A 144,179-nucleotide genomic window follows, 5' to 3' on the forward strand; every position below is an offset into this window, starting at 1 on the left:
CAACCCAGCCTGCAGCCTGGCTTGGTCCTTAGTGGAAAGAGCATGGGACTGGGAGCCAGGAAGCCTGGGTTCTAGTCCCAGCTTCGCCTCTCATCTGCCATGTATGACAAGTCACTTGGCTTCTCTGTCCCTCAGCGTCTTTGTCTGTAAAATGGAGATGGAATTCTTTTTCTCCTTCCCTCATAGATGTGAGGGACCATGTCCGATCTGACTGTGTTCTATCTACCCCAGCGCTTAGTACAGTGCTTGGCTCACAGTAAGTATTTAGCAAATGCTAGTTATTGTTATTCCCGAGGGAGCCCCCTCCATTTTCCGTCTTCTCATTGGAGCTGGCAAGCTGTTGCAACCCATCATTGACCAGGGGTCAGCCTGGTCAGGGATCCTTCCCTGACAATAAAGCAACTCTGCGTGAGGCATCATCAATGGTATTTATTGAGTGCTTACTATGTGCAGAGCACTGTACTAAGCGCTTGGGAGAGTACAGTGCCACAGAGTTGGCAGAGTTGGCCCTGCCCACAATGAGCTTACAGTCTAGAGGGGGAGAGAGATATTAATGTAAATAAATAATTGATAGTATATAATTTAAAGATACATAAGTTCTGTGGGGTTGAGGCAGGGGTGAGTATCAAAGGTCATAGATCCAAATGCATAAATGACCTAGAAGGGGAGGGGAGATGGGGAAAAGAGGGCTTAATCAGGGAAAACCTCTTGGAGGAACTGCTGGTGTTTGGTAGAATGTGTCCACCAACTCTGTTTGTACTCTCCCGAGTGCTTAGTACTGTCTCTGCCCAACGTAAGTGCTCAGTAAATGTGACTGATTGATTGAACTGCTGGAAAACTAGGATTCCATGTGAGGTTTGGCGTGTCCCCAGAGACTCAACCAATGGTATTTATTGAGTACGTTGTGCACCAAACTAAGTGCTTGTGAGAGTACATTACGGTTGGGAGACATGATCCCTGCCCTCAAGGAGCTTTCAGAGAAGGCCTCAGAGGTTGCAAATCCATTGTTTTTAATATACCAGAAGAACGTATGTTACTATACAGTTTTCTTCTCACCCCCGCTGGGCCAGGGATCAGCAGAAGCTGCTGCAGTGATAATCCTGCCTGGGCCTGATCTGGCCCATGGGTCCTTGGGATTCACCCCTGTGAGCTTAGATTTGGTTCAGGAGTCCCCTGTGCATGCTTTAATCAATCAATCAATCAATCAATCAATCAGTGATATTTATTGAGCACTGAACTAAGCACTAGGGAGGGTACAGTGCGATAGAATTAACAGACACATTCTCTGCCCATAATGAGCTCTAGAGGGGGAGACTGACACTAATATAAATCAATAAGTCATTTATAATGTATAATTTAAAGATATGCACAGCAGTGCTGGGCCTAGGGGCAAATATCGAATGCCAGAAGGTCACAGATCCACGTGCATAGACGACGCAGCAGGGAAAGTGAGCCGGGGAAAAGAGGGTTGAACTGGGGGAGGCCTCTAATGGGAGGTCAAAATGGGAAGAGTACAAAATTGGCCACAAGCTGGGCAGGCTGAGTGAGGCTGGCAGAATCATCCACGGTACCCAGGTCTCGGGAGAGTTCACCTCACTACGGGGCATCGGAGTCTTGGCACAGTTCCCACACACGTTGATGTGGCGAGTGATCTACTCGTGCACAGAGTGTGCCTCTGGACCCTCCGTTAACGTCAGCCTGTCTTTGTCAGCTGGGAAACCCAACAGATTTGAAGAAGATAGCGGAGCCCCCGGAACGCCTTCAGCTACCTCCAGGGAGCCTCCCGAAAGCCGAGTGAGTAGCAGGTCTAGCTGGGGCAGGAGCTGCGGATTTTGAACCCGGCTGGATGGGCACGAAGAGGTGGGCCTGGTGAACACGTCCATGGCTGCCAGGCAGAAGAGAGCCCGAGCTTTACCTCCTGCCTCCGAACATCCCTGATCTGCCCACGGTAGCCACCCATTAGCCAGACCTCATCCCGGCTCCGGCCGAGGACGGCCGATCCCAGGACTCCGCAGGTCAAAGGGGCACGCCCTTGTCCTATACTTTGAATCTGAGTTTTCCTCCTCCCAACCCCAATTGTGACATGGAGGGAAAAATGCCTTCCAGGCTTAGAAATCGAGAGTCCAGACTCTCCAAAACTGGGGTCTCAGTCTTTCTGAAGTCTTTTTGCCCCTTTTAAAAATCAGTACCCAGCTGAGGTGTTTCAAATTAAAAAGTCCTCGAGGTACTTGATTTCATTGGAAAAAAATGATTTCTATTCCTTCAACCAGAAAGCTAAATCTCCATCCTTCAAACTGGACAAAGAGAACTCCTACTAACTCTAGTGCACTCTCCCAAGTGCCTAGCCTAGTGATCTGCGTAAGATTGGGACTGCGTCCAACCCAATTTGCTTGTTTCCACCCCAGCACTTAGTACAGTGCCTGGTACAGAGTGAGCACCTAAAAAATACCATAATTTTTATTTTCCAGCGCTTAGAAAGGTGCCTGGCACTTAACAAATACCATCATCATCATTATTATTATTACTCAATAAATACCATTGATTGATGCTCTGAAGACAGCTGGACTTCTATATGTAAGATTTGCAGTTTTACAGGGTGGCCCCCGTTGAAAAAAATGTGATAGTAGTAGTATTTGTTAAGCACTTATTATGTGCAAAACACAGTACTAAGCCCTGGGGTAAATGCAAGATAATCAGGTCAGACAGAGTCCCTGTACCCCATGGCGCTCACATTTTAAGCAGGATGGAGAAAGGTATTGATTCCTCATCTTACAAATGAGGAAACTGAAGCCCAGAGAAGTTAAATGACTTGCCCAAGGTCTCAGAGCAGGCAAATGGTGGAGCTGGGTTTTAGAACCCAAGTCCTCCGACTCCCAGGCTTGAGCTTTTTCCATCAGGCCATGCTTTCAGTACCACAACAGATCTTCGTGGGTTGGGTCTTGTAAATACCTGCTTGTGCCCTCTTCCAGGCTGGGGCCTGATTTATTCAAAGACAGCAGGAAAAAAAAAAACTGATTTTATTCCTTTTTGTCCCTTTGTGCCCACTTTGCAGAAAAATCAATCCAAAGTATTTATTGAGCACTTACTGTATACATAGCACTGTGCTAAGCACTTGGGGGGAGTACCACAGATTTGGTCGACCCAGTCGCCACCCTCAAGAAGCTTACAATCCAGTTGTGGGGGAGAGAGAAGTTAAAATAAATTACAGAGGGGGGAAAAAATAAAATTGTGTGGGCTGGATCATTTTTGGTGCTGGTTTGCAAGCAGCCTTAGATGCCTTCAGAGGATGGACATTTCTGAGAAGGATTATCCAGAGGGCATTTTCTCTTAACCCTTACTGTTCTAGAGTTCCTTTTCCCACAACATCATCACAAGGTCTCACTCCTGTCAACAATAATAATAATAATACCGGTATTCGTTAAGTACTTACCATTTGTCAAGCACTGTTCTAAGCGCTGGGGTAGTTACAGGTTAATCAGGTTGGACCCGGTCCCTGTCCCACATGGGCACTCACAGTCTCAATCCCCATTTTACAAATGAGGGAACGGAGCCCCAGAGAAGTGAAGTGACTTGCCAAAGTTCACCCAGCAGCCAAGTGGCGGAGACAGAATTAGAACCCAGGTCCTTCTGATTTCGGATGCAGACGTTGCTGCCTGTTACATAGCAGCAAGACCTATTCGCCACAGATGCCATCGCGTTTTAGCGGTCGGCTCAACAGTTCAACCTGCCACCCATAGTGGCAAACTGGACTAAAGGTTTTCCCTGGTTCTCTCAAGCAGGTTGAAGAAAAACAAGACCCCACAGGGTTCCAGCTGTTGTGACCTCACGGCAGGTTTGATTTCTTTTAGGGGGATACACCCACCCATCCCCCAAGGCTGTCGCCGCTCTCTACTAGGGCAGTCACAGGGAGGGCCTTCCTTTGGCCTGTCTAAGTATAGTGCCAGGCCAGTATATAATCCTTGTCCTTGTTTGCAGCTCTGCAAAACCCCACCTTCCAAGAAAGGATGGCGAGGGGACCATGGAGGAGGGGCCAGCCTGAGGCCCTTCACATTTGAGAGCAGCCCAGAATCCCCCACTACCACCCCACTTTAAGCCGAGAGCCTCGTGAGCACAGCTACCTCCTGACCTGTTCACCTCCAGCCTTAAATCCCAGGTCCACTCCGACCACATTCCCTTCCTTCGAGCAGTTAGGCTCTTCTGAGGTCTGCCCCTCTGGGGCAGAGAAGTGCATGATTGGGTTGTTGAGCTGGGGAGAAGCAGAGGTGGGAGAGGGTTTGAGAAGGAAAGGAGCAGAGTGAATGGGGCCCATCTGTGTCCTGGAAGAAAGAAGCAGAGTCGGGGCCTAACGACGGAGGTAGCAGAGGCCCAAGGAGTGGGGCACGGCTGCCCAAAGAGAGCGTCTCCCTCTATCCCACCCGCCCAGGCCTGCCGGGTCAGCACACACGAGAAAAAGGTCCAACCTCCGACCCCTTCCCCCTTCACTCAAGGCTTTCGTGGCTCGGCCCATGGGCTGCCAGCCTCTCTACAGGGGCTGATTCATCACCTGCCTCTGGGTCACGCCCAGAACAGAAATCTTTGCTCTTTCAGGCACCCGGGGATAGGGCCAGACGATCCCTTGCCAGCGGGGTATTGGCTCGTGGAGTCTGATTAAGGAAACGGCGATAAAGGCTGAACTCACAGCACATTCCATTCCAGGAGGTGCTCTGCTGGCTTTGCCCTGGGCCAGAGGGCTGCAGATAAAGGAGCCTGTCATCCGGGGAAGCGGCACAGCCTGGTGCTTCGAGAACCGGGCTGGGCTTCAGAGTCCAGGCTTTTGTTTTCCGCTGCCACCATGACTCGTGGGATGATCCAGTGAGAATTATTTGCCAGCTCTGGGCCTCGGTTCTCCTCCTCCAGGCTCGGGCCAACCTGTTCCTCAGCTGCCCTTTTGGTGGCTTTTTTCCCCTGGCTTGACCAGATCATCTCAGAAAGCCCCTGTCTGAGGGGCCGGATCTTGGTCCCCAGACACTTGATATCCTCCCCTCTTCTTCCGTTGCATGATGCGTGCTTGTCCCATGTCAGCCCGCTGCATGCTGGGAGCCTAACCATCCAACAACTCAGACTCCATCACTAGTCTCCAGCAGCCCAGTATGACTGTTCATAAACGGTTGTTGGGGGAAGAAGGGAAGATGCAGGAGGAGGGAAATCCAGGACTTGGAATGTCAGCAATCCCTGGCTACCAGGCAGTTAACCAGTCAACAGAAAGTTTGGGCACAGAACTTTGCCCCTCACTTCTACCAGAGCTGTTAAAAAAAGCCAAAAGGACCCAGGTGAGGATCCTCTGTTGCCATTCATATCCCATCCCAGAGAAGCTGAATGGCTAGTAGAAGGAGCACAGGCCTGGGACACAGGAGACCTGGGTTATAATCCCAGCTCCACCACTTGCCCACTGTTTGAAATTATTCAAGTCACTTAACTTCTCTGACGATTAAACATCTGTCCTCCCTTTCCCTTAGACTTGTCAGCTTCTCACGGGACAGGGACCAGGTCTGATCTTATTGCATTGTGCTTACTCCTGCACCTAGTCAAGGGCTTGGCACATAGAGCTTAACAAACATGACCATTATTCTTGTGATTATTGGCCCCGGGTACTGTAAGCGTGCCCTTCCCACTAAGGGTAGAGGGGGACGAGGGTAAAAGCGTGCCCACAAGGCAATAGGGGACTCCTTCCCCCTGCTACTCAGTCACTGACAATTCTCAGAGAAAACTTTGGCAGGAGCGAGGAGGGAGGGAGAGCTTGCTGAGAGCTTCCCCTGCTCCATCCCTGCCAGTTCTTCCCACTGCCGTGCGACCCCACCAGCGTGGTTGCTGCAGCTGCTGCCCCAGCCGGAAGGAAAGCAACCAGGGGGGCACTGGAGAAGGAGCCATGCCCAGGACATATTTGACCCTAGCCCAACCCGACTTTCTCCCCCCACCCAACCCCCGGGGGGCAAGACATGGACCTGGACTTTCTCTTCTTTCCCTTTTTATCTGCAATCCTCTAGGGAAGTTTCCGTACCGACTGCAGATGCCAAAGACTTGGGACACCAGGAATAGAACCTCCACCGATCTACTCCCTGCCTCTGGCAAACTTTTGCACTACACCTCGTTCTCTTCCCTGATGGACACAGGAAAGCAACAGAGGAGAGAGGCTGGGCCTGATAAATGGAACAGGCCAGAGCTCAGTACCTAAGAGGAGGTCGGAGGAACGGCAGCCCGAGCTTCTCCAGAATCTGTTAACCTGATGCCTTCTGGGACCTGAACTACATCAAAAGCCCCCAAAGGAGGATCCCGTTTCCTTTCCTAACTGACTGGGCTCTTTCCATGCTTGATTCTCATACTATTGTAATGGTTTGGTTGGAAGTGTTTTGCGATCAATACAGATGGGTTAGTATGGATAGGACTAGTCTGCCTCACTCAACCCAGAAGACTGGTTAAAAAGCGAAGTGGGATGATGCTTAGATTCCCCTTCTGATCAGACCGCAGGTATAGCTGGGTTTGTCTGTCCCTGGTGATCATGGTGGGGGATGTTCACTTGGTGAATTGCTGCATTCGCTACTGTTTACCCAGACACCTCTGGGTAAACGGACAAACCCGAAAGGACGGTTCCTTGCCCAGACTGCTAGCTGCCAATGAAGGAGCTGCTTAAGAAATAGCTCACAAACAGCTCAGTGTATTCCTCGGCTCACTGCCCCAGCCTTCCTGCTCAAATGGGATCCTTGGTTCCCCTGCAGATGACAGACCTCCCCAAGGTGGGTCAGCCCCCCAAGGGGTTGGGACTGAATGCTGGGAATACTGCCCACAGACCAGGCAAGGTGTTCAGAGTTTGTCCCACAGAGTTTTGTGAAAACTGAAGAACCCTGAGGAGAATTGATACTCAAAAGGAAATACTTGGCACTGGCTGGGTTTCGTGTGATCTCCAATTGGATCGTCATAAAGTCTCCTCCACAGTGGATGCCCCTCACCCTGCACCCAAATGCCAAACATGCCCTTGGACTTGGCCACATTTACAGGGGCTACAAGGGACCGGCTAGGCAGAGTGGGAGAGGAGGGCACTTAAGCCAGGCAGCGGCCCTGAAGCTCCCCCGCTGAATACAATGGTGGTGAACCAAAGACTCTTCTAAGAGAGGCCTGAAAGCCAAGGTTCTGCAGGTCACTTCTTTATCCTCTCGTGTCAGAAACCCAACAGGCCTGTCGATTGCACAGGGAAAGATGGGCTGTTTCGTTCCGTGTGAACTAGGCCATCACAGACACCTTCTCCAAAGACTTTCAGGAGCCCAAGTTACCCAATATCCAGACCGCACGGGCCAGGAGGCAGGATGCAATCCAGCACCTTGGCTAGGAAATAGGGTCTGATAGGGCTGTCACCCACCCTTCAAGAACCTCCCCTCTCATCTTTTGAGAAATCTTTGGCCACTTGAGTTTTGTAATGTCTCCAGTTGATGAATAGCAAACCACCGAGCCAGCCCCAAACTGCCTGTTGTTCTTTTGAGGAAAACACCTTCTGCAATGGCAGAAGCCTGTGCAGGGCCCAGTTGGGGTCAACAGCTGTGGACCTGGAGGGTCCCAGGGTGATGGGAAGGCCCAGGAGATCCTTTATTTGTCCCCAGGAAGCATCCCTGAAATGGGACAAAAGGGGAGTGGAAATTTGCTTGACAGGGTTTGAAAACAAGGTCACTGCACTGCTCTTAGTGCCCTTTTCCCTTCTCCTTGTGCCTTCCTCAGGGGAATAATTGGATCTGCTTCCCTTGCTGAGTGTCTTCTTCCTTTGCTGCAGCCTCTGTATCCTAGAAGGTTCTGGCCTTCCCAGCACCATGAACAGGTCACTTAGAGTCAGAATGAAATTTGTCTGACCCTAGACTCCAAAGTCCCATTCCACCACGTCTTCCCATCGCTGCCCCATGACCAATCCATTCCTTCAGCAAATCAGAAACTGCCCTTCCAGTCTTGAGCATTGCCTCCCTTGGAGCAACGACATGTGACCTTTGCTTCTTCCGAGAACTGCCATTGCAGCACCCAAAATCTCCATGTGGCGAGCTGCATCTCCTTCCACGTGGCTTCTGGCTCCACCCAAGAAGCTTTTCAAAAGAAATGAAAAACTTTTGCACCTTTCCCTTGATGTTTTTATCATCTCTGGCTGTGCCAGTAGTCTGTCCTAATATACCAGCCAGGCCTCAGGGAAAGACAAATCCCAGCAGAAATCATTTGCTTCTTTAATCTCTGAACTGAATCAGAGGCTTGATTCTCACTTAATAATCCCTCTGGTCTCCTCCTCCTCCAGAAAAATGAAGCATGTCAGTCCTTTAGTCCCAGAACCAGAGGATCCTGCTCTCCTCGCCAACCTCTGAAGCTTTGCTCCCTCTAACTCCCCTCTCCATTTTCTTTCCAATCATCAGGGTGAGAAAAGGTTTTCCATCTTGTAGCTAGCTATCATGGTCACCAGTGAAGACTGGGAACTCCCTTGGTTTAAAGCTCACTGACCAGGGACTTACCCCACCAAGGAACCCCCCCACCGCCCCCCCCCCCTTCACCCCACCGCCAGTCCCAGCCTCCATTTGTGAGAGATTGATGGGGTGTTGGGATAATATGGTTGCATAATGAACTCTCAAACTATCTCAAGTGGACTTCAATGGGAGAAAATCTTCTCAGGCTCATAGGGTAAGAAGGGGTCTGTTTCGCAGTCTCTTTCCCAGGATGGCATATAAATGAGGGGGAATATCAGGGTGAGTCGTTTCTGGCTCTATTCTTGACGAGATGGTACAGTCCCAAGCCAACTGTTTGCAGTCTGGACCTGTGCGTGATACTCCTTTTTTTTTTAAATGGTATTGGTTAAGCGCTTACTATGTACCAGGCACTGTTGAAAATTCTGGGGTAGATACAAGGTTGGACACAGCCCATGTCCCACATGAGGCCCACATTCTTAATCCCCACTTTACACATGAGGTAACTGAGACCCAGAGAAGTGAAGTAACTTGCCCAATTTTACACAGCAAAGTGGTGGAACTGGGATTAGAACCCAGGGGATGGAGAGTTGTGGAATAGGGGCGCTGACCCAGAGCGGCGGGTGGGGGTGAATCAGGCTAGTCAAGAACTCTCTTTGTTTCCCTCACAACTGATCCCCGAGCCTTTCATTTTCAGCCCCTGTAACTCAAACCTTGAGGCAAAGGAATGTGACCGGAGCTGAGGGTTGGCTTGTTTCCAGAGTGTGTCAGAGGGTTTGGCGGAAAGAAATGGATCCCTTCTTTCAAAGGAGAACGCTCTTCAAAGTCTGGATCCTTTTTTTTTCCTCCTTCCCAAGCAAAGGGCTCCCTTTTAAGCAGCTTTGAAAAATTCTGAATTCCTGAGGAGATGAGAAAGGAGAAAAGGGAGAATGTCACCCGGGGTTTCTAGGTTAATTGTCAGATGATCAATGAGCAAATCAATTACTCAACACTTACTGTGGGCAGATGACTTTACTAAACACTTGGGAGAGTACAATAAAGTTGATATTTGGGTAAATAGAATAAGTACTTGAGAAAGTTTAAGTGTGGAAAAGGACGGAGAAAACTCCTTCTGAGCTTTTTGTTCCCGAGTGCTTGCAAATGGGGGTATGGGGGCAGGGGGGAGAAAGAAAAGGAAGGGTAGAGGAGAGACAAGAGAAAGGAGAGGACAGAGGGAGAAAGAGAGGGAAGAGGGAGAGGAGGAGAGGGGAGAGTCGTCCTAAAATATATAAACATAAAATTCCAGGACTGTCCTGTAATAATCAGGGCAACTAGTTACCTGACCACCACCATTGCAAGGAAAGACTTGGCAATTGGACTGCCACAGTATGGTCAATGGCACTCCAAGGCATATTTGCCAGGGAGTCTCCTAAGAAACTCCAGAAGCTGTCTACTCCAGGTGTAACTGAATTCTAGATAGATTGTTCCCCACATCTGGATATGGCCCTTCCTGTTCTCTCCTCTGAATACCCCCAGAACACATAATAATGGTACTTGTTAAGCATTCACTATCTACAAAACACTGTACTAAGTGCTGGAGAAAATCCAAAATAATCAAATCAGACAAAGTCTCCGCCTGACATGGGACTCACAGTCTAAATAGGAGAGAGAACAAGTATCAAACCCCCATTCTACAGATGAGGAAAGAGAAGCACAGATAAGCTAAGTGACAGCCCAAGACCATACTGCAGGCAAGTGACAGAGCGGGATTAGAACCCAGGCCTGTGCTCTTTCCACTAGACCATGCTGCTACTCCCACACCGAGGGAGTGAATTGCTTTTCATCAATCCGCTGGTCAATTAGTGAATCCGTCAATTTATTGAACGCTCACTGTGGGCAGAGCACTCTGCTAAGCATCTGGGAGAGAACAATACAGTAGAGTTGATAGACACCATTCCTGCTTTCCAGGAGCTTTTAGTTTAACAGGATGGAGGGGGGGGAGGGGATGCTGAAGTAGCTGGTGGAGAGGGGGCCCATGGCATGTGATGGGCCCCCCCACCTGCTTAGAATAATGCTGGTCACCCCCTCCCCCTGCCCCAAATTTGAGGGCAGCTTTCAAGCAGTTGCTAACTTCAAAGGGTTGGCATGCCCCTCTCCACAGATACCCAAGAATGGCACTGTACTCTGCATTGTGATACCATCTGACTCTGCCCACGGCAGTGCTGACCAGGCAGGAGCCGGCCCTGCCCATCCCTTCCGTCCCCCTTCTCCACCTCCCTCAGCTTCTTCCAAGTCACAAGACCTCAGGACCCCCACAGAGGAACACAGTGGCCCCCTCTGATGCAACCCCAGGGAATAGAGCCTAGAAATTTCCTGGGGAGATGGGAGAGATGCTGAAAAGTTACCCACTTTTCTATTTTTGGACTTTTTGTTTGGAAGAGCAGGAGGAAAATGAGGCTAATTTTAGTGCTGGTAAAGATTAGAAACTGGTACCACAGCCTAGTAACTCTCTGTGTGTCCTGCAAGGGCTAGTGCCCACTCCTGCCCCCTTCCATATCGTTCTCCCTGGTAGCTGGGCTGTGAGCCTTGTGTCATCCTTAGCTCTCACCCCAAGCCTCAGCCCCCAACAGTTCAAGAACTCTTGCAATGCTTTGCAATTCATCTCTAATTGAAAAGGGACTTCCTAGGGGCCTTTCAAACTCCTGGAGCTGGGTAGAGTCCTGCTCTGCCCCGCAATGCACGGGCAACCACGCTTTTTCACAGGTCAGCTAATTCCAGGGGAAAATCCGGCTCCCAGCACAAATGCCAGCTCTGCCTTTGAGCCTCAACATCCACTCCTTCGGCAATCAGACCGTCCTTCCATGCCTTGATCAGAGTCTCCTCAGACAGCTCATAAAGAGTTCAGAGAATGGGCTTTCCAGGAGGAGATCAGATGGTAGTAGGCAATCAGGTTAGACACAGCCCCTGTCCCACATGGGGCTCACAGACTAAGGAGGAGAGCGAACCGGTATTGAACCCCCATTTTACAGGTAAGGGAACTGAGTCCCAGAGATGTCCCGGATTTGCCCAAGGTCACACAGCAGGCAAGTGGCAGAGCCGGGATTAGAAGCCTGGACCTCTGACTCCCAAACCCCGCGCTCTTTCCACGTAGGTACATGTGGCTTCTAAATTAAGGTCCACCTAAGTTAAGCACCCAGGCAGGTGGGTGGAGAGGGGACGAGGGGTGACAGAGGAGAAGCTATGGAAGCTGAGGAAAGCCAAGGACCGAGCCCACCTGGGTTCAATTGAACCCCTTGTCCTGCCTGCCTGTTCGTTTGCAGTTCCAGCTGCAGATAAATCATGCTTTAGAAGTCAGGCCGATAAGCCGAGTGTTTGTTTTACCCGTATCTCTGTGTGTTTATGCTATCCATTTGCTTGTAACAGCAATATTCGAGGGGGTGCCAAAGGCCGATTTCTTGCTTGTGCAACTACTTGGGAAACCCAAACGAGAACCGGACAGGTGGGTTCATTCTGGAGAGCAAGTTTCAGCTCCGGTTTTTTTTTTTTTTTTGCTCAGAGGGGGGGAAGTGAGGACAGCAGAGTAGGCTAATCTGGGTGAGGTTCAGGTCTCACAGCCATTGAGTGGGACAGTACTATAGCTCTGTAGCTCTTTCATTTGGTTTGGAACCCGATACCCCGCTATGATATATTTTATTCGACAGTCTCCCGAAAGATGTGCTGGGCTTCTTGATTCGATTTTCTACATCCTTGTCCATCATTAAGTCATTGATTGGTGGGCTGCTTAGGTATCGGAATTCCATGGCAACATTTAGCTGTCATTAAGAACTTTTGATTGTGATTTTGGCTTCCCTGGTTCAAGCTGCTACATCATCTTGATGTTCCTTAGACTAAATGGCCTCTGATTTCATGGTATCTACCATAGTGAGAAGCAGCGTGGCTCAGTGGAAAGAGCCCGGGCATTGGAGTCAGGCCATGGGTTCAAATCCCACCTCTGCCGCTTGTCAGCTGTGGGACTTCAGGCAAGTCACTTCACTTCTCTGGGCCTCAGTTTCCTCAACTGTAAAATGGGGATGAAGACTGTGAGCCCCACATGGGACAACCTGATCACCTTGTAACCTCCCCAGCACTTAGAACAGTACTTTGCACATAGTAAGCACTTAATAAATGCCATCATTATTATTATTATTATTATAGTGGTTGGCTCATGGTAAGCAGTTAAAAATTACCACTTGGTGTAGTGCATCGAACTAGGTGCTTGGGGAGCACAAAATAAAGAAAAGGACCACATTCTCAGCCCACAAGAAGCTTATGCTGTAATCTGGGTGAGAGACATAAAAATATTTATTACTACTAGTAGTAAATTCTTGAGTGCACAAAACTTGTGAAGTAGGAGAGAGTTTTTTCATACCCTTCTAGTCCAGGTTGCTGAACTACAAATGAAGTACCTGTTCTCCTTCCCATGTAGACTGTGAGAATCCTGTGGGCCAGGGACTGTGTCTGACCTGATTATCATGTATCTATACTAACAATCATTGATATTTATTGATCACTCACTGTATTCAGAGCACTGTACTAAGTGCTTGGAAAAGTTCAGTACAATGGAATTGGTAGACACAGTCCCTGCCCACAAGGCATTTGCAGTGTACAGGGGGAGGCAGAAATTAAAATAAATTAGATAGGGGAAATGGCAGAATGTAAGGATAAGTATGTAAATACTATGAGACCGAGAGTGGGGTGAAAATCAAGGGCTTAAGGGGTACAGATCCAAGTGCAAAGGCTTAGTACAGTGCTTGGCTTATAGTAGGCACTTAAGAAATACCACAATTATTATTAACTCAGAAAGGCTGCCCTGTTAGCCACTGGCAATCAAGTGCCAAAATTCCCTCTAGACTGTAAGCTCTTTGTGGGCAGGGAATATGGCTCCCAACTCTGCTGTATTGTACTCTCCTAAGCTCTTAGTACAGTGCTCTGCACCCAGTAAGCACTCAATAAATAGGATTGATTGATTGGCAGATCGATTCACTTACTCAGATTTACTGTCCCATATGCAGCAGCCTCAAAACTGAGACTAGAAACTGGCTCCAAATTGGCAGCCCTGGTAGGCCCCGGTAAATCCCTCAGTCGATCAATAGTCAGCTTTGAGGGCCTCCCTACCCTCAGTGACCTCACTGTCCTCCTGACCCCCGAGACAGACTGCCACTTTGGCTCTCCTTGGCCAGAGTCTGCTCCCTGCGGCCTTCTTACGGCGTTGGGTGATGTTGTTACAGTTGGTCTTTCCCAGAGCACCTCCTGCATCCTGGAGTCAAAGTCCAGCTCTTCAGTGCAACGTCAGCAGACCTGGCGGTTACATCAGTCCCAGAGAGGGAGCCCGGCCCAGCGGTGACCGCGGCCCTTTCTGCCAGCTTCCTTCCTGAAAGATTCCCCCAACCAACTGCACGAACCCAACCATTTGGCAATCCTCGGCTACCACAGCCCAGGTTCTTTCCTCAACAGGAAGCAGGCCGGTAGAGGCCCAGCAGCCTCGAGGATGACAAGTTTGGCATTGTGACAGACTTTTCTTCTTCTTCAATCGTATTTATTGAGCGCTTACTGTGTGCATAGCCCTGTACTAAGCGCTTTTCTGGCACCTCAAGTCAAGGGGGCCAAAATCAGCTGGTGGAACACTTTGGGCAGCAAGTTTTCCTAAATGTTTTTTGTTTGTTTTTTATGGTATTTGTTAAGCCAGGCACTGTACTAAACACTGGAGTAATAATAATTATGGTATTAGTTAAGCACTTACCATGTGCCAAGCACTGTTCTAAGCCCTGGGGTAGATACAAGGTAATAGGTTGTCCCACATGAGGCTCACAGCCTTAATCCCCAGATGAGGTAACTGAGGAGCAGAGAAGTTAAGTGACTTGCCCAAGGGCACACAGCGGACAAGTGACGGAAGCAGGATTAGAACCCAGGTCCTTCTGACACTCAGGTCTGTGTTCTATCTACTGGGTCAGGTTACTTCTGATTTACAGGCCTGCCCTTTCCACCCAGCTGGGCAACATTGATTTCCTGCTTCCTTCTTGATTTGAGCTTTGAGCTGGTCTGGTCCTGCACATCCAGCAGATAGACCTGCCTAACTTAGTGGTGTCCTCATTCAGGATGCAGTCAATCAACCAATCAATCAATTGTACTTATTGAGCACTTATGTGCAGAGCACTGTACTGAGCACTTAGAAACAGCATGGCCTAGTGGATTCAGCATGGCCTGGGATCAGAAGGTCCTGGATTCTATTCCCAACTCCGTCACATATCTGCTGTGTGATCTTGGACAAGTCACTTCCTTTCTGTGTGCCTCAGTTACCTCAACTGTAAAATGGGGATTGAGACTGTGAGGCCCATGTGGGACAGGGACTGTGTCTTACCCGATTTGCCTGTAGCCACCCAGCCCCTGTGCCGCATGGGGCTCCCTGTCCAAGGAAGAGAGAGAACAGTTATTTAATCCCCATTTTACAGATGAGGGAACTGAGACATAGAGAATTTAAATGACTTGCCTAAGGTCACACTCCAGGCAAGGAGGACAATCAGAATCCCCACCATCCTGGAACTGTTTGCCTCTCTAGCCCTTAGCTTGCTTTGCTCAGACGAAGGTGTTCATCTTCTGCGTCGGTCCTTAGAACCTCCTCGGAGCTCCGCAACTCCCCACAACACTGAATCTGCCTGTTTCTGGTTGGGTCGCGGGCATCACCCAGACCTGGAAATACTGGTCCTGCAAACACTGGGGTTTTTGTTTTCCCAATCGGAACTCATTTTAGCCCTAAAAAAAAGGAAATAATTTAGATAAAAATCCCTTTACTTTCCCACTGACTGCCCAGACAAAACCAGACAGCAACAAGGGGCCCCTTGTTACAGAAGTGAATTTGAGGAGACCTTGGCCTCCCATCGCTATCAGTCGGGGGAGTTTCTGGGAGACCTGCAAGGGCAGAGAAAAAGGCTCTGAGGGCTGTGAGAGCTACTTTTAGGGGATATCCAGCGCCCTCAACTTCCACCTCCGACTTTGCCCTCCTATAATGTCTCAGTCCCTTAAAAACTCGAAGGGAAGAGGGCTGGATTTCTTGGCAAAACTTGGGCCACCTTAAATGTAAGTTTTCCGGGGTGCCTCGGTTTGGCTAGGAGCCACCAGTAGGCACAAGACAGCCTAGCCTGGCAGGATCTGTGCAAGACCAATCTAAAAGGGCAGCCAGTCCTTCCCCAAGGGGCCTGTTCTGGCCATGGTACTCTCTGGTCAAGATTTGTCCCCGAGGTCGATTGTTGGGTACTTTTACAGCACAGCAGTTAGGCTTCTATTGTCCTCGGTCTCTGCCACCCCTTCTGCTTTGTAAATGTGCCCATCACCCCAGGTGGTTGTCCATTGGCCTAAAGAAGGTTAATAGCAATCTGGAGGGCTTAATCTTGCTTGGACCTGAGATACAAGGTCTTGCTACCCCCATCAAACTCAGGCCACTTCGCTACCAGGGCTTCTCTAGACTGTCACCTCTTTTTGGGTAGGGAACGTGTCTAACGACTCTGTTACAGTATGCTCTCTCAAACGCTTAGGACAGTGCACACAGTAAGGGCTCAGTAAATATGATTGATTGATTGATTCCAGGCTCAGCCATCTCCTGGCCACAGTGCAATCGGCCTCGGGAGCACCCAGTTTCTAAGCCTTCAACTCTCTCCTTTCCGGAGAGCAGGCTCCCAGAAACCAGCCCCGAGACTGGGAAGTTTGCAATACTTCATTCTGACCCAGCTGGATCAATCAATCAAGCAATCAATCATATTTATTGAGCACTTACTGTGTGCAGAGCACTGTACTAAGTGCTTGGAAAGTACAAGTTGGCAACCTATGGAGACGGTCCCTACCCAATAGTGGGCTCAGAGTCTAGAAGGGGGAGACAGAGAACAAAACCAAACATATTAACAAATAAAAAAAATAGAATAGATATGTACAAGTAAGATAAATAAATAGAGTAATAAATATGTACAAACATATATACATATATACAGGTGCTGTGGGGAAGGGAAGGAGGTAAGGCAGCGGGGATGGAGAGAGAGAGGAGGGGGAGAGGAAGGAGGGGGCTCAGTCTGGGAAGGCCTCCTGGAGGAGGTGAGCTCTCAGTAGTAGGGCCTTGAAGGCCCAAACTTGACCAACCCCAACTCTGAGGAAAGCTTGTCTGGACCTTAGACCTCCCGTGATGAAAGCGCACAAAGAAATAGAACTTAAAGAGAACATCTGGAGAAGCCATACGGCCTAGTAGAAAGAATTTGGGCCTGGGAGTCAGGGGACTTGGGTTCTAATCCCAGCTTCAGAAGAATACGGGGCAGAGGAATGAGCTTGTGCTTTTTTGGCCTTTGGGTACCCAGGACCGAAATGCTGTAAGAGCATACTATTAATATATTAGCATCTTTGTTTGTTTTTGTGTATTTGTTAAGCACTTACTATGTGCCAGGAACTCTTTTACTCACTGGAGAAGATACAAGTTAGTTTGGACCCAGTCCTTGTCCCACACGGGGCTCACGGTCTTAATCCCCATTTTACAGATGAGGTAACTGAGGCATGGAGAAGCTAAGTGACTTGCTCAAGGTCACACAACAGACAAGTGACTCTCAGGCCTATGCTCAATCCAATAGGCCACGCTGCTACTACAGCTCAACCAATAGCGTTTGAACTGTGTGCAGAGCACTGTCCTTTGGGCTTGGGGAACAGTCACTGGAAGCAAAAGGCACCATCCCTGAGTGTTATTACCAGACTCTACAGCATGATAATTGACCGTTCTCAGAGGGCAATGAGTACAAAAGGGAAATTAGCCAAGTCCTGGGGCCACTGCAACCACAACACCAACGGTCAAACTCATTGACCGCAGCGCTGCTCTGCTACCCCTGCCATAGGTACTGAGATTTTCCCGTGGTTTGGGCCATGAGCTCCTTTCGCCTTCAGCTCCAGCCTGGGAGGGTTTCTGGCCCACAAGGGGCTTGGGTCTTCCCCAGCACTGAGTCAGTCAAGCAGTCAGTGCTGTTTATTGAGCATTTACTGTCCCCAGAGCACTGTACTAAGTGCTTGGGAGAGTATAATATAGTGGTCTATAGAGTACAAAAGGCCTTCCTTGACTAAGCCCTCACTTCCTCTTCTCCCACTCCCTTTTTTGTTCCCTTGATTTGCTCCCTTTATTTACCCATCCCTCAGCCCCACAGCACTTATGTGCATATCAGTAATTTATATGAATGTCTGTATCTCCATATAGACTATTGTGGGCAGGGAATGTGTCTACCAACCCTGTTATATTGTTGCACTGTACTCTTCCAAGCACTTAGTACAGTGCTCTGTGCACAGGAAGTGAAACATCACTGCTGTCTTCCAGTTCAACTTTCTGAACTAGACTGTGAGCCCGTTGTTGGGTAGGGACCGTCTCTATATGTTGCCAACTTGTACTTCCCAAGCGCTTAGTACAGTGATCTGCACACAGTAAGCACTCAGTAAATACGAATGAATGAATGAATGAACTCTGGTCCCCTTATCACCTTGTCAGGTTAGCTCCCTCCAGCAAGAAACAGATCTCCCTCTTTGAAAGTGTTTACCTTTCGTCTTTATCTGGGTCTTTTCCCGGGGAGGGCTTCTGTTTCCTCAGGAAACAGGCTCAGCACAGAGGTGGGACTTCAATTCCATCACTCCACTGAGGGATCTCTCCACCTCCTTTGTGACAAGACATATTTTTTCCAGATCTTTTACAATGAGAACGGCTAGCACCCATGGAAAAAAGGTGTGTGTTGGGGTGGGGGGGAGAGAATAAGAAAGAGAGAGGAGGGTTGTATGTTTTGGGAAGAGTGTTTTATTAATAATGATGATGATAATGACCATGATAATAGTAGTATTTGTTAAACATTATATGCTGAACATTGTACTAAGCACTTAGTAGATACAAGATAATCAGGTCAGACACAGTGTGGGTTAGGATCCTTTTCCTGGGCTACGGCCTTTCCATTTGGCCTAACTTCGTCCCAGCCTAGTGTTAGCTTTAGAGGGAACCAAAACCCAGTCTAAGGGAGTGGGAGAACAGATATCTTATCTCCATTTTGCATATGAGGAAACTGGGGCACAGGGTAGTTTAGGTGTCAATAACTTAAGCAAACTGGGCCTTTTTTGAAATTCCCAGATTCTGGAAAAGAAAGCAAATGATTTCTCTGGTAGAGATTTGGTGACTAGGTAGCAGCGTCACCAAAGTAGAAGCAGCGTGGCTTAGTGGGAAGAGCCCGAGTTTGGGAGTCAGAAGTCGTGGGTTCTAATCCCGGTTCCACCACTTATCAGCTGTGTGACTTTGGGCAAGTCACTTCACTTCTCTTGCCTCACTTACCTCATCTTAAAATGGGGATTAAGACTGTGAGCCACACGTGGGACAACCTGATTACCTTGTATCTACTCCAGCGCTTAGAACAGTGCTTGGTGCATAATAAGCTCTTAACAAATACCATCATTACTATTATTAGGTAGGGTTTAAAGCAATGGATGCCTCAGGCCACAGTGCTTCATTTAGCTGCAGAAAGAATGAGTTTAATCTAGCTCCCTGAGCTTAAAACAACTAGAGTCAAAACACTCTCCACATGAGCTGCTTAATGGGCTCACAGACCATTAGGGCTGGGCCGTGACAAAGCTAGTCACCCTTAGTGTTACCGCGTCATTAACCAACATGAATAAGAATTGATTAATTACAAGGATAATGTATCCTATCTGTGCAACACAACCACATGGTTTCTATAACTCCTATCTGAGGAACTCAAAGCCCTAACGTTATTTCATTAATCCTCCCCATACCTTCTTGAGGTAAGGCAGGCAAAGGCATTAATATCTCAAGTCTACAGAAAGGGAAACTGAGGCATGGGGGCATATGGGCCGCATCAACTCTTGGGGAGTCAGTAAGAACAGGATCGGGGTCTTTTGGCTTCTGGCCCCTGGTGCTTTTCAGTACTGGTTCAGTCAGGCTTATTGTTCTTGGTTTTTACATTTTGCACCCGAAAGAGCCCAGTGGGTTTGGATATAGGTTCCTCTGAGCTGAGCTTCCCTTTCACAGGGCTAACGGGTGTGAGGGGAGGAAACTTTCCAGGACAATCTCTCCTTGAGCCAGCCTGCCTCTGCTCTCTGGGGGTGGGTGTCCATCCTCCTGGATGGTTCAGCATTTGCTCACCCAGACACACCTCAGAGGAGTGCTGACTGAGCCTTTGAATGGATGACATCAGCTCCACCTGGCCCGCTGGCCCAAACCCTCCCGGCCACCCTTCCACATTTCAAGTTTGGTTGGTTGACAACCTCATTCTCTGGCCCCCAGCCCCGAGCTTCCGGGGGAGCTCACACTCTGCTCTGTTCAGATGATCCCTGTTCAAAACAGGACTGGCTTTAGTCTTCTGAAAACAGCATGGGTGAGGCCATGACTCAGTGGGCTGCAGGATGGGTGGGGGTTTTCCATCAGATAGGATTTATAGAGAAGCAGCGTGCCTCAATGGAAAGAGCACGGGCTTTGGAGTCAGAGTTCATGGGTTCAAATCCCAGCTCTGCCAACTGTCGGCTGTGTGACTTTGGGCAAGTCACTTAGCTTCTCTATGCCTCAGTTACCTCATCTGTAAAATGGGGATTAAAATTGCGTGAGCCTCCCGTGGGACAACTGATCACCTTGTAACCTCCCCAGCGCTTGGCACATAGTAAGTGCTTAACAAACGCCAACATTATTATTATTATTATGATTCAGTGGGCTGCAGGATGGGTGGGGGTTTTCCATCAGATAGGATTTATGGGACCTGGGCCCAGCGCTGTCACAGGAGAAGGCATAGATCCCTTCATCCACAAACCAGGAACGTGTTTCTGAAGTGAAATACTCATCAAATGCCCCCTGCATTGGGTGGGCCATAGAATCCTCCACCGAGTGCCAGACAACTTTTTTTTCTGGTATTTGGTAAGCCCCTTACTATGTGCCAGGTACTGTTCTAAGCACCAGGGTAGATACAAGGTAATCGGTTCCCACATGGGACTCACAGTCTGAACTCCCATTTTACAGATGAGGCAACTGAGACCCAGAGAACTTCAGTGACTTGCCCAAGGTCACGTGCAGACAAGTGACAGATCTGGGATTAGAATCCAGTTCCTTCTGACTCCCAGGCGCTGGCTTTAGCCATTAGGCCACTCTGCATCTCCACCTTGGGGCTGGGTGTTTCAGCCGGAGTAATCCGTGCTTAGTCAGACCCCCTCAAGGAGCAGGAAGTGAGTTTGGTCTCCTGGGAGCCCCTCCATCGGCTTCCTTCTTGTCTGAGGATAGCATCCCCAACTCCAACCCCACTCCTGGTGCCTTCTTCCATCTGGAGCCAGACCAATCTCTGCCCCCCGAGAACTCCATATTCCCTGGGCCACCCAACAGAACCACAATCTGGCCCCTCCTGCACCAGTCCAGGTCCAACACGGCAACTGGGAAATCCCCTTCCTCCCACCCTAAAACATCCCTCCCTCCATATACTTCTCCCCGCTTCTCGGAAGGGATTCCAATTTCATAACCGAAGGAGCCTGGCTCATTCAGGCGTTACAGAAGTGGGTTCTCGGAATTATAGGGTGAATGGATCGCGGGCTCTTGGCCTTCCTCCAGTTTTACGACGCTGCGAGCCCCAGCTTGAAAGGGGAGATGCCAGGCTGGTGATATCAGAGTGAGGCTGCCTGGAGGAGGGTGGAGACAGATCCTTGACAGTCTGCCCTGGATCACTGGTGGCTGGGCCTGGGACTTGCAGATAAGAGTCATCCCCACCCCCTCTCCCCATGCTTCCAGCCAACCTGTACAAGCCAAACAGAGGAGAGCTTGGGGAAACAGAGGGGCTGTTGAATTGGAAAAGCTTTTCTTTTGAAGTGCTAAAATTGGGAGAGGCTGTTCCTTTGGCTCTACATGAAGCAAAACATGGGCTGTGTCCCTGATCAGAGAAAAACGTATTCTGTGGGTGTCACATGGCCTACTTGCCTGAATTCTAACCACCGTGATCTTCTTTGCCTTTTTGTTTTGGAAAGAGTTTTCTGCAAACCGCCATCTCTCTCAGGCCCTAACGAGCACTACAATTCTGCACATTAAATAGTTAAAAACAAAGTGTCCATGAGAGGATCAATCAATCAATCAATCGTATTTATTGAGCGCTTACTATGTGCAGAGCACTGTACTAAGCGCTTGGGAAGTACAAATTGGCAACACATAGAGACAGTCCCTACCCAACAGTGGGCTCACAGTCTAAAAGGGGGAGACAGAGAACAGAACCAAACATACCAACAAAATAAAATAAATAGGATAGAAATGTACAAGTAAAATAAATAAATAAATAAATAAATAGAGTAATAAATATGTACAACCATATATACATATAACCATATATACATATAAGGATAAACTTCTGTGCGGCCCTCAGTCTTTCTTAAGCGGTGCTGGAAATCAATCATTTAATCAATTAATGGGAGTGAGGGTTTACTCTGTGCAGAGCACTGTACTAAGCACTTGGGGGAGTAAAATGGAATGAGTAGAACCAGTCCCTGCCCTGGGGAGCCTTTAGAGTACTTCTAATTGGCTAGTATTTGCCTTTGCTAATGCCCCACAGCTCTGTTCTGTGGTACCCATGTAAGCTCATTGTGGACAGGGAATGTGTCTGTTTATTGTTGTATTGTACTCTCCCAAGCACTTAGCACAGTGCTCTGCACACAGTAAGCACTCAATAAATTAGATGGAATGAATGATGAATCTGCTGTGGTAACCCAGCAAGGGTGGTGGTTGAGGGTCAGATACACCAGTGCATATGCACTTCTGTTTCTGACCCATCAACACCAGCCTGCTGCTTCCTGCAAGGACCACCTGAAGGACTGGGTGGAAAACCAAACTGGGGAGCTGGGGAAGGGCAATGTAAAAGAGCTGGGGAAGCAGTCGGTCATTTAGCCAATTGTATTTATTGAGCACTTCCGGTATGCAGAGCACTGTACTGAGTGCTTGGGAGAGTACAATGCAACCATGTAACAGACACAGTCCCTGCCCACAGCGAGCTTCCAGTCTAGAGGGAAGCAATGGCAAAGCATGTTCCCTGCAGCCAGATCTGCCATTGCCTCCCACAAGATCCCCTGAGCCAGTTCGTTCTGCTGCACCACCTCACCGTGGCTGTAAATGAGATCCTTTTGTGCCTGATGCTCATTCCCGTACAAGGTCGCTGAACGCCCCTAAGGTGTCTCCCAGTAACAAGAAGGATGGGGCTAGGGAGTTGATTAGAACAGATGCACGACCAAGGTCCAGGAGAGCTGAGTCCCATTCCCAGTTTCATAGCAACTTTTTTCCATCTCCTCTATCTGTATCTCTCTCTTTGACAAATGGAAATGAAAGGCCAGTAATTCTTGCCCCTTCTTTCTTGACAGAGTTTAAATCTGGCCGGGATCTCAGACTTGGAAACTTTTCTTGGGTTTTTTTTTTTTTTCAATTGAGGAAGGGAGGAAGAATGAGGGATCTTTGGTTCTTTTTATTTCATCACTTAATCCTGTCTACAAGTTCCTGGATAGATTAAAGAAATGACGTTGGTGGAGTGTTCCTCAAACCGGATTTTAATTGCCACTTTAGTTGACACTTGAATGTCAACGAAATTAGCTCTTCCTGGACACCAGGGTACCTAGAAGAGACAACACCCACGAGGCAGAGCGCAGTTCCCATCCTTCCTTTGGAGTGGACAACCTCTTATCCCCAGTTCTCTGGACATGAAGATCAAGAATCATTGCAAAGAATCAGAGTAGCGTACTCTTCCAAGTGCTTAGCACAGGGCTCTATGCAGAGTAAGCACTCAAATACCATTGATTGATTGGAAAAACTTCAGAAGCTGGGAAGCAGTGTGGTCTAGAGGAACGAGCATAGGCCTGGAGATCAGAGGACCAGGAATCTAATCCCATCTCCATCAGATGTCTGCTGTGTGACCTTAAGCAAGCCACTTCACTCCTCATTGCCTCAGTTGCCTCATGTGTGAAATGGGGATTAAGACCATGAGCCCCATGTGGGACATGGACTCTGTTCAATGTGATTATCTTGTAGCTGCCTCAGAGCTTAGTAAAGTGCCTGGTGCATAATAAGCACTTAACAAATAACATTTTAAAAAAATGGATTTTGGATGGTGCTCATAGCCTGTGGAACTGGAATTTTCCCGGGGGATCATCTAGGTATTCTGACTCCTCCTCCCGAGGTCCTGGACGCATCACAGTCTTTTAGACTGTGAGCCCACTGTTGGGTAGGGACTGTCTCTATGTGTTGCCAACTTGTACTTCCCAAGCGCTTAATACAGTGTTCTGCACACAGTAAGCGCTCAATAAATATGATTGATGATGATCACAAGCAAGGCAGCCTCGACTAGGTTGAAAGGGACAGGATTTCCTACCCACCCTTGCTTTACTCCAGTCTTTAGAGCACAAGCCCCATGTGGGACAGGGACCGTGTCTGCTCTGATAGTATGGTATGCATCCCAATAATATCATATAATATTAACAGATGATACAGGCTGACCACTTCTCCTAATGCACACAGTTCATCTGGGTGCAAAAACAGCATTAGCTTTCTCTGTTTCTTCTGTGATAGGTGGCCATTCCATTAGATTCTTCCTCCTAATCGTTCCTTCGGAAGTGGGTGGTTAACTCTTGCTCAGCTATTTCCAGGGACTAATAATTTATTCAACGAATAGTTGGCCTGAGTACTTTATGCTTCTCTGATCCTTTGATCATTCCCCCTTCAGCAATTAAGTGGGCTGCCTTGGGAAAACTGTGTTTTCATAGACTTTTTTCACTGAACAGGAGGTAAGGAAAAGGGCTATGGTCCTCTGAGACCAAGTACCCTGAATCATTTTTATGCCTTGGGCAAGAAGCAGCGTGGCCTAATGGAAAGGGCACAGGCTTGGGAGTCAGAGGATCTGTGTTCTAATCCTGGTTCTTCCACTTGCCCGCTGTGTGACCTTGGGAAATCGCTTAACTTCTCTGTACCTCAGTTACCTCATGTGTAAAATGGAGATTAAATCATCCTCTTTTTTTATGGTATCTGTTAAGTGCTTGCAGCGTGGCTTAGTGGAAAGAGCAACGGCTTGGGAGTCAGAGGTCATGGGTTCTAATCCCTGCTCCGCCGCTTGTCAGTTGTGTGACCTTGGGCATGTCACTTAACTTCTCTGTGCCTCAGTTACCTCATCCATAAAATGGGGATTAAGAATGTGAGCCCCATGTGGGACAACCTCATTACCTTGTATCTACCCCAGCACTTAGAACAGTGCTTGTCACATAGTAAGCGCGTAACAAATACCAACATTATTATTATTACTATGTGCCAGGCACTGAACTAAGTGCTGGGGTAGATACAAGGTAATCAGGCTGGACACGGTCCATGTACCATATGGGGCCCAGAGTTTTAATCTTCGTTTTATAGATGAAATAACTGAGGCTCGGAAGTGAAATGACTTCCCCAAGATCACACAGCAGGTGAGTGGTGGAGCCAGGATTAGAACCCAATCCCCCCTCCAATTTAGACTTTGAGCCCCAATATAGAGTAGAGACTGTGTCTAGTCTGAGTATCTTGTATCAACCCCAGTGCTGAGTACAGTGCTAAGCATTTAACAAGTATCATGAAAAGGCCAAAGTGGTACTTGTATTTTTCTGGAGGTTCTTCCAGTGTTGCAGAATATTACAGCCATGACTGAGGAAAGAGAAAATGAGTTAGAGAGGGAGTAAGGAATTGTCTGAGGGAGAAAAATGACACATAGGCCGCATTTTTTTGCTTTTCTCTTAAGATGGGAGGTCCTAGAGAAGTTGGCAGTGAGGGAGGTCAGGGAAGTGAAATTTAGAGGATAGAAAACTGAACTCTGGAGCACTGTCATTGAGTTAAGAGAGCATTATGTGGGGAAGAGGAAAGAGACTAAAATACTTTTTTCTAGTTGTTGTTGACAATCCATTTCCCTTGGTCTCATACTCAAAGTAAATAAAATGGGATAAAGGCCTATGGAGTGGTTATATAAGAATGCAATGCCCCTAACCTATTTATTCTCTTAATAATCGGTGCTCTTTCACTGAGGTTTGTTTCAACCCTTTTCTGCCATCCCAACTCGTCAGTTACACACTCAATAATAATAATAATAATAATGATGGTATTTGCTAAGTGCTTACCATGTGCCAGGCACTGTACTAAGTACTAGGGTAGCTACAAACAAATTGGGTTGGATATGGTCCCTGTCCCACATAGCGCTCGCAACCTTAATCCCCATTTTACGGATGAGGTAACTGAGGCCCAGAGAAGGGAAGTGTCTTTCCCAAGGACACACAGCAGACCAGTGGCAGAGGCCGGGATTGGAACCCAGATCCCTCCGTCTCCCAGGCCCATGCTCTAGCCACTATGCCATGCTGCTTCTCCGACCTACACTTGCTTTGCTCATTCTTGATGCAAGAAGTGATGTACTTGACTTGAGCAGAAAGTGGATGAAAGGCCAATGAGAGAATTAGGACACTTATTATTAACCATGTGGAGGATGGAAGAGAAAACAATAGCAGTAGAGTCTGCTGTAATTAACTTCCTGGGGTTTCTGCATAAATTTCTTTCAACTTTCAAATTCCTTGAAGTTTATCTAATCTTATTCAATTGGTTGTTTTTTTTTGCTCTACTACCTAGCCAATCCATGTTTTTCCTACAGCCTCCGTTATTTTTAATTCATTTTGTATGTGTCTCACATTAGACTGTAAGCTTCTTGTGGAAAGGGAAAGCATGGTTTGTTCCTGTTGAACTTTGCCAGTACTTCAGTACAGTTCACTGCAATCGATAAATGCTATTTACTACTACTGGGTACGTGAAAGGGAATTGAAGTGGCTGTTCATTATAAATGTATTTGAATAGCATCTGTTATATCTTGAAATGCTGCCTGAGTGAAATACTCTAGTAATTAAGCCGTCTTGTTTGACAACTCTGGTCTCCATATGGCTTAATAACCTGTACCGTTAAGACAAAAAACTCCTTTTGATTCAATTATCCTTTTAATTGCAACATTTCTCCTCCTCACTGTGCCAGTATACAGCTCGGTGAGCAGAGGGAATGAGAATATGAAGAGCTGTACGGACAGAGGGAAATGCTTTCCGTTGTGAGTTCTGAAGGGCTAGGGCTGGCAGAAGTCCAGTTTTAAAAGCAATAGACATAGAGAAAATGCTTCCACTGTTGTGGGCAGGGAAAGGGCCTACAACCTCTGTTATATTGTACTCTCCCAAGTGCTTAGTTCAGTGCCCCACACACGGTAAGCACTCAGTACATGTGATTGCTTGAGTGATTGATTGATTGAAAAACCTCTCCGATTTTGAGTAGATTCCAGTCCCAAAACTCTTGCATTTGCTCTTTCCCAGCTTTACTTCGATCTTACGGCACCTAGACCCCGAATCAACCTATCAATTGTATTTATTGAGTACTTACTGTGTGCAGAGCACTGTACTAAGCGCTTGGGAGAGTACATTATAACAGATTTGGTAGACATGTTCCCTGTCTACATAGAGCTTAGAGTCTAGAGGGGAGGGAAGATAGACACTAAAATAAATTTCAGATATGTACATAAGTGCTGTGGGGCTGAAGGTGGGGTGAAGAAGGCTACAAATCCGAGGAAGAGGGTGACACATAAGGGAAGAGGGAGTTGAGGAAATGAGGGCTTAGTCAGGGAAGGCATTTTGAGGAGATGTTCTTTTAATAAGGCTTTGAAGGTGGGAAGGGTGACAGTCTGTCAGATATGAAGACGGATAAAGTTCCAGGATAGAGACAGAACATGTTTAGAGGCTAGTGGTGAGATAGACAAGATTGAAGTACTGTGAGTAGGTTGGCATTAGAAGAACGGGGTGGGTGTGCCGGATTGCAGGAGGAAATCATTCATTCAAGTAAGGTAGGAGAAGGCAAGTTTAGTGCTTTATAGCCAACGGTAGGGAGTTTCTGGTTGATGCTGAGGTGGATGGACAACCACCAGAGGCTCTTGAGGAGCAGGGAAACATGATCTGAACTTTTTTTAGAAAAATGATCTGGGCAGCAGAGTGAAATACGAACTTGAGTCAGGAGAGGCAGGAGGCAGGAAGGTCAGCAAGGAGGCTGATGCAGGAGTCAAGGTGGGGAAGGATAAGTGCTTGAATAGAAGGACTGTTAATTTTTTGCCACAGAAGAGGGAAAGATTTCCTTTCTTTCCGAGTTGTATCACTGGGGAATGAAGATGCTTTGAAAGGCTTGCTACACAGGCTTTCCAGTACCCATTTTTCAAGTCAACATTAACTTTGAAAGGGGAGATCGGGGACACCGTTAAGTTGTTGGAACCAGTCAACCTGAATCATACTTCTATAATTGAGCCACTTTGTACACCTTTTCATCCTGTTCTTCATCTTGTAAAATCACATTCAGTATATGCATCTAAACTTCAAGGATCAGGGTCTGGTGAAGCCAACTGGGGAAGGGGTCTCGGGGTGGAGACCATCGGCCTGGGTAATACCCACTGCCCAGGTGCCCGGAATTCAGCTCCGACGGGGAACCCTCCCCCTGGGGCACGAGCGGTCTGACCACTTAGTAATCATTTCAGGGTGTAACGGTGGCAGAGTGAGTGGTCGTGGAGGGGTCCGTGCAGCAGCCCCTGCCTCACAGAGCATCCCCACAAAGGCCCAGGAAGACTTCCTCTGTTGCTAACCTCCTCACTGGGCCTCGTTCTCGCCTGTCCCGCCGTCGACCCCCAGCCTACGTCCTCCCCCCATCCTGGAATGCCCTCCCTCCGCATATCTGCCAAAATAGCTCTCTTCCACCCTTCAAAGCCCTACTGAGAGCTCACCTCTTCCAGGAAGCCTTCCCAGACTGAGCCCCCTTTTTCCTCTCCTCCTCCCCATCCCCTCCTCTGCCCTTCTGCCCTACCTCCTTCCCCTCCCGACAGCACTTGCATATATTTGTACAGATTTATTAATCTATTTATTATACTTGTACATATTTACTATTCTATTTATTTTGTTAATTATGTGCATATAGCCATAATTCTATTTATTCTGACAGCTTTGACACCTGTCTACATGTTATGTTTTGTTGTCTGTCTCCCCCTTCTAGACTGTGAGCCCGTTGTTGGGTAGGGACCATCCCTATCTGTTGCCGACTTGTACTTCCCAAGAGCTTAGTATAGTGCTGTGCACACAGTAAGCGCTCAATAAATATGATTGAATGAATTGAATGAATGAATGAATGTTTGTTTTGTTTTCTGTCTCCCCCTTCTAGACTGTGAGCCCGTCGTTGGGTAGGGACCGTCTCTATCTGTTGCCGACTTGTACTTCCCAAGCGCTTAGTCCAGTACTCCGCACACAGTAAGCACAAAGGCCTACTGAGAGCTCACCTCCTTCAGGAGGCCTTCCCAGACTGAGCCCCGTCCTGCCTCTCCCCTCCTCCTCCCCATCCCCCCACCTTACCTCCTTCCCCTCCCCACAGCACCTGTATATATGTATATATGTTTATACGTATTTATTACTCTATTCATTTTATTTGTACATATTTATTCTATTTATTTTATTTTGTTCATATGTTTTGTTTTGTTCTCTGTCTCCCCCTTCTAGACTGTGAGCCCACTGTTGGGTAGGGACCGTCTCTATATGTTGCCAACTTGTACTTCCCAAGCGCTTAGTACAGTGCTCTGCACACAATAAGCGCTCAATAAATACGATTGAATGAACGAATGAAACACGATCGAATGAATGAATGAACTACCAAGCCCAGCATGCAATGCGCCCGCGCCCCCGATTGGTCCACCGCCAGCTTCCTGTTGCCATGGAGACGGGTCTCGTGGCCGGGGTAACAACCCCTCACTGCTCGCGGCTCCCTCCCCTCCCATTCGCAATAATAATACTAATAATGATGGCATTTACTAAGCGCTTACTATGTGCAAAGCACTGTTATAAGCGCCGAGGGGGATACAAGGTGATCAGGTTGTCCCACGTGGGGCTCACAATCTTCATCCCCATTTTCCAGATGAGGTAACTGAGGCTCAGAGAAGTGAAGTGACATGCCCAAAGTCACACAGCTGGCAATAGTTGGGGTCGGGATTCGAACCCATGACCTCTGACTCCAAAGCCCGGGCTCTTTCCATTGATCCACGCTGCTTCTCTTAGGAAGCCAAGACCCCCCTCCGTAGCTCAAAAAAGGGGCAGTGTCCGAGGCAGAGACCAGGACGTGCAAAGCACTGTACTAAGCGCTTGGGAAATACAAATTGGGAACACATAGAGACGGTCCCTACCCAACAGTGGGCTCACAGTCTATAAGGGGGAGACAGACAACAAAACAAAACATATTAACGAAATAAAATAAACAGAATAAATATGTACAAATAAAATAAATACATAAATAGAGTAATGTCTTAACTTTAACTTCTCGTTCCCAATGGCACCTCCGTTCTCCGCGAAGAAAATTTACCCGTGGAAGCTATTTAAAAGCTCCATGGCTTTATTTTTGCTGCCCCGTATCAGCCTGTGAGCCCGTTGTTGGGTAGGGACCATCTCTACCCGTTGCCAAATTGTCCTTCCCAAGCGCTTAGTCCAGTGCTCCGCACCCAATAAGCGCTCAATAAATACGATTGAATGAATGAATGAATTTTTGGAGAGGAGGAGAGGGGCGGCACCGTACGCCGAGATCCCCTTCTAGACTGTGAGCCCGTTGTTGGGTAGGGACCGTATCTACATGTTGCCAACTTGTACTTCCCAAGCGCTTAGTACAGTGCTCTGCACACAGTAAGCGCTCAATAAATACGATTGGCTGAACGCGTGGCCCAGTGGAAAGAGCACGGGCTTTGGAGTCAGAGGTCATGGGTTCAAATCCCGGCTCTGCCAATTGTCAGCTGTGTGACTTTGGGCAAGTCACTTCACTCCTCTGGGCCTCAGTTACGTCATCTGTAAAATGGGGATTAAGATTGTGAGCCCCCTTTGGGACAACGTGATCACCTTGTAACCTCCCCAGCGCTTAGAACAGTGCTTTGCACATAGTAAGCGCTTAGTAAATGCCATTATTATTATTCTTATTATTATTATTATTATTATTATTCTCTGGGCCTCAATTATGTTATCTGTAAAATAGGGATTAAGATTGTGAGCCCCCTTTGGGACAACGTGATCACCTTGTAACCTCCCCAGCGCTTAGAACAGTGCTTTGCACATAGTAAGCGCTTAGTAAATGCCATCATTATTATTATTATTATTATTATTCTCTGGGCCTCAATTATGTCATCTGTAAAATGGGGATTAAGATTGTGAGCCCCCTTTGGGACAACGTGATCACCTTGTAACATCCCCAGCACTTAGAACAGTGCTTTGCACATAGTAAGCGCTTAGTAAATGCCATCATTATTATTCCTCTCCCCATCCTCCCCCTCCTCATCCCCCCACCTTACCTCCTTCCCCTCCCCACAGCACCTGTATATATGTACATATGTTTGTACGTATTTATTACTCTATTTTATTTGTACATATTTATTTTATTTATTTTATTTTGTTAATATGTTTTGTTTTGTTCTCTGTCTCCCCCTTCTAGACTGTGAGCCCACTGTTGGGTAAGGACGTCTCTATATGTTGCCAACTTGTACTTCCCAAGCGCTTAGTCCAGTGCTCTGCACACAGTAATCGCTCAATAAATACGATTGAATGAATGATTGAATTACTCTTTATTTATTTATTTTATTTGTACATATTTATTCTATTTATTTTATTTTGTTCATATGTTTTGTTTTGTTCTCTGTCTCCCCCTTAGACGGGTAGGGACCGTCTCTATATGTTGCCAACTTGTACTTCCCAAGCGCTTAGTCCAGTGCTCTGCACACAGTAAGCGCTCAATAAATACGATTGAATGAATGAAATGAATAAATATTTGTACATATTTATTCTATTTATTTTATTTTGTTCATATGTTTTGTTTTGTTCTCTGTCTCCCCCTTAGACGGGTAGGGACCGTCTCTATATGTTGCCAACTTGTACTTCCCAAGCGCTTAGTCCAGTGCTCTGCACACAGTAAGCGCTCAATAAATACGATTGAATGAATGAAATGAATGAAAGGGCTAAGGAACTACAACTCCCAGAGAGCTTTGCGCGAAAAAATCAATCAATCAATCGTTCTTATTGAGCGCTGTGTGCAGAGCACTGGACTAAGCGCGTGGGAAGTACAAGTTGGCAACATATAGAGACGGTCCCTACCCAACAGCGGGCTCACAGTCTAGAAGGGGAGACAGAGAACAAAACCAAACATATTAAAAAAATAAAATAAATAGAATAGATATGTACAAGTAAAATAAATCAGCGCCGAGAGGCTTTACGGGGAGGGCCTCGCCTAGTTCCTAAGAATGAGAGGCAGAAATGGGGAAGGAGGGTGGGCGAGCGTTGGGAGCTTGGCTCTCTGTCCCCGCCCCCCAAGCTGAGGGGAGCAAGAGCTCGCGCAAAGGGTGTCGGGAAGGGGGCGCTGAGGGGAGCAAGAGCTCGCGCAAAGGGTGTCGGGAAGGGGGCGCTGAGGGGAACAAGAGTCGCACAAAGGGTGTCGGGAAGGGGGGCAATGAGGGGAGCAAGAGCTCGCGCAAAGGGTGTCGGGAAGGGGGCGCTGAGGGGAGCAACAGCTCGCGCAAAGAGTGTCGGGGCGGGTGCCTGAGGGGAGCGTGAGCTCGCGCAAAGGGTGTCGGGGTTGGCTGCAATGAGGGGAGAGAGAGATCGCGCAAAGGGTGACGGGAAGGGTGCCCTGAGGGGAGAACGAGCTCGCGCAAAGGGTGACGGGAAGGGTGCCTGAGGGGAGCGTGAGCTCGCGCAAAGGGTGTCGGGCGGGTGCCTGAAGGGAGCGTGAGGTCGCACAAAGGGTGTCGGGGCGGGTGCAATGAGGGGAGAGGGAGAGAGAGAGAGAGATCGCGCAAAGGGTGACGGGAAGGGTGCCCTGAGGGGAGAGGGAGCTCGCGCAAAGGGTGTCGCGGAGCGGGAGCGCGAGCTCGCGCAAAGGGTGTCGGGGCGGGGGCGAGGGGCGCGCGGGGGCCGCGTCACGGGGCGCGTGCCGGCCCGTCCCGGGCGGTGATTGGTCGGCCCAGGCGGGGCGGGGCGGGGCGGGGCGGCCGTTGGTGGCCGGGCGGGGGGGCGGGGCTGAGGGGGAGCCGGACGACGCGGCCGCAGCCACGGGAGCAGCCCCGGCCCGGGCCCCCGACGGCCGACCGCCGGTCCGCCCGCCGGCCGCCCTCCTCAGGCCCCTCCATCTTGGCCCCGGCAGCCACGGGCACGGGGAGGATGTGCCGCCTCCCGGCCGGGGGAAGAAGGAGGAGGACAAGAAGATGAAGAAGTGCCGGCGGGCCTTGGCCCTCTGCCTCTTCCTCTGCTCGCTGGCCTGGTGAGGGACCGCGCCGCCCCCGCTTCCCCCCCGCCCCGCATTCATTCATTCATCCATCCATTCGATCGTATTTACTGAGCGCTTACTGTGTCCCCCATGGGACCACCTCATCACCTTTTTTTTTAAATGGCATTTATTAAGCGCTTACCATGTGCAGAGCACTGTTCTAAGCCCTGGGGAAGTTACAAGGTGATCAGGTTGTCCCACAGGGGGCTCACAGTCTTCACCCCCATTTTACAGATGAGGTAACTGAGGCCCAGAGAAGCGAAGTGACTTGCCCAGAGTCACACAGCTGACAATTGGTGGAGCTGGGATTTGAACCCATGACCTCTGACTCCAAGGCCCGGGTTCTTTACCACTGAGCCACGGTGCTTCTCTAACCTTGTAACCTCCCCCAGCGCTTAGTACAGTGCTTTGCACATGGTAAGCGCTTAATAAATGCCATCATTCATTCAGTCGTATTTATTGAGCGCTTACTGTGTGCGGAGCACTGGACTAAGCGCTTGGGAAGTACAAGTTGGCAACATCTAGAGACGGTCCCTACCCAGCCGTGGGCTCACAGCAGCTCCGCCACCCCGGGGGACCGAACCCCCTTGTACTTCTCAAGCGCTTGGTAATAATAATAATAATGATAATGGCATTTGGTACACGCTTACTATGTGCAAACACTGTTATAATAATAATAATAATGATGATGGCATTTATTAAGCGCTCACCATGTGCAAAGCACTGTTCTAAGTGCTGATAATTTCTAGACTGTGAGCCCTCTGTTGGGTAGGGACCGTCTCTGTGTTAACAACTTGTACTTCTCAAGCGCTCAGTACAGTGCTCTGCACACAGTAAAAGCTCAATAAATACGATTGAATGAATGATGGCATTTATTAAGCACTTACTATGTGCAAAGCACTGTACTAAGCGCTGGGGGAGGTTACAAGGTGATCAGGTTGTCCCCTGGGGGGGCTCACAGTCTTAATCCCCGTTTTGCAGATGCGGTAACTGAGGCCCATAGAAGTGAAGTGACTTGCCCAAAGTCACACAGCTGACAATTGGTGGAGCCGGGATTTGAACCCAAGACCTCTGACTCCAAAGCCCGAGCTCTTTCCACAGCGCCACGCTGCTTCTCTTAGCACTGCTTCTAAGCGGTGGGGGTGGGGATACAAGGTGATCAGGTTGTCCCACGTGGGGCTCACAGTCGTAGTCCCCATTTTACAGATGAGGGAACTGAGAGGCTCAGAGAAGTGAAGTGACTTGCCCGAGGTCACCCAGCAGACATGTGGCGGAGGCGGGATTCTAACCCTTGACCTCTGACTCTAAAGCCCCGTGCCCTTTCCACTGAGCCACGCTGCTTCAGTGCTCTGCACACAGTAAGCGCTCAAAAAATTCGATTGAATGAATGAATGAGGGGGACGGGGAGGCAGTTCACCGTAACAATAGTCAGCCTCTGGTTTGTTCAGCACTTACTACGGGCCAGGCACCGGAGTAAGCGCTGGGGTGGATCCAAGCAAATCGGGGTGGGCCCCAGGCCCGGTCCCCCATAATAATAATAATAACGGCATTTATTAAGCGCTTACTATGTGCCAAGCACTGTTCTAAGCGCCGGGAAGGTTACAAGGTGATCAGGTTGTCCCAAAGGGGGCTCACAGTCTTCATCCTCATCTTACAGATGAGGGAACTGAGGCACAGAGAAATTAAGTGACTTGCCCAAAGTCATACAGCTGACCATTGGGAGAGCTGGGTATCATATAATAACGGTATTTGTTAAGCACTTAACAACGTGCACGGTTCTAGTCCCTGGGGGGGATACGAGGTGATCAGCTTGTCCCCCGTGGGGCTCACAGTCTTCACCCCCATTTTACAGGTGAGGAAACTGAGGCCTAGAGGAGTAAAGCGACTTCCCCAGTCTCACAGCTGACAAGTGACGGAGCTGGGATTAGAACCCACGACCTCCGACTCCCAGGCCCGGGCTCCAGCCCCTAGGCCTTGCTGCTTCCTGGAGTGGGTTGGAGGCTTCTTGGATCCCAAACACTGCGCTAAGCGCTGGGGTAGATACAGCATGGACAGATGAAGCAGTGTGGCTCGGTGGAAAGATCCCAGGCTTTGGAGTCAGAGGTCATGGGTTCAAATCCCGGCTCTCCCAATTGTCAGCTGTGTGACTTTGGGCAAGTCACTTCACTTCTCTGGGCCTCAGTTCCCTCATCTGTAAAATAGGGATGAAGACTGTGAGCCCCCCGTGGGACAACCTGATCACCTTGTAACCTCCCCAGCGCTTAGAACAGTGCTTTGCACATAGTAAGCGCTTAATAAATGTCATCATTAGATGAGGCGCCAGCCCGGTCCCACGTGGGGATCACAGCCCGGTGGGGAGCAGGTATTTCCCCCATTTTACAGTTGAGGAAACTGAGGCCCAGTGAAGTGACTTGCCCAGGGTCACGCACAGTAGCCCGTTGTTGGGTCGGGACCATCTCTATATGTTGCCGACTTGTACTTCCCAAGCCCTTAATACACTGCCGTGCACACTGTAAGCGCTCAATAAATACGATTGAATGAATGAATGAATGGTGGAGCTGGGATTAGAACCCAGGGCTGCTGACTTCCAGTCCTGGGCTCTTTTCACCCTGAATCGCGAGTGACTTTACAGATGGGCATTTGGCGGCCTGGAGAGGGCCGTGTAGGGGGGTTTCCCTTGTGTGTAGTGTGGGAGGCACGTTTGTTTGAAGGGTCACACAGGGCCTTTCTGTCCTCTGTGCTCGTATCTGGCGTCTTCATTCCACGTGCCGCTCTTAAATTGCAATATAAACCACGGTCTTATATTGTTTCTATCCTCAGCACATAGTTTGGTACTTGCTTAACAAATATTGGTATGAGAGAGATGGTGGGTCCAATTGTCTTTCAAATACGGAACTTATTTCCTGTAGTACTTAGGGTGCTGAGTGTTTAAAATAACAATTGCGGTATCTAAGTGTTTGCTATGGGCCAAGCACGGGCGTAGACCGACGATAATCAGATTAGAAGCAGTCCCTGTCCCACATCGGGTTCACAGTCTAAGCGGTAAGTAGAACAGGTGTTGAAGCCCCATTTTATAGGTGAGGAAATAGAGGCAGGGAGAAGTTAAGCGACTTGCCCAGGGTCACCCAGCAAGCACGTGGTGAGGTGGGATTAAAACCCAGATTCTCTACCTCCCAGGCTTGGGTTCTTTCTCCTAGACGATGCTGCTTCTGTTGAGTGGCTAAGAAGAAAGCCTGTGAAGTCTCAGGTGAACATTTCTCTATAAGGCAATATCTCAGAGTCGTCCCCCCCTCCCACCACCCATAACTTGGCAGTCATTCTTGTGTGAACTCTCCAGGAGTTGGATGGTATGAAGGAATGTGTGTAAGATTTCTCCTTGAGGAAAACCATCTCATTCACGGTACTTTTATGTTAGATTGTAACTCTAAGGAGCTAGAACTCGGTTTAGTTCGGTGTGGGGCCGTGGGGTAGCATAGTTTAAACAAGGCCGATGCTGAATGTAGAGTCGTGAGAAAATCACATTGTAGAGTGAAAAAAAATGTAGCAGTCAGAAAACTATCTGAAGGACAAGAAGGGAAAATGATTTTTCTAGCTGGAGAGCTTTTGTTTAAGGACTGAGAAGAGGGAGGGCCTTTCCTCCTGCAATCTGGGAAGGAACAAAAGTGTTGAGAAGGCAGGTAGCAGGTGCCTGTTTCTATCCTTGAGCAGCTCTGGCTAAGGACTCGTGACATCTCAGCAGTCTTCCTTGGACTGGATTGAGGTTCCCAGCTCCCCTGGTCCTTCTCCCAATAGATGGAGTTTCACTGTGGTGCTCCGCTGTTTTGGAAACCAGAGGAATCCCTGGGCAGTGGCACTTCCAAGACTGGGGAGGGAGAAATTGGAATAAATCCCTCCCTGTTCGTTTGGATGCTCCAAGCACTTGGTGCTCTCACTGGATTGAGCCCACTACAGGACACGTGTGACATCATGATGTGAGATTTGAAGCAGAGTTCTGCACCCTCTCTGTCCCATAAACAAAAATTGCTTTTATCCGACAGCGTGGTTTCTCGTCCTTTCCTCCTTAACCCTCTTCCCTCCTACTTCAGTTCTCCATTTTCAGATGAACTAGTGGGCCTTTCTTCATTTTTTTTTTGCTTAAGTCAGTCCGTGGAAGCTTATAGAGGAGCAACTGACTTTTCACACTTTTTGTTCGGTACTTCCAGGTCAGTGCTCTATCCATTAAGTCACGCTGCTTTTCTTTTCTTCTCACTGGACCAACAGCAGAGCTCCCACCAGAAATAATGAAGTGACAGTATTTGTAGTTTAACTCTGACAGACTCTTTGAAGTTTTCAGATTAACCAACATGGCCAATTGTATTGAAGATTTGAATGAGGAAGATGAGCAAAATTCATGTGCAAAAGTTGCTGTAATCTTTGTCAGCTACTGAAAGAACATTGTTCAGAACAGTGTCCCTAGTCCCTGTCAGTTTCCCTTCCCTAAAAGCTAATTTAAAAGGGGAAATTCCATGGTTATTATTGACCAGTAATGTAAAAAAAAAAAAAAGATGGTGATTCTTGCCATTTTAAAAAATAGCATATTTCTATTTTCAGAATGAGGAAATCAAGCTGTTAATTTTAGCGGGAAAGTTGGTACCCTTTTCGCTCTGCAGCATTTCATAGGTGATAGTCATGACTTTTCAAGAGCTCTAGAGATGTGCTGAATACATGTCTCTATCAACACATATGCTTTGTAAGTGTTCTCTTTTTTCTCCAAAGACGACAAAATTATCCTAGGGTGAACTTTTTAAAAATCTCCTCACTGAACCATAATTTGCCAGTTTTATCACTGTGGTAAGGAACGTGTTAAAAAGAATAGTTGTCCTGCTGCTGGCTGATTAATAATACCTATGAGGAAATCGCATCTGAAAAATAAAGTTTAGTGGTGTTCTTCTAAACCAGTACCCTAGCTTTGTTTTGCCTCTGGCACTTCAGCGCTTTTTGCCTAATTGTACTTTAGTTTAACCAACTTGGCTCCCCCATTAGAATGCAGTCTCATCCTTTTGTAATCCATCTCCTTTTGTAATTCCTCCTGGCCTGTACTCTGCTCCTTAACTGTGGTTGAAATTAGAGATAAAAGTGAAGTTACTGTAAGTAATCTGGCATAGGCTCCCATTTCCATGTGGTCTTACTGAACAGTGAGGGTGCTTGTTAGAAACTTTCCTCTTTCATTGGATATTTAATTCCCACAGTAATTCAGTAAGTGTATAGATGTGCTTGGAGCTCTCAGTAGTAAACCAGGAAAGCAATTTGGGAGTCATTATTGATCCTTTACCTCATCGTGTGGTAAGCAGCCCAGAGAGCCACCGAATGCAGAGTATGATCAGGGAGGGGATAGGAAACAAAGCTGAAAGTACTTTTTTGCCACTGTATGAAAGCATCGAACACCCATGCCTGGAATATGGTGTGTATATCTGATCACTGCATCTTTGGAGGGGCATATTAGAGCTGGCACAATAATAATAATAATGATGGCATTTGTTAAGCGGTTACTATGTGTGAAGCACTGTTATAAGTGCTGGGGGGAATACAAGGTGATCACTTAGTACAGTGCTCTGCACACAGTAAGCGCTCAATAAATACAATTGAATGAATGAATGAATCGGGTTGTCCCACATGGGGCTCACAGTTTTAATCCCCATGTGACAGATGAGGTAACTGAGGCCCAGAGAAGTTAAGTGACTTGCCCAAAGTCACACAACTGACAGGTGGTGGAGCCGGAATTAGAACCCGTGACCTCTGGCTCCCAAGCCCGTGCCCTTTCCACTGAGCCATGCTGCTTCTCTAAGTGCAGAGGGGCAGCTAAAGAGGATCAGGGGAATGGCAAAACTTCCTTTGAAGACCGACCAAGGAGATTAGGACTCCAGTCTGGAAAAACACAGGCTGACCGGGTACATGATTGAAATCTACAAAATCCTGAGGGGTGTGTTGTGTTGAACATGGAATAACTGTTCAAATCCCACACCACCAGGCCCCGGGAGATACCCATGAAAACCTGAGGGTGGCTCGTTCCAAGAAGCCCAAAGAAAACTAGTCTTTTACATGATGATGGAGTGAGTTTAGGACTAGCTACGTGGATACTCAGCCTACTCTTTGATCCCACAGCACTCAAGTACATAACGAAGAAGCAGTATGACCTAGTGTAGAGAGCATGGGCTTGGGAGCCAGGGGACATGGGTTCAAATCCTGGCTCTGCCACTCTTCTGCTGTGTGTCCTTGGGCAAGTCAATTAACTTCTAAGAGCCCCAGTTCCCTCATCTGTAAAATGGGGACTAAGACCGGGAGCCCCATGAGGAACGTGGACTGCATCCAACCTGATTATCTTGTATCTACTTAAGCACTTAACAAATAACATTATACTCCATTGCTTCTCCTAACTCTAACTTATTTTCATGTCTGTCTTCCCCACTAGACTGTAAGCTCTTTGAGGGCAGGGATCATGGCTACTTGAGCACCCAGTACAGTGCTCTGCACAGAGTAAGCCTTCAGTAAATATCATTGATGGGCATCACCTGTTGAGAATGACTGACTGCCACACCTGGTCTTGAGTCTTCAGAACGTAGAACTTTAGGGCTGGAGTGATGGTGCTTAATGGCTTGGGTAATGCCATTTCACAGTCTCTCATAGTCCCACCGCTCAGTTTCCGCCAGGGCAAGATGGCAACAAGTGAGTAGGCGAGCAGGAGTGTCTCATGATGCGATAGATCTGCAAAAGTATTCTTGTTTGCTAACCCGCGTGGCCAAAGTGACCACAGCTAAGTGCCAATGCTGTGCAGTTGCCTTGGTTGCGGCTGCCGTCTTTTAAGCTGCTCACATAGGTGGTAAGCAAATGGAATGCGTTGGCACTGGGAGCTGAGTAGGGGGAAAGCTCAAGAGGGCTTTGAATAAATTCATGGTTGAATGGCCTGTAATAGGTTACTCGAGGGCAAGCTAGTGATGCACAGGGGAAATGTCCTGAAATATTGGGGCTGAATATCATCAAGCGTCTCTAATTTTACCATCTGAATGAAGGCAGTTCACGTTTCTTTTTCTCTCCACCTTAGTTAGCCCTTGCCTAGGAAAGAAGGGACAAAGCACTAGACTGCTTTTCTCATCCCCACATTTAGGTCATGCCTAAGAGGAATGTGATTCTCGTGAGCAAAAGACTTACCTCGGGCCGCCCCTTTTCCTAATGGCTAAAGTCAGAACTCTGTCACTTCACCTGTCCTCAGCACCCTAACGCCTCCTGCCTCGATGAATTAGCGGTCATGAAGTTTGGGTGGGCAGGAAGGAGAGGCCTTTAGTTTTTAATTCCGATCTCTCACCTCCCATCACCATGTTTCGGGCAGCCCGGTTCATGGTTAAATTTTCAGGAACCTGGTGGGACAGATGGCTGAGCTGCTGTGTTACCTCACGGGTTTTCTTCCCGTCTAGGTGGAATAGGGACTGCCATTTTGCTTTTCCATCTCAGGCTTTTCTTGCCATTTGTGTAACCTCTGTTTTGTGCCCAGAGGGAGAAGACTGAATTTCTGATTTCATTTAATTTATAGTTTCTCTGTTTCATCTCTGTAGTTTTGAGGGAGTGATAAAAAAAAAACCTCTCATCTTCTCCCTTTTCCTGTGATCAATCTAAATATCTGCTCCTGCTGTGCTTTCTTCAGATAAATTTTCAACCAAGTGGCTTGAAGTTGTTAATTATTAAGGCACCCTAGTATGTTTGTAGAATTTCTCTAAGAACCAGCCATTGTGCTTCGTAGACAACATAGCCTTAGAACTTTATTATGGGCTTAGAAGTTGGGAAGCATTAGAAGGCAGTAATCAAGCAGGCTCATGTCTGAACTTGAGCACACGGTTCGCGAGTTCTCACCCTTACCAGGTCCAACGTAAGCGCTGTTATTTTGGAAGTTTACTGAGTTCTAGCAAATACCCAGAAAGCCAAAATGCCATTCCTTGGCTTTTCCAGCCGACGTCTTGCAGCCCATGGAAACTACTTGGCCACTTCGCAGGTGGGCCCCTGCAGCCGTGGCCGTGTTTTATTTGTGCTTGTGTAGAACTGCTTCTGAGCTGGTTGGTGCCTCCTCAGTGCACACCTGAGCCATACACAGCAAATCCCTGAAGAGTTGTCTGGGAGTTACTTCTCCAACCTTTGCCCCAGGCTTGTGAATTAGGGCAGGATGCCTGCTGACACCTCCTCCTTGTCTTAAGTGTGCACTGGGACAAAGGTTCAGAAGGGTTTTATTTTCTCTGATGTAAGTGTTCTCTCTCATTCCTCATACTTTTTATTGGCTGTAGAGTTGTGCAGGTATGACCAAGCACAATACAGTTTTCTGTGAAGTGAGAGGCCCTTTTTATGTTAGGCTTGCCTGGCATGAAATGAGAATGCGGGTTTGGAGGGCTGTAGAGCAGAGTTGAAAGCTCCATGGTGGCAGTGCCCCCCTCTCTTCTCTTCTTCTCCCACCCCCCCACCCCAAGTTTTTGAGCTGGACTCCCAGGTTCTGTCACCCCAGGTCTTCAATAAGACTTGAGAGTTTCCAGTCAGGACTGAAAAGACCCAAAATGGTGGCCTTCTGGCCTGTTAGCTTCTTGAAATGGGTCTTCTGGCCACCCCTTAAAATCTCTGCCCACTTTTTGCCTCCACACAGAGAGTTGGTCCCTGAGATGTATGGTATTTCTATTTCTCCCAGGGTGGAATACTCAAAAGGCAAGGGATAGTGGAATGGTCCCCCTAGTCTTTGTTTTATTAATGTCAGCTCTCTTTCTCTCTCTGATATATCTACCTAGCTTCTGAAGTAGAAATGCTTATTTTTAAAAGCTCTGACCAAACAAAAAAAGTATACTTTTTGCTTGCAGATACCATTTCTTCTAGGAATTCTTTTCAGCATCTTTGGTAACAGATTCAAAAGCATAAGCAAATGATAACTGTTTTCCTTGGATTAATTTTCTAATTTCTCAGTTTTACAGTGTGTTTTTTCTATACCTGCTGAAGCAGTGAAAAAATGTCTCTTCTGATTTGTGGTCTTAATCAAGTACTTATCCTTTCACCTCTGCCGTTTCTGTGTCTCTTTTGTTAGAGTTTACAGGAGACACTGGGTGGGTAGTAGTCTTTTTAAGTCAGAGTAGAACTGTGAACTAGCTGAAATTCTCTGGCTCTGTCCTCGGGAGCTTCCAGATCGAGAACGGTTGTGCCCTAGGTCACAGAGGGTCAGGTCTTGGACCTCCCTTCAGCTGTGGTGGCGCTTGGCCCAGACCAACAATTGGGCAGGGTTTTGTTCTTTCCTTTCCTTTTCCAGTGTGGCTGAATTGGAGTCAGATTAACTGGGTTCTAAGCTCAGCTCTGCCACTTGTCTGGTATGTGATGTTGGGCAAGTCACTTAACTTCTTGAGCCTCATTTTCCTATTTGGTAAAGTAGAACTTGTTCTCACTCTCTTAGACTATGAGGCTCCTGTGGGACAATGACTGTGTCTGGATATAATTATCTTGTACTCATTCATTCATTCAATCGTATTTATTGAGCGCTTACTGTATGCAGAGCACTGTATTAAGCACTTGGGAAGTACGAGTTGGCAACGTATAGAGGCGGTCCCTACCCAACAAAAGGCTCACAGTCTAGAAGGGGGAGACAGATGATAAAACGAAACATGTAGACAGGTGTCAAAATTGTCAGAACAAATAGAATTAAAGCTATATGCACATCATTAACAAAGTAAATAGAATAGTAAATGTGTACAAGTAAAATAGAGTAATAAATCTGTACGAATATATACATGTGCTTTGGGGAGGGGAAGGAGGTAGGGCAGGGGGGATGGGGAGGAGGAGAGGAGAAAGGGGGCTCAGTCTGGGAAGGCCTCCGGGAGGAGGCGAGCTCTCAGTAGGGCTTCGAAGGGAGGAAGAGAGCTAGCTTGGCGTATTTGTGGAGGGAGGGTGGGCATTCCAGGCCTGGAGTCGATGGTGGGACAGGCGAGAACAAGCTACAGTGAGGAGGTTAGCGGCAGAGGAGCAGAGGGTGCGGACTGGGCTGTAGAAGGAGAGAAGGGAGGTGAGATAGGAGGGGGTGAGGGGATGGAGAACCTTGAAGCCGAGAGTGAGGAGATTTTGCTTGATTCGTAAGTTGACAGGCAGCCGCTGGAGATTTTTGAGGAGGGGAGTAACACGCCCAGAGCCTTTCTGCACAGAGATGATCTGGGCAGCAGAGTGAAGTATGGACTGAAGTGGGGAGAGACAGGAAGATGTGGGATCAGAGAGGAGGCCGATGCAGTAATCCAGTCGGGATAGGATGAGAGATTGAACCAGCAAGGTAGTGGTTTGGATGGAGAGGAGAGGGCGGATCTTGGCGATGTTGCGGAGGTGAGACTGGCAGGTTTTGGTGACGGATTGGATGTGTGGGGTGAACGAGAGAGCGGAGTCGAGGATGACACCAAGGTTGCGGGCTTCTGAGATGGGAAGGATGGTTAGTGCCGTCTACAGTGACGGGAAAGTCAGGGAGAGGGCAGGGTTTGGGAGGGAAGATATGGAGTTCAGTTGTATCTACCCCGTGCCTAGTACTGTGCTTAGTACCTACCAAATATTATTATTATTATTGATCCAGAGTGAACTTTCACTGGGAGCTGTTCCATATCTGTTTTGGGAAAGAGAATTGAGGGCAAAGGGGGAGGACCTTAGGAAAACAGGATAAACGACTGGGTTGAGAGTAGAAGGCAAAGAGAATTGGAAGTGTATGTGACTGAGGAGATTACATTTTAGCTTGTTGTCTGTAATGCAGCAAGTGACCCTTTCTCAGAGGCCTCAAACCACTTTCCTAATATCTGTTAATTCAACTTTGTCCATCAATGTTAGTTACATTGTTTGTGGGGTTTTTTATTTAAATGATGTATTTATAATCCTAAATCAGATTTTCCTTGAGTGCCTCAAAACCCTTTCTGCCTTCTAATCTTGGAAAATTAGGTCCTTTTATACTAAAATTGTTCAGTTGGTCACCTTGAAACCAACTTTTGATTCATTTCCAAATATGCCCCAGGCACCAATCCACTCTGAAACATGTTTATAAAGTGAAATTCGGTTTCAAGATGTCACTTATTGTCCTCTTTTTTCTTTTAAAGTAAATATAACAGCAAAATTAAGTATGCTACGTTCTAAATATTAGTTTTTTAAAAGTCTCTTTGCATGATGACATAATGTTTATGTGTAATTGCAGTAATAAGGCCACCTGAACAATGATTAAGTTGATTTATTGCTGATCTGTGTGACTTTGAATGTAAGTTTTAAAATTTAACAGGATTGTTGTATTTCTCTGGAAGTGTTTGGCTTTTCTTCTCTTTGTAGCACCAAAAAATAAAGGGCCATTTTTGAGTTGATATTGAAGAATTGCAGACAGTTCAATTCTTTAAAATCTGGTTGGCTCAGGACTGCTTTGAACTCCTCTGAGAGTATGGGAAGCCTAGAGAGGAGGCATGTTTTTGCTGGGCAAAATTATTTTCCCGCCTTGAATAAATAGGTTATAATGTTTTTGTTGAAAGCCAGGGTACCGGGATGCCATTCCAAGCCTGTCCTCACTTCAAGAGCCCCATTGAGGAGGGAGGGGGGTGCTGAAGTCCCTGAAAGCTAATCCCTAAACCAAACATATACCCAGCGAATTCCAGCCCAGATTTGCATGACCAGACATTTTAAAATGATCAAACACAGCTGGGGATCAGTGCAAGGGAGCCAGTGTAGTTTAGCCAAAAGTGTTCCAATTGTGGGTTACTTACGTATCTATCTTCTCCATCAGCCAAGGTAAATTGGAGACTGTCATGGTTAAACTGGGATATATGGGCAGCTTAATCTGAAACACCAGATTTTAGGGCTTCATCTTTATCTAAGTTCTGGGTGAGTTGTTTTTCTATGTCTTCGAGGCTCTGTATTCTTGTGAAAGGTTTTTGTGATCAGGGAGTTAGGGAATATACCTCTGTGTGTGTGAGCGATTTACTCATTTTTCTTTGCCTCTGTATCACACTCTCCAAAATAACCTAATGAAACTTGAACCAGTTAGAAAGGATTCATGCATGGTAAATCCTTTACAAATTGCATAAGCAGTGGCTCCGTCCCTGTCCCTGATTGACAAGCTTCAGTTCAGATCTTTACTGAATATCGTGATAAGAAAAAGATACGGGTAGAGAATGCAGGTTTGTGGTGCTGAATCACCTGGACTAAATGAAACGCTAAATGAAACACTGGACTAAATGAAACACTGCTTCAAAGTGGCTGTTTAAGCAGTGGGGCATTCTTTACCCCAGCCAGTTATGTAGAAAGAAAATATCAGTGAATTCGAGCGGGATTGTGTTAAACATGGACAAGCTGTCCAAAATGAGGTCTTGGAGGGCTAAGATAGGGATGTTTGCAGAAGATTGGATGGCAGAGGGCAGCGATTGTCCAGTTTCAGCAAGGGCGTGTTGCCCCTTTTGAAGACTGAACCCTGGGCTGCAGGAGTTTATTTTATGGCATTTATTAACTTTCTAACTCAGTGGCATTTGAAATAATCAGTGGTATTTATTGAGTGCCTACTGTGTGCAGAGCACTGTACTAAGCGCTTGGGAAAGTACACTATAGCAATAAACACACATTTCCCGCCCACAAGAGTTTGCAGTCTAGAAGGTGTGACGGTAATTTGAGAGCTGATAGTGTATTTGTCGAGGGTTTTCTGAACCCACATAAGCAAGCGTGACCTAGTCACCCTCCTTTCTAAATTGCCTATGCACTTGATACACCACCCCTAGCCCCCCAGTACATACTCTCCCATTCCTGTCTCAATGATTTTATTTTTATTACAGACTCCCCACCCTAGACTGTGAGCTCTTTGTGGGCAGGGAATGTGTCTACTACCTCTACTGTATCGTTCCCTCCCATGCCCGTAGTACAATGCTCAGCATACAATAAGTGCTCAGTACATACCACTGATTGGCCTCTAAGTCCCCGAAGGCTCCAATTTGGGCCCTCATCCATTTGTACCCACGTGAGTTCCAATGTATGTGGACACGATTTATCTTGACTCCTTTAGTTTTAAATATGTTTATATTTGTCTCCCCACCCCATTAGAGTGTTTCCTTATTTACCTGTGTCCCTTAGTTACTCTGTACATCTCAAGCGCACAGTGCTGTGCGTTGTTCCCAGTGAGTGCTCAATAAATGTTACTCCGACTACACTTCCACAGAACTCCAAATGCCAGCCAGCTGTTTCTGGCTGGGGAGAGGGGGCTGGGGGGCAGAAACAGAGAGAGCTATCATTGTACCCAGGAGTCATCTGAATGTGCTTATTCTGTCTGGGATTTAGAGGCATGGCATGACTTCGTTTCTGTCTCTGTTTTTCTTCATCTTCCCTTCTTCACCTCCCAACTCTACTTTCTCCATCAGTCTCCAAACATTGCCTAGTTAATTCTGCGGGGAGGGAAGGCAAGATTTATTATCTGATTTTGGCCATCCTGGATGGGGTACAGAGGATGATTATTCATGCCAACCCTTTCTCAGAATAATTGAGAGTTGGGCATTCAGGGGGACCATAAATTGAAGTTTTGTTACAAATGCTGACAGTGTGAATTCTTAAAACATTTAATAAGACGCTTGAAGTAATTATGCACTGTTAAGGAGAGATTTTAATCAAGAAGCTGGGAATCTGCCTTGCAGTGAAGCATCCTGTTCTGGCAGGATGTCATTTAAGTATCTTATTCTGGGGTGGAGGGTGGCAGGGGTTAGTAAATGAAAATGGGTTTTTGAAAGGAAGGGAAAGTGAGGCTCAAAGATGGTAATTAGGTGGCCAGGCTAAAATAACCAAAATGGCTAGTCAAAAAAACCCTGCAGTTTACTAGATGAGGATCATTGTGGAAATGTTCCCTGTTTTGAAGGCAATTGTTTAGAAACTAGTCAATGATACCTCTTCCTAGTACATTAAAATTTTTCATTCAGAACACTTAGATTAATGATTTTGCAGCATTCCAGCACCTGCCTTGATTTATTCACTGTCTAGGTTCACTGTCTTATCAAAAAATCGAATGAACTTTGTTTTACCATCCTAGCAGCATATCATCTTTTAAACACTTATCTTTTAAACACTTGAGTGAACTGCTACTACTTTTTTCTGTGTGTACAAAGACAAGATGCTGTATACACATCAATTTCTGCATTTATTGTGCAGTATTGCTATTTAGGAGCTCCTGCATACTAATAGTTTACTATTAAATGATTCTTTTTCCAGAAGATTTTTTTCCAAAAAGGCAATAGATGAACTTCTGTGTACACCTTGGAAGAGATAGGATCAGCTAACCTCTTGTGTGATTTTTGTTCTAATTTTGATGATTTAAGGAGTAAATTCAACATATCTAGCTAAATATTTAAATTTTAAAGGCCAAATTCTTTTTATTCAGGAGTTGGAAAGTGCCTCTCCTCACTTTTTCATTTTCCTGGTCAGTTGATGGTTATGGTTTTCTTGTCCTTCCTCAGCCTTCCCTTTCTCTTCTCTCAGTGCTAATTTTTTTTAACGTTGCTACTTTTCCTAGTTTGGGGGAGAAGGGAGAGGCTAAGGCTCTACCCACCTTAGGGTGACAGTGCTGAGGGAAAAGGAAGGATATTTTGGTATTCTAACTTGAAGCTTTGCCCAGAATTTTAGCGTCTCTTTCCCCACCCAGAGAGTTTATTACAGGATCTCTGATGTCTGTTATCTTTTATTTTTAAGACTTTCTGGTGGTGATTCTTAGTGTGTTAAAAGAAGGAACTGGGTGACCCATAAGAAACTCATTAGCCTTCACAACTGAAGATCTGCGCTGAGAGGCCTTGACAAATAAAAATGTGACTTCGCCAAAACCGACTGTATTCACATGCATCAATAAAAAAATGGTATCCCATGACTGCTACTATGACTGGTCATGTCTCTGTGTGTGGTGGACGATAATGAGAATATTTGGGGGCTCTGGTGTTCTTGTGTGGGAGGCTTTTTTTTTGGTTGGGGGAGAGGTGTGCATCTCTCACCTGCCTCCACACCTCTGGCCAGAAATACTGCTTTTATTCCTCTGTCCCATTCTTGTGTCCTCTCTTCTTCCTTTTGTTTTTCTTTATTTCTTTCTCCTCTTGCTTCAGTGGCTCAGTGCCAGTCTTGGTGGGGGCGGGGTGGGGGGGTCATTACTAGTCATTAGAGGAGCAGTGTGGCTCAGTGGAAAGAGCACAGGCTTTGGAGTCACAGATCATGGGTTCGAGGCCCGGCTCCGCCACATGTCTGCTGTGTGACCTTGAGCAAGTCACTTCATATCTCGGAGCCTCAGTTACCTCATCTGTAAAATGGGGATGATGACTGTGAGCCCCAAGCGGGACAACCTGATCACCTTGTATCCCCCCAGCGCTTAGAACAGTGCTTTGCACATAGTAAGCGCTTAACAAATGCCATCATTTATTTTATTTTTAGTGGTGCATCAAAGAGATCAATCTGCCCTGGGGTCAGTTCTAGTAGTGACTTTATTAATGACCTTGAAGGATGGACTGAATGTTCATCCAGTGTGGAAATGATGCTAAATGGAGAGAGGTTGCTAGCACTTCAGAGGGCAGGAATAAAATTTGAAGTGGTCTTGGTAATTTACACAAGATGATCATACAAAAATGGGATGAAATTCAGTAGGGAGCAGCATGATTATCCAAATTCCACTTAAAATGGTGCTCCTTCTTTATGTGTTTCTCTTTACCTGGCCTTTCTCCCTCTATTATATACTTTTACTTGTACTGACAGATTTTCTTGGGCTCATTTGCCTTCACCTTTTAACTTTTGGTAGGCCTTTTTTGATTCACTCTTCTTCTAGTATTTCTAATCTTCAGTCTGCCACTTGCGTCCTGTGCGACCTTGGGAAAGTTACCTAATTTCTCCCCACTTCAATTCCCACACCCATAAAATGGGGTTAGGATGCCTGTCCTTCCTCCCCTTTAGATTGTTATCCTGGCTCTGCTGCTCATCTGCTGTGTGACCTTGGGCATGTCGCTTAACTTTTGTGCCTCAGTTACCTGATCTGTAAAATGGGGATTAAGACTGAGCCTCATGTGGGATGCAGACTGTGACCAACCTGATTACCTTGTATCTACCCCAGCACTTAGTACAGTGCCTGGTACCAGGTAAGTGCTTAACAAATACCATAAATATATCTATGTATATAGGTATTGCATACATAGTGCAATCAAATTGAACACAGTCCCTGTTCTACAGCGGCTCCACACACAGTAAGTGCTCAAATATGATTGAATGAGTACTTTGCTTTCAGCCCTTACATGCAGGGAGCTTTGTAACAGCACTGAGCAGGACTCCTCTGTGCTTTCTCCTGTTTTTCTATTTTGCTTTAAGGGGAGTGAGGAGTTTCGGAGCACTCAGCTATTCTCTCCACTCCTTCCCTGCCCACCATCTGGTTGCATCCCTCCTGTCCTTAATATGATCCTTCTGTCCCCACTGTAGGAATGGATGGGATGTTGGGATCACCCCCGCCACAGCTTGGTTATTGTTAGTGGACCTGTGCCTGGCTTTTGCCTTCTGTCTTTTGCCACCTTCTCCTTTCAGTCACGTGTCTAAGGTTCCTCTCCTGCTGTTGAAACACACTTCCCCCATCCCTCTCTTGAGTCCTCCTCCCAGAGCAGTTATTTCTCTCCTTTCTTAGTCTGCTGCTGCCCTTGAACTTCACTGAATGGCAGCTGGCTTGGCCTGTAGGACTGGGTTCTCTCCTTGCTCACCTAACAAGTACAACTCAGTGCATCTACTGTAAAACTGAGTAGGAAATCAGAACCCGGGTAGCCTCTTCGAAAGCCGGCTCTTGTTTTAGAGAAACACAAACTAGTTCTAGAGGCAAAAAATGTAAAAGTAGGAGGAGAAAGGTTGGATAGGCACAAGTCCAACAGTACGGTCTGAGCTGTTACAAGGCAGCAGGGCACTGCCTGAAAAAGCCCACATAATAATATAATAATAATAATAATAATGGTGTTTGTTAAGCACTTACTATGTTCCAGGCACTGTTGTAAACCCAGTTTGTTTGGACACAGTCCCTGTCTCACATGGGGCTCAGTCTCAGTCCCCATTTTACAAATGAGGTAACTGAGGCCCAGAGAAGTGAAGTGACTTGCCCAAAGTCACACAACAGACAGGTGGCGGAGCCAGAATTAGAACCCATGACCTTCCGGACTCCCAGGCCCGAGGTCTATCCACTTATGCCACGCTGCTTCTCAGGGAAGTGGGATGATTTAAAAAGATTGTGATGTCCTGGATAAGGGAAGCAATCCTCTGGGCAGAGTCTCTGTTGACCAGAATTTATTGTAGGTTCATGTCCAAATTCAGCCAGTGCCTTTTAGCAATGTTAAAGCACTTTGAAAAAGATGTGGAGGAACTGGAGGGAATCCAGAGAAGAGCAACAAAATAAGGAGTACAAAATTGGTTTTATGAGAAAGGGTGAAAGCACTTGAGGTCGAGCTGGCTGGGGAAGCAGGTTGCGTTTCGTAGTGACTTGGGTTAACAGCGGTGCTGGTTGCCTAGAGTAGAATCTGTCTCAGGGTATTTGTTTCTCTAATTCAGCTAGAGGCCGTAGGAGGTTTCATCTCAAGACATAACGACAGCATTTGTTGAACATTCCATTATATAAGCTAACCTTTTAGATTTCAGAAGTTACGCTTTCAAAAAAACAAAACCAGGTTGATTGTGCTGAGAATAAAATACGCTGCCACTACAAATTCCTCTGGCCCCCTGTTCAGGGTCCACCCACAGGCTCTGCCCTGGGTAGCAGCCGTGATGGAAACCAAGTCAGCAAAGGAATGGCTCTGGGGGATGGAAGAAGTGAAATGGGGGAAAAATGAGCAGTGACAGAAGGTGAGAGGAACTCTGCAATAAGGTCCCAGCATCCGCCCGCACTCTGTCCTCGTTCCGGGTTTCCACAGATGTGGCCTGCCCACCATATAGGGGCGTTGCCAAAAGAAGCACTTCTCTGGGTCTGAAGGTAAGCACCCTTGGGGTTTGGAGGAGGTTCTCCAGGGTCAGGCTGGAGCAATCTCTTGTGGCACCTGAGGGCAAAAGGAGGGACAGGAAGGGGAAAGATGTCTGTCGTTTGATCTGCGTCAACAAGTTTTGAAAGGAACATTAAGGATGATTTGCTATGCTGAGCCAATTTTATGCCAGAATCTCTGAGCCCCTTGAGAGCCTTTTCCTAGGTCAGTTGGTGCCCCCGCCCCCTTTTTTTAAAAATGTATCTTCCTTTGCTGCTAGACCAAATGTGGAAATCATTTTTTTAATGTGCTAACATCTAAGCATGTCTGTGTTTTTGGTCAGTAAAACTCTTAAAGGCTCAGTTGCTTTCCTCATAATTCAATATGTTTGTTATATATTTTTGATGAGTTTAGTAAAGTGACTTTCAGAAGTGCATTTTGTTGAGTAAGAAAATCTGCTGCAGATAGGATGCACTGTAATTCTGTGATGTTATCTTCGTATCTGAATAAATTGTTCCCTTACCATCTTCTGGGAGTTTTGTGGCCTGTCTAAAAGTTTAGATAACATGATGGAATGGAAAATATCTTTCCTACCATAACTACTAAAGCTTGTTATGAGTCGCCAATTTGTCCTTGAACGTGAGGCCTGTCATATGCACCTCCATTAGAAGGAATTTTTTCTAACAAAACTTTCCACCAAACTTTATAGCCCCATATATTTCGAAGGGCCTGTTGACAGTTGTCCTTTTAGATGAATGAAATACAGAAGTGGCATGTTTTAAAAGTATGTGGTCGTCCCGCTCCAGAATTTTTTTTTGTGTGATACATATATAAACACAGCCAAACTGGCTCAGATCAATGGTCCAGATATCCAGCTACTCTCTCTGACAGTAGCACAAAGGAATTTCTGAAGAATACTTTTATGGCTGCTCTCCCAATAGCCAACTGCATAGTTAATCTAAGATGTAACTTCTAATATGCATTTCTCCTGTGTGACCTAAATACGGGCATTTCGTCCATTGTCTCACCGAATGATATTTTCAACCTGTACAATTTCCTAAGATCACTCCTGCCCCATGCACCAGCTCATAATAAATGTCATTGTTTGATGAAATTGCAGGCTAACAAATTCAGTTTGCTCACCACTCACTTTGTGAAAAAAATGTTCTCTTTAGTTTGGTTGGAACCTTTCACCTCCAAATACCGAAGGGGGCTCTTAGACTTTGTCAGATTTGGTGAAGAATCCTATCTCTGCTTTGCTCATACCCCATGATTTTGTAAATTCCAATCGTGTTCTCTTAGCCTTTGTCTTTCTGGATGGAGGAGTCCTAATCTTTTCAATCTCTCCTCTGACAAAAGTGGCTTTGTTTCCCTGATCACTTTAAATGCCTTTCACTCTGCCTTCTCAGATGTGGAAACCAGAACTGCAAGTGTGGACATATTATGATTTTATTTCAATTTTTTTTATACCCATCTGGTCTGTTGAATGCAGTTATTACTGAATTTAAATAATAGAAAGTAGGTTTTTAATCATGATTCAGATAACTTATTTTTAAGGCAAATTGTTTTGCTGCCTGGCAGTATAATCAAGAAAATAAATTTAGCCAACAAGCAACTTAATAGCAGTAGGTGTAATATTGAAAACCGAAACTAAACACAGAAGGTAATTCAGAACATGGAGGAAAAGTGGGTAAATGAAATTTTAAAAAAATATTTCTTTTGGAAATATTTGCATTTAAAGCATCCCAACACTGGAAAAAATTGACCACAAACAATATAGATACGTTAAAAGCAGTTGTTGTAAATTCAGTGTAATCACACCTAAGAAATGTAATGGTGAACTGATAATGAAAATAGATTTTTGAGGACAAATGTAAATTCAGTTTTGTGGTACCATACTAGAGCTCAATCAATCAGTCATTTATTGAAGGCTTACTGTATGCGGAGTACTGTACTAACCACCTGGGAGAGTACAGTATAACTGATGTGATAGAGCTGTGCAGTGCCAAATAGAGCTGCATTATCTAATCCTAAATTCAAATGGACTGTAATCACTCTATCAGTCAGTCAAAACACTTCAGAGGGAGGGAAAGGGAAGTGTTGAATCTATTGGACAGGTTATCATGAAGTGAGAGAGCCTATAAGTAATCCCAACATTGCATTTCAATAGTGCTATCTTGAAACGGCATCAGAGCAGGGATGATTGTTCTAAATTAATAAAAAATACATAACGTTCACAATGTAGGAACTATTTAATCTGTTCTGAAACATGGATGCTGAGGATTTTATTAGCCAGATGGCTCATTTATTGGATGAAAATAGTAGTTGTGCTGTTTAAGCCCTTACTGTGTGCTAAGCCCTACACTAAGCTCCTTGGGGCAAGGAAAGTATCTAACAACTCCATTGTATTGTTCTCTACCATGCACTTAGCGCAGGGCTCTGTACACAGTAAGCACTCAGTAAATACCTTTAATTGATTGGGGTAAATTCGTGATAACCAGGACAGACACATCTAAGATGGAGAACAGGTATTTAACCCTCATTTACAAATGAGGAAACTGAGGCCCAGAGAAGTTAAGTGACTTGTCCAAGGTCATCCAGCAGGCAAGTGGCAGAGCCAGGGTTAGAACTCAGGTCCTTTGACTCCCGGACTTCGTGCTAATGGCAGGTAGCAGTGGAGCGGATTAGAACAATTACAGTACTAGACATTTGGGGGCAAACAGAGTAGAAAGCTTGGTCCCTTGCCTCATTAGCTTGCTCAGTGAATCTGTTAGTGATAGCAGGGGCATTCGGGGCTCCCCACCTTGGAGCCAAAATCACTGACTTGGACTGGGTTCCAGAACAGAGTTATGTGGGGCTGCTGGGGAATTCGCTGGAGAGTGAAAGTATTAGGCCTTGGGGGGCGGGGGGGGGGGGGGGGCGGACTGGGAGGGAGATGCAGCAGGGAACCAGGTGGCCACAGCATGGCTGGGAAGCTGACCACCTCTGTCTCCCCTTTTAAACTGCAAGATCCTTGTGGGCAGGGAGTGTGTCTGTTCATTGTTGTATTTTACTCTCCAAAGTGCTTAGTACAGTGCTCTGCACTCAGTAACTCAATAAATACGATTGATAGAATTCTTGGGAAACTTTGCCACCATACCCTGGCCAGACTCAGAAGGCTGTCCTAGCACCCAGTGCTGTAAGCAGTGATGTCCACCCCTGAGGATACTCCCTCATGAAGCTGGTCTAAACTCGTAAAGGGACATAAAGAAGGCTGACCCACAGAACCCTTGGGGCTCCTTTAAGGATAAGGCTTTCTCTTTGTAGAGCTGGTGGAATCTGAGAAGCAGTGTGGTCTAGTGGATAGAGCATGAGCCCGGGAGTCAGAAGAACCTGGATTCTAATCCCGGCTCTGCCGCTTGTCTGCTGTGTGATCTTGGGCAAGTCACTTCACTTCTCTGTGCCCCAGTTCCCTCATCTGTAAGATGGGGATTAGGACTGAGCCCCATGTGGGGCAGGGACTGTGCCCAACCTGATCAGCTCGTGTCTGTCCCAGTACAGTGCCTAGCGCTTATTATATACCAAACAAATATTATAAAAATTTTTAAAAAACTGATGAAATGCAAATCAACCCCTTCACACATCAGGTGCTCAGATACTACTGATTGATTTAAAGTACACTGAACTAAGAGCTTAGAGTTCAACAGAATTAGAAGAGATGATCCCTGCCCTTAGGGAGTAGCATGCGAATTAGTGAAAACTGATTATGAATAGGTTACTTACTCCAGGTTGAATAAATATTACTTGGCTCAAAAACTTCATTCCCTGTAAAGTGACACTAATCCCTCTTTAACTAATCTTTAAAATCTGCCTGCCACTATCTGATATAAAAACCTGTTTTGGTTATATGCCTTTAATACTTTTGATCTTTTTTTTGTCATCCTTTTTGTGCTGACTCTTGTGCTTGTTCTCACATCACATCACATCATTAGGCTACTGTGAATAAGCTTCTCTAAAAGCAGTTGTCATGTTCTTGTACATCTCCTAAAACCACACTGATAACCAGCAACTACTGTGGGCTGGTTTATCCAGTTGTAACTTTAGGATTTAATGCTGACGTTCATTGGTCCGTGCTTCTTTTTGCTGAGTAGGAGTTTCTTTCCCCTTCTAGCAGTAGTGTTAAAGGAAATGCTTTGTTCAGGAATTCAGATGTATGATTTTGTTCTGAAAAGGCAATAGATTCCTCTTATCTTAGTAGATGGACAAAAAGCATACTCTGATCTTGTGTTAAAAAAGTTCATTTCTAAAATAAAAAGTCCTTTCTGACAAAATTAAATCAGTTTAAGGATTCATTGAGAATGCCATTGAGTCCAGTTCTGTAGAGATGTTCCACTGAGAATACTTTCCCCTTTTAAAATTCACATATTGTTATTTTTAATTACTGGCATTTCCTGAAGATGAATTGTCTATGGTCTGTATTCATAGAAATGGGTAAGAATTAAATATCTAGTATTGATTAAGTGTAAACTCAGATTACAAATGTTATTGAATAGTAATGTTCTTTCAGTAGTACCCATTAAGTGCCTACTATGTGCAAACTACTAAGCACTGGAAAAAAATTCTAATGTTTTAACCAAAGCTGAAGGAGACCTACTGGAATATATAATGGACATCTGTGAAGCTTTTCTGATATTTTACTTTCTCCATATTTCTGATCTTTTCGCTTCATCAATTCTATATTTTGTCTGTTCCTCTCAATTCATCTTTACTCTGTTTCTCCCTGTCCCTTCTGTCCTCTTCCCCCTTTAGCTCTGCTTGTACTCTGTCCCCTCCCTTTTTTTCTTCTCTCCATCCTTCCCCTTCTCTCTCCCTGTCTCTTCTTTGTTTTCTCTCCTTATTCCTCTTCTCTCCACTTGCCACATACCTATTCCGTGACCTTGGGCAAGTCACTTAACTTCTCTGTTCCTCAGTTCCTTCACCTGCAAAACGGGGATTCACTTCCTATTTTCCCTCCTATTTAGATTGTGAAACTGCATGTGGGACGCAGATTGCGTCCAAATTTGTATCTTGTACCTACCCCAGAGCTTAGAATACTGCTTGGCACAGAGTAATCTCTTGACAAATGCCACAATTATTGTATTATTATTAGTCTAACTCTTCTGACCCTGGGGTTGGATACAGGACCCATCCATCCACCAAGTCTCCTGAAACCCATTTCTTGGTGCGAAACATACAATTTTTAATCCAGTTTCCAACTAAAGGCAAAAAAACTCTAGGGGACCCACAATATCTAGGACCCCTCTGACTCTGTAGGTGGGGAATATTCAGAGGATTCTCCGAGACCAGGTACATCAAACACATGGCCCCTGATCCCTGTGCAACCTGCGGTAAAATTCAGTAAGACCCAGAGGAGAGCTGGTGGCAGCAAGGAAGCAGGAGAGGTACTCATTCCTCACCTCGGTCGGCCGGCCAGAGCCCGGCCCTTGCTCTAGCATGAAGTGTGACTGCTTCCGTCACTGCTCCTTAGGGTTCTGGGTGCCGCTTTGTCTGCAGGTGCTGTATCTTCCTGTCACTCCCTCTCTCTATTTTGTACCCTCAATGCTGGATACCTGGGACAGAGAATTGGGCTTCTCAGCAGAAGTGAAGATGTGGTAGTGTAGGCTGTCTCTCTCTTCTTTAGCTGCCTCTGTCCAAAGGGAAACTGTTACTTGGTGAGTGAATGTGAGGTGCCTCTATCCATCACTGCTTCAGTGTCTCTCTTCTTTTTCATTTTTTTCTGCTCCCCACAACCCCCATCTTGTACCGTTGTTTCTGCAAAGAACCGACAGTACTCTTCACCGAAGGTATTTCCTTTTGTTCTATTTGATGAACACTTGTGGACACGAGGAGAGCTTCAATCTACTGTCAGCTTCGGATCAGAGATGGTCAATCTGATGAAACTGTTTCTAAAGATGAAAAGTACTTTGTTTAAATTTGGTGTTTGTAAATTAAGATGGCATTCTGTCTCCCACAGCCGAAATTCTTTTGGAAAAGGACACACAAGCTGACTATAACTATTGTCCAGGCCCAATTTTTTTAATCCTACCCCATCCTAGTTCAGACAGAACGGGTGATTCATAGACGTTAGAGGCAGTAAGCTGCAGTATTCCTCCCCCCTTTTCCACAGAACATAGGGTTGATGTGTGTGTGTTTGTGTTTGTGAAAGAAGAAGCCATCTTTGAAGTGGTGAAGCAGGGTATATTCAGCTTTCTAAACTGAATTCAGTTTCTTCTTCCAGTAATTTATACCAGCTGGGAATATTGAAATATGGTGGCTAGGTTAGTGTGCGGTCTGTATGCATCTCTTTCATCTGCAGCAAAGCAGCATGGCTTAATGGAAAGAGCACGAGCTTGGGAATCAGAGGACATGGGTTCTAATCCTGGCTCTGCCATTTGTCTGCTGTGTGACCCTGGGCAAGCCACTTGACTTCTCTGTGCCTCAGTTACCTCATCTATAAAATAGGCATTAAGACTATGAGCCCCACGTGGGACACCTTGATTACCTTGTATCTACTGTAGCACTTAGAACAGTGCTTGGCACATAGTAAGCACTTAACAAATACCATAATTATTATTATTCATCTTTTTGCCTTATTGGACATGGGTATTTAGGAGGAATTGGAAAGTGTTATTTCTAGGTAAGTTTTAACTATTTTTTACATGTGTGCAGGAAGGCTTAGGAATAAGTACATTTTAAGCATCAGCAATAATAATCTAGCGCCTATAAATAATTGAATACGTACAGCCTGATTGTGTCCTCCGATACATATAGCATTGTGCATTTGGGAAATCTGCATATTTATGCAGAATAGCTTTCCAGAATGATGTATTGTTTCTTATATAAAAATTGAATTGTTTTATCCTGTCCTAACTGGCACACTGGAATATAACATGAATTACTGCCTCTGCCCATTTACTTGTTCAACTTCGTTCAACCTAATTGTGTGTTGTAGAATTAGGAGGTAATAGGACTGATGCTTGATGAAATAAGATTTTTTTACATTTTCTAGGCTGGATATCAAGTGCCAAAAGGGAACAGATCCAAGTGCATAGATGACACAGAAGGGAGAGGGAAAAAGAGGGCTTAATCAGGGAAAGCCTCTTGGAAGCGATGTGACCTTAATAAGGCTTTGAAGGTGGGGAGAGTGGCATTTTTGAAGTGCAAGGGAGTTCCAGGCCAAAGTGGGGGGAAGGAGACGGCGGCAAGATAGATAAGATGGAGACACGGTGAACAAGCTGGTGCTAGAGAGATAAATTATTAATATTTCATATGGAAAGTGTAGAAAATAACTTCATATTCAAAAAAGAATACAATTTACTTTTTAATACATGAGTGTTTTCCTACATTTTTTTTGTATCCTTCCAGGCTTCCACGCTGGCAAGTTTGCTGTAAAGAGAGCCCTTCAGCCACATCATATTACACTCAAGACGACAACTGTCCTAATGAAGAGGAACCTATTGAAAAAAAGGTACAATTACATGACATCTCTGTGAATAACTCCCCCAAAAAGTTTTATCTTTAAACCGAATACAATTTTAATACACAGACATTCCATCAATCAGTCATTCATGTATATTGAGTGCTTATTGTGTGCAGAGCACTGTACTGAGGGCTTGGGAGAGTAATAATAATAATAATGGCATTTGTTAACCGCTTACTATATGCAAAGCAGTGTTCTAAGCACTGGGGAGGCTACAAGGTGATCAGGTTGTCCCACGGGGTCTCACAGTCAATCCCCATTTTACAGATGAGGTAACTGAGGCACAGAGAAGTTAAGTGACTTGCCCAAAGTCACACAGCTGGCAATTGGCAGAGCCGGGATTTGAACCCATGACCACTGACTCCAAAGCCCGTGGTCTTTCCACAGAGCCACGCTGCTTCTGAGTACAACACAACAAGCTTACAGTCTTGGTATTTGCACCCTTACTATGCCAAGCACGGTAGTAGGTGCTTGGGAGGGAACACTCCGGTAAAGGGGGTAGTTCCCTACCCACAAGAAGCTCCCAGTCTAGAGAACCATCTCTAACACTTTCAGTCTCACTTGAAATGATCTGAGCTGTGCAATCTTCTTTTGAGAGAGAAGATTTCCTCACTTGCCCACCTGCCTCGGTGGTGTGGCTGCTTTGCAAAAAGTAGATAGCTTCTTCCTGGAGAGTATTCATTCATTCATTCAGTCGTATTTATTGAGTGCTTACTGTGTGCAGAGCACTGTACTAGTATGTGAAGCGACTCCCTAGAGAGGTGGCGTGGAGGAAGGGCAAGAGAGTCGATCAGTGTTGGTGAATGGATAGGATTTAACCATCACCTCATAAGATGTATATTCTGAAGGTTGCTTGCATGTTATCGCAGGTGTCACAACTTTATTGCATGCCTTCTTTTCCTCTAAATGATTTGTCCCCCTTGTTTCCTATGTAATGTTTATTTTATGGAAAGGAGGCACTTCTGGGACCATCTTACTTGAAAGATGCTTTCTGTTCTTCCAGGCATATTAAACGTTATTATTTCTCTCCCTTTGCCGAGTTTGGCACAACTTAAGAAAACTTCTGGCATATAATGCAAAGAGGTTGATGAGAAAAGATTAGAAAAATTCATTTCAAATGAGCCAGAAGAAAATGGACTTCTTTTGGCTACTTTGAGTTGCTCAGCACAGAAGATGTGGTATGCGCATAAGATTGTTTTAAGAGTGTTTTGATAGTAAGAGAGAAAAGCTTCAGTCATTTTTTCCCCTATTGCCTTAAAGGAGGAAGCAGGAAGATTGAGTGAATCCACACTACTTAAGGATTCAATATCAAACACAGCAAATCCCCCGGGAGAAGATCATTTTGGAGATGATTGCGTCGCTGATGACCAGGCAAGCCTTGTTGCCTTAATTTTGGGTATTGTGCCACTTGCAGGCTTTTGATGAAATGCTAAGTTTTTCTTGGTTCTTCATCTTCGTCATTGGAATGGCACTTAAGCAAATTCGGATGGCCGTAGAACTTCCAGGGGTATTAATTTTAAGAAGGTGGAGATATTGAAACTTTGTGGTCCTTCTCTTAGGGTTGTAGGGATGAACCAATTCTTATCCTCCATCAAGAGCCTGTTCATATTATTATACTTAATGTATCCAAATTTTGCGTAGTTTCATAGGATACTCTGCTGTTGTCTAATCTCAAAGATAATTTGTAGGACAAATAAAGGCCATTGACTTTTTTCAGTAAGTAGCTACTTTGAATTTGTTACAGAATAATGTTTTCTGACATTTGTTTGGGGGTGGGTGGGAGGGGGAGAGGAGGCTGGGGGTCAGGGCATAGGCATGGAAGGAGGCACACTGATTTCACCAAAGGCACTTCCGTAATCTTGGTGAAATAAAAAACCAGGGTCCCCAGAACCAGAGCAGAAACCTGAGGACTCATTATGGAATTGAGGTTGTTAGATAGAGAAACATTGTTATCACCATCCACAGGGTTTGATGCCTGCTCTGTAAAATGAAATGTAGTAGGCCCTGAGGAGGATTGGAAGACACACAAAATGAAAATATTTCACTCTAATGGAGGGAAATAAGCAGACTTAAAATAAGAACATAGAAAATGATGCAAAAATAGGAAGAACAGAAAAGACACCTAAACGAACTGAGCTGTATGTAAATGCTGAGAGATCATTTGTGGCAGGTGTGATGAAGGCAGCAGGGGCTTAGAGAAGATGGGACTTCATGTAGGGTTTTGAAGTCTGGCAGAGATGTGGTTTGGAGAAAGAGTAGGCTGGATATTTATTCTCTGCAAGAACAGAGACTAATTGAGACAAAGTGAAGGAGTAAATATGAGTATTTAAGTTTTCAGTTACTCTCCTTAGCAATCCCTGTAATAAAATATGTAAAAATAGAGTATGGTTGAAAAGAACAGCTTGAAAGATATTAGCAACAGCATTTATTGAGTTCCTGCTGTATGCAAAGCAATCTAGGTGCTTGGGAACAACAGCAGACAAATATGTGGCTGAATGTGTAACAGTGTATGTAATATTTAATGTTCCTCACCTCAGAAAAGTAATTCCTGCCCCTGCTACCTTCAAAGGAAAAAAAAGCCTCTAAGAGTAAATGAGATGATCTTAGTTGGAAGAACTTATTTTAGAGATAAATGTGTTTCTAAGCAGAAATTGAAAAACAGGAGGAGCATCAGATATATTCAGTTGTACATTTCCCATTTATGTTGATCTGTTCTACTCTTTTTAATAGAGTACCCAAGCAAATCTGCTAAGTCCATCTGCAGATGAGACATTCCCTTCCGTTGACCTAAGTGAAGATTCTTCTAGCATAGCTGCAAACACTGAAAGTGTTGAAAATATTTCCAGTTCATCTACCTCACAAATGACTCCAATCTCACAGCCTAAGTAAGCTATTTAATTTGGTTCTAATATTTGAAGATGTTGTCACAAAATTTGAATGACTTTAGAGCTTTAGGATACAGAACAAGTAATAATGCATAACATTATGTTCCTCTGTAAAAAAAAAAAAAAAGAATATCTTTCATCTTCCTATATTTTTATGGTAAGGATTTTTATTTGTTTTGAATGGTATTTAAGCGCTTACTGTGTGTTTCTTACACTGTTCAAATGCTGCGGCAGGTTGGAAACATTCCCTGTCTTGCATGGGTCTCACAGTCTAAGTAAGAGGGAGGCTTTTTATTTATTGCCTTAATTGTTCAGGTTATACTTAGGAAGAATCTCCCTGACTTTTTTGTACTATATCTGGAAAGTAAAATGGGATTCTTCTCAAGTTAAAGAAATCTATTGTTGCTTTAAAGTGGAAGCCTGTTTTATTGTATGCCTTGCTACAGCTCCAGATCCGGCATGTCCATTACACCCACCCACATAGAGTATTTGAGGTACTTTTTTTTTTCCAGAAAGTGTCCTTAAGTCTTTTTAACAAAGAAATTCAGAATTTTCCCCAGAGAGCTAGGACTTCTTGCCTCCCAGGCCTGGTGCTTGCACCCCAACTCACCCTGTAATGGATAGGGCTGGAAAAAGGGAATCCTGGTGGTCCTGTCCATACTGTGATTTAAAAACGGGTGCTCCAAAGATCCTAATTCTAGGGGGATCCTCTTGTGTATCGTCATCTCTGCAGCTGGGTTACCATTGCAGGTGTCATGTTGATTAGTTCCGCAAAGTATCACTTGAAGCATCTATGCATCTGTCCTTTTAAACGGATCCTTTTGGGGGACCCATATTTCCCTGTGTATCTTCTGAGTTCTCTTTTGATCTTAAAGTTGTCTCATTTTCGGTTCACCTGGGATTCTCAACTTGTCTATTTTTATTAGGTGTGTTAGATATTTACTCTCAAAGGGTTTAATCAAATTTTAAAAGTTTTCCAATGAAACATATTTGAGTCAAGTATCATCAGTCTTACCCTAGAAACAAAAGGGAAAGAAAGTAATGAAGTTTCAATTTAGTGCACCTTTTAAAATAGTTCATGGGAAATGTAAGGGGAAGGGAGATAATTTCAGCGTGGCTCAGTGGAAAGAGCCTGGGCTTGGGAGTCAGAGGTCGTGGATTCTAATCCTGGCTCTGCCACTTGTCAGCTGTGTGACTTCGGGTAAGTCACTTAACTTCTCTGGGCCTCAGTTACCTCATCTGTAAAATGGGGAGGAAGACTGTGAACCCCATGTGGGACAACCTGCTCACCTTGTACCCTCCCCAGAGCTTAGAACAGTGCTTTGCACATAGTAAGCACTTAAATGCCATCATTATTATTATTATTTGAAGGCTTTGTAGTGCTGAATCAAGTGGTGCATTATTTTATATATTACATGTTTCTTCAAGCAGTATTGAGAGTTGCATTTGCTGCTTGGGAAATCAGTCAGTGTATTTATGGAATGCTTACCTGTGTAGAGTATTGTATTAAACACTTAGGAAAGCACAATAATATAGGTAGATAGCATACCTTGACAACCTAACTGGATGAAAATGAGAGCTATAAAGACAAGTGGATGAGTAACAAAAATATTTTATAGACCATCCTACATTTTCCAAGGTTAATCGGTGATATTTATTGAGGGCTTAGTTTGTGCAGAACATTGTACTAAGTGCGTAGTATAATGCTATGCACACAGTAAGCTCTCAATAAATACAGTTGATCGGCAGAGTACATGTGTTGAGCATAGTTTAAAAAAAAAAACTGGTGCATGACCAAAGCCCCTTTCCACATCAGTGAGTCATACTTACTGAGCGCTTATTGTGGGCAGAGCACTGTACTAAATGCTTGGGAGAGTACAACACGGGAGTATAACAGACACATTCCCATGCCACAAGATCAATCTTTGTAGCCATATAATTTTGTACCTCAGTTTCAATCCTCCCTCTTGGAATCCTGTTTTCTATGAAGGCTTTGCTCAAGGAGAAAAACCTTTTCCCTGGTTGCTCTCCACCATTCATTCATTGATTCAATCGTATTCATTGAGTGCTTACTGTGTGCAGAGCACTGTACTAAGCGCTTGGGAAGTACAAGTTGATCCTCGTCTGGTCTACAGTCTAGTTCGTCTGGTCCGTCTACAATAATGGTGTCTCAGTAGTCCAGTGCTATTTCATATTGTTTGAGACTGCTCCACCAGGGGTACACAAAATGAGGAGGGCAGAATAAAATAATTTAAAGAAATAAAAAGCATAAATGGGAAAAGTGTGAGGGTAGGAGACTGCTCAGTAGTAGTAATAATAGTATTTACTAAGCTCCTGGTACAACACGGGAGTCTTTGTATTGTTGAAGCATAAGCCCTTTGCTGCTCCCTGTAAATTGGTCCTCTAGAGAGAGTCATTCAACTTTTCTTAACCTCACCTTTGGCAGCTGCCTTCTGAATTAAGTGTTTTGTCAGGGATCCCGGTTTTTTTGTTTTGTTTTTGGGTTGTTTTTTTCCAATCTGTTAATGTACATCAAAGACATTTCATATTTAATTGGGATATGGTGCATTTTAATCAGTTGTTTTTGAAACTTGGACAAAAAGGACCTTCTTTTACCTCGTGTTTGCTCTGTTCCATATTCGTAGGTTCTTTTGATCAGATCCAAGAAAACAGGCTTCACTCAGGGTGTAGCAGTATATAAAGTGGATCAAGTAATATTGATTGAGTTATTTTACTCAGTAAAAAGTGAAGCATAGGATAGAGCAGCCTACCAGGATTGTGTTTGCTGTCTTCTGTAATATCCTATTTCTGACTCTTTTCAGAATGGAAAACTATTGCTCAGACAGGTGAAATGAATCTTATTTTCTCTTCACTTAGTGAAATAGAAAATTCGGGTGCTGAAGCCTCTGTAGCCAGCTCAATTGATGTTGAGCAGTCAGAAACTGATTGTGATATTGGAGGGACTCTTGAGACTGAGCCTCAGGTTAAATCCTCCTCCTTCGTCACTCCCCCAGAAAGGTGAGTGTGGGAAATTGAGCTGCTTTTGCTAAATTGTCCAAAAGACTTATCAGTTTGCTCAAGGTTTGGTCAAAACGGATGGGGAATTTACCACCTCTACAGAGAGTCTGAGGTTTTACCAGTGTTTCTTCAACTGTTTCTCTCTGGTTTAGTCTTGTGGGGCAACATATAGAAAATTCTTCTTCTTCACATGGCAAAGGAAAGATAACGAAATCAGAATTTGAATCCAGAGTTTCGGAAGGTGCACAAGGAGCTGAAGATCAGAAATCAGCTCTCAATACTTCAGATAACTTAAAAAGAGAGGTATGTGCAACTTAAATCATCATCATCTGGTAAATGTGTATAGTGACGTGATAGTCAATGTAGTCTCTGATATGGATGTAACATTCTGAAATATATGGAATAATAATGTTTCGAAAGGTGAACCGGCCAGACCAAGTTGTCTGTAGTCTGAAGGTTAACAAAAAGTGTACACAGACACACCCCACAAAGGTAGATATATAAAAAAACATATAAATGTGTGTGAAAGCCCACTGGTAAGTTGGTGAATTACCAGGGCCTTGTTTTTTGTCTGAATATGCAGACGTTATCATGACTTAGAGAGTCCTGTATGGGTTCAGGACAGCTGGAGGGTGTCCCAGGGCCCAACTGTGCAGACTGCGGTCAGGGACACTGACCGTACCCACTTGGATGTGGGCAAGATTCCAGCATTCATTCCTTCTTCAAGCTTATAAAATTAATCGATCTTCTGCTGGAAGAAAGTGTTGTGTTTCAGAATAGCAGAATGTGGTATATTTTCAAAGTCACCAAGTAATGGGAGGGGATTGTCATTTTCTTTGTGGGGTGGAGCATCCTGGGACTCAAAGTTACATTTGAATGCAGTTCCCCCACTGTGTTCAGATACGGGCTGCTGCCCGCAGCTAAAGGGGGCATGCAGCCAGAGCCACAATCCCTTTAACGAAGCAACTGTGCTGTCCCAAACAAGTAAGTCCTTTCAAGATTCTGGGTACAGTCAGTCATGACTTAGGTCTCCCCCGAGATCCATGGACATGAATCAGGTTGGCCAGTTCAGGAGGCTGGATTTTCAGACTTGCATACCCTGAATGCCCACTTAAATGAGGGTAAGTTGAGGTTTCCTCAACAGGTTTAGCCAACCTGCCAGCTGCCTCTAGGTAGAAGCGTAGAAACCTGGGGAGTCTGAGTGGTCAGGATGAAGTGGGGCACAGAGCAGGCCTGGAAGACCCCTGGTATTCAGCTATCTCAGTGTTCCTCTGAAGCAGTACTATCATATGGTCCGAGGGACTCTAGGATGATCTGGAGCCAAAGGGTCTCTTAACCAACTTCAGTCAGGCGTAAAGAGTTTCTTAAATACCCTGTCACCTGATGTACATTCTAACTCCTTTAAGCCTGCTGGTAGGTGCCTTTCAGCAACCCCTTCACTCTGGGGCCCCAAAAGCCGCCGTGCCCAAGGGCTGCAACCTGGGGCTGCCACAGGTGGAAACATGGGTGCTAGTGCCAGTCGGTTTTCCCCACCACTGCATTAGCTAGCATTTTTAGTACACCTGCTATGAGACTTTTCCGTCATCTGTCCTTTGTCCAGTTAAGTGACATTGTTTTCAATTTTTTGATGATTTAAAGGTAAAATATTGTTTGGGATGATCTGTACATTTGAACACGCAATTTAAATATAGACTTTTAAAATAGGCTCTTCAGAATTATTTCCTTATGCTGTCTGTGACTATAATTCAAGGCTTGTCCTTTGCTGTCCATTGTTGATTTCATTTCTACCTATCTAAGGAATGCAGTTGTTCCTGTCATGCCATGCACATGGTAGAGGGTGTTAATTATTGTCCAAGAAATTAAATCTTGAACAAGTCTGAGGACTTTTCCCTTTTCGTCAGTTTTAAAAAAGAATATAATAATAATAATAATGGCATTTATTAAGCGCTTACTATGTGCAAAGCACTGTTCTAAGCGCTGGGGAGGTTACAAGGTGATCAGGTTGTCCCCCGGGGGGGCTCACAGTCTTAATCCCCATTTTACAGATGAGGGAACTGAGGCGCATGCAGGACCTTGCATTCAATCTTATTGAAGGATTTACGTGACTTACATTTAATCTGCTCCCTAATTAATTCTCTGAAAATTGAGACTAAATTTGTATAAAATATCTCCCTTTTCTTCAGAGAGCAGATTATAAGAAAGCAGTGGAAATTGACCCTACCTCTGTAGTAAGCCCCAAGGATCCAGGAGACATCCCAACATTTGATGAGTGGAAAAAGAAAGTTATGGAAGTAGAGAAAGAAAAGAGTAAGTAAAGTTCCTTGACTAATTCATATGGGATAAATATAGGCCTTTTTTACCCACCATATTTTCTTAAACACTGTGAAATGAAATGACAACCTTGCTGCCACCACTTTTTGTTTTGCTTTCATGAAATCAGAAAATATATTTGTTTTAAATATGGCAAACACATGCTTTACATTTCAATGATACATTTTTCTATTTTCAGGGGAATTAAAAAAAACTCAGTATAAGGCTAGCTGGGATGTTGCTACCGTTTTTTATTGAGATCAGCTTGGCCTCTCTCCAAGACTATCTTAATAAAATGGAGGCTTGAACCTAGAGGATTTGTTTGTTATTCAATTGCATTCTTCCCCTGCAGCCCTCCTGGATATGCATTTCAGGCTGTTTTAGAAAGGTTAATGTCTGTTTCATCTAGGTAAAATTAATCATTCCAGCCCACCATAGATTTGTAAATTTATCATTTGGTAGTCAGTTACGACTGCACTTCCTTTTATTCGAAGGTTTTGCCAATCAGTACTTTTTGCCTATTCATTTGACAAAACCGTTTTTTGTACTTCCTGACCTTGCCAGTATGGTGAATTATTCTGCCAAATCAACTGCTAGAGTAGAGAGGCTTTAATAGCAAGTAAAAGAAGGTGGATGTTCTTCCTGTGGCTTTATTCTGGATCTTAGCATCATTTCCAAGCATCAAAATATAAAAATAAAGTATATTCTCCTAGAGAGTTCCCTACTGTGTGGAAATTACATTGCTCTCATGTTAGCAAAGTAAATAATTTAGGTAGACAGCCAAGAACTGTGTTAATAATGGTGGAATTTTAAAGCAGCTAAGGATGAGCTGCTTGTAATATATGAATTTTTTTTCTTTTCCCTCAGCATTCCTAGTCTGAAATAGTTAAGTAATAGTGCTACTTTGAAAAATCCAGAAGTTGGGGGTGTGTCTAGGTTTAAGGAGTGGTGGGTGTTTCTGACAATTGCTATATAAATATGTTTATAATAAGGTTTATCCGCAGGTCAGTCAATGCATCCATCTTCTAATGGGGGCCAGCATTCCACCAAAAAGGTCCAGAAAAACCGGAATAATTATGCATCAGTGGAATGTGGTGCCAAAATCTTGGCAGCTAATCCAGAGGCCAAGGTAATTTTATCTACGAATTGAGGAAACTATAAATTACTTGGGTGTTTGCCAAGAAATTAAGTTTTATGAACAATAAGTTTAGGAGATGGTTGTAGGGAGAGTTCCGGTAGATGTTTATGAAATTAAAGTCCAAATATTCAGATTAGGTCTTTGAAGGAATTTTCACACCATTTTCACTTTTAATTACCTGTTTCTTTGCATACTCTTCAAAACCCTCAAAGAAAGATCAACAGCCTGTTGATTTAAAAGGTGGTTGCTTATGCATTAAAACCATGTATAAGATTTTAGTGATTACCTTTTAAAATGTAAATACTCTAAAGCAGATTCTTTAAGAGCAAGGTCTAGTGTGGATCCACACTCTTTTCCGAATCACTGGAAGATTTTTGGAATAGGAGCTTTTCATAGTACTGGCCCTATTAATCCCTCTAAGGAGTTGTAAGTTTTGTAAAAGTTGAATGTTTTTAAAAGCTAAAAATATGGGAGAGATACAGAACTCTTCAGAAAAAAAGTTATCTTCTGTGCTTGCTTTTTAATTTCCTTGTGTATTAAAGGATTGATTCCTTTTCCCCCTCTTTTTTTGCAGAGTACATCAGCTATTCTTATTGAAAATATGGACTTGTATATGTTGAATCCATGCAGCACAAAAATTTGGTAAGACACAAGCGCCTTATTGTATACATGCTAATTATATTCATTTTGGGCTATAGTTAAGGATAGGGAAACTGAGTGGGGAAGGAGGGGGAGACCGTCCAAAAAAATGTGATTCAGTTGTATTGGAGAATTATATTTAATGTTTTCATAGTGATAGCATTTCACTCAACAGCGGATAGTGTGTCAACCCATCCAACCTCCATTCCCATGGTTGTAGTCTCCTTATTTGATTTGTAACCAGAGGACAAAAATCACTTACTTTTGTGTCGGTCTATTCCCAAGCACATAGCCCAGTGTTCAGTACACAGAAAGTGCCCAATAAATGCTGATGATGAGTATGCATGTGGTGATCTCCCATGACCAGCCAGACCTAGGGTGGCCCTTGAGCTACCTGCAGTGTCTGAGGTGGGATTTCCTAATGAGAAGCCATTTCCTGCCTGTCAACCTTGTGCCACCTGGAAAAAGCTGGGCTGCTCCGAACTCTTGTGGAAGTTCTGGCCTACTAACAACAGCCTAATCATGATTCCCTGGCCTGTTCTCTTCTCTACTTTCTGTCGTCCATCTCTTAGCCCATTCTCTTCATCCTAGTTTCTCCTTTCTCTCTGTCAGTGAATCATTTTTCTCACCCTAAACCTTTACTCCTCCCTCCCTCTTTTTGCAGATTTCTTCCTCCTCTCCCCCTACCTCTCCTTCTGCCCGTTCCCTGTCCCTTTCCTCTTGTCCCTACCCACCTTTGAAGCCCTCCTAAAAGAGCCACCTCCTCCAGGAGGCATCCTTGCCTTGACAAATCCCTACCTCCCCAGTCATATTCACTCATCAAGCACACTTAGCACTTTTTTCTTTTTTTCCTCTCGTTTTTACCAATTGTCCATATGTTTTTATTACTTCTCTTAGTGTATTTTTACATTGTGGAACTGCCTTTCTTTCCCCACTAACTTATAAGCTCCTTGTGGGTGGGTACTGTCTTATACTTTTTTATTCCCAAACACCTATTACAGTGTCCTGTACACAGAAGCCACCTTGTAAATTCAGTTGATGTCATTTTTCTTTGTCCTGTTGTGGGGTTCCCACTTGTTCGTGTTCTACTCACCACCCCCCTTCCTATCTATCCCCTTTACCTCCTCCTTTGCCCAGTGCCCTACAGCCTGACAGTGTCTGAAAGCCCTTATCGCTTCCAGCCCTGCCTGTCTGAGATTCCTGCTTCTGTCTGCATGTAAGTCCCCGGACTGCCAGAATATTTGTCCCTCTGGTGCCTCTGGGCTGTATTGAGTCTTGGACCCCCTTGACCTTGTGACAGGTGGCTATTTTGGGCTGGGCTTCACAGGTGTCAGCTGGTGTGGAGCCTTGCAGCCTGAGCTTTGGTGCTGGGGGACTGCTTTGAGGCCAAGGTGGACAGCCCTCCCTGAGAGCTCCATCTGCTTTTCATTCTCTTGTAGCCATTGCCCCCACATACAAGATGCCTATGGGTGGTATTTATGTAGTGTGTATGGCTTGATAGAGTTTTCAAAAGCAAGTTCCAAATGCCAGTTGAGAGAAATCTTGAAGCCTGTCACAATTTAAAGATAAAATTGTACAGGATTTTGAGCAGAGATAGAGTAATAGCTTGAAGAAATTGCGTAGGAGGCAAAGATCTGGTTTTGACCCTGAAAACTAGGGAAAAACCAAAAAGTGCCTGTAGCATCCCAAAAGTGAAATATGTGTTTTTATTGGGGAGCCTATGGGATTGGTGGTTTGTTTACTGACATTTTTGATTGAAAGACTGCCTGACGGGGGCCAAGTTTTCTTTTGGGGTCCTGTTTGTTCACTGTTAAAGGCCTTTTGCATAGCGAGCGTAACAGGAGATAGGTGGACGTTGGTTCATCTTCTTTCAAGTGATAAACTAAGCTGAAAACAAAATGGAAGCTGGACAAATATGCAGACATGTCAGAGAGCCTTCTGAAAACTTTTGGCTGCATGAGTTGTATTAACTTGAAAAGAGGCACATATGTGGCAAATGACCAAAGCAGACACTGGCCTTGCCAAGAGGGCACAGTTTTCACTAGGAGGGACTGTTTCTGAACAGTTCTCCAGTGTACTAGAACAAACACGTTTTTCTTCAAGCATACACACCTCTTTGTCCTATTTGTTTTTGCAAAAAATGTTGGGTCAACAAAATGAAATGTGTAGCTTGTTTTGCGCTCCTGTGCTTCTCTTGAGCAGTTAGTAAGGGACAGCAACAGTAGCTTGACTTGTAATTCTGTCTTTAGGATCCCTTTAAAGATTAGTGTTAAAAGGGAACTGCTGAGAGTAGCCAACTGACCATCTGCGGTAATCCTCTGGGTGGTGGGTTTTTTTTCCCTCATGAAAACTTTTCTCATCTTGGCATGTGTGGTTTCTTGCTACTCATTAGTCCCTGACTCTCACTGATCCAGGGATCAATGTGAAAACTGTGCTATCTTGACTGTGTCCCAGTATGTACGAGTAGCACCCTGTTTATGTGAGTGATTGGAGGTATGCATCTCAGAGAGACATGGGGCCCTGAAGGAAACTCCACTGGCCACCGAGGCCAATGGATGACGCGTGATAATGGGTAGAATGGATTATCAATCGCACCCACACCTGAATATCATGGGGAGGACCCTCACTGTCAGTGGGGTCATCTTCTAATCTCAAAGACTGCTATGTGGAACCCTGCAGGGTTCAACCATCAGCCTGTTGGAGTTCTTTCGGTGCCCTTAAGAACCTTTGTTTTCTGAAATTAAGAATTCTGAAGATGAGACTCTTTTGTTTCTTTCAGGGGCAGATATAAAGGAACTGCCAGTATCTTTGATTTCTTGAATCCGGTGTGTTTGAGCATTCCCCCAGCTGTGTAGTGTTTCCAGGGAGGTTAGACAGCTTGGTGCAGCTCAGAAGCACCTGGGGCTTTGTGCAGGGCCTGAGATTGTCACCTCACAATGTGGGGCACCCTCTGGGGCCTGGCCCCAGCTCCACTGCGGAATCTTTCTCTGCTCCCCCCGTCCTCCGTCCCCTGCACCCCCCACCCAGTCCCAGCTAGGATTAGGGTTCCTGCCAGGAGGCAGCATCCCTCAAAGTCTAGGGAAGCTTGAAAGCCAAGGGAGCATGCCCAGTCCAGTGCTTCTCCTGGCCCTGGAGAGAGCATCTAATAATAAGAATAATAATAATAATTGTGGTATTTACATGCTTACTATATGCCAGACACTGTACTAAGTGCTGGGATGAATGCAAGCAAATCTGGTTGGACACAGTCTCTGTCCCACATGGAGCTCACAGTCTTAATCCCCATTTTACAGATGAGGTCACTGAAGCACAGAGAAGTAAAAGTGACCTTCAAGGCCACACAGCAGAAAGTGGCAGAGCTGGGATTAGAACCCATGACCTTTTGGCTCCCAGGCTTGTACTCTATCTACTACACTGTGCAGCTCCAGCAGGGAAGGCCCTGGACCACCACCTGGCCTCCAGCTGCTCTGGTCTGATGGGCTTGTTGAAAGGTTACTCTCTGGGGATTTGCAGACTTTGAAGTGCACCCTTATAGTACTCTTTGTTTCCAGTAGCAGGTAGTCACAACTCTTAGGTTTGAAAAATCTTTTTAACAAAAATTGGGTTGAGGGATTTTTTTCCCCTTGTGTTGGTGCAATACTAAATGTGTCCTCAAGAGATGGAATTCTTGGAAAGTGCTTAATAGTTTACCCTTCTGTATTGATTCAGACTACAAATTTTTGGCAAACTACCATTTCTTGAATTTTGGGAGAAATTTTAAGGATATAAGAAAAAGACTTGAAAAATGTGCACTCTGTCATTTTGACTTCTGTTGGGAGTTAAATTCAGCATACTAACATTGTCAGGTTTAAATGATTCTCCATTCGTAAAAGATTAACTTTGGTTCAAACTTATGTTATATGTATATTCTTTTTAAAGGTTTGTTATTGAACTTTGTGAACCAATTCAAGTAAAGCAGCTTGACATCGCAAATTATGAATTATTTTCATCTACACCTAAAGATTTTCTGGTTTCTATTAGTGACAGGTATGTTCTAATATCCACTTCTTTTACTCTCCCAAGTCATGAACTTTGGCACCTGGAGTGATAATGAAAAGTAGTAGTAATAGTACTACTTGGTGCAAAGGACCGTACATAAGCACTGAGGAGTATTCAGGTGGGAAAGGGACATGGACCCTCTCCCCTGAGGGGCTCACAATTTATGAAAAGTAACTTTAATTTGAATTCCATAATGAAAATTTCACAGCCCCACCTTACATTTTTAAAGTTCCAAAGTGGGCAGTAAAATTATGTACAATGGTCCAAAGAGCTCAGATGAGTATCATAGGTGTCTTTTGGTTTCTTTTTTTTCCTCACTCTGACATACTTTCCACAATCCAGAAACAAAGTAGAAGTGTGCTCTTACCTCAGAGAGTCTCTTCTTACATGCTTGTACAGTTTTAAAACTCCCGATCCTGTTATCAGTTCTCCAGAGATGACCTTAGCTCTCAGTAAATTCTCAGATGGGTTGATTGATTGCTTGACTTTGCCACCATCTCACCCATTTCTCTGGAAGTAGTTCAGTCTCCTAAGCCATATTACCCCACTGTTGAGCCATTTGACATTGCAGTGGTGTAAGGGCTTTTGTAGAGGATGCCGGCAAGGGCAGTATGAGGTCACCATTTGAAGTTGTAACTGGAGTACCCACATCCAGAGTTTGTCCAGCCCCCTTTTTTTTTTTTAGATGCTGAAGATTTTGCGTGTGGCACCCTGAAATGTAAACTTCCAAATACAAATAGAGAAAGCTTCTTTTCAGTTACTTCCTGAATGAATTTTTTGCCATCCAATTTAGGAGAATGGGACAACTGACCTTGGCTATAAATTGCCTGAGTTTTGAATCATTGTGTTAAACTAGAGGCTGCAGTTGTTTCCATTTCTACTTCTGCTTCAAACTATCCTTGGAAAGGGAGTCAGGTAGCTAGAAACTTCAGTCTGGAGTCTAGTTGCTTGCAGCACTGAAAGACCAAACTTCAGTCCTAAAATTTATTCATTGTTGGTGCACGATCTGAGAGTGGGACCTAGACCTTGTTCGCCACATCAGCTTGTACACTTTTGTCCTGGAGTTTCTATTTTCCCTCTAGTTTTGGTGGACACAAGATACCTGATCCCAAAGAATTTGCCCCGTGTGCACCCCTTCCATAATAATATCCTGGTGTACTGGGGGTGGTGAAAGCATTTCATATTTTAAAATGTAGAAAAGTTTCAAGGGAGGATAAATACTTCGTGAAGGAACCACTGACCTGCTTGTCTGTATTTTTCCTTTTATAAGCATATTTTTTGTTTTCCAGATATCCAACAAGTAAATGGATTAAACTAGGCACTTTTCATGGTAGAGATGAAAGAAATGTCCAAAGCTTCCCTTTAGATGAGCAGATGTATGCTAAATATGTCAAGGTAACACCTGATTGTTGTATAGCCCTGAACTCTATATAATTTAAATTTATGTATTAGAATGGATGAAATTTTTTTTAAAAATTGCCCAGTAGCCAGAGAGCTTGTGGCAGACACGAAACGTCTATGAATCAAATATTTGAAGATTCCTGTTCTGGAAAAGTAATAATAATTGTGGTATTTTAGTGCTTACTATGTGCCAAGCACTGTACTAAGCATTGGGGTAGATACAAGATAATCAGGTCCCACGCGGGGCTCACAGTGTAAGTAGGAGGGAGAACAGGTACTGAATCCCCATTTTGCAGGTGAGGGAACTTAGGATCAGAGAAGTTATGACTTGCCCAAGGTCACACAAAAGATAAGTGGTGGACCCAAAATTAGAACTCAGGCCCATGCTCTTTCTACTAGGGCGCACTGCTTCTCATCATAGCCCAGTAGAAGACAGATTGAATAGTGAAAGCCAGAATCGATTAACTTTTAAATGACAAAATTCAATCATGTAGGAATTGGTTTATCTGATGGTCTGCCCACTTTCAATACTCCTGTGCAGTTTAAGATTACCTAGTGACTTATTTCACATCTCCATAACAGAGCCTTAGAATTTCTCCAGAACAGAAGCTTAGAGAAAACCCACTAACTAGCAGCTGCATTCTTGTCTGATCTTTTAATATTTTACATTACTGCAAAATGTCAGATCTGTTTTCTCATGCCTTGAAACCTGAAACTTGGAGCTCTACAATTGTAGCTCCAAATCCTTTGAGATTTAGAATTGTTAAATTGCTCAACCTTCCCTGACCTATACATTTGAATTATTTAGTTAGGTTGCCACAGAGCCAAAGCCCGTAGTAGCTCATAAATTCATGAGGCCTTACTTGACATTGAGTTCTATGATGGATTTTTTGAATTTTATTTTTAAGATTTAAGGGTTTAGGTTTTTGTTGAAATATTGCAGACCCAATCAGTTCCAAGTTTTAAGAAAGTGAGGGTGAATTCCTAGAGAGCTAAGTTGGTCCTCACAGGAATTTTCAAAACTTACCTTTTAATGTTGCTAGTACCATTTCACTTTGATATATTGTATTATGTGCAGCAATCAAATTCATGGTGCATTTTATCTGGGCAAATATATACATAGAATTTGTCTTCTCTTTACCCCTACTGCATCAATAAAAAAAAGGTCACATTCTGTAACCAAATTCTAAATTACCAACAGGTCACCTTTGTTGTATGTTTTTAAATTCTGTATATTCTTCCCTCCCGGACCTCTGTATGTAGTACTGCAGCTCAGGCTGAATGTGTAAACAAAATTAAGACCTTTTTCACTTAATATACAGCTCTGGCTGTAGAGTTGATTGTTCTCTTCTAGACCTTATTTTCCTCTGTAAGTGAGAGGTGATTTACAGTTAGCTATAATAGCTTTCTGGAATTTTGCTCTGTCATCTTGTAGCCTACATTTAAGTGGCATCTGCAAAAGGGTAAACTTGTAGTATTCTTTGCTTTGTTTAAAACTATTAAATTGTAGCCAAAATAAATTATAGAGATTGACTAGTGACAGTTCAGCAATATTCAGGAGATCAAATGAATTTCAAATTATTTCAGTTTTCATTTTGTTTCTTAAAAACTCCATAATATTTAATTTGAGGGCAGTTTTTCCCGGGATGTGAAAGTTCTACAATAGAACTCTTTGTCTAATTAATGAGCTCTTTTTTATTATGGAAAAAATATATAACAAAGTGCTCACTAGGTTCAGGAAAAAAATGGCAAGATTCTTTGGGGTCAGTCTCTTGCTGGTTTGACAGACTTAAAAGTCAAACAGGTTGTTAATTATTACTAATCTGAACTTGTCTATAATGGTCTGTGTCCTACCTTCCTTCCATATCTGTCTTTCACTTGCCCTTCCCCAAATTGGGGGGAAAAAACTGAAGTCTACTATATCTGCTTTTAAGAAAGCGTTTAAGAAAGGTAACCAAGATCCATTTTCCCTGTATATTCTCGGTTATTGATAATGTTACTTGAGTTTAGTGAAAATGATAGACCTTTTTGAAAGAAACTGAATTTTACTTAGAAATTGTTAATGGAATCTAAGTTCATGCTTAGTCTTGCTGTGCTTTGTCTCCTTTAGAATACCTGTAGAGTAGATAGCTTCTGCAGATACTGTTTTAATTCCCTCTCAGGGAGTATTTTTTACTTCCACAGTTATTTTTGTCTGGTAATAACCAGACCTCAAATATTAGTCATTGATCTTCATGAAAATTGAACTAGAAATCCAGTCTTAAACCAAGCTTAGTTATGTAAGCATTTAGATGCATGTTTTATAGGTTCTGTCTACCACAAGATAAAATGGTTTTAAAATAAAGCTTAATTCTTACCTAAATGGCAAGACTACTACAATGTTATCCACTTGGCTTATTTCCCTCTATACTTTTAAATGTAATTTAAAAATTATCTGAAATTGCTTGTGGCATGTAAACTAGACTTTGTACTGATATCTATTTTTTTCTTTCCTTTCTCTTGCTTCAGATGTTCATCAAGTACATAAAGGTTAGCAACCTTCTAACTGGGAATGTTAAATGCACAGGGCTTGGAACATTCTGCAGCTTAGCATATTAATGCATGGCCAGTATAACCCTTTTTTGGGCAGTCACACTTCATCTATAGCAAATGTGCAAGACAAAACTTTGATGTTTATTTTGAATTAAACCCTGATTGTGTTTCCATTTGGAATACGTTTACTCTTTAGGTAGAGCTGGTATCACACTTTGGATCAGAACACTTTTGCCCATTAAGCCTTATAAGGTAATCGATTCATTGATTTCACTTCATTTCATTTTCAGCCTTGAGAAAAGTTTCCTAAACTAAGTAGTTGAAATAAAATTATCATTATCTGTTCCTGAGAGATGTTTTAGGTGGAGAAACTTACCATTGTCATTGGTAAGAGCACAATTTTGAAAACTATCAGACCACATGAGAACAAGTTTGTATATGTAGCTAGAATCTTCAGATGTTTTTCTCAACTTAGGTCATCAGCTACTTGATTAATCAGATAAATTAATGGAAGCATCTCAGAATGGCAATACTGTTTTATTTATTGGTTGAACTAAAAACCTCAGAATTTCAGCATTATCAATGGAAGTAAAGAATTTTAAGAACAGGAAATCTAAGTATCTTAGAACTGAAAATAATAAATGTAAGTGAAAGTGACCAAAACTAATAGGTTAATTTTAGGACTGTTTGCATTGTACTGGGAAGAGAGTGGGGTGGGGCTGAGGGGAAAAAATTGTTCAGGTTTCTTTGGCATTTTGAGAATTGTTCATTAAATGATTTATTTACAGAGTGTTTGGCACTAGCATGGTTGAGGAATATGAGGAAATTGCTGATTCCCAATACCACTCAGAACGTCAAGAATTATTTGATGAGGACTATGGTGAGTGATATTTTCAGCAAATGAAGGCTATTAATCGCAGTCAGTGGTACCTAGTTACTATGTGTAGAGGACTGTACTGAATGCTTGGGAGAGAATACAACAGAGTTAGCAGACATGTTCCATGCCCACAATGAGGATATTGTGTCTTCTTAATTTAATTGGTCTTAGCCTAAAATGTGACTTTCAGAGATGCGCTTTACAGCGTATGCGCCTGAGGCTTTAGATGATTGAGGTAATCCTAGCTCTACTGAGGCTCCTCAAACATTCACCCTTCACTTCTGTTTCTAGTGCCCTGACTTTTTTAGAATGAGATGGGGATGCCAAACCTCAATTCTGCATTATTGTTGTTGTTATCACCATCATCATCATGGTGGTTGTTGTGCTTAAGTGCTTACTGTGTGCAAGCATTGTACTGAGCGCTAGGGTTGATACAAGATAATCACTTTGGAAACAGTACCTGTCCTACGTAGGGCTCCCAGTTCAATTAGGAGGGAGTGGGATCAAGTTACCATTTTTCAGATGAGGTAACTGAGGTACAGAGAAGTTTAAGGTCACGTGGCAGAGCTGGGATTAGAACCCAGGCCCAGTCTAAAGCAAGAGAAGAGTAGCAGGACAGCACACTGCTATAGTGCAATCAGAAGTTCTTTATGTTCAAAAGCCGTTTATGGCCGAAACGACTAAGCAGAATGCCGAAGCTCTGTCAGAATGCCGTAGGCCAGGACGCAGTTGCTTGATAGCCACTGTGAACTCCACCAGCTGATTTTCGGTATTCCTGCTGTCTGTCCTCCTCGTGGCACACCCTAGGTGGTCCTTTGTCAGAAACCTTCACCACCGGTGACTTAGCCTCAACAGGCACTCCTGTGCTTACATGATTGGTTCAGATCTCCTGACTCCCAGAGCTGTGATCTTCCGACTAGACCAAGGGCAGGCCTCATTGTTTTAATTTATCAGTTTTTCATAAGGTGCATAAATATCTAAAATTTAATCTAAATTCCTATAGTCGTAAGAATTCTGAGAACCTCTCAGCCTTGAGTTTGCAAGCTTTGAGACTTTATTTTGTAACATCTTATCTTCCTTAAAACCAGTAAAGTGACTTCGTGTCACAGTTATCCCATCCTGTGGGAGTCCACATTGTGCAGAGCACTTTGGTGTGTGGGGAGCAGAATAGCCAAGGAAAAAGCAGGAGAATGTATCTGGCCTCGAAAGCATCTGTTGGAGCAGAGAAGGGCTACAGCAGTAATAAAAAATTGAGAATTTTTTCCATAGGCGGCTAATTTTCTAGAGTTCATTAGCATGACTTAAATGGCCCGCAGATCTTGCTTAGTCAGTTGGATTCTTGGGGTAGTTGATGCCCACTTTCATTGCTGCAGTCATATTGCATTAAATATTACCCATGTGATTTTTGTGGGAGGTACTGTCCATTCTGAATTGTCTTTTTACTCCTAGAAAGTCATTTGTTTATGAGCACAGTTTAACTTGGTGTAATTTAAAAAAATGTAAATTTTGCTCTTTAAACAGATTATCCTTTGGATTACAATACAGGGGAAGATAAATCTTCCAAAAATCTCCTTGGCTCTGCTACAAGTAAGTATTGTTTTAATATTCTGATATTTTGTTTTGATATTTTTCCCCTCCCATGAGTGCTATATGTATGGTATGGTATTTAAGTGCTTACTGTGTGCCAGGGCCTGTACTAAGCACCAGAATAGATACAAAAGAAAATCAGGTTGGATGCACTCCCTGTCCCACAAAGTCTTAAATCCCCATTTTATAGGTGAGGTAACTGAGGCCCAGAGAAGTTAAGTGACTTGCCCAAGGACACACAGCAGACAAGTTGAGGAGCTGGGACTAGAACCCAGGTCCTTATGACTCCCAAGCCTGGGCTCTATCCACTAAGTCATGCTGCTGCTGCTGATGTCTGATATTTCCTCACCCCATGGCATTGGTTCTCAAGGTCTTGGTGAATATGTCATATTTATATTTTGGGAAAAATATCTGAAAGACTTTTCTACTTCTGGCTGATAAGAGGCATGAATTGCATGTTTGTTACTCCCACGACGAACATAGTCCAGCTATTCAGATGGACTAATCATCTTATATCTGCTCAGTCAGGCATTCCATGATCCCACACTGAACTGGTAGACTTGTTTTACATTCCCTTTAAAAAAAGCCCAATGAAACATGAAATATAAAGCAGGAATGAGGGTAGCATTCTGGTCACTGTAAATTTTTATAAGGATAAGTGTTTTTCTAAGTTATATTTAAGCCCAGGGTATTAGGCTTTTAGTTCAAAGTGATATGGAGCATTTTTTTTTTTTTATTTACTATCTCTTATCTTAAATTTGGCCAATAGTGGAGGAAAAACAATATGCCTGGAACATAACTACTTCATTGGTAAAATTATCAAAAGGACAGTCCAGACCTTCATAAACCAAACCATTATCTCATAGACTTCCTCTGTTATTGTGTACAATACAGTGCAAACATTTTTCTTAAGCTATTATTTATTGTAGTGTAGCACAAATGCGGTGTTATGACACTGATGCCCATTGAGAAGATCAGATAACTCTGAAGTGAGCAGGGATCAGACTTTCTGGATTTATTGGGCTTTGGGTTTTTTGTTCCTGATCTAGGTGGGGGTTGGTATTTTTGTAGGGAGCTCTTCTGGTTTGAGACCAAATCATTGGAGCCAGAGTGGGCCAGGGATTCAGCCAGGGAACCTCTGAATTCTGTTTCATGTTTCACGTCTGAACATCTCATGGGAGCCCTTGACTCTTTCCCCTGCCCCCTTATAAATTAAGCACCAGCTGGAGACCTCCAGGTACTTGGGTTAACACCCAGGGTCCTTAACCCACTGGTCTACTCAGCTGATCCATCAGTGGTATTCATTGAGCAGCTTCTGCATGCTAAATGCTACTATATAATAAGGGCCCAGGAGAGTACAAAAGAAGCAAGTTCTCTGCCCTCCTGGACCTTGCAGTCTTAGTGGGGAGAACTGACAAAGATGACAAAAGTAAGACTTTAAAGTTTCTTGGAGCCTAGCATAAAGTCATTTTCAAATAGCTTTTTAAAGTACAGTATGGGGTTTCCTTATTTATTTTGTTACGGCGCTGCTAAAGTTAGAAAGTAGAATTTTGTAAATACAGACCTGGGCATTTTCATTTGTTCAGCTGAAATTTTGAAAAAGGCATTTTATTAAAGTGTCTTATGGGCTGTCTTGACCAAAGAGGTGGTTCTAAAAACCAATCTAAAAACAGAAGGCCACTGTAATTAATTAAAATAGACTACAAGCTACAGTGCAAATTTGACAGGTTTTTGTAGGTGCAGTATCTTTTTGCTGATCTATTGTGTTCTGTTTAGATGCCATTCTGAATATGGTGAATATTGCCGCTAACATTCTGGGAGCAAAAACTGAAGACCTTGTTGAAGCAGAAGGTACTATTGATTTTTAAGATCTGTGTTTGTCTCTTGATAAAACTACTAGTCTAAGGCCCTCCATATGACCTCGGGTGGGAGCCAGCTGTGGCAGTAGGGGAGCTTGTTGGAGAGAGCCAGCACAGAAAAGCCTGGGAGAGAAGTGTCAACCATGCAAGCATACCGGTCCCACCCTCTTCCTCCTCCCAGCTTCCTGCCACACCTCATAAGGAGTGGCAGAATGAAAGTGGATCATCTAGAAGCTCCCGCATCTCACACAGGAATTTGTGATGACCCTATCGGTTTATTGTGTGGAGTGGTTAAAGAGTCTGATTTTCTGGAAGTTCAGAGGTCTGCCAGTCACAGAAATAACTAACTCCATGCCTTCATACCCAAACAGGAAATAAGAGTCTATCTGAGAATACGACTACTATAGCTGCACCTAATATGCCTGAACCAACTCCCGTTCCTTCTCCAGGGTAAGTAATATGTTGTTAACTGGAGTTTTATCGAATTGGAAGGGCAGTGGGGCCAGAAGAGGACAGGATGGGGCAAAAAGACTAATACGTTATCGGGTTTCTAATATGCACTTTCGTGGTTGAAGGAAGACTTAAGAAGGCCCAGAGGGTCTCTGATCCCAAATTTTAGAGTCTCACTAATTCAAGCTTTTGCTCGCCCTTCAAGTTTTCCTCCTTTCTCCATTGGAGAAGGAGCTACTTTGCTCCAAGTCTCTTCCTTCCACTTCCACTATTTGTGCCAGAAGAGCTATTGATAATTCCTAAAACACTTAGGTTGGAGTAGATCCAGTTACCTAGAGGTTATTGGGCAACCTTGAAAACCCTACTAAGGCTCTTCTCCCTGTCTGTTTTTCACCTCTGGCTAAGTATTAGTGCTTTCTACATGCAGCACTTCTTTCCATCTAAATCTAATTGGGGTTTGGTGTTTATAGATAAGAATACTAACCAACCTGTTACTATAACAATGTCTATAGTCTTTTACTGTACCAAGCTGTGTGGTCATTGCATTTTAATTTCTTTTAATTCCTTTATTGTAAAAAAATCACTTTAGGCATACACAACATTTCCTGTCTATTAGTATTACTTATTGTTTTGAGTGGACTGTGCAGATGTAAATATAGAGATAGCAGTGTGTAAGTTCAGAGCTAAATGAAGTATATGAGTTTGGCGTGACAACTGAAAGCCAGAGATACTGTATTTACCCACATAATTGTTTCTGCTGCAATATCTCCTCCTTCTCCTTACTGACTTTTGAGGAGGTAATAAAATAAAATAAAATAAACTGTGGTAGCATCCCAGGGTAGAAAAGAAAGGCAGGGTCAGGACATCTGAGATACAGGCTCCAGCCTTACAGGTGTGTGCAAGGATAGGAAGAGAAGATGACAAAGGGGGTGGTTACCATAATTCATTGAGTGTGTATTGTGTGCAGCTCTTAGAAGAAGAATGTAACAGAAGTAAGATTCAATCTCAAGGGCCCTCTTAACTTTCTCTTATAGAGAAATGAATGGCTAACATAATTTGATTTTTTTTTTCTTGGAAAATATCTTCTATGAGCTTTTCTTTCTTTTTTTTTTTTGTCCTGTCTGAAAGTCTGAAAATATTCACCCTGTTGTGAAGACTGTGTATGTCGATCTGTTTCTTTTTGTTTCTAAATTAGTTTTTTCAGGATGTAGTTACTCCTTTGAGAAATAAATGTACCTGGAAAAGAATAAGGATCCCTAGTTTGAGGAAGGGAAAAAGTCCTTTTTGCAATTCCACTCAACTCCTCCTCCTCCCCCTCTGCCAAGAAATAGTACGTTAGAGTTTAGGATAAGTCTTTAGGTATTGATTTAATTGCCGACTTGTACTTCCCAAGCGCTTAGTACAGTGCTCTGCACACAGTAAGCACTCAATAAATACAATTGAATGAACGAATTAAGGGAAAATGCTAATTAAACTAGTTTTAAAAAACTAATTATTATTATATTATTATGGTATTTGTTCAACGTTTACTATGTGCCAAGCACTGTTCTAACTGCAGGGGTAGATACACACAAGGTAATCACATAGTCCCACATGGAGCTCAGTCTCAATCCCCATTTTACAGATGACGTAACTGAGGTACGGAGAAGTTAAGTGGCTTGCCCAAGGTCACACAGCAGATAAGTGGCAGAGCTGGGATTAGAACTCATGATCTCTGATTCCCAGGCCTGTACTCTATCTACTAGGTCAAAATCCAGCCTGGAAAACATGAACATGTGCTGTATGTGTTTTAATTGGAGTAATATGAAAGGAAACTAGACTGTCTTTTGCAGTTAGAAGTAATAGTATTTGAGCACCCACTGGGTGCAGTGCACTGTGCTCAGGAAATACCCATTCTGCTCGCAGAGCTTTCAGTAAAAGGGAAAAAATAGAAATATTTACAAATTCAGTAGTGAAAATAAATAATTGAATGCACCGTGTTCTTTGATTTCTGGCCCCTTGACTCCAGGTTCTTAGTGTTAACTTAAAAAAAAACCTCTTAGAAATCACTTTCACAAAAAAATAAAGCTCTGTGAGCTTGTTGTGGGCAGGGAATGTGTCTGTTGTTATATTGTATTCTTCCAAGCGCTTAGCACAGTGCTTTGCAAACAGTAAGCGCTCAGTAAATATGATGAAGAAGAAGCAGGTGTATGTGTTCTGGGTTTCTTTTTGTTGGTTTGGTTTGGTTTTATTTTGGTGTTTTTTGTTTGTTTTGGGTTTGTTTTGTTTTAAAGCTCCACCTTGAGATATGCTTTGTTTCTGTTGGGTACAGTGCTCTGCACCCAAACATCATCAATTGACTGAAATTTAGGGCAAGTGTGTGGGGTTTGGGTAAATTCTGGATGTCACAAAACACCTGACTGCATGATGCCAAACTTCTCACCTATTGTGACTTCAGGTAGAAAGTGTTTTTAGAGGGGGGAAGTGCCATTTCATCATGTACCTGGTTCTATTCAACTGTCCCTAGGTTTGTAACTACTGAAGTCCATCCACCAGATACAGAGCCATCAACCTTGGAGTTTCCAAAAGAGAGCCCCATTGTTCAACTGGTCCAAGAAGAGGAGGAGGAGACAAGCCCCTCGACTGTGACCCTCCTGGGCCACGATGAGCAGGAAGAAGAATCGTTGGCCTGGTTTGAGTTTGAGACCCAAATATATTGCAGTGAAGCGGCCGCCAGCTGTTGCCTCCCGAGCTTCTCAGAATATCTCTTTAAGTGGTGCTCTGTAGCAGTTGCTCTTCACCGTCAGCGCAGCACCAGCAGCAAGAAGAAGGAGTCTCCCGAAACTCCTCGGCCGCCACCGGCACTTCCCACAGAGTTGGCTAACGTTTCAGTGACTCAGCCTCCCCCCGGGGAATCGGACAGCCACGTCGTGGCCGGAGAATCCGAAGCCCCTGTTGTGGGAGGCTTAAGGAGCGCGGTCCAAGAGGAGCTGACAAACCACACGGTGGATGCCATCGAGCTGGAGCCCAGCCACCCGCAGACGGTTTCTCAGTCCCTCCCAATGGAGGTTACTCCAGAAATGAAGCTCGTGTCTCAAGGGGAGGGATCTAAGCCCACAAAACACGAGGTGGGGCAAACGGCCTCCCAAGTGGTTCCTCGGGAGCGAACCACCGACGCTTCCACCGAAACGGAGCGGAGATCAGAGAGCGCTGATGCTGAGGAGAAGCACTCGGCCATCTTTGAAACCAGTACTCTCAGCGAGGCCAGGGACAGCAGTTTGAAAGTGGACGTAAGCTCCGCCCCGATGGTCCCCACGCCTCCTGAAACGATAACGCAGGCCGACTACCCCGTGACCACCTCGGATGTTGAAGCGGGGGAAGCCCGAGCGACCCCCGCCGACACCCAAAGGCCGGTCTCGACTCCTGCGGTGGAGTCTCCTCCGGTAACAGAAGTAAGAGATGAAGAGCAGGCCCCTGAAGATGCACTTCTGGCTCTCCCTGTGTCAGGGGGGCTGCAGAGGACAGCCACAGATTTTTATGCTGAACTGCAAAATTCCACGGACCTCGGGTATGCCAATGGCAATCTTGTTCATGGATCTAATCAAAAGGAGTCCGTATTTATGAGACTGAACAATCGGATCAAAGCCTTAGAAGTCAACATGTCCCTGAGTGGTCGTTATCTGGAGGAACTTAGCCAAAGGTGGGTGAGAGAGAGAGAGAAACAGAGAGAGAGAGAGAGAGAGAGAGAGCGTGTGCATGACTTATCAGAAGTAATTGTGAAATGGCAGGTTAGAATCATGGGGATAGATGAACTTTGGCTGGAGACGTAAAACTTCCAGGCAAATGCTGAGTAGTCGCTCAGGGGCTCACAGGTAGTCCACTGCTTTTTCTCCTGCTCCATCCCGTGCCCCATGCCTGTTAATAAAACTTGTAACTGTCTCGTAAACATTCTTCAAGGGCCGACAGCATGTTTCACGGGCTGTGCAGGCTTCTTGTTCCTCCTCCTTACTCTGGTCCCACGTCCCACTGCTAACTGTCTTTTGATCCACATTGCTCAATCAAACTTCCACCAAAAGGCATAGTAGGTAAAACTCAATATAGGTTAGTTTTATTTCCCATTTTTTGGCAGTTTATGAGAGAGGAAGTCAAAGTAAATGGCTGAGGTGATGATGTCTCTGGATTTGTTTATCCTTGTTCTCTTATTTTCACCTAATTGGGAGTTGACTGGAATCGGTCTTGGGTCTTGTGAATTTAACTTTTAAAGTTGGAATGTTGAAACAAGCAAGCCTTAGCCATTTGATCCTAGCATGAGTAGATTGGGGGAAAACTCTCCCTTCCCCTTCCTCCTTCCTACCTCCTGCCTCCCCTGCTTTAAAAAACCCAAAAAACCAAAATACCTACTGAAAAGAAAGGAGCAACATTAGAAATGGATTTGAATGCCTCTCTTGTTTCACAGGTACAGAAAACAAATGGAAGAAATGCAGAAAGCCTTCAATAAGACAATAATAAAACTTCAGAACACTTCAAGAATAGCAGAAGAGCAGGTAAACCTACTTGCTACGTGTAGCAGTGTCTGTCTGGGATCGGAATTGGGTAGTGCATCGTAGCTAGGATAAATTAACAAGTATTAAATTCATGTAAATGTGGTTGATAGTTTGCATTTTTTGGTGATAGTACAGTGCTTTGCACACAGTAAGCTCTCAATAAATACAATTGAATAAATGAATGGAGTCATTTTCAGGCTGAATTTTGTGAACCCTAGAGGTCCACTAAAAAAAATTACTCATCCATGACATTTAAATTTGATTATCTTCTTGGTGCAGCATCCCTTGGAGGAAAAAAAAAAATGCATAGATTCAGCAACTGGGATTTTCAGGCTCAGCTATCAGCCCACTTCCCTTCATCTTTCCATCCTACCTTCAGCTTATGTGCTCTGTTTTCCTTCCCTCCCTGTCCTGTCCTCTTTTTGTTATGTATCCACCTGGGCCAGTAAGCGTGTGTACTTGTCCTTGCAAGCTTGCATTGTGTGCATGCGTGTGCATGCTCTCTCTCTCTCTCCCCCTCCCTTTCCCTCTCTCTGTCTCCCTCCCTCTTCCTCCCTCCGCCACCCCCCTTTAAATTAGGTGTGCTTATTGAGCATTTATTGTGTGCACAGCACTGTACTAAGCCCATGGGAGAATACACCAACAGAGAGTTGCCATCCAGTACATGCATTCAGGTCTCTCTTGTTGCATACTCTAACATGGCTCCTTAAAATTAATTAAACAGAACTCCATCCACTTTGTATTCTTGCTTCTCCCTGTTGGTGATGGGAAATTGATTGGACAGAGCACCACCAGATCTCCCATGCCATTGCAAAGTAACCTGCAAATCTCAATTGAACTCTTCAGGGCTGCCAAATTTACCAGGCAATTTCCTAATTCCAGATCTAATGATAGTGTCAAATGCTTTCTAAAATCTATGCAAACCTCGAAAAGTCATGATGCTGCTCATTGCGCTTTTTCTGAACCTGGTGTGCCACAAAGATCAAGTCTATAGTCCAAAGCCTCATTGTGATTTGGGAATGTTAAATTGCTAGTTATTCTTTCATTGTTCATCCCTGAGGCTACTGCCTAGCCGAGATGCCTCTAATTTCCACTATCTACTAATCTTTGGCCTTTCTTCTTGAAGAGGGTAAGAATAGTGGCATTTTGTAAATCTGTGGCAGCATCTCAGGGTCTCTTACATTGAGGAAGAGCTTGTGTTAGTGTTTAAGTAGACACCTTCTGAATAGTTGCCTTTGGATGGTAGAAGGTTTTTTATGTTTTGAAGGGCTGCCTCTTCAGTTGTAAAAGGTAGGTTGAGGAGAATACCGAAATGGGTAAGCCATCTCTTCATTCATTCAGTCAGTCATTTATTGAGCACTTACTGTGTGCAGGGCACTGTATTAGTCACTTGAAAAGTACAATTTGTTCCTTCCCTACCTGGGTTTGAGGATGGAGCCATCATCACTCTTAAGAGATGCAGTGATGGCTTGTACAGGGTCATAACATTCTAAAAGATGTAAAAAGTGTTGTTTTCAGAGCACATTGTAGTATAACAGAAATGATCTTTGCACTGTCAGATTCTGGGAAAGTGTAGAGAATAGCACCAAGAATCTCTGTATTTTTCTAGACCTTTCCAAAGCATTGGCACCATCAGTAGATGTAGATTCTGAAAAGTACTTAAATTTGGCTGCCCTGTAAGTTCAACAGGATCCCAAGACTACTTCACAATGTTATGGCCGGCTGGCTGGCCAGGGGAGAAGTGCCCTGTCTGATACGTTACCAGTTGCCAGTGGAGTAAAGCAGGGATGGGGAGCAGTCCCGGCTAGGCCTCTCGTACTTACTCTGTGCATTTGGGTTGGATGAGACCCTGAGCCAGATGTTACAATAAACTTTGGCACCTCTGAGAAACTTGCACACCAGCGGTCTTAGTGCATCATCCAAAGTCCTAGAATCCCTCATTCAAGAATTATTGTAGTCAGCTGACAGTGCCCTAGAGGCCTGCACACAAGAAGACATGCAAATGATCGTAGACCACTTCACTGAATCAGCCCAGATATTACAGCTTGGTAAGTCTTGAGAAAAGTAAGGTGATGTCAGCCTGTAGCAGGGAAGCCATATACACAACCAAAAATTTATATTGGCATTACAGAGCAAATCAGGTCACAGAACTCTTACCTAGGTCAGCTCATCCTTTGGGAAACTTTGAAACAAAGGATGTCAGCAGGGTATCAGGTTCAAGTCCAAATTTAAAGGTCTACAGAGCTGTAGTGTTGCATAACGTTCTCTGCAGTTGGGAGATTTATACCCTACAAAGATGCCACATCGAGCCCCTTTAAGCAGTTCCATCGGGATCGTGTCAGTGGTTCATCGAAATGAGGCTCGTCTTACTTGATGCTGGGTAGAATGTGTTGGAGCATAAAGTGCTAAAACTGGCAAACGGAGAGCAAGGAGGGCAGAGGGACATGTTGAAACAAAACATCAAACATTGCATCCAAGCTGAAAACTGGAAGGCAGTTGCAGAGGAGAGACCAGCATGTCTCTCGGTTATCTAGAAAGGAGTGAAAGACAAGGGGTGCAAGAGAAAACAAGGCCAGGCATTGAAAATCATTAGCCGTTAAAACCACAACAAGGTACAGTCTTTTTGTGTTCACAGTCAGTCCAGGACTGTGGGTTCCACATTGGCCATTCAGCCACAAATGCACTCATAAGTTAATGTCAGGGTCTGATGTCTTCTTCAAATATGAAGGAAGATATATGTATATATTTAAATATACGTGTGTGTGTATATATATAAGAAAAGACATTCAGTAAATGAATTGCTCTAAAGCCTTTTTGTTTCATCTGGTAAACTAACCATTCTTCCAGAACTGTAAAGTTTAAGTGGTTTAGAAAGTTCCTATAGAGAGGTAAATTGAAAAGTGAAAAAATGTAAAAACCATTCCTATCCCTACCAGGATCAGCGACAGACGGAAGCCATTCAGTTATTGCAAGCCCAGCTGACCAACATGACCCAGCTCGTTTCCAATCTGTCGTCAACTGTATCAGAACTGAAGCGAGAGGTAATTGTTGTCTCAGAATGGGAAGTGATCCAGGCTTGGGAGAATGTCATTAGTACTCCCGTTACATATCACCCTTAGGGTTAATCTGAAGAAATCATAATCACCCTGGTTCTTATGGTGGTTAAATTTCAGGCTGAAACAAGCAGGTTCAAAGTGGGCTTGGGAACATTCTGGATGAGAAGTCCTAATGAGTTACTGGAGGGCATGTTAAGGATGGAGAGGAGGAAAGGTAGGAATTGTAGGTTTATTTTCCAGGGTATCCAAGGTGGTTAAAGACAGTCCCTCCAAGGATCACTTCTGTTATGTTGAGGACAGAATACTGGGCTGGATGGAACATATCAGCATTGTCTGCATTCATTCACTTTTCAAATAAGAACAGTATGTTCTTCTTTAGGTATTTATACCTAAAATACAGCTATGAAGTTATGTAGCAGCCCTTGGAAATAAAATGTCTAGGTTTAAAAATCTTTTACAGGAAGAAATCATATTTTCTGAAAGTAAAGTCTGTCCTACAGGTAAGCAGTGTGCTCTAGTGGAGAGAGCACAGGTCTGGGAGTCCAAAGGACCTGGGTTCTAATCCTGACTCTGCCAATTTCTTGCTGTGACTTTGGGCAAATCACTTTACTTCTGTGCCTCAGTTTTCTCAACTGTAAAATGGGGATACCTGTCTTCCTCCTTAAAACTGTGAGCCCTATGTGGGACAGGGACTGGGTCTGACTTAATTAACTTGTCCCTACCCAAGCCCTTTGAACAGTGTTTGACACATAGTGTTTAAGAAATACCATAAAAAAGCATAACTTCTGTATCTGTTTCAACTGTAAAATGAGGATTAAGTACCTATTCTCCCTCCTACTGAGACAGTGGCCTTCTGTGGGATAGGAATTGTGTTTAACTTGAATCTATGCAGTGTTTAGAACAGTCCTTAGCACATAAGTGCTTAACACATGCCATAATAATAACATAAAATTACTCAAATGCCTGTGAATGTGGTGTTCACTTTCACATTCAGGTAATAAATGTTACCTGATGCAGACAAAAGATCCATAATAAAATGTGGCAGAAATGATGTGAAAGAGTAGCTCTTTTGAAGCAGAGAAGCTCCACAAAGGCACTCTCTGGGTAGCATCTAGTCTTTGGATAAAATACATGTGGCTGAATAACAAATCATGAGCACAAGTTATCCACAGTGTCAAGAGGACAGTTGCAACCCAGCGAAACAGAGGGACGGACTTCATTATGTGAAAACTGTGTTCGAGTAACCACTGATTAAATGGGAATTAGCAGGTTAGGAGGCAAATGGTTCAAAGATTTCCCCCGTGACTGACTCTGTGTGCAAATTCCTTTAGCCACTGATTGCTAGTTTACTACATTGCATTCTGTAAAGTTGTAAGAGCACTACTTAACCTGTGCAGTTCAGTGGAGGAGAGGCTGGGAAGCAGCATGGCCTAGTGGAAAGAGCACAATCCTGGGGTCAGAGGCCCCGAGTTTTAATCCTGGCTCTGCCACTTCCCTCTGTGTGACCTTGAGCAAATCACTCAATTTCTCTGGGTCCCTCATCTGCAAAGTGGAGATTCACTACTGTTCTCCTTCACTTAGACTGTGCGCCCCATGTAGGCCCTGATGATCTTTTTAAGTGCTAAGCACCTAACAAATACAGTTATTTTAGCTGCTACACACACAGGCACAACTCTTACCTGAGTAAACTTGTGGATCATGGTCTGCCAGAACTTTTGAGAAAAATATTCCCTAATTCAACCACCCTATTATATCCAAGTCAAGTGTAATGAAAACACATCATATTGCTATTTTAAAAAGTGGAGTCTTTCTCCAACACCACTCGTTTTCCTTATATATATATATATATATATATATATATATATATATATATATATATAGATTTGGCATGCTATGGGTTGCTTTTTTTTAATGGCATTTGTTAAGCACTTACTAAGTACCAGGCACTGTACTAAATGTGGGGTAGACACAGGCTAGTTAGGCTGGACACATTCCCTGTCCCACATAGGGCTTACAGCCTTAATCCTCATTTTAAAGATGAGGTAACTGAGGCACAGAGAAGCTAAGTTACTTCCCCAAAGTCACACAGCAGACAAGTGGTAGAGTTGGTATTAGAACCCAGGTCCTCTGAGTCCCAGACCCATGCTCTTTCCAGTAAGGCCAAGCTACTTCTCTGTTTACCTAATTGTTCAAACTTTGTCACTCTGGGCGAAAAGTGTTCTTCTGAAGTTAGGCTTGAAGACATGTAAAAGTAAACTTCATAAAAGCACCCTTTAAATTCCCATGAAATGGCTCCTATCTCCTCTCAACAATTTGTATCAACCTTTCTAATTGTCTAATGTATTAATGGGAATTTTTTGAATAAAGTTCCTTCTTGGGACTTATCCCAAAGGACTCTTCTGCCTTGAGGAGGATTCCAAGAAACAGCTTTCACCGTTCCAAAAACCCGTGCAATCCACCTGCCCCTGACAACTTAATAACCCACTGAGGGCAACCACCAGATGTAAATCACAGCTCCTCAAGTGATCTTCCCTTGACCATGCCAATGAAAAGCTAAATGTTTTGATCCAATTTTACCACATTTTTATAATGTGTGATTTACCATATCCCTAGGTTTCGGATCGACAAAGTTACCTTGTGATTTCGTTGGTTCTGTGTGTTATCCTGGGGCTGATGCTATGTATGCAGCGATGCCGGAATTCTTCTCATTTTGATGAAGATTACAATTCAGGACTTCCCAAAAGTAATAATTACCCCAGCCCTAAAAGGTAATGTAGTGCCCCCACTTTGTTTTTGCTCTCAAGGTCTCTGATGTTGTCTGGTAACCTTTATCCAACATTTTTCCTTTGCAATATTCCTCTTTCCTCCTTTATTGGATACTAGGCTTTTGCCAACAAATTGGTACAGGAGGAGAAAACACTTAAGTTTTCTTATAGGCTACCATCTTAGATTCCTAATAGAAACACTGAGATGACACATTGCACATCTTTGTCCTTCATGTAGCACTTTGCCTTCTGGAGGGGCAGAAGAAGCAGCGTGTTTGAAAGGAACTTGGGGAGGCGAGGGGTAGGGAGCAAGCCAGTATTCCATTTTAAAAATCAAGAATGGTTTCCTTTACCGGTGTAGGTGCTTCTCTTCCTATGATGATATGAATCTGAAAAGGAGGACGTCATTTCCACTCATCCGATCCAAATCATTTCAGTTATCTGGAAAAGAAGGTATGTTGTGGGTTACACGATTTAGTTCTCTGACATAAGGAGAATTTGCTTTACATGGGTGGTGTTTTCAAACTAGGCTGTTTCAGAGCTGGTAGACCACCAGCAGTGAAAAGTGTTGGCCTTCAACCCAGAAATCATAGTTGATACAGCTTAGCAATTCCCAGATCTCTTCAGTGGCTCCCAAAAAATAAAATGGGTTAGAAAGTGAGCCCCTTCTTCTAATGTTTAGAAAATGGTTCCTTGGAAATTAGCTGGATCCCTGCTAATTATGTGGGGGCTCCTCCTTGACTCCTATGCAAAGCTCTGAAAACTAAGCCCAATCCTAACAATCAGTTTAACTCCTGGTTTGAGACCAGAGTGTCAAAGGAAGTAAGTCAGGAGTGCTCACTGGGAACTCCAGGTGACTACCATAAAGAGCAGGCAGAAAGTCAGAACAGGATTTTTTTGCCATTTACTGGAGTTTTGTATTGTGCTAATAATATCCTGTTCTCTAAGAACAAGTACACAAGCTTAACTTTATGTGTGGAGGATGTTTTTAAAAGGGATTTTTGAGGACCCCTTTTATTCTGTATTTTCTCCTCTGTGGGATCCTGGAAAAACGTACAGAAAAACTGGGGACTCTCCCACTCATTCACAAAACTGGGGCTTTCTTACTCACAACCCATTTCCACCCTCCCCTTCAGCCTCCTGGTCAAATTAATTGCACCAACCCTCTTCTCTCAGCACCCTCAATTTAACGGAGTACTTCTGGGAAACACACACACACACACACACACACACACACACACACACACACACACACACGCTCACACTCAGACACACACACTCTCTCTCGTAATTAGCCAAAACTTAACTAATTTCTGTCCAAACGGGTTACATTATTGCTAGTGAATTAGAGCATTAACCACATTGTACTTTGTCCATCTATCCCTTTCCTTCATAGCGGATCCTGATGATTTGTACATTGTAGAGCCCGTAAAGTTTTCACCAGAAAAGAAGGTAATGATTCGTTTTATTTTGGGTGGGAGGGATGCTGTGGACTAGGAAAAACAGGAACAAAAACCGAAGAGCAGGGAGATTGGAATTCTAAGCAGTTCTGCCCCTCCCACTGCGCTGGCAAAGGCTCTTCTTCCATCCATGGAAAGGGTGGTGGGGGAGAAGGGTGTGAAAATAGTGATTCTTACAGAGCACGGGAGTCGGTGCTCTGGTATCTGCCAGTTTTGTGGGAAAATAATTTGTTTTATTTTGGGTGGGAGGGATGCTGTGGACTAGGAAAAACAGGAACAAAAACCGAAGAGCAGGGAGATTGGAATTCTAAGCAGTTCTGCCCCTCCCACTGCGCTGGCAAAGGCTCTTCTTCCATCCATGGAAAGGGTAGTGGGGGAGAAGGGTGTGAAAATAGTGATCCTTACGGAGCACGGGAGTCGGTGCTCTGGTATCTGCCAGTTTTGTGGGAAAAGAATGTATCGTACCTCCTGCCGTCTGTGCAAACAGTGTAAAACATGAGGGGAGGGATCATGGTGGTGCTAGTGAAAATAATGCAGAAATTTCCCCATGCCAAGAGGTGGCACCATTGATCCAGTTGGCCAAAGCTCTGTTAGAATCCTCACTCTCTCCCTTTCCCTCTGCATTGTAGAAAAAACGGTGTAAATACAAAGCGGAAAAAATCGAGACCATAAAGCCCGCAGACCCTTTGCATCCCGTTGCCAATGGAGATATTAAAGGAAGGAAGCCCTTTACGAACCAGAGAGACTTCTCTAACATGGGGGAGGTTTATCACTCTTCGTATAAAGGCCCTCCGTCCGAAGGGAGCTCAGAAACCTCCTCGCAGTCGGAGGAGTCCTACTTTTGTGGCATTTCAGCCTGCACGAGCCTGTGCAACGGACAACCCCAAAAGACAAAAACCGAGAAGCGGGCCTTAAAACGAAGGCGGTCTAAAGTTCAAGACCAAGGGAAATTGCTCAAGACTCTAATACAGACTAAGTCAGGATCGATGCCGAGCCTGCACGACATCATCAAAGGAAACAAGGAGATCACAGTGGGGACATTTGGTGTCACAGCAGTGTCGGGACATGTCTAAAGCTACTGGGACTTGGCGTCTGGGGACTTTGGGGTTCATCTTGGAAGAGCCGCCTGTGGTAGTTACAGAGGGTTGGGGATAAGTTGAAAACAGAGTGATTTGATGGGAAGAGTATTCAGAACTTAGGGTCTCTGCCTTGAAGTAGGTGGGATTGTGTCAATCTTGGCTAAGCTGCCGTTTTACAAGGCCGATTGCTTCCTACACAGACGATTGGAGTCATTTTATAAAGACGTTTTTCACAGTTTAAAATGCCGGGGCAAAGATCATTTTGAAGCCCAGTTCGTTGAGGGGAATAGGAATGAAAGCCTAATCCTCTTCCTTTAGCTTTGTTCCTATTTCTTGCACCTTCCCATATTTATGTGCCTTTTTTGTCTATTTATAATGCCACTGGAAGAGGAGAAAAAGATGAACTGGTTTGTCATTAGATTTCTTTTGCCATTTCTAGCTTTCTAGAAGCTGGAAACACTACAGTGCTGTAAATTGGCCTAGAGCTGGAGGTCAGCAGCGGAGGTCAGATAGTGTAAAGATTTTTAAGGGACTGTGCCCACAAGGTCTGGGTTAGCAAACTCGCTGGGCAAACGTCCGTAAAAGGGCCATCACACTTATTCCACGGGAGCAGGTTGAACGGATTTGGAGTGGAATCCTGCGTCCAAAATAACAAACTGCATGAGAGAGTGAAATGAACTTAGTGTAACCCATGGCACCGACTACTTCATGCAGACAAACATCATTCCCAGACATTTCTCTTCAACTTTAAGGTATTTAGCTACCGATACAGTTTTTCTGGAGCTGTGTTTGAGTTTTGTTTACATGGAGCACTCATCCTTTGAGACACTTCAATCACTAATGTTTTCTGTTAGTAGATGCTGAGTTTGGGACGAAGAAAATCTAGCGGGGCCAGCTAAGTTTGACCTAAAAAGATGGGGTGCTGGGAACCATTGTACAGTTGTCTGCCAGTGAGTTTGCCCACCCATGTCAATTGGTGAAGTTCAAGAGGATTATTCCAGAATGTGTGTGCTTCTGTTTTGGCTAACGTGCAGATTTGTGTGTGTATTGGTATGTCTGTGTTGATACTCCTTTTAGTTGTGGGTTTTTTTTGTTGTTTGGTTGGGTTTTTTTGGTCAGTGACTGTGTGTTTGAGTAAAGGATTGCCATACTGTGTGAATGGAACAGTGAATGGATGCAACAAAATATTCCTCTTAAGTGTGACAGGTCCATGTTGTAAGTCTAAATTATAACTTATTGAGCACTTTTAGTGAGATACTTAAAAAAAAAACTGGTCTAAATACCTTTCCTGGGTATTTTGTATGTAATGTGACTTATTTAAAGCCTTTTTTTTCCTGCTTTCATGTTAGTTTACAAATACTTTTTAGGTGCTGTACTTTTTACTCTGCACAGTTAGCCAATCAGAAAAAGAAGGTCTGATTTGGAAGGAATCACCTTGACAAGTGGTCCAAACTAGAAAGGGTCGGGCAAGGGAAGCTATGTCATCCCAGGGCAGAATGCAAACGATGTGGAAAGAGGAGGACTTGTAACATGTAACTACAGAGCTGTAGTGCCATTAGAAACTGTGAATTTCCAAATAAATCTGAACACTTGTCTTTTAATTTCATGATTTTTTTTTGCAGTTGAAGTCACAGTTATTAAATGTATAATGGGGCCCTGACTAGCACATTCCATTAAATACCGAATAGCTTTCCCGATAAATGGTCTCACACACCTTCTTTTAAATGAAAGGTTGAGGTTTTCTTCTTTTACTCTGTCATAATTTCAAGGAGGACTTCCAACGTACCCCACTTTACTTAAAATTTAATATAATAAGTCCTCATCTTTTGGTTATAAAGAGTGGTATTTTTCATCAGCAATTATACCGCCAGTGAGCACGGTTGGTGGACATGTTTTCCTTATTTTTTGTTAATGGTATTTAAGTACTTACTGTGTGCCAGGCACTGTACTAAGCACTGGGGCAGATACAAGCTTATCAGGACATGTTCCCTTCCCACAAGGAGCTTACCGTCTAGAGCATGCATCTGGGAGTCAGTGCCCTACTGTGTGACCTTGGAAATTCTCTGTGCCTCAGGTTCCTCATATGTAAAAAGGGAGTTAAACCCTACTCTGTCGCAGACTGCAAACCTCCTGTAAGAAAGGAACTGTCTGAATTGATTATCTTGCATCCACCAATTAATTATTTGTATTTAGTATCAGTGAGATGTGGAGATGGTTATTCAAGAACTTCAACTCAATAATAATAGTATTTAAGTGCGTATTATGTGCCAAACAGTGAACTAAGCACTGGGGTAAATATGCGATTTGCAGATGGGACACAATCCCTTTCCCACATGGGGAGGGAGAACAGGAATTTAGTCTTCATTTTAAGTCCCAGAGAGGTTAAGTGACTTATCTAAGGTCAGTGAGCAGGCATGTGGCAGAGCTGGGATTAGAACCCATTATGTACCCTTGACTGCCAAGCCTGAGTTCTTTCCACTGGCAACACTACTTCTCTAGCCTTCAATGCCTCAACACCCATGACCATGAAGAGGGGGAGATCAGTGGACTGCAACGCTTATGTGACACATGGGTGGTAGTATAAGTCTTTGGGTTTATTAGTTTTGGGGTTCAGGGAGGAAACCACAACTTCCTTTATCAGCTGTGCCTAGTATTTGTTACATGTAAGCACTTTTTTGCCCTGACACTACCAAACCTTTGGGGTTATCGAATCATTTTTCCTTTTCATGTGGAGTTTTGAGTCATTTTTTAGTAACTATTTTAGAGTTCCAACACACCCCCAACACACATTTGCTTCTCACTGACTCAGGCCTAGCCTGCTCTCCCCAATTATCATGTCATTTATCCATGATGGCTTACTAATTCTTGGTACTTTAGAGGAATTTAGCAATCATGCATTACATACAAACTTGGAAGGTAGAGACTCATCTTGGACCGTTTTAGCACAACACTGGTGTCTATTAATGGTTCCCAAGTTTACTGCCCAAAATTCCTTTTCAAAGGAATGCTTTTAACCTCACAGTAAAGTCTATTTATAAACAGAACTCTTTAGGTTCTCCTGGCTCCCTTCAAGTCAATAAATTCATTTGATGCAATAAAGTGAGATTTCACCTGCCCGAAGCATTTCTTCCCAGACGGAATCTACCTAGGCTAACTTATGGATCATTTTATATCCAGGTCAGGCTACTTATTCCCTTATAATAATAATTTTGGTATTTGTTAAGCGCTTACTATGTGCAATGCACTGTTCTAAGTGCTGGGGAGGATACATGAGTGATCAGGTTGTCCCATGTGGGGCTCACAATCTTAATCCCCATTTTACAGATGAGGTAACTGAGGCACAGAGAAGTTAAGTGACTTGCCCAAAGTCACACAGCTGACAATTGGCGGAGCTGGGATTTGAACCCATGACCTCTGACTCCAAAGCCCATGCTCTTTCCACTGAGCCACACTGCTTCTCTTGCATTCTATTCACGTCATGTCATGAGAAGCAGCATGGCCTTAGTGGATAGAGCATTGGCCTTAAGTCAGAAGGACTTGGGTTTTAATCCCTGCTCTACCACTTGTCTGCCGTGTGATCTTGGGCAAGTCATTTCACTTCTCTGTGCCTTAGTTAACTCATCAGAAAAATGGGGATCAATACAGTGAGCCCCATGTGGGACAGTGCATGTGTTCCAGCCTCATTAGCTTCTCTCTCTCACAGTGCTTAGTACAGTGCCTGGCACACAGTAAGCGTATAACAAATACCATAAAAATCAATCAATCAATCATATTTATTGAGTGCTTACTATGTGCAGAGCACTGTACTAAGCGCTTGGGAAGTACAAATTGGCAACACATAGAGACAGTCCCTACCCAACAGTGGGCTCACAGTCTAAAAGGGGGAGACAGAGAACAGAACCAAACATACCAACAAAATAAAATAAATAGGATAGAAATGTACAAGTAAGATAAATAAATAAATAGAGTAATAAATATGTACAACCATATATACATATATACAGGTGCTGTGGGGAAGGGAAGGAGGTAAGATGGGGGGATGGAGAGGGGGCACTTTGTGCCACACACTGTACTAGGCACTTGGGTTAGATACAAAATAATCGGGTTTCGCGTGGGGTTCACATTCTAAGTAGGAGGGAGAACAGGTATGGAGTCCCCATTTTGCAGATGAGGAACCTGAGACACAGAGAAGTTAAGTGACTGCCTAAAGTCACACAGCGGGTAAGCGGTGGAGCCGGGATTGGAACCCAGGGTTCCCTGGCTCCCAGGCCTGTGCTCTTTCAACTAGGTCATGCTGCTGTTGATTGATTAGTGATGGCAGGGCAGCCAAGTAAAGATGTTACGGCGGCAGATGGAAATGCGAAATTGCACTGGAGAGAGGTCAGACCTAGAGCAACAGATTTGGGAATTACCTGCACAGAGATTGTAGTCAGAAGTGGAGGAGCTCCAGAAGGGTGTGTAAAGTGAGCCGAGAAAGGGACCCACAGTTAGGGAGTAGGCTGTGACTGTGAGCCCACTGACTGTTGGGTAGGGACTGTCTCTATATGTTGCCAACTTGTACTTCCCAAGCGCTTAGTACAGTGCTCTGCACAGAGTAAGTGCTCAATAAATATGATTGATTGAGGCAGAGAGCCCAGGCCTGGGGGTCAGAAGTACCTGGGTTCTAATCCCAACTCTGCCACTTGTCTGCTGTGTGACCTTGAGCAAATCACTTTTCTTGCCTCAGTTGCCTCATGTGTAAAATGGGGATTAACACTGTTGGATAGGGACTGTTTCTATATGTTGCCAACTTGTACTTCCCAAGCGCTTAGTACGGTGCTCTACACACAGTAAGCGCTCAATAAATACGATTGATTGATTGATTGTGAGCCCCATGTGGGACATGGGCTGCCTCCAAATCAATTAGCTTGTATTTACCCTAGTCCTTAGAACAGTGCCTGGCATATAGTAAGCATTTAACAAATACCATAAAAAAAAGAACAGTTGGGAAGGATGGGTCAGAGCGGTAGAAGAAGAACCGAGAGAGAAGCAGTGCGGTCTAGTGGATAGAGCACGGATCTGGGAATCAGAAGGATCTAATCCCAGCTCCACCGTTTGCTGTGTGATCGGAGGCAAGTTCCTTCACTTCTCTGTCCCTCAGTTACCTCATCTGTAAAATGGAGATTTGGACTGGGAGCTCCATGTGGGACATGGACTATGTCCAACCTGATTAGCTTGCACCTACTCCAATGCTTAGAACAGTGTCTGGCACACAGTAAACACTTAATAGTACTGAAAAAAAACTGTCAGGAAAAAAGTTTAGTTTCCATAAGGGAGTGTCTGACCATCAAAGGCAGCTGATAGGTCTGGATCGTAGAGGGTTGCTAAGGGAGAGGGAGGGGAGGCAGTGGGTAGGTAAATTCAACCTATTTGAGGAGGCTGGGCAAAAATGGGAAGCTGTGGGGGGAGATGGAGCTCGCAATGGGGCAAGATGGATGTGAGGTGAGATCGGGAGTAGGTCTATTTTAGGAAAGGAGAGATAATAATGATAGCATTTATTTAGCACTTACTATGTGCAAAGCACTGTTCTAAGCGCTGGGGAGGTTACCAGGTGATCAGGTTGTCCCATGGGGGGCTCACAGTCTTAATCTCCATTTTACAGAAGAGGTAACTTAGGCCCAGTGAAGTGACTGGCCCAAAGTCACACCGCTGACAATTGGCGGAGCCGGGATTTGAACCGTGACCTCTGACTCCAAAGCCCGGGCTCTTTCCACTGAGCCAAGCTGCTTCTCTTGATATGGGCCTGTTTGAAGGCTAAGGGAAAGGAGCCACCAGAGAGTGCCGATCAAGGAGGAAAAGAGAGACACGAGCGTTTTCAGATAGCGAGAAGGGAGAGTGTTGGAGGCATTGTTGGAGCGGGGGTAGATTTTGAAAACAGGAGATCTCTACTTGTGAGATGAGCAAGAAGGGTGCATTTCAATAGGTTTGGCTAGTTTTTACCTAAAATATTTGTAAGTTTTGAGGCCACAGTTTTAAAGGTGCCCTTGTTAAAAAAAAAAAAATCTATCCTGGGAAGGTATTCTGCAGGACACTTTAGAGATGAAAAATACATTTTTCATATTTTCCTTACTCAAAGTCCACACATACAGCCATGCAAAGCACAACTACAGTGGGAGGGGGGAAAAAGAAGCGGCCTGACAAAGCAGTGGTTCTAAGCCTTCCTGGCCTTGGGAAGTTCAGAAGGTTGTAACTAACTTGCCTGTACATACCCCATTCATACGTTCACCCTGTGAGATAGAATAAATTCTGCAAAAAGGCACATTTAAGTTGGAAGAATTTGAAAGTCATACTTCATGCCCAAAATGTGAAATGCATTTCTACTTTGGAGCTAAACAGTAAACAGGATATACCTAAACATCAAATCTGAGAAGCTGCTTGACAGACATCTGTGACCCTCTCTGTTCTCTGTGGTGAGATTTCAAACACGTTCTCAGATGCCACTAGATAAGGTCAGAGGCAGCATCCAGCTCCGGCTTTAGACGTTACCGGCAGTTGCTAAGGGACCAACCGAACTCGGAGTCGGCGTTACGAAGTCGTTCTGTGGGCCACCCCGACATGGAACAACGCAACAGCTTAATTCCTGTTTCACGGTTGAGGACACACATGTTCCACTCCATTCTGGAACACTTGAGGTGCCACCCTCAGACCACAGGGAGCTGGGCTGGGGCGGGGAGGAGGGGGAGCGGGGGCAGGTCGGCAGACAATCTCTCTCATCTTTGGAAACCCCGAGTTTCGAGCTGTGTCAGAACAGCAGCCAAAGAAAGGCACCGGACCCCAAGAAGCCTACCAGGAACGGTTTGAGGGACAAACCAAATGTGCTTGGAATAAATACCTCTGAAGTTGCGGCAGAACGAAAGCCAATTAGCAACATTACATGTTCTCATGATCCGGGGGGCGGAGAGGGGGGAAGAAAGTGAGAGAATTATAATAATAATAATAATGTTGGCATTTGTTAAGCGCTTACTATGTGCAAAGCACTATTCTAAGCGCTTGGGGGGATGCAAAGTGATCAGGTTGTCCCACGTGGGGCTCACAGTCTTAATCTCCATCTTACAGATGAGGGAACTGAGGCTCAGAGAAGTTAAGTGACTTGCCCAAGGTCACGCAGCAGACGTGGCGGAGTCGGGATTCGAACCCATGACCTCTGACTCCAAAGCCCGTGCTCTTTCCAGTGAGCCACGCTGCTTGGTAGGAGTCTGTGGCTACTCGGCTTCTTATCGGGTCACACTGACGCTGTCCCTTGGAAGACTCACTTTGCTAAAGTGACATCCTCCTTTGTGCTGGGCTGAAAAGTGAGGTAGAGTGGAAAGATCCTCCACCCAAGAGTCGGGGGACCTGGGTTCTAGACCCACCTCTGCCTGCTTTGTGATGTTGGGCAAGTCACTTAAGATCTTCTCTCTACTTCAGCAATGGGGATAACAATACTTGCCTTTCCCTGCCTTGCAGGATTGTTGTGAAGATAAAAAATGAAATGAGCAGCGTAAAAGGGACAGGGTTTTAGTTCTGGATCTACCACTTCCCTGCTCTGTGACGTTGGACGAGTTACTTAAGGTTTGGTGCCTCAGTTTCTTCACCTGTCTAATGGGATAAAAATACCTGTTCTCCCTCCCTTTGTTTTTTATGGTATTCGTTAAGTGATACTGTGTGCCAGGCTAGGCATAGTCTAAAAGTTAGACTATGAGCTCCAAATGGGACAGGGAGTGTGTCCAACCTGATTATCCTGCATCCAGTGCTTGGCACTTAGCAAGCATTTAACAAATACCACCATTATCGATAGAGCACAGGCCTAGGAGTCAGAAGGTCATGGATTCTAATCTCAGTTCCATCACTTATCTGCTGTGTGACCTTGGGCAAGTCACTTTACTTCTCTGTGCCTCAGTTACCTCATCTGTAAAATGGGGATTGAGACTGAGGGCCCCACGTGGGACAGGGACTGTGTTTAACCCAATTTGCTTGCATCCACCCCAGCGCTTAGTACAGTGCCTGGCACATAGTAAGTGCTTAGTATTCATTAAGTGCTTACTATGTACCAAGTGCAGGACTTGTATATATCTGTTCTATTTATTTTGTTAGTATGTTTGGTTTTGTTCTCTGTCTCCCCCTTTTAGACTGTGAGCCCACTGTTGGGTAGGGACTGTCTCTATATGTTGCCAGCTTGTACTTCCCAAGCGCTTAGTACAGTGCTGTGCACACAGTGAGTGCTCAATAAATACGATTGATTGATTGACTAGGTATAAATCTAACCCATCAGGTTCAGTTCCTGTGCCACTTGAGTCTCATGAGCTAGGCAGGGGAAACAAAGGTGACAATAATGGATTACAAGTTACAGAGTCAACAAAACATGACAAGCCACAGCATCATTTAGTGGATAAAGCACAGACCTGGGAACCAGAAGGCCTGGGTTCTAATCCCAGCTCCGCCACTTCCCTTATGTGACCTATTAGGCAAGTCACAATTTCCTGTGCCTTAATTTCCTCAACTGCAAAATGGGGATTCAATACCTGTTCTCCCTCCTACTTAGACTGTGAGCCCCAGGTCAGCCTGATTAACTTGTATCTCCTCCAACACTTAGAACAATGCTTGACACATAGTAAGACCTTAATAAATACCACTTTTAAAAAATGAGTAATTCTTAGAGATGGCAGTCTTCAGACTCCCCTCTGCTCCAAGTAAACTGTCCCTATCTAGGCTTTCATACCGTCTCAAACACAAGCACTTTTCTGAAGATACTATAAGAAAATACATTATTTTCATTCATGCTATTGTATTTATTGAGAGCTTGCTGTGTGCGGAGTACTGTTCTAAGTGCTTGGAAAGTACAACTCAGCAATAGAGACAATCCCTGCCCAATTTGGAGAGGGATGTCAGAAGCATTATTTTCCAAGATCATATAATTGAGAAAGATTAGAGTTGCAAGCCACTAAGACTAAGAAGTAATGACTTTTTAAAATGGAAAAAAATATTCTCTATATTGTTCCAGAAGCTGCTGAATTTGACACCTGGACTTTGCAAATTCATTGAAAGTGTTGCGATTACTTAGGGCAGTAAGTAACTCATTGATGGAATAGCTTTGGGCCTAAAGATTCAGTCTGCAGAAAGCCAGTGTGGCCTAATTAATTCTAGGGAAAACAAATTAAATTAAGGTGAGGCAGAAGAATTTCTGGGGGGAATTGCCACAGGGTGATTTCCCTATACTGAGCCTCAGGACACATCATTTCAGGGAGAGAAAGACCTCCGCTAATGCCTCTCAAAAATCCTAAATGAGCCCAAATGTGGAAGAAGCAGGAGTCTGTTTTTCTAGTAGGGCCCCAACTGTAAAAAGATGTCTCATGAGCCAATCAACTCCTTATGCTTTAAAGTACTAGAGAGAATGGGAGAGGGAGAAAGAGAAAAAGGAAGGGGGGTGGGGGGAGAGAGTGCTTAGAACAGTGCATTACACATACTAAGCGCTTAACAAATACCATCATTATTATTATTAAAAAGAAAGGGAGAGGGAGCTAGGAGAAATCTGAAAAATGTTTTCTGGAAGACAGGTTTCCTTCATTAGCAATTTGAAGCAAAGAAAGGATGTGGTTTGGTAAGCAGGATGAATGAGATGTGATCGTGCTGGAGAAAGCATAGCAAGGCGCAAAGGCAGCATGGTCTAGTGGAAGCAGTGTGGTCTTGTAGAAAGAGCATAGGCCTGGGAGACAGAGGACCTGGGTTCTAAATCTGGATTCACTAATTGTTGTGTGACCTTAGGCAAGTCACTTAACTTTTCTGTACCACAGTTTCCTCAACTGTAAAAAACAGAAAAATGGGGATTCAATACCAGTTCTTCCTCATACTTAGAACGTGAGCCCTTTGTGAGGCAGGGACAGTGTCCAACCTGATTAACTTGTTAATCAGTTAATTAATTTGTTAATTAAGTGCTTAATACGGGGCTTGACACATAACAAGCACTTCATTTACACAGTCCTATTTGAGGGCTTACTGTGCAGAGTACTATCCTGAGAGCTTGTACTGCATTAAATGTTTAAATACCATTAAATGCCACAAATATTTTTAAAAAAAGATAATCAGAGAAGCTTTCATGCGATAAGACTGAAAAAAAAACAGTCTCTTCAGGCTGGCAAAATGAAGACTGAATGGGGACATGAGTGAAGGCTTCAAAATCATCGAAAGGGTAAACAGAGTGAACAGAATTGTTTTTCCCCCATTCTCAAAATGGGATGAGAAGCACCACTTGAAGCTTAAAGGTGTTAGGTTCCAAGCAAACAAGAGGAAACATTTCTTGCCAGTGGGTGGTATGCATATGGATCTAGTTTCCACAGGAAGTTGTGCAACTGTAAGAGGGTTTGGGTTAAATACACAGATAAGTGGTTGTTAGCGATTATTAGAAAAGCGTTAAGAATGTAATGATAAAGTTTGAGATGCTAAAGGCTACAACCCTCTACCCTCTACCCACTCTGTTGTGTCTTACACTCCCAAGTGCTTAGTACAGTCCTCTGTACACAGTAAGCGCTCAATAAATACGAGTGATCTGTAAACTAGGCTGCCACTGTCAAAAAAGAGTACTGCGTGGCATACCCTATTGGCCCCCAAAATAACGGCATTCATGTAGATTCCTTGGACACTGAACTGTTGTTCATTGTTTTCATGGATCTTTAACTACCAGCCTTGAACCAGGCTAAGGGCAAGAAAAAAATGAATAGGATTGCCAAAGGAATTTGGGCAGAAAGGGGTAGTTAATTCACCAATAAGGGAAAAGGGTACCAGCCCAGTAGCCCACATAGAAATACAGAAATAGACATGGAATAAAGGACCAATACGGTAGGGAACGTGACTGCTAATTCTGTTGTATTGTGCTTTCCCAAGCACTTAATACAGTGCTCTGCAGGTAGTAAGCGCTCAATAAATACGATTGATAGATATGGAGAAAATGCTCAAGTCAAGCTTGTATCTGGGAGGTGTGAGGAGATTTAAAAAGAAATAGATGAAACCTTCTACTTCATGCAAAAGGCAAGAAGCAAGCTGGGGGAGGCATACTGAGAGGAGGTAAAGTTGGTTGAAAAGATGGGGAAAAGTTGGGAAAGAGGTGAAATTAGCAAACTCATCAGAGGCTTGCAGAGGAGTAGTTTACACGAGACTGGGGCAGGGCACAGAATATAAGTAGGAAAGGTCGAGAAGAGCCAGCTGAGGAGGAAGAGGAATTGAAAGAGACCAAACCAGAACACCTAATGATCTTTTCCCTCTTCTGGGCTAAAGTAATAATAATAATATTAGTACTTGGTAAGTACTTTGTACCAAACACTTTACTAAATAGGTGCAGGTACAAGATAAGCGGGCCAGACACAGTCCATGGCCCACATAGAGTTCACAGTCTTGGGAGGGGCTAGGGAGAACAGGAATTTAATCCCCATTTTACAGATGAGGAAACTGAGATACAGAAAAAAGTGACTTGCTGAGGGTCACACAGCAGTTAAGTGGCAGAGCTGGGTGTAGGACTGAGGTCCGCCGACTCCCAGGCTCCTGTTCTATCCAACCAGCCACACTGTATCTGAAAATGAATCCTTGAAAATGATTCTCTCCTGGGCAAAAACTATTTGAAGAAACTTTGAAATTTCCCACTGTGGAAAGCAATGAGTGTTTGGAAACCGAAGCTTGGGGGCTGATAAATGACTCACAGTCCATAAAAAGCCGATGAGAGAGCTTCTTAACTATGCTGGGCTCTTCCAGTCACCTTTTTGGCTTGGAATGAAAAGTGAGAGCTGCTTAACTGTGCTTGGGCTCTTCCTGTCACCTTTTTGGCTTGGAATGTAAAGTGCTGGTAGCACATCTTTGCCTGGTAGCAATCCTTCTCTGGTAGAAATAGCCCAAACTTAAAATAGAAATTGCGAATTGAAATTCCAGTGGCTGAGGGTCGCTTACTTTCTGAACCCTGAGACAGTGCTAGCTGTCTAGGCATGCATGTGTACCCCCTGAAAAATATCTGTTAGGCAACAAAAGGAAGTAGTGGGTGACAGGAGAAAATAACTTTGACATTTAAGTTGGGCTGGTGCATTTGGCTTGCCCACAAACCCACCAAAACTAGCATTTTCACACAGATGAGTGACAGACATCAAAAAGAACATGGATGAAAAGGCCCACAAGACACAAACACTTCCAAACATCTGCCTGGGGTATATGCAATCAATCAATCAATGGTATTTATTGAGCACTTCCATCTTACCTCCTTCCCTTCCCCACAGCACCTGTATATATGTATATATGTTTGTACATATTTATTACTCTATTTATTTATTTTACTTGTACATATCTATTCTATTTATTTTATTTTGTTAGTATATTTGGTTTTGTTCTCTGTCTCCCCCTTTTAGACTGTGAGCCCACTGTTGGGTAGGGACTGTCTCTATATGTTGCCAACTTGTACTTCCCAAGCGCTTAGTACAGTGCTCTGCACAGAGTAAGCGCTCAATAAATATGATTGATTGATTGATGGCTGAGCACTGCATTACACACTCGGGAGAGTACAATAGGGTAAGTAGACACGGTCCCTTCCCATAAGCAATTTACAGACAAGAAAGGGAGACAGACATTAAAATAAATTTCAGATGGATGGAGAAGCAGCATGACTCAGTGGAAAGAGCACGGGCTTGGGAGTCAGAGGTCTCGGGTTCAAATCCCAGCTCTGCCACTTGGCAGCTGTGTAACTTTGGGCAAGTTACTTCACTCCTCTGTGCCTCAGTTACTTCATCTGTAAAATGGGATTAAGACTGTGAGCCCCACGTGGGACAACCTGATCACCTTGTATCCTCCCCAGTGCTTAGAAAAGTGCTTTGCATGTAGTAAGCGCTTAACAAATACCATTATTATTATTATTATGTATCCATACATAAGTGCTGCGGGGCTAGGGGAGGGGTGAATATCAAAGCTCTTAAGGGGATATGGCCCAAGTGTATATGGGATGCTGAAGGAAAGTGAAGCTTAATAGAGGAAGGGCTTTGTTGTATGTCCCCCATTATTAGTATGCTTTAGAAAAATTGCTTCTGTTGTTCTTTCTTTAATTTTGTTTCTTATGCTTTCAAGGAAGAGGAGAAGTTGCCACAACTCGTACTAAGCAACTGGGAACATCATACTCAAGGATGGCTTACAAAATGGGTGAGTCCCCAATGGTGTCTGCTGCTTCTGAGGTCTTTGACATCCTATTCTGGGCCCCCAGACTACTCCTGGGCATGGCGGGGCAGGGGTCTGGCCCAGAGAGCGGGGATGGCTCTGTGCAAATCAGCACTACCGCAAAAGCAACTCGAGAGCCTATCCCACTGAGGATCAGGTTGACCTTGTCTCTTTTCACCTTTAACGATTGAGCAATGCTCACTGAGGATGGCAGAGGGCCAGAAAAGGTGCCCTACTGCTTTTTCATGGACAAAGCGTGCAAGTGATTCTCTCTCACTGCTAATCGCTCGTTAAAAGTAGAGAAGCAGTTTGGCTCAGTGGAAAGAGCACAGGCTTTGGAGTCAGAGGTCATGGGTTCGAATCCCGGTTCCGCCACATGTCTGCTGTGTGACTTTGGGCAAGTCACTTAGCTTCTCTGAGCCTCAGTTACCTCATCTGTAAAATGGGGTTTAAGACTGGGAGACCCACGTGGGACAACCTGATCACCTTGTATCCCCCCCAGCGCTTAGAACAGTGCTTTGCACATAGTAAGCACTTAACAGATGCCATTATTATTTATTAAAAGTCTCACCAACAATAGCATCTTCTTCTAACCAAAGGTGAGCGTTGGAGATTAGAAACCTTTATGCAAATCAATGAGGTATTTCATGCGTCTAATAGTGCAAAGTTTTCAAAACCCAAAGAAACCAAGTACTGAATAGTACAATAAGACTCTGGAAGAGGCTGAGAAGTGTAGCAGCATTGTGTTTTGACCGATACTTCCTAAAAGCACACAACTTTCCTTCCTACCCCAAACCTATTAGCACTAACATTTGGATTGTATAATACCCAAATAGGCTCATGCTGTGGGAAGACTGTCCCCTAATTCTTCCATTGTGTTATTCCCAAAATAAGTAATAAAAACCATACATTTCAGTAGACCGTACTATATTGAATTTCACCCCCTCAATTCCGGCCCAGCAGACTCTGAGAAGCAATGTGGAGAGCACGGGCCTGAGAATCAGGTTCTAATCTCAGCTCCACCCCTTGCCTGCTGTGTGAATTTGGGCACCTTACTTTACCTTGCATTTTGCAGATTAGGGAACAGGCACAGAAGTTCATTCCTGTTCTCCCTCCCCATTAGACTGTGAGCCCCGTGTGGGCCAGATACTGCCTGACCTGATAGTCTCTTGTCTACCCAGCACTTAGTACAAGGCTTTGCACATAGTACAGTAAGTGCTCAATCGATCATTCGTATTTATTGAGCACTTACCTTGTGCAGAGCACTGTACTAAGCACTTGGGAGAGTACAATATAACAGAGTTGGTAGACACTTTCCCTGTCCACATTGCGCTTCAGTCCAAAAGGGGGGGAGGATAAAATAAATACCACTAATTGATAGTAAGCACTTAAACACCATAAGTATTGTTATTACTCTTCACCTGTATCCAACCCATATTCACAGAGAAGGTTAAATTCCCCACATTTGTGAATTGTCTCATCTGATTCAACCCTCAACAAGATTCCTGCCGGATCCCCGTCTCTCCCACACTCATCCCCTCCTAACCCTCGCCAGGAAAGACTACATCTACTTTAGCACACTTTAAGGATGAGATTCACCACTGTTTAGAGATCGACCCTAGCTTAAGAATTAAATTGGACTGAAATAATAATAATAATGATGGTAATTGTTAAGCACTAACTGTGTGTCAAATACTGTTCTAAGTGCTGGGGTAGATACAAGATAATCAGGTTGGACACAGTCCCTGTACCACATGAGGCTCACAGTCTTAATCCCCATTTTACAGGTGAGGTAACTGAAGTCAGAGAAGTGAAGTGACTTGCCCACGGTCACACAACGGACAAGTGATAGAGCTGGGATTAGAACTCGGGTCCTTCTGACTCCCAGGGTTGTGCTCTACCCTGGGCTACTATACAGGTACTTTGTGTACTTTCTCATACACAAAGAATGAATAATCGTTTCCCGCTCAGTACCTGCACCGAGATATTTTATCCATATCGAACTCACACCTGCATAGGTGAAATGCAGGAAAGCACTGGGGTTAAAACCACCTCGGGCTAAAACACGTATGTGTGAGTGTGAGTGAGTGTGTGTGTGCGTGTGTGTGTGTGTTTTGGAGATACCCATGAAGAGGTGAATTATAGGAATGATGACAGTGGAGAAACTATGAGCTTGCAGAGAAAGAGACTGCTCTATTGCAAGAGGTCTGGCAGATCGGGGGCAGGGAAGGTAGTGTGACTTCACTCAATCGATCAATAGTATTCGTTGAGCGCTTATTCTGTGCAGAGCACTGTACCGAGTGCTTGGGAGAGTACGTAAGGCTAGTAGATACAGTCGCTGCCTTCAAGGAGCTTACTGTCTAGTGGAGGAGGACAAACATTAAAATGAATTTCATGTAAAGGGAGGCAACAGAGTTTCAGGAAGAATACATCCGTGCTTTGGTGGGGATGTGGTGGGGTGAGTCCCTAAGTGTTCAGGGAACGAGGAGTTAAAGTGCAAGTAGCAGGGGAAACAGGGTGGGGAGATGAGAGATGAGTCAGGGGAAGCTCCCTAACATAGTACTGGAGGATTTTACGAGTCCCGCAATAATGGACTGCAAAGGAGCAGAAGCCATAGGTACCAGGGAGATTGTCAAGCCGGCCTATATGACTGCAGGAGATCTGAAATGCAGGATGCTCTAAAGCCCTCTGGTTGTTTAGTCTGCATAACCATCTTTGGGCAGAGAAAGGGACATTACCTGCATGGGACATCCCTCTGGGGGCAAAGCACGACCAAATGAGCTTGAACTGAGCTGGAAAGACATAGGAAAGATGCCAGATGATGGCGTTTACAGACCATTATGGCAGGTAAGTATTTCTAGAGTTAATTCAGTTATCTTTCTCCTGCCCCTGCATCTGTTCATTTGTACAGGAGTTCTAGATTGGTGATACTGGGTAGGTGAGGAGAAATAGAGAAGAGAAAAATGAAGAAAGGATAACTTCATGAATGGAGTTATGTTGAGACTGGTGTTCAGAATCATTCCCTTACAATTGCTCTCCCCCATCTTAAAAGTCTTATTGAAAGTACATCTCCTCCAAGAGGCCTTCCTTGACAGCCCTACTTTCCTCTTCTCCCACTCCCTTCTGTGTCACGCTGACTTGCTCCCTTTAGTCATTCCCCTTCCAACCCCAAAGCACTTACATAAATATCTGTAATTTACTTATTTAATGTCTTTCTCCCCCTCTAGACTGTAAGCTTGTTGTGGGCAGGGAATGTGTTATATTGCTATACTGGAGAAGCAGCTTGGCTTAGTAGAAAGAGCACAGGCTTGGGAGTCAGAAGTCGTGGGTTCTAATCCCTGCTCCACAACTTATCAGCTGGACAAGTCATTTAACTTCTCTGGGCCTCAGTTACCTCATCTGTAAAATGGGGATTTAGACTGTGAGCCCCACATGGGACAACCTCATTACCTTGTATCTATCCCAGCATTTAGAACAGTGCTTGGCACATAGTAAGAGCTTAACAAATACCATCATTGTTATCATTATTATTTTATTATACTGTAATCTCCCAAGCACTTAGTACAGTGGTCTGCACACAGTAAGTACTTGATAAATGCAATTGACTAACATGGAGGTTCAAAGAGTGGAATTTGGGAGACAGTCTCTGACTAGAGGAGAACACCCAGCTCTCCTAGAATTGGTGGACACCCACACTTTAAGTGTTCTTTCTCATCCATGAATTTCTGATAACACAGAACCCCATTATTGATACAGGAGTTATAATATTTCTTCTTGAAAGTTACCTGAGAAGCACAGGTACAATCTCTGTACACATAAGCAACTACACTCATTATTCTCCTGGCTATTTCACACACGTGAACATGATCTCCTCCACACACTGGGCATTTTGAGAATATTTCATTAGGAAGAAATTCCTGATTGCCAGGAGTGAGAGACTCTGGAGCAAGTTAGCGAGGAAAGCTGTGGAACCTTCTGCTCAGGAGAATCTTAAGACTAGAGATCTGTTGGTCTGGTTTCTTTGGAGTATCATGTTTCCAGCCCCAGACTTCTCCTAAAGGCAGAAGGTTTTGTGCACTGCTAAGTAAGGGTTAACTTGTCCTCATTACATTATAAGATACTTGAGGGCAGGGATCCTATCTATTAATTCTATTATATCAAATCAATGCTATTTATTGAGTGCTTACTATGTGTAGAACACTTTACTAAGTGCTTGGGGGAGTATAATAATAATAATGGTATTTGTTAAGCACTTACTCTGTGCCAGGCACTCTACTATGCCCTGAGGTGGATACAAATATGACTGATTGATTGGGTTGGACACAGTCCATGTCCCAAAGGGCACTCATAGTGTTTATGTCCACTTTACAGATAGAGTAACTGAGCCACAGAGAAGTGAAGTGATTTGCTCAAGGTCACACAGCAGACAAGTGGCAGAGCTGGGATTAGAACCCAGCTCTTCTGACTCCAGGCCCGTGTCTCCTCCTGCCTTCGATACATCTCCATCTGGATGTCTGCCTGCCATCTAAAACTCAGTATGTCCAAGACTGAACTCCTTATCTTCCCCCCCAAACCCTGCCCTCTCCCTGACTATCCTATCACTGTTGACGGCACTACCATCCTTCCCATCTCACAAGCCCACAACCTTGGTGTCATCCTCGACTCTGCTCTCTTGTTCACCCCTCACATCCAATCCGTCACCAAAAACTGCCGCTCTCACCTCCGCAACATCGCCAAGATCCTCCCTTGCCTCTCCATCCAAACCGCTACCCTACTGGTTCAATCTCTCATCCTATCCCGACTGGATTACTGCATCAGCCTCCTCTCTGATTTCCCATCCTCCTGTCTCTCCCCACTTCAATCTATACTTCACGCTGCTGCCCGGGTCATCTTTGTGCAGAAATGCCCTGGGCATGTTACTCCCCTCCTCAAAAATTTCCAGTGGCTACAAATCAACCTACGCATCAGGCAAAAACTCCTCACTCTCAGCTTCAAGGCTCTCCGTCACCTCGCCCCCTCCTACCTCACCTCCCTTCTTTCCTTCTACAGCCCAGCCCACACCCTCCACTCCTCTGCTGCTAACCTCCTCACTGTGCCTCGTTCTCGCCTGTCCCGCCGTCGACCCCCGGCCCACGTCCTCCCCCTGGCCTGGAATGCCCTCCCTCCGCACATCCACCAAGCTAGCTCTCTTCCTCCTTCAAAGCCCTACTGAGAGCTCACCTCCTTCAGGAGGCCTTCCCAGACTGAGCCCCCTCTTTCCTCTCCCCCTCCCCATCCCCCCTGCCCTACCTCCTTCCCCTCCCCACAGCACCTGTATATATGTTTGTACAGATTTATTACTCTATTTTACTTGTGCATATTTACTATTCTATTTTATTTTGTTAATATGTTTTGTTTTGTTATCTGTCTCCCCCGTCTAGACTGTGAGCCCGCTGCTGGGTAGGGACCATCTCTAGATGTTGCCAACATGTACTTCCCAAGCACTTAGTACAGTGCTCTGCACACAGTAAGTGCTCAATAAATACGATTGAATGAATGAATGAATCCACTAGGCCACACTGACAATGGAGTAGGTAGGCATGATCCCTGCCAACAAAGAGTTAACAGACTAGGGTGGAGATGGACATTAAAATAAATTACAGATGGAAATGTGCATAAGTGTTGCCAGGCTAGGATGCAAATCAATGTGCTTGAGGGCTACAGATCTGGCGCATAAGTGATACAGAAGGGAAAGTGAATAGCGGAAATGCGGCAGAAGGGAGAGCAAGTAGGGGAAAAGTGAGGGCTTAGTCAGGGAAAGTTTTCTGGAGATGTGATTTCCGGAGGGCTTTGAAGGTGGAGAGAGTGGTGATCGTTTGAAATGAAGGAGGAGGGAGATCCAGGCCAGAGGAAGGATGAGGGTGAGGAGCTGACAGCGAGATAGACAAGCTGGAGACCCAGTGATTAAGTTAGCATTAGAGGAGCAGAGTGTGTGGGCTGGGATGTAGTAGGAAATCAGCGAAGCAAGATAGGAGGGAGAGAGCAGATGGAGTGCCTTAAAGCCAACGCAAAGAGGTTTCTGTTTGATTGGAAGTGGATGGACAATCATTGGCACATTGCTCTGCACAGAATAAGTGCTCAATAAATATGATTGATGGTGTTATGCAGGTACATAGAAGGATGTGGCTGGCGATGCCTTCCCACAGAAAGGACCGTCAAATCATCATCATCATCATCAATCGTATTTATTGAGTGCTTACTGTGTGCAGAGCACTGTACTAAGCGCTTGGGAAGTACAAGTTGGCAACATATAGAGACAGTCCCTACCCAACAGTGGGCTCACAGTCTAAAAGGGGGAGATCGATCGACGTTATTTAGTGAAAGTTTACTGCAGGCAGAGCCCTGCATATAGCACTGGGGAGAGTCCGATACAATGTCAGAGACAGCTTTGCCCACCCAGGCCCAGCGACGCTTAGTCGGTGCCCTGCCCTTCTGCCAGGGGGCATAAAAGTCTCCGCGGGGAGCCTCTGTTCCAGAGCAGAGCCCAGGTCTCATCCGGAGCAGCCACCCGCGGTTGTCATCAAGGGTTTGGCAAGCTTGCATCGAAAAGAAGTGGGCGGAAACTCTCAGGGGCTTGCTCTGAGAGGAGGCTTTTAAGCCTTGAGCACACCCCAAGTGGGTGTCCTTCAGAGAAGCTACAGAAGGGAGAGACTTCCCCGGCTGACGTGGCTCTATAAAATCGGGGCCAGCTTCCTTCCCTCGCAGACTCTGCGGTAGCCCTGTTCCCCTCGGCTTACACCCCAGCCCAGGAGGACCATCCCTCAACACACGGCGAAGGAGAAGCTCTCTCTCCCCTGAGGGGCCAGCCCTGCCCACCATGCAGCAGAATCTCAACTACCTGTACCCCCAGATCTACTGGGTGGACAGCAATGCCAGCGCTCCGCGTGTCCCTCCGGCCCCCTGTCCTCCACCGACGCCGCCCCCCGTGCCTGAGAGGCCTGGCCGGAGGCGGCCGCCACCCCCGCCTCCACCCCTCCCGAAGCCGAGAAGGGACCATGGCACGTGCCTCGGTCTCCTCATGGTCTTCTTCATGGTGCTGGTAGCCCTGGTTGGACTGGGGCTGGGCATGGTCCAAATTTTCCACTTGCAGAAGGATCTGGCAGATCTCAGAGAGGTGAGTGACCTGCCTGGGAACACATTGACAGACTGCCAAATATACTGCAGCTGCATATGTGTGTGTGTATGTGGCGTGTGTGTTTGCATGTGCATGTGTGTGTGAGCACGTGCTTCTGTGGCAATTTTAAAGCAGTTTATTTTTGCAAAGCTCTCTTTCTATTTCTTTGAAGTGGTTTGGACTAACAGCCCCTTCTTGGAAGCGGAGAAGCTTTCTGTCGCTCTTCCTGGTCAATTGGTCATTAGGTGGGCTGGAATTACAAACCGCACTCCTCTTCTCCCTAGTTTCCAGAAGCCCAATTCCAGTCAACCCCTGGGCCTTGCTGGGCCTCTTTGGGCAACTAAAAAATAAAGATCCCTGAAGTTCACATAGCCCCATTTTAAGGAGTTTGAAGCACTGTGGGAGAATTCACATGAATCCCCCTGGCACCTAAGTGAGATCAAAGTTAGTTACCATTTTTAGCTAGAGCCCAGAGAAGTTGAGTAGCTCAGAAAGAGCATTTTAAGGGCGCTCAATCCCCAGTTCTGATCCTGGGCTACCAAGCAGCACAGCTCACATCTTACACAAAAACGTGTCTTACAGCATACTTTCCTCTTTTTCTTCTGCCAGCTTGCCAGCAATGGACAGAAAACACCATCTTCCCAGAAGCAAATAGGTAAGTTTTTCTTAAGAGCTTGGTGAAAACTAAACCTGATTTACGAAACCCCTCTCTCCTTCCTTTTCTCCTGGTCAGCAAATTCTGAGAGACAGTGACTGAAAGCTGATTTCTAAATCCTTTAATCATTCTAGTGCCTTTGCCCTCATTTCCCCAACTCCCTCTCCCTTCTGAGTTGTCTGTGGACTTGGAGCTGTACATTTTAAACACTTGATTTTTAAGCACTTATGTACATATCTGTACATTTTAAGCACTTATGTACATATCTGAAATTTATTTATTTATACTAATTTCTGTGTCCCCCTCTACACTGTAAGCTCACTGTGGACTGGGAATGCAGCTACTAACTGTTTTTTTAAAACGGTATTTATTATGCATTTCCTATGTATCAGGCACTGTTCTAAGCACTGTGGTAGATAAAAGGTGATCAAGCTGGATATAGTCCATGACCCACAAGAGGCTCATAGTCTTAATCCCCATTTTACAGATGAGGGAACTGAGGCCCAGAGAAGTGAAGTGTCTTGCCCAAGGTCACACAGCAGACAAGTGACGGAGGTGGGATTAGAACCCAGGTCCTTCTGACTCCCATGGCCTTGCTCTATCCACTAGGCCACGCTGCTGCTCATAACTCTGTTATGTGGTACTCTTCCAAGCAGTTAATACAATGCTCTGCACATGGTAAACGCTCAATAAATACTGTCGATTGACTGGATTCTGCCACATTTAAGTACATTTCTGGGGATCTGGGAAATGTCTCCATTAATCAAATTGTTGATTTAATCTCCCTAAAACAGCATATGCCTATATTAGACTATAGAAGATACAGTGTTTTGTTTGTGGGTGGAAGATGAGGGCAAGAATGGAGAGAGAGGAAGCAAAGTAGAAAAGGAGACAGTGGAAGAGGGGGACGGAGACAGAACTACACTGGAAAACACCCAATTTTTATACCTTATAATTTCCCCTGGTTTTTACCTTATCCGCAATGGCATTACTTTTTTTTTAATGCCTCTGATGCAACCCAAATCCTGAAATGATTCCCATAGAAGCAGAAAGAGGGCTCACTATTCTTCTGCTGAATGTTTGGAGCCACTGAAGGGCAGGCTCAGTGGGTTGGTCCTGAAATCGTTCGAGCTCTTGGTGAGAGCTGGGTTCATTTCAGCCCCTTTCTTACACAAAAGTGCCGTCAGATAGCAGAGGACGGTCTTTCGTTAATGGAAGGCACAGATAATGAAGAAAAGCATGAGACTGGACAGTGAAGTTAGAGACGGGGGGAGCCGAGTGGCCTAGTTGAAAGAGCACAGGCCTGGGAGTCTACTCCTGGCTCCGCCACTTGTCTACTGGATGATCTTGGGCAAGTCATTTAACCTCTCCGTGCCTCAGTTTCCTCCACTGTAAAATGGGGATTCAATGCCTGTTCTCCCTCAACTTAGACTCTGAGCCCCTTATAGGACAGGGACTGTATCCGGCCTGATTAACATGTATCTGCCCCAGGGCTTAAAATGGTGCTTGAAACATAGTAAGCAAATAATAATAATAATGATAATAATAATAACAGAGAAAAAGAGAGAATGTCTTTGGTGGGGGCATTTCGACAAGAAGGTTAGAGAACTCTTGCAGCCCATCCTGGCGAACGGATATGAAGAGGAAAACACAGATTTGAGACGAGTTCACGCTTTCCCCAGATTCATGGATTTAGCTACTACCTTTCCCTTGCCACATTTAATCTTCTGGGATGGGGAGAGGGAAAAATCAATCAGTGGTATTTATTGAGCACTTATGAGTACTGAGCATATGTTTTTACAGTGTTGAATGGGTAGCTGAAATGTATCTGGGCTATTTAGCACATGTCCCTGTGAATGTATAATGTTAGAAAGTTGGGCCAGTACTGTGAATCTGTTTTGAATGGCCTGTGGCACACAAATGATTCTGGACAACAACAAATGGAGGCAAAGTGGGGTAAGAGCTTGTCAGTGTGAGGGTTGAGTTAAGCGTTCACTGAGATTTTCTCTATCCCCTCATTTCCCCCATCCACCCTCCCCTCTGCATCACCTATGCACCCTTTAAGCACTTTGAATCTCACCCCAGTCCCACAACCTTAAGTATATATCCTTACCCTCTACCCTTTCTCGTATATGTAATTAATTTTAATGTCTCTCTCTCTCTCTCTCTCTCTCTCTCTCTCTCTCTCTCTCTCTCTCTCTCTCTCTCTCCAGACAGTAGATTGTAAGCTTGTTGTGGGCAGAAGGTGTGTCTGTTATATTGTACTCTCCCAAGTTCTTAGTATTGTGCTCTGCCCACAACAAGCACTCAAATTTGATTGACTGTAGGCTCCATGTGGGCAGGGACCATATCTACTAGTTCCAATGCATTGAACTCTCCCAAGCGCTTAGTACAGTGCTCTGCTACAGGAAGGTTCAATAAATACCACTGATTGATTGACTGACCTGTCTCAGAAAGTTCAAGGGACTTGAACTTCACTGAAGCCCTGGGATGTGTTTATTGATTCATGTTAGCCTAAGGCCAGCTCAACAGCAGCACCCCTAAATCATCACTTGCATCCCTTATGCTATCCCCTTTCACTGGCTAAAACATTTATTCACTGAAACATCAACTTTTTAGCTAATTCAATTTAATCCAGAACAAAATTCTGTGGCTATTCTAAAGTACAGTGCTCTGCACATAGTAAGCGCTCAATAAATATGATTGATGATAAAGCAAATGTTTAGCTACATCATTCTGAAATAATGGGTGCTGAGCATCTCCCAGCCTCATTATTACTTCCATGTCAGTGAAATTCCTCATTATATTCTCTCTGGAATATGTTGCTCAGGTGATGGCCCAGGACTCTTTTCTGACCACTTCTCTTTTCTTTCTAATCCAGGGCTTCAGCATCCAGTTTCAGAAAAGGAGACGCTAAGGAAGGTAGCACACTTAACAGGTCTGTAGCAGCGAGCAGAGACTCAAGAATGAGAAAAGGAACCTGGGAAAGAACCTAAGGGGGTTTGGGGAAAAACCTGAGAACTCTCTGAAATCCAGCCATCAACTGGGGTTGGTCGTCAATGTCGCTGAAGGCTGTTGGCTTTCATTGTTAGTGAAAAAGCCCTAGTGGCGTTATGATTTTCTTAAACTAGGAGAACACGTTTCTACTTGAATAAGCAACAGGAAACTGGGAGCATGGTTCCCATTTCAGGTCCCCTAGGTTGTAGAAGGATTACAGGGTACCATGTAGAACAGCAATTCTTCATCTTTGGGGCATTTGCATCTCTACTATAATAATAAGAAGAATCACGACATTTGTTAAGTACGTACTACGTGCTGAGCATTGTACTAAGTACTGAGGTACAGTTCCTGCCTCTCGTGATGCTCGTAGCCTAAGTAGGAAGGAGAACAAGTGTTTAATCTCCATTTTACAGATGGGGAAATTGAGGCACAGTGATGTTAAGTGACTCGACCAAGGTCACACAGCAGTCAAATGACTCCCAGACCCTTGGGTCTTTCCATGAGGCCACACTGCTGGTGGTGGGGAGAGCAAACGGCATACCTGAATATATGGTTTTCAAGCTTCCTGGGCCCCTGCTAGGCAAATTATTCAACGGTGCAGATGATTCATAAGTACTAGTCAGAGTGTCCAGAACCAGACTTTTCCATTTCGTGACTAGTTCTGCCAGCCCCCACCTACTGTTACCCCTCAAGGTATGGATTCCTCCTCCAGAGAGATCCCTGCCTGGCTTTTCCAAGGGCCGGGGACAGAAGAAACGATTCTGACAGTAGCACTATCTTCCAGGAGTTGGTAACCTCGGTTTAGAAGAGGAAACTCATCTAGGATTCCACAGAATCAAGAATGAGTCAGGAGACAGACCAGCATCTCGTGGGCAGGAAACGTGTCCACCATCTCTATTCTACTGTTCTCTCCCAAACACTTAGTACAGTGATATGCACACGGTAAACCCTTAACAACTATCACTCGTTGTTAGTGCTCAGTGTGTGCCAGGCACTGTACTAAGCACTGAGGAACATACAAGTCAATCAGGTTGGATGCAGTCCGTGTCCCATGTGGTCTTAATCCCCATTTTACAGTTGAGGCAACTGAGGCACCGAGAAGTTGAGTGACTTACCCAAGGTCACACAGCAGACAAGTGGTGGAGCTGGGATTAAAACCTGGGTTCTCTGACGTCGAGGCCCGGGCTCTTTCCACTTGACCATGTTGCTTCTCTCATGCTTCTATTACCATCGGCTGACCGAATTAATTTCATCTCCTCTGCTTCCAGGCAAGTCCAACTCAAAAGCAGCCACCAGTATTCTTTTGGAGTGGGAAGACACCTTGGGACACGCTTTCGTCTCAGGTGTAAAGTACAAGAACCACGGTCTCGAGATCAACGACACCGGACTCTATTTCGTGTACTCCAAAGTGTACTTCCGAAGCCGAGATTGCAGCAACAAGGTCCTGAGCCACACTGTTTTCAAGAGGAATCCCAACTACCCAAAGGACTTAGTGCTAATGGAGGGCAGGAAGACCAACTACTGCTCTTCGAGCCAGATGTGGGCCCACAGCAGTTACCTGGGAGCCGTGTTCAACCTCACTAGAGCCGATCGTTTGTACGTCAACGTGTCTGAGCCGAAACTGGTCTACTTTCAGGAGTCAGAGACGTTCTTCGGCTTGTACAAACTCTAGAAGAGGAACGAGGGCTGCTCCATTGAGGCTCCCGAGGCACTTGCCCTTGTCAGCGTGGGTATGGTTCTAATCTGGAACTACGGCAGGAACCATGACCGACCCCAGCCTGCCAGCTCCTCATCTCATCCAAATTTCTTGAGTTGACTACCGGAAGGAATATGGTTGAAGAAGGTGAAATTCTGGATATTTTGGGTGGATGCTGATGGGGGCGGGGCAGAGCCCTCCTTTCCCTCCCTCCACCCCCCCCCAAAAAAAAAACTGATTTGGAAAAATCTTGGAGGAAGCTGGTTTTGAACACAAAAAAGGCACCTTTTTACTCACCTCTCAGAGGTGGGCTTGCTACCTCAAGAGAAGTTGACACTCAAATGAATTTCTGTTCCCGTGCGTGAGTGGTCATTAAGGAGGCCAGTCACCTGGTTCTACATTGGCCAATCTAGGGTTCCTCTGGACTGTCCCTGGGTCTGGTACAGGACTGGTACCGGTGTATTCACGTCCGGTATTTTCATTGTCAGTGCCCAGCTGCTCTCCGCCACAGCCCCGGCCACCGAGTTCCATGACTCCGAGACCTGGAACCCGAGTTCACATAGGCCTTAGAAAGGAGCATAACGACTCTGAAGAGGTCAGGTGTTGGAGAAGGTCAGGGTATTCCAGAGAAATACTCTAAGATTGGGCGAATGCAGGCAGAATCAGCCCCAAATCCCCCAGATGGAGTCGAAGGGACATCATCGCCTTATGCCTGGGCCAGTGTAACGTTTGTGATGTCAGGCACTCTTTAAGGTTTGGTTTGAGTGCCGTCGCCGGCCACTCTAATGTGAATGTGTGTGTGCAGGATGTGGGAAGGGGAGGGGAGAGTTTGCTTCTGTTGCCCAGCTAAAGAGACTGACGGGTAATTCCATCTTGACAGTGTCTCTGCTTCAAGATGCATTTTCTGAGGTCAGACATTCATGCTTATCAAGTAGAAAATTGCCTACTAGTCACACCATTACACATCCAAAATGTATAATATTAGTGCAATTGCATAGGTGTACATTTGCACACAGATAAAATCAATCGTATTTATTGAGTGCTAACTGTGTGCAGAGCACTGTACTTAGCGCTTGGGAAGTACAAGTTGGCAGATAAAACAAGATGAAAGATAAGAGAAGATAAAAGAGGGACAGACAGAACAGTATGCCAAATTCTAATTTCTACCTCTATTAGGTGAGGCCTAATTTTTTCATCCCATGGGCTGACTTCACTTATGTGAGTCACCTGCATATCAAAGGATTCCAGAAAGAGAGAAAGCCCTTTCAGAGAAAGGTGAAAGGTGGGAGGAATTTGGTGCAAAAACTCCATCAAAAGCCATCGTAATTAACAAACAGTCCAGTTCAACACAAAAACTTGAACTCCCCATGAATGTTTCTTTACTTTGTTGGGTTTTTTTCCCCAAAGTGATGTTTCCCTATGTGTACATTATTTATATTTGTATATATTTTTCTGGACAAATAGGTATAATAAATTTATATTTTTAGAATAAGTAAAGCTTATGGTGTATCTGTCTTTATAAAGCAAGTCAGCAATCAGGTCTTGTGCCAACTTAACAATTCTCTTCCTCTATGCCTTCTTAGCTTAGTGGGAGTTGAGGCTATCTTGGGAAGATATTATTTATTTATTTATATTAATGTCTGTCTCCCCCTCTAGGCTGTACTCTCATTTTGGGGAGGGAATGTGTCTGTTTATAGTTATACTGTATTCTCCCAAGTGCTTTGTACAGTGCTCTGCACAATGTAAGCTCTCAAAAGATATGATTGAATGAATGAATGAAGGGTTAGGAGGGAAAGTCAGCAGGAAATGAAAGATCAAACCCCTTATCAATTAAGCAATATCATTTATTGAGCCCTTACTGGGGACAGAGCTCCTTTCTATGTTTTTAGGAGAGCAGCATATTAGCATACCCCAATCCCTGCACTCAAGTAGTTTAACATCTAGAGCGCAAGGAAGACATTTAACTAAATTACAGTAAGAGAAAGTAATAGGGATTCTGAAGAAAAAAGAGGCAGAGTTCATGGTGCTGTCCTTTGGTAAATGTGCAAAGCTCCTCAAAAATCTCCACCCACCTCCGCATCAAACAGAAACTCCTTATTAATAGCTTTAAGGCACTCAATCAGTTCTCTCCCTATTTAACCTAATTTCTCTCCAACCAGCCAACTCCAACCCAGCCCAGACACTTCACTCCTCCAACATCAATCTACTTACTGGGCCTCAACCCTGCTTCTCCCATCAGCAACTCTTTGCTTATGCTCTCCCTCCCGCTTTTGATTCCACAGATCACCACTCTCCCCAGCGTCAAAGTCCTATTAAAATCACATCTCCTCCAGGATGACTTCTCTGACTACCCCATCTCCCCACCCTTTTCTCCCTCCCTGTGCATCATCTATATACACTTGGGTCTGTACCCCTTATGTTATTTAATATTCACTTCCTACAGCACCTATGTTCATATCCTTTTACCCTATGGCTGCCTCTAACTGTAGATTATTGAGTGTTTGTCTCCCCAACTAAAATGTAAGCTCCTTGAGGGCATGGATCATCAGTCCTACCAACTGTTGTACTCTCCCAAGTGCTTAGTACAGTGCTCTGCACATTAATAGCTGATGTATGAAATGATTCTTGAACTTACTCCCAACTCCAGAACAGAAGCTTCTCTAGGTCTCGGGAAGGAAATTAAATTTGAAACGACACAGACCTACGGCAGAAGTTTTAGAAAGCAGACTCAATGGATGGAATAGTGCTGCCTCAGGCTGGTAGCAGTTTTGATCCGGACTGAGAAGGACTAGCCAACGAAGACTGCCACCAACCAAACAAGGAATAAAACATTGCTGATGGACGTGCAGCGTGCATTGGGTGTAGCAGGATCCTAAGGTAAAAGCGGGGTCAGTTTCAAGCATCGGGCCACCAGATGTGAGAAAATATTTGTCCCCCACTCCAACCCTGCAGGGGGTCATTACATTTCGGGCAGGTGCAATGAAGCACTTTGTGGGAGTGCATCTGAACCTAGAGTCTGAACCTATAGAGAAGCAGCATGGCTCAGTGAAGAAGAGCATGGGCTTTGGAGTCAGAGGTCATGGGTTCAAACCCCGGCTCTGCCAATTGTCAGTTGTGTGACTTTGGGCAAGTCACTTAACTTCTCTGTGCCTCAGTTACCTCATCTGTAAAATGGGGATTGAGACTGTGAGCCCCACGTGGGACAACCTGATCACCTTGTAACCTCCCCAGTGCTTAGAACAGTGCTTTGCGCATAGTAAGCGCTTAATAAATGCCATCATTATTATTATTAGAGTGTTACCCCGCCGGGAGACCTGAAACCACGATGCCTAGCAGTTTCAGAGTCCTGGAATTCCCCTCTAAGGACCCACTTCTCACAAGTGGAGAGTGGGTGGGAATACCACGACCTTTTCCCAACCACTCTGATGGTGCACCCTTTTTTTAAATGGTATATAAGTGCTTACTATGTGTCAGGCACTGTACTAAGCGCTGGGAAGATACAAGCTAATCAGGTTGGACACAGTCCCTGTCCCACATAGGTCTCAGTCTTTATTCTCATTTTACAGATAAGGTAACTGAGGCATAGAGAAGTGAAGTGACTTGCCCAAGGTCACACAGCAAAGTGGTGGGGTAGGGATCAGATCCCAGGTTCTTCCAACTTCCAGGCCCGTGCTTTATCCACTAAGCTACGCTGATCCCCTGAGGTGCCAGGGTTTCCAACGGCCAACTTCAGAGGAACCAGAGCGGACACAAATTCAACTGTTTTTTTACCCAGGCTGAGGCTCAAGGAAGAGAGGCTGAGCATATTCAAAACTGTTAAATTCTCACTTCCAAGGACCTTTGCCTCTAGTTCCTCTTCCACCTTGCCCGTGGAGCTGTGAAGCAACATCCCCAAGCCCCACCCCAGGTGGGCTTTTTCAAGGAAGGGAAGTCTTTGTTGGTTCAACAGCTTTCAGGACAAAAAGAAAAACTCCCTCCACAGCCCCTCAGATTGGTAACCCTAGGTTCTGTGAACTAAACTTGGGTTTACCACAACTGCACAGGAAGAGGAAATCTGCAGTGGGGTGGCTCCTTGAGAATGATAAGAATTTGGAAAGGCTGCTGAGGAAAATAACTGTGCCCCAGTCCTGGAGTCTCTAGAGTATAAAATTTGCTAGAAAAATGCTGGCCGTGGCATAAGTTCTTGAATGGGGTTCCACGTAGTGACTCCACTGTTGGAAGCTTTAAAAGACCACTTCAAATCATCAATCATCCTCCCCCAAACTGCCAAATCACCAGGAAAGGCTTTCTGCTTGGCTTCTAGATGCTCCACAGTAAAGTTGGCAGAGTAGCCCACATGTCTCCTGAACACTGGAGGAGAGTTTATAGGTAGGCAGCAGGATCAACTCAGAAAGGCTTTTGCAGGGTATTGGGGAAGAAATGCCCTTCCCTCTACCTCATCTTCAGACCCTCATGACTATGGACATTTACCTGAAGCTGAGGACACCCACAGTTCAGTGAAAAAGAGAGCGAATGCCACACAATAAGTTAGTAGGCACATTCAGTGACTAGGGTGGGCAACTGATGAGTTATTTGGTTTCTCACCATCCTTCCTGTGGGGACCTCCACCCCCTTGATCAGGAAATAGTTCATTTAAAAAAAGCACACCACAGCAGGCAAATGCTAAGGTATTTCTATTTCTCCAGACTGCAAGTTCGTTATGGGCAGGGATGAAGTCCATTGATTCTGTTGTTTTGTACCCTCCCAAGTGCTTAGTACAGTGCTTTGCACATGGCAAGTGCTCAATAATACCATTGATTGATTCCTAAGTATGAGAGAAGAGAGCCCACTCTTCTAAGGCTATTTTAATGTTTTTATAAGAACTTTAAAAAATGTAGGGCAAATATTTAGATTCACCTGTTGTGTTATTCATTTTACTTTCATAAGACAGAACAAATTAATAATGAAAATGGACTCAGACACTATCAGTGGTCTAGGAAATCCTATTTCAAGCAATGCTGATCAATTAGGAGATAAAAATGATGAGCCTTTGGCTGTAATATTGACTTTTTAGGAAAGAATCACTTCAAAAGTAATAATAGTAATTGTGGCCTTTGTTAAGTGCTTAGTATGTGCCAAGCATGGTGTGAGGCTGGGGGATATAGAAACAAGATAATCAGGTTTGACCCAGTTCCTGTCCCACATAGGGCTCACAGTCTTAACCCTCATTTTTATGCATGTGAAAACTGAGGCACAAAAGTTATGTGATTTGCCCAAAGTCACGCAGCAGACAAGTGGCAGAGCCGGGATTAGAACCCAAGTCGTCTGATTCCTAGGCCTACGCCCTTTCCTCTAGGCTCTGCTGCTTCTTGAGAAGCATCTTGGAAGTTGAGGCACAGAGAAGTTAAGTGACTTGCCCAAGGTCACACAGCAGGAGGAATTGGGATTAGAATCCAAGTCCAAAGACCAATGTGATCACGGGGACACCCTCCATATTCATTTTATATTTATTCTGTGCAATAAGTAGTACACAGAACATAAAAAAAGATAAAGATCTTCCATGAAGAACAGAGTGATAGTATTTTTATTCCTTTTCAAATTCCTTTCTGTGTGGGCTTGTTCTTGCTTTGTTTCCAACGAGGAACAAACCCAGGAGTCCTACTTCCAGCTCACCTATAAACTTCCCGATGTAATTCTGAAAGAGGGCAGAGAAAGAAATGACTGGGAGTGAGGAAAGCCAAGAAGATCTCAGTAAACAGTAAATACCACTGATTGATAAGATTCTTCCCTTCATTGTAAGATCCTTGAGGGCTGGGATCATGTCTACAAAATGCTATTGAAATGTACTCTCCCAGGGACTTCATGCAGTGCTCTGCACATAGTAAGTGCTCAATAAATATGACTGATTGGCCCCCTCAGAGAGATCCAGACCCTTGAAACAGGGTGACACTGGGAGACTCAAAAGAGGCCGTGGATTCTCTTCTTCCAAAACAAGTTTCTGATCTATTTGTTCCACTCCATGGTGGGGCAGCCTGTGTAAAGCTGACCTACATAGGTAGGAGCAGAGGTGTTAAACAGCTCTGAAATGTGGGCTTCCAAGGCTACGCTCTCTCAAACTCAGCCTCCCATTTACATCATTGGGGTTGCAGGGGGTGGGAAGTGAGATGGTGGGAGGGCAGCAGACTGGGTGCTAATTTCTTAGAAGTGCTGGAGAGGAAGAGACACCCCTTGTCTCTTTTACGGTAATAAGAAGCAACCAAGAATTATGAGGCGGGGAACGAAGAGGTGTGAAGACCCAAGGCCCAGGGACAGATGCTTCACCACTTCTCCCAGACTTTCCAAAAGAAGATCTCGCAAGTTGAGCTGGGAGCTGCTAAGGGGCTTTTTGGACTCGTGAGTGTGTGGGTAGCTTGCTAGATTCAGTTGAGAAGGAAAAGGGAAGTGGAGGGAAACTTGACTCCACGGACCCCCACAGTTATAGCCACAATACCCTGTACTGATTAGGGTCTGTCCCAATTAGCTCTTCCCAAGGTCAAGCACGAGATCGCTGAATAAAAGTTTGGAGCTCTCATGGAAACTGAGGGTGCCAGTTTTTTTTTTTTGTAGTAGGATTCTTAACTAACTGGTCACATTACCGCTTAATGAGCAGAGCACTGAACTAAGCAATAAATGAAGAAGACATCCCCTGCCCTCAAGGATCGTACAGTCTGATGGCGATTCAGTACAATCACCGATCACTTGATGTAATCTACCAAAGAGTATGTCTGCCTCATTGCTCTAGATCAGTCTTTTCTAGCGATGAGCACTAGACCAAAAATAGTAACGGACTCAAAGATTCCCATTGATGACGGTTCACCTACTCATATATCCCAATTCATTTATATACATCCCTTTCTTGAGCAACTACTGGGGACCTTACATTATTCTAGGTGCTTGAATACATTCACCTCATTCTTCCAAACAAGGGGTTGTTCCACAGAAAACTCACGCTGAAGTACACCTGGTGTCTGATGCCACATACAAAAGTCATGATTTCCAACACCCTGGCACCCACATTCTAGCCGAAATGCAAAATGAAAACAGACATTTTAGAAAACTCCCCTCCCATTAAACTTTGAGCCCAATGTGGAACTGGAAGTGTGTCCAATCAGTTTGTCTTCTATCCATCCCAGTACTTAGCACAGTAAATACACAAGTTCATTTTCCAGGGCCTGGGACATTCTCAGCTTTTCTTAACTTCCCAACCTGTGGAATTTGGAGTAAGACCTATTTTTTAATCTTAAAACCCAACTCACTGAAACTCCCAATTTGTTGCAGTCAATCCATGGTATTTATTGAACACTCACTGTGTGCTTTCCTGTGTACTAAGCACAGGAAAGGACAAGTTCCAGTACAGATCTATGGAAGTTATGATTGATGAACCATTTACTCATATGTGATTTCCAGGGAGCATCCATCTGCTTTGTCCCATAAACACCATTAGGTTCCCAATCCAAGAGAATGTTACCCTGGGCACGGTTATTACTGGTTTATGGTAATGTTCCATAAAACATAGCCACATCTATGCAACTTGTATATTGATTTTTGTTTGTAGTATTTGGGGCTCTTTAGCATGACCTTTGTATGGAAATTTCTGTGCCTGTTTTATATTTACTTGATCATGACTGCTTAAATCAATCCCATTTATAAGTAAAATAGCTCAAATCATCTCTGGGGTATTCACTTTGCACATTGGTTACCACAGCTTGCCTGTTCATTAGATCACAAAGATGAATATGATCAAAGTTTCCCAGAAACAAACAGACGTGGTCTGCAAGAAGGTATGCCATTTGTGTGATGTCTTTGTGCGATTGTCTTGGGCAATTCACTTAACTTCTCTGTGGCTCAGTTACCGCATCTGTAAAATGGGGATTTAATACCTGTTTTTCCTCCTAATTGGACTGTGAGCCCCATGTGGGATACAGACTGTGTCTGAGCTATTCCAGTGCTTAGAACAGTGCTTGACACAGGCTAAGCACTTGGCACATACCATAAAAATAAATTAAAAATGTGCCTTAAATTCATCTTTGAGGTCTTCATCTGAATTCCTTACTATGGTTTTCATTTGATAATAATAATAATAATACTAATGTCGGTATTTGTTAAGCGCTTACTATGTGCAAAGCACTGTTTGCACTGTTTGTATCTACTGGGGTAGATACAAGGTAATCAGGTTGTCCCACTGGGGGCTCACAGTCTCAATCCCCATTTTACAGATGAGGGAACTGAGGCCCAGAGAAGTTAAGTGACTTGCCCAAAGTCACACAGCTGACAAGTGACGGAGCCTGGATTTGAACTCACAACCTCCGACTCCAAAGCCCATGCTGTTTCCACTGAGCCACGCTGCTTCCCCTGATGTCAGTGGCTGACCATATTTTTTCACAGGGTTTGCACATCAAAGCAATTTTGATAAAAATTTTACTGGGCAGAGTTAAAGCACCCCAGGAAATATTTGAATTAGATGACCTTGGCCTGTTGTCTAGATTTCTGCCAGCAGCGCTCTGTGGTTCATGCAAAATAGAGGAGGCAGACTGTAGGGTCTGTGGCTTGGTGGTACGAGACTGGTGAAGGATTGTGGAGTGAGTGAGTTGAGCTCAGTAGAGACAGTGGCATTGAGAGCGTCGACTTGGTCATCAAGGGATGGTAGTATGGGCATGGAGACTAAATGGAGCATGATGATATGAGAAAATTGGATGGGGTCAAAAGATCGGAGGTCTCTGTGGGGAAACAGCCAGTTTTGCGGGGAGGAGGTTTTGTGGGAGAGAAGGCAGATGGAGGGGTTTCAGAGTTGGTGAGGGTAGAGATTGCGCAGTGGTTAGAGATGATGATAATAATAATTATGGTATTTCTTAAGCATTTACTATGTGCCAGGCACTGTACTAAGCGCTGGGATGAATACAAGCAAATCAGGTTGGACAGGTGCATCCCTGTCCCATGTGGGGCTCACAGTCTCAATCCCCATTTTACAGATGAGGTAACTGAGGCCCAGAGAAGTGAAGCGACTTGCCCTAGATCACGCAGCAGACAAGTGAGAAGCAGCGTGGCTCAGTGGAAAAGAGCCCGGGCTTTGGAATCAGAGGTCATGGGTTCATATCCCAGCTCCACCAATTGTCAGCTGTGTGACTTTGGGCAAGTCACTTCACTTCTCTGGGCCTCAGTTACCTCATCTGTAAAATGGGGATTAAGACTGTGAGCTCCACGTGGGACAACCTAATCACCTTGTAACCTCCCCAGCGCTTAGAACAGTGCTTTGCACATAGTAAGTGCTTAATAAATGCCATTATTATTATTATTAAGTGGCAGAGCTGTTGTTCCTAGTCACAAGAACTCCAAAGAATCAATTGTATTTATTAAGTGATGACTGTGTGCAGAACTCTGTAATAAGCACTTGGGAGAGTACAATAGGATAAGTTGACACAAGCCCTGCTCTCGAGGAGTTTACGGTCTAGGCAAAGAAACAGAGTAGAGAAGGGTAATTGTGATATTTGTGAAGTGATTACCATGTGCAAAACACTACACTAAGCACAGGGGTAGATACCATACAATCAGATTGGACACAGTCTCTCTCCCAAGGAGCTCACAGTCTAAAAGGGAAGGAGAACAATGTTGTATTCCCATTTTATAGACAAGAGAACTGAGACACAGAGAAGTTAAGTGACTTGCCCAAAGTCACTCAACAGGCAAGTGGCAGAGCCAGGATCTCCTTTCCATTAGGCTATGCTGCTTTTCTAAGAAATGAATGACAGCAATTCCAGGAGTTTGGATCATTCCACAGCAGGCTCTGAGGAGGGAATGGAAAGGAGGCGAAGGGTGGAGGAAAGGAAGCATGGCCTCCACCGCCCTGCAGAGAAGTCAAAATTGAACCAGTTTCCTCAGGGTCTTTAGGAACAAGATGACCCAAAGCTAGTTTGGCTTTCCTTATCAGACCTTCTTATCTTTGCTCATCTTCCTACCTACACCATGTCCTCCCTATTACTGTAGACAATACCACCATCCTCCCTATCTCACAAGCCCATAACCTTGGCATTATCCTGAACTCATTGCTCTCCTTCAACCCACATATTCAATATCACCAAATCCTGTCAGTTCTACCTTCACATTTCCTCTCCACCCAAACCGTTCCTACACTAATCCAAGCACTTAACCTATCCCATCTTGATTATTGTATCAGCCTCCTTGCTCAGTGCCTGCCTCCTGTCTCTCCCAACTCCAGGTCATACTTAATTCTGTTTCCTGTATCTTTTTATTTATTTTTTAAATGGTATTTGTTAAGTGCTTACTATGTTCCAGGCACTGCACTAAGTTCTGAGTAGATACAAGTGAAGTTCTGCGACTTGCCCGAGGTCACGCAGCAGAGAAGTGGAGGAGCTGGGATTAGAACCCATGTCCTTTTCACTTCCAGAGCTTTCTACTCACTAGGCCAGGCTGCTTCTATCCTGTTCAATTTCCCACCTCTATTCCTTGTTGGCCAGGGAAAAAAAAGACCATCTAGATTTGAGTCATATTTATATATATATATATATATATATATATATGTATATGTATATATATGCATATATCTCACCTCTAAACTCATTTGCTTGCTACCATTTTTTGCTTGCTACTATAATGCATGAATTTTTAAAGATGCACAAGTTTCCTGTGAGCTGTAGGAATCACGGTAGCATCAACCACAAAGACCTAATTCAGAACAGATATGAACTCACAGGCATTTTTTCGACTGGAAGGGAAGTAAAATGAAACCTAGTAAAGACCCGTGACCAAGCTACTTCCTCACTAGACCAGGGGAACTTCCTGATAGTTTTAAAGCCACATGTTATCTATGAGATCTAGATCTAACCCCTTAAGGGTCTGAAACTGCACTATTTCCTTTTATCAATCAATGGTGCTTACTGAATGCTTGAGAGAGTACAAGATAGTTGACATATGACTCCAGTCCTCAAAGAAGTTAAGGTCTAAGGTCCTAGATGAGGGTGAAACATTCATTTTGTCTTGGGGTGGATTCCAGTGATCTTTCATTGACTTCTCACAAACTCTGAAGCAGCTTGTTTAGCATTCCCGAGGGCCACTGTCCTAACCTAGAAATGGTGAAAGGGGAGTTGAGAAATAAAAATAATAATAATAACATATTTGTTTAGCGCTTACTATGTGCCAGGCACTGTACTAAGCACTGGGGTAGATACAAGATAATTAGGTTGGGCACAGTCCCTCCGTCCTAGGGACTTAATCCCCATTTTACAAATGAGGTAACTGAGGCACAGGGAAGTGACATGACTTGCCCAAGGTCACACATCAGACATGTGGCAGAGCTGGGATTTAAACATCTTAACTTCAAAAGCAAATATCTAACAATTTTACAGTCTGTACTCAATACTAAATACAGGAGGAGTTCGTGGTTTTTTTTGGCGGGGGGGGTGGGGTGGTGGGTAAGATATTACGGAAACTACAAGTGGTCAGAGCATGGTCCTGAATTAGAAGGGCCTGGGTTCTAATTGCAGCTTCTCCACTTATCTGCTGTGGGACCTTGGGCAAGTCATATAACTTCTCTGTGCCTCAGTTACCTCATTTGTATATGGGGATTAAGACCGTGAGTTCCATGTGGGGTGGGTACTGTAGCCAACCTGATTACTTTGTATCTATCCCAGTGCTTGGCGCATAGTAAGCACTTTAAATACCATTATTATTAATAGCAAATACCATCATTATCATATGAACTGTGTGCAACTTGGTTAGTGTGTAGCTACCCCAGCACTTAGTTCCTGGCACATAAGTGCTTAACTAATACCATAAAAATTATAAAAAGATAACCCATACAAGGATCAGTAAGCATATTTTAAAATTTCTGCTACTTCTCCACCACCCTCTTCCCTTCCCAATTCTGCAAGCAGAGTCCGAAATGTGTGTACCATACACCTTTTTAGAAACAACACAATACTGTTACTTTTTTATTTTTTTAAATACGAAGTTATTCCTACTACTAAAAATTAATTCACATAAACAGCATTATGAAACATCTAGATTTCTGCCTACTTATTACTCTGCTGATATTTGAACCAATGAAGCTTTCAACAAGTTATGAGGTTTTAAACTTTCACAAAGCAACTTCTGCTGTGGCCCCTTGCCTCTCCTTTAGGTTTCCAGCAATGTGCTACAGAATTCCTGTCGCTGCTGTAATTTTCCTGACTCTTAAAGGGATACAGAATTGTTGTCCACCCTAGCCGCATACTCCAGTATGCAGAAGCGGTATTGACTGATTTTTCCCTAAAGGCTTAGCCAAACAGACTCCATTGTATGCAGGGCTTAACAACTGGGCTGTAGAAGGAGAGAAGGGAGGTGAGGTAGGAGGGGGCGAGGTGATGGACAGCCTTGAAGCCGAGAGTGAGGAGTTTTTGCTTGATTCGTAGGTTGACAGGCAGCCACTGGAGATTTTTGAGGAGGGGTGTAACATGCCCAGAACGTTTCTGCACAAAGCTGATCCGGGCAGCAGAGTGAAGTATAGACTGAAGTGGGAAGAGACAGGAGGATGGGAGATCAGAGAGGAGGCTGATGCAGTAATCCAGTCGGGATAAGATGAGAGATTGAACCAGCAAGGTAGAGGTTTGGATGGAGGAAAGGGCAGATCTTGGTGATGTTGTGGAGGTGAGCCCGGCAGGTTTTGGTGACGGATTGGATGTGTGGAGTGAACGAGAGAGCGGAGTCGAGGATGAAGCCAAGGTGGTGGGCTTGTGAGACGGGAAGGATGGTAGTGCCGTCTACAGTGACGGGAAAGTCAGGGAGAGGATAGGGTTTGGGAGGGAAGATAAGGAGTTCAGTCTTGGACATATGAGTTTTAGATGGCGAGCAGACATCCAGCTGGAGATGTCCTGAAGGCAGGAGGAGACCCGAGCCTTAAGGGAGGGAGAGAGAGCAGGGGCAGAGATGTAGATTTGGGTGTCATCATTGTACAGATGATAGTTGAAGCCGTGGGAGGGAATGAGTTCACTAAGGGAGTGAGTGTAGATAGAGAACAGAAGGGGACCAAGAACTGACCCTTGAGGAACCCCTACAGTAAGGGGATGGGAGGGGGAGGAGGAGCCCGCAAAGGAGACTGAGAATGAACGGCCGGAGAGATAAGAGGAGAACCAGGAGAGGCCGGAGTCTGTGAAGCCAAGGTTTGTGTAGCACTGATGGGGAACCAAATAAAAGGGAAGAAGCGGCTGGGATCGGGGCTGTTCGTCACTCGTACCTCTCGGAAGTTGAACGGGCGAGCAATCAGCTTTCCTACCTTTTCATGCCCTATCTGAACTCATGTCTCAGAGTCATTTTTCCTATCTGCGTCACCACCTTGGGTTCTCGAACCCTGCGGCCTATTTACATTGATTAACTTATTTTGCCTCCTACTTGTCGATAACAGTAACTATCTTAAAATGGCATGCAATTCATCAGCCTCTCCGACCACTTAGGGTGCGGCAGATATATTTTTATTTTCACCAGTTGTAAGTGTTTTTGTGCGTTTTCTCCGGCAGAGTGTAAATTCCTCGTGGACAGGGAACGTGTCACTTTTCTGTGCTTTCCAAACGGCTAGTGCATACTACATTGCACCGCATGGGTGCTCAATAACAACTACTTTTGGTCATTTCTGCAGCATTGGCAGAGAGAACTCCAGGGAGTAGGGCAGAACAGGTTAAAAGCAACAGAAGGAAGATTTAAGAAAATCTAGTGCTTAGTGGCCAGTATTTCCTACACTCACCTGCCCCCAGATGAGGGCTCTCTACCAGTTTTTCTTCAAAGGCAGCAATATCTGCTAATTTCCCATTTCCTCCCCTCAACTGCTTCACTCCTGTGCTGAATATCTGTCCAACTCCCACTTTTCTCCTTTTCTCCCTTTTATGCATTTTTCCTTCTCACCCTGTCACAAACGTTAGGATTACTATTCCTCCCCTTAGAAATCATGTTCCACTCTTACTTTGGACTTGAAAAAGTCAGCTCTCTTTAAACAAATGCATGCAGTCCACGTCCCACGTGGGGCTCACAGTCTTAATCCCCATGTTACAGATGAGGTAACTGAGGTACAGAGAAGTTAAGCACAGCTGACAAGTGGTGGATCCGGGATTCGAACCCACGACCTCTGGCTCCCAAGCCCGTGGTTTTTCCACTAAGGCACGCTGCTTCTCTCTGCAAGGTAATCAGGTAGGACGCAGTCCCTGTCCCACGTGGGGCTCTCTTTCTTAATTCCCAATTATACAGATGAGGGAACTGAGGCACAGAGGAAGGGAAATGACTTACCCAAAGTCACACAACCAACCTTTTTCAGCCCCTGGATCTCGGCCAGACTGCCAAATCCAGCGCAGGGCCGTCCCCCTTCCTCATCACGCCCACTCTTTCAACACCAAGCATCGTTTAGGCCTCCAGAGTCATTAAACTGAGCTCTCTATCCATGCTATCACTTCCTAAATATCTTCCTCCTTTCCCCCTCCCCTGAGCTAGGCAAACAAAAAAACCGCATCGTAAATGAGCTCACCGGGATGGCACTTTTCTCTCCAGTCGTTTGGGCTCATTTGGAGAGGAGCAGACATTCCTTGGGGCAATTCCATTCCTGCAAGCCTCCTGGGTAGGTCTCCATTGTTCTTCCACCTCTCCGGGTGGTCCTTGCTTGACTTTCACCTCTTCTGGTTGTGGCACAGGAGGGCTAAAAGGATTTTTACCCTTCTGGTCTCTTTGATGTTTAATGAAGGGATCGGAGTAATCCTCTCCATAATCTCAAAGGAGAGTGTATTAGGAATAGATCTTCCGAACTCTCTCCGAGTTTCCCTGTCAATTTGGCTTTATTCAAGTTTTTGCTCTGCTGAGGAATCGAATAGAAAGGTAGTATTAGCGTTGGTCTCGATTCTAGGTTGAAGTAAGTTAAGATTCTTCTATTAAGGTATTTTTTTTCCCCTTTGAAAGTCCTCGAGACAAGGTAGTTTTTCCAAAAATGCCTCTTCGCCCTCTACAGAGAAAGGATTTTGTTTTACCTTTTCCCCACAAGCAAAGGCCAGTATTATCATTATAATTGGTAACCAAAATGTTCTTTAAAGATTCCAGAGTCCCCAAGGATGAAAAATAATCGAGAAGAAAGTACTCTTTTCCTTCTATCTTACTGCTTCCAGAATTTTAGTGAGCGACTCCTCATCTCCGGGTCCTGATGGTTCGCAGGCAGCTTGTCACTCATTACATTCTCCTAGCAAGGGTTATCAGCATCAAGTGATGTTGGTAATAAACCACCGGTAAGGCAGATTAAAAGAAAACAAACAACCCCCAAGCCCAGAACTTGTCGGTACTGATTTCTCTCAACCCACCCGAGGGCCCTCGTGGAGTTTCAAGGAACACGTGTAATTTAGGTCAGCTGAGTTTCTGTTCTCAGCACGGGTGCCCGAGGCCAATCAAAAAGCAAACCGCACAGCTGTTTGGCTAGGCCTCTACCTCTATCTTCATCACACCCTCGGGCCCAGGCCCTTGGGTGTCCACCTTTAGATTGAACACGAGAAATGAGGGGGTGAAGCCGCTTTTTCAGCCTATTTACCCTCTGTGAGAGAGCTGAAGAGGATGAGCTCATCACTACTTCGCTGAACCTAAAGAGTGAGGGACGGGAGGTGCCACTTTTTAGTCAGAGGCTTGAGGCACAGGCTGTTTCTCTTTCTGTTGGGAGATGCGACAAAAGGAAGACAAGGAATGAGGTAAGGAGCAGGGGGCTCCGGGGATTCTGAAGCAAAAAGTGGAGAGTAATTGGCATACTTACGAGAAATGCCTCTGACTAGAAATAAGAAAGTTAGGGAACTGTGGAGTTCGTGTTCAAGGCCTCAGGTTTGAATTCCAGGCATTCTGAACAAGGCTTTTGGTGTATTAACTGTCTTGGATAAAAAGAAATCAAGGGTTAAAGCCTTAGTAAGTGCTTTTTATTTTTCATCCTAGGTTTTCATTTAAAGAAAACGACCTTTTAGACCGTGAGCCCACTGTTGGGTAGGGACTGTCTCTATATGTTGCCAACTTGTACTTCCCAAGTGCTTAGTACAGTGCTCTGCACACAGTAAGCACTCAATAAATATGATTGATTGATTGATTGACTTAGGACTCTCCCCTGTTTTAATATATATTTATGGCATCACTGACAGCCCTTCCTCCACTCAATTCAGAGGCAAGACTCCCTGAGTCTCCCATCTAGGCCTCTCTCCACCCCCCCTATCAGAGTGACTGACTCAAGGGGCCCTTCACAATTCTGGGTTTCTTTCTGACAGGATTTTTGTTGTTGTTGTTACCCTTTCCTTTACAGGCAACAAACAACTATTCATCAACCAGTCGTACTCATTGAGTGTTTATTATGTGCAGAGCACTATACTAAGCACTTGGGAAAGTACAATTTAACAGAATTAGCAGACTCATTCCCTGTCCATAATGAGTTTACAGTCTAGAGGAGTGGTACTGGGAGCAAACAGAGATTGAAATATTGAAAATCAGAGACCAAAAAGATTTGTGGCCAATAGCTACAACTTCCTCCTCACAAACCTTTTGCCAGAGCTTGCTGCAAGGGGTAAACTTGAGCAGATCGAGTCTCATCCTTTCATTTACTTCCCCTTCCTCTTTGAGGAAGGTACCATCAATAGTCATAAGAAATTATTAAAGGGAATAAAATAAAGGAGAGGTATAGCCACAAACTGGATTATCTGCCCCGGAATAATCAACAGTTAACAGCATTTATTTTTAATGGTGGATCTCTTGATTTTCTGGTCAAAAGCAGAATTTTCCATGGAAATACTAATGCTCAGTGCAGACTAAACCTCTGAATATTTTTCATCTTTTCACATTGTTACTTCCCTTATTAACAGAGTAAGTTTTTATACCTCTTGCTGTGCTTAGGTTTTTTTGTTTTGTTTTGTTTTTTTATTGTGGGGTGGGGGTCCAGGTCAAAAGTGACAGAGCCAAGAAATGAGCCCCCTTCCTGCCCTCCTCCCAATATTTTTTTTAAATGGTATTTGTTAAGCACTTACTATATGTCAAACACTGTTCTACGTGCTGGGGTAGGTATAAGTTAATTAGGTCAGACCCAGTCCCTGTCCTGCGTGGGGCTCACAGTCTTAAGTCTCAAGGAGAGGAAGAAAATGCCACCTTGCCTAGGAACCAATCTTGATTTCAGTCATCATGCTTTCTTTCCCTTTGTTTTGGGTTTTATAGGGGAGGGGAAAGGGAACTATAGGAAAAGGATCTTGAGGGCATTCAACTCTTGTTGGAACCTTTCCAGCCTGACATCTACTCTTAAGATTTTTTTTCCCCAAAGAAGTATGGGATAGAAACAGGATCTTGAAGGTTGATTGTCAGCTATCCTGGAGGCTTCTGGGTGATAGGGTGCTTGCTTCAGATAAGATAAAAAGGAAGGAAAACAATGAGTATTTTTCCCTTTGATCTCTCTTAAAGTTTGGCATTTCCCCTGTGCATGTTTATTAAGCACTGATTTCCACTGCAGTGATGAGCCATGTCATTATTTCCCTTTGTCAACTTTTGTTTTTTGTTGTTTGATAGGGCAACCCCAGGACCTGTTCAGCCTTTGTTCTCCAACTGGTAGCATCTCATAATCCCTAGAGACCTGCAGCATATCCAAGGTAGGCACCCTTCCTGTCCTACAGGCCCATAACCTTGGCCTTATCCTTGACTCCTCTCTGTCTCATTCAACCCACATAGTCAATCCATCATTAAATCCTGTCGGTTCCATCTTCGCAACATTGCTAAAATCCACTCTTTCCTCTCCGTCCAAACTGCTACCACGTTAATCCAGTCACTTATCCTATCCTGATTACTGCATCGGCCTCTTTTCTGACCACCCAGCCTCCTGTCTCCCTGCACTACAATCTATACTTCACTCTGCTGCCCAGATCACTTATCTACAAAAACATTCAGGCCATATTTCCCCATCCTCAAGAATCCCCAGTGGTTGCTCATCCACCTCTGCATCAAATAGGAACTCCTCACTATTGGTTTTAAAGCACTCAAACACCTTACCCACTCCTTTCTCACTTAGCTACTCTCCTACTGCAACCTAGCCCACACAACTTAGCTCCTCTGATGCTAACCTTCTCAGTGTACCTTGATCTCATCTATCTCACCACTGACCTCTCACTCACATCCTGCCTCTGGCCTGGAAACCCCCCCCCCCCCCCCTTTCTGACAGTTACTCTCCCCCTTTTTCAAACCCTTACCAAAGGCACATCTCCTCCAAGAGCCCTTCCCTAACTAAGCTCTTTTTCCCTTTTCTTCAGCTCCCTTCTACATCGCCTAGACTTGCTCCCTTTATTCATACCCCCTTTCAGTCTCACAGCACTTATGTACATATCTGTAATTTATATTAATGTCTGTCTCCCCCTCTAGACTGTAAGCTCTTTGTGGGCAGGGAATGTGCTGATGTGTTCTCCCAAGCACTTAATACAGTGCCCTGCACACAGTAAGTGCTCAATAAATATGATTGACTTACTATGAGGTCCTAGGTCTGTGTGGATGACTGGAATCTTCAGAGCTTGGAGTTGAGGGATATTTTTTCATGCAAAATTTACATTCACTCTTCTTTTTTGTCTTCATGTTGAAGGGGAACCAAGAGATTATCCTCTCCATCCTATTATAATCAATCTAGAGTGTTTATTGAGCATGCACTGGGTGTAGCCATATGCGCTTGGGAAAGTACAACACATGTAGAACCCTCAAGGAGTTTATAATCTAATGGAAGGCACAAATTATTTTAAAATAGTCGGAGCAGGAGAAAACAGTGGTACCACTATTGCTAACAGGACTCTGGAAAGATAAACAGATAAATATGAGTTAACCCAAATCCAAATATATATAAATGTTAGGGCTTGGTATACAAACATAAATAAAAATGGTGGTTGTGGGATTAACCTATCCTGAGAAGGTAGAGATTGGTCAGGGAATACCTCCTGGAGGAGGTGGATTTTCAGGAGAGGTTTGAAGGTGGGAAGAGCTGTGGCATGATAAGATTGGAAAGGTGAGGCAATGACCAGAGTTTCTACTTAAAGCCACTGACCAGAGTTTCTATTTCTTACCAAGAGAAATGGGTAGCCAGTGGAGATCTTTGAGGAGTACAATGATGTGTTAAACAATGTTTCAGAAAAAATATCCAGGCAGCAGAGTATAGAATAGACTGGAGAGGATGGAGACAGGGAGGCCAGTGAGGAGGATGATATATTATCCTAATTAGGATATGGTGAGGGCCAGAGTCAGGATGGTGACCTTTTGAATGAAAAGGAAGGTATTTAAATATTCTGTGTGAAGGAAAGTACTAAAATAGTTGCAACTGTTGAGAATTATTTGACATTTAGCTCCCACTCCCTTACTCTAGACTCTAAGCTTGCTGTGGGCAGGGAACATATCTGCCAATTCTATTGCATTGTGCTCTCCCAAGTGCTTAGTACAGTGACCCGCACATAGTAAGCACTCAATGAATATGATTGATCATTTTGTTTCCCCCTCTTCTTAGATCTATGTGTATTTATCTGCTTTATTTTTTTCATCCTCTATAGTTTTAAATATTTTTTTTATTTGTCTTGCCAATTAGAGTGTAGGCGCCTTGTGGGCAGAGAACATGTCAATTCATTATTCCATACTTCCCAAGCACCTAAGTACAGTGCACTGCATCAAGTGGGTACTCGATAAATACAACAACCAACTAAATAACGTAGTTGGGATTTAAATGAATACCACCCTTGGGGAAAATATTCATAAAATAATATAGTGAAATAAGCTTAAGTAAAGATTTAAAAAATCAACAGTATTTAACAGTACTTAGTCTGTATAGAGCACTATGCTTAAAGTACAGGAGAATTAGTAGACCTGATTTCTGTCCTCAATGAGTTTACAATCTAGTGAGTTAAAATCCAATCTAGTAATAGATAAGCAAAATGCAAGGTAAATTTAATCTCATAAATGAAGCAGGGCTATATATCTTTCGAACGCTGTGTCCCATCTACTATTCCCATTTTCCGGCGAGCTTCAGTGTTTCACTTGGTTAAGGGTGCTTCCAGGTTGACTCGTTCTGTGGATTTGGGGAAACCAATTATCTGGAGGGAGAGGAGATGGAGAAAGAAAGCGTTAAATAACCTGAAAATTTGGATGACGGATTTAAGAGCATCCTGTGGCTCGTGAATATTTGCATGAACATCATATTTAACGACACCCGGGGCAGCTGAATCACTCAGGAGGGTGGGCTGCCTCTTTCCATAAAGTGTAATGGAACCTTTCCATGGTTGAAGTGTGACTGCCCCTTGGTGAAACAACTTAGGCGTCCGGTTGCAGAGACTTCACCATGGGCCAGAAAGGACTCTGATCCACAGGCAGGGCCTCAGTATCAGGAGGCTGGTCTACCATAGTTCATTCAATTGTATTTATTGGGCACTTACTGTGTGCAGAGCACTGTACTAAGCACTTGGGGGAGAACTGTAAAACAATAAGCAGACACATTCCCTGCCCTCCACAAGATTACAGTCTACCACAATGTCATCCAGAAGTTGTCAAGTCAACAGGAGAGTTAGTGAAATCATTCCTGCCGAAGAATTCTGGGCAACTGGAGCCAGAGCCACCAGAAGCAGAGGAAAAGAATTTATACGCTACCATAAACAACCTTGCCACATGAGACTCATGGAAGAACTGCACTGGCCTAGGTGGTCACTCGAGTTCTCTTCCAGTCATATAATTATACGAGGAAAAGCATTCTGATTATGAATGGTGATAGTTAATGGAAAGGTTGGGCATTCTTGAGAACAGGAGATGCTTTGAGGGGATGGATATTTTGATCTTTCAAAGTTCCTTCCGCTTGTAGGTTGTAACTCTCATTCCCACAACGTTTTGTCTCGGGGAGGTTTTGAAAACTGGAGTGAAGTCGGTGGGTCGTATAAAAGGAAACAGTGAAAACAGACCACAGGATTAATTCCTACTCACTCGAGAGTGGGAGCTACACTGACCCCTTCTGCTTAGGTTGATAGGGGAGTTACTTGGGGGAGATCAATTTGGTGCATGAGTGATAAATGATCATCTAGGGATTAGAGAGCTGCATTAAAAGTCACTATAGGGGTGGGAGACTCTTTCTTCCTACCTCCTGCTGCTTTCCCAGCATCCAATCTGATTTTTTTAAAATAGTATTTGTCTGGGATTTGTATGTGCTAGTCACTGTACAAAGCGCTGGAGTAGATACAAGTTAATCAAGTTGGATCCAGTCTCTGCCCTACATGGGGCTCACAGTCTTAATCCCATTTTACAGATGAGGTAACTGCGGCACAGAGAAGTAAAGTCACTTGCCCAAGGTCACACAGCCGACAAGTGGCCGAGTCTGGATTAGAACCCAGGTCCTTCTGAGTCTCATGCCCATGCTTCATCCACTAGGCCATGGTGCTTCACGCTGCTTTGACCGCCCTTGGTAAACTGACATCTTGACCGTGACTTTTAAACGATGACAAAGCTCTGTGTTTCAGTTGCCAATCCCCATTTGTCACAGAACTGAAATTTTATGTTTCTAAAGCAGGGTAAGACCAGGAAAAGTCATGATGGAAGGTCAGAGTGAAGTCTTTTTGTGCAAATGCATAATTGCTGGTGTCAGTATTTCCCCAAATAATTTCTCTACTCAAAACTAATTTTTGAGTGATGGGGTTATTCCACTGTATAGGAATCTGTGATATCTCCATAACTTGGGTTATATTTGTTAAGTTTAAAAGTGTGGGTAGATGTGGGAGGTAATCTTGCAGGTAATACGCTAACTTCAAAAGTGAAAGCAAAAGAAAGGCAAAGATTGCCTTTTTTTAACTATCAAGTCATTTGAGGGGGGGCCATTTTATTTCCCCTCTTTCCTGTTTCTTATAAGCTCACTGTATTCAAAAGTGACCAGGCACTAGCCTGGTATCAGTTTAGGGGAAGAGTGGTGTTTTGTCTTCTCAACCATTTCTGTGTGCTTAGAAATAGTTCCACTTAGCAGGACAGTTTTGGATTTGTCTTTTGTTTTGTTTTAAAGTTCTAAATCCTGTTCCTTGTGTTCTAGCTGAAGGGAATAGGTCTTAAACCACCAAGAGAGATGGTAGTGCCGAAATCCTGTGGGAGCCCACCTGATTAAAGCTCCAAGTATTGAATGTAGAGGAAGCTTTGAGCAAATAGGATAGCTAGCACACTAAAATCTCTTTTCTCTTTTCCTTCTCTTCTCCTTCCTCCCCACAGCCATTCATTTATTAATTTCTGTGTTCAGTCCAGGGTAAGATGATGCAGAATATGGAAGCACCTTGGCCACCTTTGAAGGAGCTGTAGGCTGCTCTTTGATTTCCCAGTATTACTAGGGTCATATTTAGCATCCTAAAGGCTAGATGTTAACGTATTTTAGCAAATGAACATTAGAGAGAACATGGAAAGAAAACACTAACAACCCCTCCCTTCCCTTTCATTTTAGTTCAAGAGAAAGGAAGGAATTTGAATTTTTTTTTTCTCTCAGACTGTGAAGCCCATGGGGAACAGGGGCTGTGTCAGTCTGCTTTTATTGAATCTACCCCAAGTCTTTGTACACTGCTTAGTAGTAATAATAGCAATAACAACAATGGTATTTATTAAGCACTTACTATGTGCCAAGCACTCTTTTAAGCGCTGGGATAGTTGCAAGGTAATCAGGTTATTCCACGTGGGGCTCACAGTCTTAATCCCCATTTTACAGATGAGGTAACTAAGGCACAAAGAAGTTAAATGACTTGCCCAAGGTCACACAGCAGGCAAGTGGAGGAGCGGGGATTAGAACCCACGACCTCTGACTCCCAAGCCCGGGCTCTTTCCACTAAGCCATGCTGTATGTGGTAAGCCCTTAACAAATACCACAGTTATTATTTTCCTCTGTCTCTTTTTGTACTTTCAGGATTCAAGGAAAAATAATCTGAATTACAAATTCTTGCTCTAGGCTATTTTTTTGTTTGACGCTTTTCACAACCTATAACAGGCTAGACTGAAATATTCACGCTAACTTGTGGTTTAGTTAAATGTCACAGTACCCTGATATTTTTTGGCGTGTGGGTTGTCTGTGGGTTGGAGCTGTGGAGATTGGCATATTTTCTTTCCCATTCCACGGAAAAAGGAAAATTGCAAAGTTTTCCTCACACCAGCAGATAACCACATTATTTTTTTTTCTTACTTAGCACATACTGTAGGGACCACCAAAATATTACCCCAGGCAACCACAGAGTCAAATATAACCCTGAAGAGAGAGGATTTCAGCAATAAATAAACATGTTCTGTTCTCCCCAGTTTTCCCCTTTGAATCCTCCATCACCTCCTTCCCATCTTGTTCCTTTCCACTTTTTCTCCCCTGCTCCTAAGGCCAGAATAAGGTATTTTTGAACTCAAAGCCAACTTTCCAGATTGTAATCTCTCCCCTGCCCACCCACTCTTTAGTTTTAGCAGTTCAGTGGCCCTGAGAAGCCATTTCATGGTCTGGTGAGGAGATATGGTGGGAGGGAGAGGTGTGGTAGTGGTGGTGGTAAGTGGGGATGTTAAAGTGAAACTTCCTGTTATCAGGGTTAAAAAGTGAAGTTTCCTGTTAGTCCTTGAACTGTCCCCTGCCCCCAGAGAGCCTGGGAAGAACCTGTTCCAGCATCCAACATCATCCCGGGAATGGTCCAGTGAGGGAGCAGGTGGAGGAGAGAGAGCTTGTGTGCAGAGTTCAGACATCAAGTCTGCAGCCACAAGATGCCCACTTAATGTAAAGAGACAACATTTGTTGTTTACCCATGCAAGAACGATGAGTTGCCACCTATAATACACTTTTAAGATCCTTGAAAGAGCAGAGTTTGTTCCAGCACAGGGTATTACGATTCCCCTTAACCCCAGCTGGGATGCCATTTAATGTTTTATCTTTCATCTCCCTCCGCTCACGTCTCGGCCGGGTTTCCCATGAGGCTTCCCCCAGTTTCTATCATGTGGTTGGAAAATAGCAGGGGAGATTTATTTAATTGTGCTACTCGCTGGGGAAACCGGTCCCAATGAACTGATAAAGCCCAGATGATATTTACAGTGAAATATGCTTAAAAGATGAAATAATCTTGATTAATTTGTGCATGTTAGAAACTTTGAAAACCTTGTAACAAAACCCACATTAAAGCACCCAGCTGCCGGGGTATACCTTTCAAATTCCATTCGCCCCAGCACGGAATTTGAGTGGTGGAAAAAATGCTTGCGTGGTGGAGGTTTCTCTCGGAGCTCACAGCCAATCTCAGGTAATGAGACTAAATGGCCTCATCACCAAGATTGATGTTCCTTCATATGTCATACTTCATTCCTGCCTCAGTTCTGGGCAAGAGTAGTCACTACAGTAATGCTGTAGATTCTCCCTAATGACAGTAGGTAAGTTCCTTGGGGGCAAAGATCATGTCTGCTAATTTTATTGGACTCTCCAAAGCACTTAGTACAGTACCCTGCCCACAATGTTCGGTAAGTACTATTGATTGATGGACTGAAGAGCTGCACCTAGGGAGCTTGCTATAAGCAAAATCAGCCTTGAGATGTGTCCCCACCC

The 144,179-nt window shown here is 44.4% G+C and overlaps 2 protein-coding genes and 1 long non-coding RNA gene across 7 annotated transcripts in view; all 3 read left to right on the top strand.

Moving 5' to 3' along the window:
- The window catches only part of LOC119938765, an 11,440-nt gene extending 5,040 nt beyond the window's left edge, over window positions 1–6,400 (top strand). Inside the window, exon 3 of the long non-coding RNA XR_005454500.1 lies at window positions 6,024–6,400. This is a non-coding gene — a long non-coding RNA (uncharacterized LOC119938765). The remainder of the gene's footprint in view (window positions 1–6,023) is intronic.
- Window positions 6,401–32,649: 26,249 nt separating this feature from the next.
- On the top strand, window positions 32,650–95,517 carry SUCO (SUN domain containing ossification factor). 5 transcript variants are annotated; one of them, XM_038757575.1, is made up of 24 exons: window positions 32,650–32,823; window positions 58,185–58,287; window positions 59,560–59,670; window positions 61,030–61,184; window positions 64,062–64,202; window positions 64,355–64,505; window positions 66,386–66,509; window positions 67,505–67,641; window positions 68,225–68,292; window positions 72,208–72,315; window positions 73,617–73,722; window positions 76,237–76,257; window positions 76,457–76,512; window positions 77,049–77,140; window positions 78,659–78,724; window positions 80,501–80,575; window positions 80,955–81,033; window positions 83,540–84,712; window positions 85,469–85,556; window positions 88,493–88,597; window positions 91,226–91,380; window positions 91,739–91,830; window positions 92,774–92,829; window positions 93,467–95,517. In XM_038757575.1, the coding sequence occupies exons 1-24, from the start codon at window positions 32,768–32,770 to the stop codon at window positions 93,908–93,910; spliced, it is 3,762 nt and encodes a 1,253-aa protein (XP_038613503.1). In that variant the 5' UTR covers window positions 32,650–32,767; the 3' UTR covers window positions 93,911–95,517. The 5 variants fall into 5 exon arrangements, with proteins under 5 accessions (XP_038613503.1, XP_038613504.1, XP_038613505.1 ...); XM_038757576.1 differs by having other exon boundaries at window positions 67,517–67,641; XM_038757577.1 differs by lacking the exon at window positions 76,237–76,257.
- Window positions 95,518–113,931: 18,414 nt separating this feature from the next.
- FASLG (Fas ligand) lies at window positions 113,932–119,668 on the top strand. The gene is made up of 4 exons (XM_038758484.1): window positions 113,932–114,263; window positions 114,873–114,918; window positions 117,800–117,856; window positions 119,187–119,668. Exons 1-4 carry the CDS (start codon window positions 113,967–113,969, stop codon window positions 119,588–119,590), a joined length of 804 nt encoding a protein of 267 aa, XP_038614412.1. The 5' UTR covers window positions 113,932–113,966; the 3' UTR covers window positions 119,591–119,668.
- The last annotated feature ends 24,511 nt before the right edge of the window (window positions 119,669–144,179 follow it).

The sequence above is a fragment of the Tachyglossus aculeatus genome, chromosome 16 (genome assembly GCF_015852505.1).
Source record: "Tachyglossus aculeatus isolate mTacAcu1 chromosome 16, mTacAcu1.pri, whole genome shotgun sequence".
Lineage (NCBI taxonomy): Eukaryota > Metazoa > Chordata > Mammalia > Monotremata > Tachyglossidae > Tachyglossus > Tachyglossus aculeatus.

Bases quoted from the DNA above. Each gene is read 5' to 3' on its own strand.
- SUCO (XM_038757575.1), top strand. From the start codon at position 32,768: ATGAAGAAGTGCCGGCGGGCCTTGGCCCTCTGCCTCTTCCTCTGCTCG. The intron at 66,510-67,504 runs GTAAGTAAAGTT...GTTTATAATAAG, and splicing joins GGAAGTAGAGAAAGAAAAGA to GTTTATCCGCAGGTCAGTCA. The intron at 81,034-83,539 runs GTAAGTAATATG...AACTGTCCCTAG, and splicing joins ACTCCCGTTCCTTCTCCAGG to GTTTGTAACTACTGAAGTCC.
- FASLG (XM_038758484.1), top strand. From the start codon at position 113,967: ATGCAGCAGAATCTCAACTACCTGTACCCCCAGATCTACTGGGTGGAC. The intron at 114,919-117,799 runs GTAAGTTTTTCT...TTTCTAATCCAG, and splicing joins ATCTTCCCAGAAGCAAATAG to GGCTTCAGCATCCAGTTTCA. The intron at 117,857-119,186 runs GTCTGTAGCAGC...CTCTGCTTCCAG, and splicing joins GAAGGTAGCACACTTAACAG to GCAAGTCCAACTCAAAAGCA.